The sequence below is a fragment of the Aplidium turbinatum genome, chromosome 13, assembly GCF_918807975.1.
Source record: "Aplidium turbinatum chromosome 13, kaAplTurb1.1, whole genome shotgun sequence".
Classification (NCBI taxonomy): domain Eukaryota; kingdom Metazoa; phylum Chordata; class Ascidiacea; order Aplousobranchia; family Polyclinidae; genus Aplidium; species Aplidium turbinatum.
The window spans coordinates 5242300-5386478 of NC_137484.1; the positions used below are offsets into that span (position 1 = coordinate 5242300).

The 144179-nt window shown below is 38.0% G+C and overlaps 3 protein-coding genes and 9 non-coding genes across 12 annotated transcripts in view; 9 read left to right on the forward strand and 3 right to left on the reverse strand.

The window, feature by feature from the left end:
* Positions 1–49926: 49926 nt before the first annotated feature.
* Trnay-gua (transfer RNA tyrosine (anticodon GUA)) lies at positions 49927–50017 on the forward strand. The gene is given in 2 exon segments: positions 49927–49963; positions 49982–50017. It is a non-coding gene; the product is annotated as a tRNA-Tyr (tRNA).
* Positions 50018–50816: 799 nt separating this feature from the next.
* On the reverse strand, positions 50817–54426 carry LOC145782262 (adhesion G protein-coupled receptor B3-like). The gene is made up of 5 exons (XM_082594047.1): positions 54286–54426; positions 53373–53681; positions 52880–52965; positions 52212–52350; positions 50817–51957 (listed from the first exon to the last, which is right to left on the reverse strand). Exons 1-5 carry the CDS (start codon positions 54357–54359, stop codon positions 51825–51827), a joined length of 741 nt encoding a protein of 246 aa, XP_082450173.1. The 5' UTR covers positions 54360–54426; the 3' UTR covers positions 50817–51824.
* A 10878-nt stretch (positions 54427–65304) lies between these two features.
* On the forward strand, positions 65305–65394 carry Trnay-gua (transfer RNA tyrosine (anticodon GUA)). The gene is given in 2 exon segments: positions 65305–65341; positions 65359–65394. It is a non-coding gene; the product is annotated as a tRNA-Tyr (tRNA).
* A 3596-nt stretch (positions 65395–68990) lies between these two features.
* On the forward strand, positions 68991–69080 carry Trnay-gua (transfer RNA tyrosine (anticodon GUA)). Its single transcript is given in 2 exon segments — positions 68991–69027; positions 69045–69080. It is a non-coding gene; the product is annotated as a tRNA-Tyr (tRNA).
* Positions 69081–80730: 11650 nt separating this feature from the next.
* Positions 80731–95469, reverse strand: LOC145782323 (coadhesin-like). Its single transcript, XM_082594114.1, has 9 exons — positions 95327–95469; positions 94623–94931; positions 93895–94230; positions 93332–93417; positions 92850–92994; positions 83332–83646; positions 82854–82939; positions 82138–82273; positions 80731–81879 (listed from the first exon to the last, which is right to left on the reverse strand). Exons 1-9 carry the CDS (start codon positions 95401–95403, stop codon positions 81747–81749), a joined length of 1623 nt encoding a protein of 540 aa, XP_082450240.1. The 5' UTR covers positions 95404–95469; the 3' UTR covers positions 80731–81746.
* Trnay-gua (transfer RNA tyrosine (anticodon GUA)) lies at positions 89293–89382 on the forward strand. The gene is given in 2 exon segments: positions 89293–89329; positions 89347–89382. It is a non-coding gene; the product is annotated as a tRNA-Tyr (tRNA).
* An 8474-nt stretch (positions 95470–103943) lies between the features above and the next one.
* On the forward strand, positions 103944–104033 carry Trnay-gua (transfer RNA tyrosine (anticodon GUA)). The gene is given in 2 exon segments: positions 103944–103980; positions 103998–104033. It is a non-coding gene; the product is annotated as a tRNA-Tyr (tRNA).
* Positions 104034–104876: 843 nt separating this feature from the next.
* Trnay-gua (transfer RNA tyrosine (anticodon GUA)) lies at positions 104877–104966 on the forward strand. The gene is given in 2 exon segments: positions 104877–104913; positions 104931–104966. It is a non-coding gene; the product is annotated as a tRNA-Tyr (tRNA).
* A 1456-nt stretch (positions 104967–106422) lies between these two features.
* On the forward strand, positions 106423–106512 carry Trnay-gua (transfer RNA tyrosine (anticodon GUA)). The gene is given in 2 exon segments: positions 106423–106459; positions 106477–106512. It is a non-coding gene; the product is annotated as a tRNA-Tyr (tRNA).
* A 2846-nt stretch (positions 106513–109358) lies between these two features.
* On the forward strand, positions 109359–109448 carry Trnay-gua (transfer RNA tyrosine (anticodon GUA)). The gene is given in 2 exon segments: positions 109359–109395; positions 109413–109448. It is a non-coding gene; the product is annotated as a tRNA-Tyr (tRNA).
* A 10540-nt stretch (positions 109449–119988) lies between these two features.
* On the forward strand, positions 119989–120078 carry Trnay-gua (transfer RNA tyrosine (anticodon GUA)). The gene is given in 2 exon segments: positions 119989–120025; positions 120043–120078. It is a non-coding gene; the product is annotated as a tRNA-Tyr (tRNA).
* A 3073-nt stretch (positions 120079–123151) lies between these two features.
* The window catches only part of LOC145782257 (uncharacterized), a 23666-nt gene continuing 2638 nt past the window's right edge, over positions 123152–144179 (reverse strand). The window contains exons 2-6 of the mRNA XM_082594041.1: positions 130487–130677; positions 127238–130058; positions 126835–126923; positions 125849–125954; positions 123152–125269 (exon numbers count right to left, since the gene is read on the reverse strand). Of these exons, the coding sequence (XP_082450167.1) occupies positions 124541–125269; positions 125849–125954; positions 126835–126923; positions 127238–130058; positions 130487–130677 (3936 nt within the window). The 3' untranslated portion in view covers positions 123152–124540. The remainder of the gene's footprint in view (positions 125270–125848; positions 125955–126834; positions 126924–127237; positions 130059–130486; positions 130678–144179) is intronic.

Below are 144179 nucleotides of genomic sequence, written 5' to 3' on the forward strand. Positions count from 1 at the left end.
GCAAGCAGCAGCGCTAACTGGATTAAAAGACTGACCGATCGTGGTGAAGGTGATGGCTTAAAGTGACGTTATAAACCAGGGGTGGGGAACCTGCGGCCCGCGGGCCGAATGCGGCCCGCGTGACTGTTCCATGTGGCCCGCGTCAAAATTTCTTTACCCAAAATATATTGAAACAACAACTCAACCTCAAAAAAGAGTAGGCTCGGCAGTCTGCATTCTCGGTATATTGCTAATGGCCTTCTATGACTAGTTAATCCATCATAGAAGGCCATTTGTAACAACAATGTGTATGTCACAATGTGACCAGTTATTGTTAATCGGTCAGTTATGCCATTCGTGAAAAGTGTTTTGCAGAGTAGCCTTTTTCTCAAATTCGCAAAATTTTACGTTGTATAATGACTTCTGGAAAGAAAAGAAAGATTGGTGATGAAGGCAGAATGTTCCAGAAAGATCGGACAAAATTTCGAAGTTTTTAGTGGCCCGCGTGTGTTATTTCTCATTTTATGTGGCCCGCAATACTAAAAAGGTTCCCCACCCCTGTTATAAACGAACAAAAGACGTCTGGGGACCAATAAAGGGTGCTGTTACATGCGAATTGACGTTATAGGCGATGCTGTTGTAACCGAACTACAATGTACGTAAAAGATAGGAATTCTGCCGGGACCGAGCGAAATGTGATGTAATAGGCGAATTGACGTTATAAACGAAGCCGTTATAGGCGAATTCTACTGTATCAAGAAAATGAAGTATCTTCTGACACGTGTCAAACCCACAACAATGCTTGATGTGAACGACTCGGTTACATGTCTTGTAATGCAAAGAAATTTATTCTCACACGAGTCAGTTCAATCATATATTGCTAAAAATCGATTTCGATCAGCTAGATCATCTTCAGTTAAGCTGAGCTGGAAGCAAACAGCACAAAATTCAAATGATGAAAGTGCAAAGGAATGAAAAAACGTTTTACTCTAGCTACATTGAAGAATTAATGGAAAAAACTAACAATCAAAGACGAAATAAAAGGAAAATGTCACGAAAGAGTATGGTATACAATTGTAAGGCCTACCATCATAAGCCTAACCAGAAACACATTGTTCAACAATACGAAAATTATTGATTAAAATGACAAATTGTATAAAGACTGGGCTTAACTGACAATGAAGAAAAGAATTAACTACCGTACCTACTGTAACGTCCGCTTTGTCTATTTGATTGCTACGTTACAGTGACGTATTTTGTTTGTCGTTGTTGACCTTTGTTCTATTTGAACTGTCTGGATTGCTAACAACAACACAACACATGAGTTTTAATTGAGTTTCACGTGTTCTTATTGTGCTTTTTTAGACAATCTTTTAAACACAGGTAACTTTGAGATTTCTTAAATTTGCGACCGTCCAGAGAAAAGCAATTTTTAGAATGAAACAAATCGATTTACCGTACAATTTACGAATTCCCTTTTTCAAGGATTGGCAATTATTGAAAAACGAATAGGTCATAATGGTTGTATAATTCAATGAAAACTGACGTTTGTTTGTTTATCTTTATCCTGCATTGCGGGAAAGCGGACTTGAGCGCTATGCATCGGTGTACGCCTTCCGACATACACCTGACCCACGCTGCAGCCGACGGCAATGTCTGTTTCCGGTTGTCTACTTTACTTATGACTTAAATTTGGTACTACCCATTACTCGAAATCGATCACTAGGTAGAGGCAATTATCGTAAAGTTTCTTGCCCAGAGAAACAACAGCAAGTGCGGGTGGCTGGAGTCGAACATGCAGGCTCTCGACTGCGAGCCCAACGCGCTAACCACTCGGCCACGGCTGCCGACAATATATCGTTGACTGATAGAAGAAGAAGTTCTTTTATTTTGCATCATCAGCACATGCGAAAAAACAAAACAATACAAGATTACAATGTGAGCTAGGTTGTTTGCTGATGACGATGGGAGTGACAGAAGGACCGAACTGGTCATCGAGTCTGCCACACCCGTGTGGTGTCATGGCTTATTTAAAATGGAACGGTGTCGAAGTTGAAGTTGAACTTCTAGAATGGGTGCATTGTTAATGGTAACGGTGTCGAAGTTGATAAGTTATTGATTTAACGAAACAAACCACAGGTGCAAACGCAGGTGCAAACGCAAATGCGACAGAGGCCAAAACATTATAAAACAGGTGGCTTTTTTAGTACAATAGACTTGCAAAGGAGAAAAAAGCCAAATAATAATGCAGAGGGCTTAACTAAGAAATTTGGCAGTAGGCCTAACAGGTACCAGTAGCTCGTTTGGGGTAAAACGACCAATGAATGATTGGGGCAAAACGGACACATGGATACCACTTGTAGCTTAACACAGCCTAAAAAAAACCTTATGACTCTCTGCTACTTTTTTGTTTAGATTTGTTCGACAAGAGTAGGCCTACTACAACAATGAAGCAACAACATTGTTGAGGGTAAAAAAAGTTATGGTTCTTGCCAAGAGTTGAAACGAAGAAGTCAAGCTCTAGCCTCAAAGTGCAAGGTCCAAAAGTATGGAATGAAATCCCACACAAAATACGCACACTTTCCAACGCCAAAGCCTTCAGTCATAAACTAAAATTACATTATTTAAAAACGACGACAAATCAGTTCCCTACATGAAAAGCAACTTAGCCTACCTCTACAAACAATTACGCTGTTTAAGTTGACTGTATCAAACACTGACTTATTGCCGTTTATTGTTTAATGCCATTAGCCAATTCGAGTGCTTTCTTCAATCCATTTGTGTCTTCATTAATGACCAGTTGGGAGCAGCTGACTAGACGACCAAATGGTCTTTCGCTGCTCCTGGTTAATCAGATTGAATTTGTTAACACTGAACGTACTTACGCGTTCCTCTATGTTCATAAACTGTTTGTTATTGTGATGTAAGTTTATTGTGTATCGTAAGTTACTATTATAGATCCTGATTGGCAAATAAAGTTATTTCTTTCTTTCAACTAATTCATCTATTTTAAGTCTGGTGGCCGTGCTTAATTTAGCCTACTTTCCTCTTTGTAACATTTAAATCTGCATCGCATGCACGTTTTAAACTTTTGTGGTTTTTCCTTTTGTAGGTTTTGTTCCCGTACACTATTTGTAACTTTATCATTGCTGTTGTTTTCCGACAAAAAAAAAAAATTGAATTGTCTTAAAGTTAAAAAAATATGTGGCAGCACTGATAGCACTGGAAAACAAGGTTGCCAGATCGGCTTTTTTTAGAGTCTGTTGACCTTAGAAATTATACATTTGGTCTTTTTCTAGATTTGGCCTTAAATTTGGCTTTTTTTAAAAAATTTAACCTCCAAAATGCATAATAATCAATATTTCTCAGATATCGTTCACCATTGTTCTCATCATTTCATAATTGTTCAATACATGTTCTAGTGACGCCAGCGCAAGTGGTGCCAGATGTCATGAGCGATGTCATCAGTGGATGAGGTTTAATCCGCTACAGTTCTTTTATACGGTACTTGCTATTTTTCGGGCTACTTTCAGAATTATTTTTGCTAAAATTTATTAAAATCCGCTACGAGTCATAGAATATAGATAAATATGACTATTATAGACATTAAGGTGATTCATAAATTGAAATTTTTTTTAATTCAATGGGGCACCCTCTTGTATCGTGTCAATACCTGAAAAAATAATCCTGTCAAATTTTCAGGGCAATCGAAAGCATTTTTAAGGTTGCTACCGACTTTGAAAGCTGCATATAATACACAAATGGGTCATTCCATCACAGTCTCTATATTATCGGTACAAGTTGGTGAAGTTTAAGTTATCACAAGATAAAGCTAATACTTACTTTGTGCTTGCATTTAAATGATTCGGGTAGAGATATAATCGTACTTTCCAACGATGGCAAAATTGTTAAAATCCGAGCAGAAACGAGAAAACTACAACAAGTTTAGTGGAAGGACTATTTACCGATCACTGCAAACAGGGGGTGGCGTATACTGAATAAGGATCGATTCGCCTTTACAATGCATTGGAAAAAAGCTTCGCTGGGCGGTTAAGTTTGAACGACGATTGCTTGTTTGGTAGATGAGATATAAATCTGAAACTTTTCAGGTGCATAAAGCAAGACATACTCTTTCCATTTGCAAAAGATTAATGATTTTATTGTAAAAATTAAATTGCTGAGAATCGGTACAAGTTAGTGAAGTTTAAGTTATTACAAGATAAAGATAGTACTTGTTCTGGATTTTCAGCCAATTGATTCGTGAAGATGTATGATCGTGCTTTCCAACGATAGCAAAATTGTTAAAATCCGAGCAGAAACGAGAAAACTACAGCAAGTTTAGTGGAAGCACCATTTACCGACCACTGCAAACAGGGGGTGGCGTATACTGAATAAGGATCGATTCGCCTTTACAATGCATTGAAAAAAAGCTTCGCTGGGCGGTTAAGTTTGTACGACGATTGCTTGTTTGGTAGATGAGATATAAATCTGAAAATTTTCATGTGAATAAAGCAAGACATACTCTTTCCATTTGCAATGAATTAATAATTTTATTGTAAAAATTAAATTTCTGAGCATTGGTACAAGTTGGTGAAGTTTAAGTTATCACAAGATAAAGTTGGTACGGTACTTACTTTGTGCTTGTGTTTAATTGATTCGGGTAGATATATAATTGTATTTTCCAACGATGGAAAAATTGTTAAAATCCGAGCAGAAATGAGAAAGCTACAGCACTTTCAGTGGAAGGACTATTTACTGATCACTGCAAACAGGGGGTGGCGTAGGCTATACTGAATAAGGATCGATTCGCCTTTACAATGCATTGGAAAAAAGCTTCGCTGGGCGGTTAAGTTTGAACGACGATTGCTCGTTTGGTAGATGAGATATAAACTTGAAACTTTTCAGGTGTATAAAGCAAGACATACTCTTTTAGTTTGCAATGAATTAATGATTTTATTGCAAAATTAAGTTGCTGAGAATCGGTACAACTTGGTGAAGTTTAAGTTATTACAAGATAAAGATAGTACTTGTTCTGGATTTGTAGCCAATTGATTCGTGAAGATGTATGATCGTGCTTTCCAACGATAGCAAAATTGTTAAAATCCGAGCAGAAACGAGAAAACTACAGCAAGTTTAGTGGAAGCACCATTTACCGACCACTGCAAACAGGGGGTGGCGTATACTGAATAAGGATCGATTCGCCTTTACAATGCATTGAAAAAAAGCTTCGCTGGGCGGTTAAGTTTGTACGACGATTGCTTGTTTGGTAGATGAGATATAAATCTGAAAATTTTCATGTGAATAAAGCAAGACATACTCTTTCCATTTGCAATGAATTAATAATTTTATTGTAAAAATTAAATTTCTGAGCATTGGTACAAGTTGGTGAAGTTTAAGTTATCACAAGATAAAGTTGGTACGGTACTTACTTTGTGCTTGTGTTTAATTGATTCGGGTAGATATATAATTGTATTTTCCAACGATGGAAAAATTGTTAAAATCCGAGCAGAAATGAGAAAGCTACAGCACTTTCAGTGGAAGGACTATTTACTGATCACTGCAAACAGGGGGTGGCGTATACTGAATAAGGATCGATTCGCCTTTACAATGCATTGGAAAAAAGCTTCGCTGGGCGGTTAAGTTTGAACGACGATTGCTCGTTTGGTAGATGAGATATAAACCTGAAACTTTTCAGGTGTATAAAGCAAGACATACTCTTTTAGTTTGAAATGAATTAATGATTTTATTGCAAAATTAAGTTGCTGAGAATCGGTACAACTTGGTGAAGTTTAAGTTATTACAAGATAAAGATAGTACTTGTTCTGGATTTGTAGCCAATTGATTCGTGTAGATATATGATCGTGCTTTCCAACGATGGCAAAATTGTTAAAATCCGAGCAGAAACGAGAAAGCTACAGCAAGTTTAGTGGAAGGACTATTTACTGATCACTGCAAACAGGGGGTGGCGTATACTGAATAAGGATCGATTCGTCGTTACAATGCATTGAAAAAAAGCTTCCCTGGGCGGTTAAGTTTGAACGACCATTGCTCGTTTGGTAAATAATATATAAACCTGAAACTTTTCAGGTGTATAAAGCAAGACATACTCTTTTAGTTTGCGAAGATTTAATGATTTTATTGCAAAAATTAAGTTGCTGAGAATCGGTACAAGTTGGTGAAGTTTAAGTTATCACAAGATAAAGCTAGTACTTATTTTGTGCTTGTGTTTAATTGATTCGTGTAGATGTATGATTGTGCTTTCCAACGATGGCAAAATTGTTAAAATCCGAGCAGAAACGAGAAAACTACCGCAAGTTTAGTGGAAGCACTATTTACCGATCACTGCAAACAGGGGGTGGCTTATACTGAATAAGGATCGATTCGCCTTTACAACGCATTGGAAAAAAGTGTCGTCCAGCGGCTACGTTTGAACGACGATTGCCCGTTTTGTAGATAAGATATAAATCTGAAACTTTCCACGTGCATGAAGCAAGACATACTCTTTGCAGTTGCGTTACATTGGTACTTTTATTGTAAAAATTAAAATGCGAGCAGAAATTATATAGCTACAACACGTTTAGAATAGTATAGCTTTGGTAGAGAGGTACTTATTTTCCTGAAGAGGGCAGAAAGTTTTGCCGAAAACGTTTGAAATTATGTATCTATTTCATTTCTGTATTAATTTTGAATTATGCAATTCAATGTTATTAAGTTGTTATCGATTGTCTGTCTGTAAAACACATTTAGTTGCAAACGTTTCATATTTTTATTTTTAAAGTTTAATGGGTAAATTTTTAGTTGAATTGATGCAATTTGGTAATTTTTTTGTCATTCTATGTAGCTATATTCAACACTCGACGTTGGTTTAATTTTTTTATTGTAAAAACACAGTAAAATTGTCAAAAAATCCATCACAGTTGGTTTCTTGTTTTCTTTCCACAAAGGTAAGAATTCAATTGACTGACAAAAGCAGCGGTTGAGAACTATGTGGCAGGAACTAGTGGTGCGATACTGATGAGCCCAGCCTCATGGGCGAAACACGTGTCTATCGCTGAGTTCCTGCTACACTCGACTGCCGAGAAACACCTTCATTCCGCCGCTTTTCAGCATCCTTTTTTTCACCACGGTTGCCAGTTTGGATTTTTTAAAGCCAAATTTGAAAATTTAGGCTTTTTTTGAACCACTTTGGATTTTTTTGTTTTAAAAAAAAATCCAAATGAAATTTGGCTTTTTTAGGCTTTTTTTTTGTTTCATTCAAAAATTTCATAAGTATTATGTTAAGAAGAGATCAAACTATCACAAAAAGAGAAGAATTGCCTTGAAAACCTTAAAGTGCTAATTCAATAAATACTAGAACTGAACTGAACTAACGTAACATGCTGTGATGGGATGACGATGATTTTTCAAGGCCTAAGTGCTTTGCATTTATTCAAAGTCCTTTCCCAAACTGCTCGAGTCCTTTTTGATCAGTTGCCAATGAGATTTCTCCAAGGTGATAATGTACAGGAAATAGAGCAACAATACAGGAAGATAGGCTTTATTGACTGGTTGGTCATCTGAAACTGAAGTAGCTTATTAGCTGGAAAAATCCCAAAAGATACAGCAGATTTTTGGATTGTTGTCAAAACATATACAAATTTTGCAAGTACACATGGATTTACAAACTTGGCCACATATGCTTTGTCTTGTTTAACAGTTAAGTTCAGTTTGTTTTTATTTCCGACCGCCACAACAACAAAAAACAATATAGGCCTATGACAAACATAGCAGAGGTCTAGAAAAAGGTTAACCATGCCAACCTCCAATGCAGTTGTAGAAGGGATTACTTCTACCGTCACTTTGACCAAAACAAAGGAGAGAAATAGAATGCGATTGCAAATGTTGGACTCATTGCTGAGAATAAAACCACATTTGCATTCCTCAAAGCAATGCTGTAAACTCTTTAAAGTAACACTGTGGTAACATTTATTTTACGTAACTTATAAAAATGTGGTAATAATTATTTAGGTTATTATTTAAGGTACACAAGGATAATTTATATTTAAGTATGAGAATGGTTTGTTTATAAATTGAATTAAGATGAAGGCTGTCTAACTGCCTGATGAAATTTCTATTTATCTAATTTATCTAGTTTGGCTATCTGACTCCATGAAATAATTTCCACACAATTGTTATTCGAATTATAATTTTAAGTTATCAGAAGGTGTTCGTATAATGTTGTAGGTCTATAACACAATTTGAATTCAAACAGTACAGAATAATGAAATTACAGGATAGTGAAACATTATCACGAGCTATTACATTTTAATTAAACAATCAACTTAATGTTTTTCTAAGAGCTGAACTGGTCTAACTGAGCTGGTTTGATGTGATCGAGCTGGTCCGATTTAATAGAGTTAGAGCTCTTTGTCTAATTGAGCTGGTTTAATGTGATAGAGCTCTTTTTCTAACATCATCAATGGATTGTTTTGCTGAGTAAAAGTTTAAGTGTGATGGATAGTGCTGTTTTGTCGATCTCAGCACCAGAACACGTGACAGCGATTCTGCCTTCTCAAGAGACAAAAGAAAATATATGTCCAAATGCCAAGCAAGCTTACACAAAAGTTCCATTACAGGGTAAAAAAAAACAAAAAAAAACTGTGCATAGACAGTAGTGCAATGCAAACAAAAAACAGAAACAACGTTTCTTAAATCATGTTAGCTCCTAGTAATATTAAAAAAAAATTGGGGCACACGAAAGCTACAACCTCTTTGGGTGGCTTCGCATAATTTCCCCTGTCTTTGCGCCACAGAGTTATACAAACTGATGCTTCAGCTGAGAACATAAGGGTGGCAAAGTGGTGAAGCAAAGTCTTCACAATGATTTCTCCTATTTGGAGATACTCCTTGTTGGAGTAAAAAGACGCACAAACTCACGGATGGTTGCTTGGAAGCGACACCATAACGCTTTGCAGAGCTGTGCCTGCACGTGTACGTCTGTATAAAAAGTGAGATTGAGGCACGAACCTGGCAATCTCGCATGCTAGTTGCATGTTTAGGTTAAGGCAAAAATAAAAAAAAATATATTAAAATGAGCTAAGGATTTAAGTAACATTTGACACTGCGATAAATCTACAAAAAATTACATAATTATGTTTCCCTGCAAAGGCAACTTGTTGGCAATTAGTAGGCTTTGTCTAAGCAACGTTTAAAAACATTAAAATTGGCAAATGGCACTTCGGCATAAAATGAAATAAATTGTCGACATCGGCTGCTGAATGGGCTGTCTGCCGCGGAACAATTCGCTTCATAACATCCATTGATCAGACAACAACAAAAATCAGTTACGTTTAACAAGCAATAAATTGCCGGCAGGGTGCTTTAAAAAGTAGTCTGCAATGAACTGCAGAAAAATTGTTGGCAAACCAACGCGTGAAATGATAAAAGGTGACATGTTTTTAAAAGATAATTATGAGCTCGTGTTGTTTTTATTTTTGACATACAGTAGAAATAAAAATTTTGTATAATAATGCACTTACCAGATTCTTCATAGTTTGGTGATCTTGGTAAACTTACTTTTTATTTTTTTTAAAAAAACCTACTTACGTGCGGGGTAACCAATGTGGTAACATTTATTTTACGTAACTTATAAAAATGTGGTAATAATTATTTAGGTTATTATTTAAGGTACACAAGGATAATTTATATTTAAGTATGAGAATGGTTTGTTTATAAATTGAATTAAGATGAAGGCTGTCTAACTGCCTGATGAAATTTCTATTTATCTAATTTATCTAGTTTGGCTATCTGACTCCATGAAATAATTTCCACACAATTGTTATTCGAATTATAATTTTAAGTTATCAGAAGGTGTTCGTATAATGTTGTAGGTCTATAACACAATTTGAATTCAAACAGTACAGAATAATGAAATTACAGGATAGTGAAACATTATCACGAGCTATTACATTTTAATTAAACAATCAACTTAATGTTTTTCTAAGAGCTGAACTGGTCTAACTGAGCTGGTTTGATGTGATCGAGCTGGTCCGATTTAATAGAGTTAGAGCTCTTTGTCTAATTGAGCTGGTTTAATGTGATAGAGCTCTTTTTCTAATTGAGCTGGTTTAATGTGATAGAGCTCTTTGTCTAATTGAGCTGATTTGATGTCATAGAGCTCTCGTCAAAGGACGAACAAACCATTTTATTGTGTGCGCCCTTTTTTCTATTTTCTTTGGGAGCAGTTGCATGGAAAATTACAGAAACTTTAGTAAGAGGCAGGAAAACTTATACGATGAAATAATGGATCGCTACAACACCAAGGATGCTATCTTTGTTTACATCAAAGAACATGTATCAAACTGACAAAGCTGACGAAGGTTCAGTAAACGAAGAAGGTCTTTTGTGGCTGCTGCAAGAAGACGATGATCCCATTTAAATTTTTTTACTAGATGACTGCTATGTTTGTCTATTCGCTACAGACCCAGTCGCTTTAGGATATTGTTAAACTGTTATTTTTGTCTTTTAGTGTCTTGTCGCGACTGATTTTGTTTCTTATAAGCTAGTTTATAGGTAGTTTTGTGTCTTTTAAGGAAAAAACATAGGTTTATTACAGGGATATCTAGAGAAGGTGATACGAAGGCTCGCAGCGATTGCCTTATTCTCATGACACTACCAGGGCGGTAGTTTGTAGTGCTTTAAACATGTGGTTCGTTTTAAAATCGTAGAAACTTTTGTAGTGCAACTGCAGTTGCTCATTGTACCATGGTACAATGAGCTACAGAGGACAGTTGGCAAATGTCACGTAGAGCATATTTAAAGAATACTTGTTTACAAAGACAGTTGAAAAGTTACCAGTAAGCTGTTTTTTTTAACAAAGCCTTTGCAGTAGGCTAGATGTAAAGCAAGTATATGGGGAGTTGAATTAACAAGCAACCATGAGCATGCTGTGAATATCCAGGCCTAATGCTAATAGCGCAATGCAAGTTATCATAACAAGATTTATTAAACTACTATCGGTGCCTATTGTCATTTTACGATAAACAGAGATTATTTATGATAAACAAAAGCCCTTCTATTGTCAGACGTAATAAAAGCCTTCGTATCCCCTTCTTTAGATATCCCTGGTTTGTTAGAGTTTGTAGCAGATTTGGCTTTTTTTGGCTTTTTTTAAAGGCAAGTTTGGCTTTTTTTATTTTGGCTATCTGGCAACCCTGTTTTTCACCCTTTATGTAGTAGTTGCGTCCGTTTTGTGACGTCTTGTTGACCAGGGTGGCGGATTCTATACTTGCACCGGAAAATGTACATGCGAACCCATTTTGAGGGACCTTGGTGACTATGAAGGGCTGTAATTTCTAAACGTCTTGAGATGATGAGCTGAAATTTTTTTTGTGTTCATTATACATCAATATGAAACTCCTGCTGGCAAATTGCAATGGGCAAATCCGTATTTTGTTGCTAAGGTTCACATTTCACAAATCACAAACTTTATTGCAGTCTGCACGGGATGCAAACAAATTTTCCCATTATTAAGAAAATTTATCTGCAAGAAAAGTTTTAGTTAGTGATTGCATAATTTAAATGTTAACTTACAAAAGTGATATGAAAGTCCTTTAGTAATTTTATTGTATTAATGTATGTTTTTTTCTAAACCGTAAAAGATATGTTTGGAGTATGCTGACTTGTCAAGCATTGGAGAAGCCAAATTAATAGGGGAAGAACATGACATGTGGGATCAATTAACAACCAACCTTCGTCTCGGAGACGGTACATGATAATGATATTATAATATAATGTATATTATAATATTAGTGCATTAATACTTATGTGCAATTGTGCATACTGCATGGTGTATAGTATAGGCTAATGTTAAGTTCTGTAATTTCAGAAGTTAACTACAAACGGAAAACTCTGAATCTTGAAATATCAATGTAATAACGCACTGAAAGTTTCTAAATTAATAATCTGTGTTTTGTTGTTTTTTGTAGATGCTGAATAAATGCATTTTTCACATTGTGTAAATAAGGGAAAACAATGAGAATAAAAAAGCGGCCAATGTGCATGTTTTTTCTTGTTCTTTTGTTTTTCATTTTAATTTTTCTACTTGACCTTTGCCATATTTTTGAAGTTCAAGAGTTGGATTCGCACAAACAATTTTATCTAAAGTCTTTGTATGAAGAAATTTCAAAACACAAACAGACAGTTTTGGTTGATGGGCCTACTGTTAGGCCATGTTTTACGCTATATGCTGTTTTAATCGTAAAACCTCTATCAGAATACAGAAGTTTATCATTCAAACAACTTTCAGTTTTTCTGGATTTTCCTGTCAATTCATTTTATGCTGATAATTTTGCAATGGCTTGTGGCTTACCAATGTTTTTTTGCCCGTACGTATCAAAGAGTCAGTGTTCAAGTAATGCTGTTAAAAGTTTTTGCTCCATTGACTTTAGTCAGAAAAGCTATCTGAGGAACATCAAAATTTTTTCTTCATTTGGATCAGAACTTACAAGTTTGAATCACAACTTCACATCTGCAAAAGCTATTTCATGGAAACTGTCCGATGAAGATAAATGTGGAAAATTACTTTACAGTGATCTGATTCATCTCACTTCATCATACCATCAGCTCTTTTATGAAAACAAGTTTGCCACTTTACTTGACTGCATGGTCATATCATTCAAAATTTTGGGTGTTATGCCTAAACCCATTGATTTTAGTCCAATTCATTCCAAAATGCCATTGATTGTCAGTGACTCAATTATAGAGAAGAGCCGACTCCAAAGAATTTCTAGAATCAAACGTTCAGCTCTTAAACCCTCTAAAGTTCATTTTTTTGAAAGTGTTTCTACTATACATATTCCATTATCTTCATTACACTCTATCATCTCTCCAGCCTACACAGTGTCAACATCTGAGGGTTCAAAGATTCATACTCTGCTGTCTTTGACACAATTTGACAAATTTTTCGTAAATTCGACTTCAGGTAGGTTAGTTTCAAAGTGTGTTGTATTAACCAGGTGATTTATAGAATTAATATTAATGCTTAATATAGTTCAATCACGGTGGGATCTTTGAGTTGGTTGGATGTAATGAAGAAGATCAGTAAATTTTTCTTATAAATGATATGGAAGAAAGGAAGTACTTTTTGAACTAGTTATCTCACAAAAGTTCTAAGTTATAAAACAACTCAGTTAGAGTAGTGCATGGCTTAAGAGATAAAAGGACTTCTGTTAAAATTATTCTCACCTTTCATGATCTTTAGATTTAAGCAAAATGCACCCATTGATCAGATTTATTATATACCGTACCTAATTGAAAAACCTCAGAAAACTATATCTGTGATGATGACAAGTATCGGCTGTGTTACTTTTGATTAAAGATTATCAGATGAACGTTACAACTAGCGCTAGAAGCGATAATGGTCCTGATGAACACCCAAACTTTTCAGTATTAAGTAAAACTCATTCGAATAGATTTTTCAACAGTTTCATCATCACCATTTTGTTCTTTCCTTGTATCGAGGGTTGGATACAATGCACCATTGTTTTCAATCTTGACTTTTTCTTACCATCAGTTTATTTGCACAATAATATATTTTTTTTAAATTTCAGAGTCACTTTTGGATCACCAACAACATAAAACTGCAACTGTTTCAATCGACACATCTGGCTCAGGCAGTGGCAACTTTGGCAGTGGTGAATTACTTGCTGAAAGTGCCTTGCAGCATTTAGATTTACATAGCACATCTAACGTAGCTGCTGTTTTTTCAAACACAAGAACAGAAGATTATTCACTGTACAACACAAGTTGGTTTTCTTTAAATTCTCATCAGAGTGAAACCACAGCATCAGTCATGCAGCCAACCGGAACTAGTACTTACGAGAATCTAAACACCATTTTTCATGCATTTGCTGAATTACCATCATCAAGAGCTGTTGAGATGAGTAGTCATTCAACTTCACTATCACCTTTTCCGTCATTTTATAAAGTACCAACAGATATGATATCTTCCTTTCATCATAGCAGAACCACATCAACTGATGTTGACCACGGTATCATTTCCATTCTGCAATCACCCAATAGAAAGCTTCTGCTTAGTAGTGAAGTTATCATGCCAACTAATCAATTTTCTCTGTCCAGTAGTTTAACACGACAAAGTAAAAGTGAACCTTTTACCGCTTTCCTCTCTCATTTACAAACTTCAGGCAAGTTATTGTAGTACCTTGCATCGGCAAAAGTTGCTGCTGCATGCTGTGTTGTACCATGTTCTTGCCTGGAGTGTCCTATACTTTGTGGTCTACGTTCTACAAAAGGTATTTTGGTATGTATTGCTTACAAGTAGTATGATATTGGTTTGAACGTTTGACGTTTAAGCTCGGTTAAATGTTTTACATAATTTTTAAAATTTACCAAAAAGCACAACTGTTGCTCGTTTGCATCATGTTTCAACGTACTGTATGCCAACTTTGAAACCAAATTTAGTTGCTAAATGCTTAGAATGCTTGGTCGGTCTGGATAGCTACCAATTTCAATCTTGAAAACAAGCTAAACTTATAGTTTTGGATATCTTGTGACAACTGGTTTGCATCATAGTGCTGAAAGTAAATTAACCGAAGTACTGTCTTTACTTTAGCACCGAATCTGAAAACTGTTTAGTTTTTAAATCGTTTTCTGGACCATGAGTAATTGCGGAATGGCCCGTTTCGGTGAGTCCGATTCGGTGAGTCCGATTCGGTGAGTCCGATTCGGTTAGTCCGATTCGGTGAGTCCGGTCCCTTAACGGGGGATTTTAAAATTTTTTTTTTTAAATTATCGGGTACCGTAGCCTAATTATAATTGCCGTTTTAGGGTTAGGGGTTAGGGGTTAAGGTTAGGGGTTAGAAGTTAGGAACTCACCAAATCGGACTCACCGAATAGTAGCAGACCCGAGTAATTGAGTATGCACTATGCATTTCATATTTTAGGGCCTTCGCTTTTCATTAAAAAATCAAATGCCTTGCTGAAAGTAAAATTGATCACTTTTTTGTTGAAAAAAAAAATCATTTTGAAAAATACTGAAGTTTTAATAAAGACTGTTCATAATAAGTTGGATCTCGATTTCATAGAATTACTACTTTGTGTTAGCAACCATATTGTACTTTTGATAAAATATGCAAGACCACAAATGTAAAACTGAAAAGTTTGTTAAGTGACCAAAATGGTTCCATTTTTGGATGACTGAATGAGTTGGGTAAAATATAGATAGTTTGAGCTTTATCATTGTCATGAAGCTTTACTTACAAGTTGTTGCATGTCGACATAGCAAGTTAAAAGCTTTATAGGACTGCATGTGATTGCTATTAATCTATTCTATAACCTTACTTGTTTCAAAATAACAGACATATGTTCGTGTTTAATCAGATTTTCATCACACCACTGCTCCCTCTCTCACCACGACTCCAATGCTGGCTACAAGCAAAAGATCAGGTGAAGGAAAAAGTGATATAGTTGAGTGTGCTAAGCTTTCATGAACTATAATTATGTGCTACCTAGTCGGATGAGTCAGGAAGGTTAATTATTTCATCTGTGACTTTGAGGGTCTAAGTTTAATCATCTATCGGGTCGAGAGATCTAGGTTTGTGTCCAGTAGATTGATATAAAGTGGGCGACTACATTATATGCACAGTACGTAGTTATTACTATTTTCCATTCATCAAATGCTGGCATTGCACAACAATCTAACCTCTTAGCGTAGTTCACCTATAGCTCAGTTGGTCATCGGTAGTGCGTGACTTTGTGAACGAAAAGGTTCATGATCAAGCGGTGCTGGCTCAACTCTCGGAGTGTGCGCTTGAGCAACGCACGTTAAGGACTGCTCTTCAGTGGAATTTACTGGATGGAATAATTCCTCTGCAACAACGCTTCAACAATCGGAAACTTCACTCTGTCAATCTCGGTGACCGGTCCTGCGTCAGTGGTTCAAAGCTTCTACAAGTATGCAAAACTGCCAGGATTAAGCTTTCAAAGAAGCTTTCCCAGTCCGAGGATAAAGATTCAATCAATCATTTATTCAGAATCGATTTCGCTATAATAATAGCATCTTCAGTTTATTCAAATACGTGCTGCTATCGACATTTGGGTGGTTGCGTTAGATTGATTAAAAGTATCACCAACAAGTTTTTGCTAATACTAATAGTAACAATCAAGATATATTTACAATATTTGACTAACATGCAAACAAGGTCTTGGTAAAGCTAATTTAATTCGACCCTGCAGACAGTCTGAACAGAAAGTGATCTGATTGTATAATTAAATGTGTATTTGAAAGTAGGCACATATCCTATTTATTGGTATTTTTTTTCTAGATCCAATGGTTGCCAGTGTCACAGCAGTATGTGGAAAACGTTTTGTGTTTGATATTCCAAATCATTGGAAGATACACTTAAAAGATGAACAAGCAAGTGTGGCATTAACACAAAGCGATCTGTGGCTTGGATATAGTTCAAAGTTAATGCAGTTAGTTGGTGTTCTACTTATTGATACGGACAAGCCTTTTGAATTATTGATAAGCTTGCATTGTAAGAAAGAGGAGCAAGTTATTCAATGGCCCACTGCTATATTGCTTAATCTTCGAGTTTACACGAAAAGTTTGGCTTTGAGACCTTCCTACTTGGTGCAGACAAACTGCTCAGTAAAAGTCAACCTTGTTAAAAAAACTTTTACAAAAAATGCTTTTCTTGGATTGTATGCTGCGTTGTTTATTGATAAAATGACAACACTGCTTCCCCACGTTAATGCTGAAGATGTGTCCATATCACGAATTGTGGAACATGGCATTTCAGGCGATGAAATGCCAAAAGAAATTGCTGCAAAGTTTCAAGTCACCTGGTTTGTGGAAAAGTTTGATTCGCAAACCTTCATTAAACATTTCCAACCGATATTAGTAAACCCGACTGACAACAGAGGCACGAAACAACTCTTCTTTGAGTTACTTCCTGAATTCGTATTGGAATCTGTCACGGTCACACTTGTCAATGACAAGGAGAAAGACTGGCCCACTGGTACCACTTCTCACACAGGTTCGGATTTGTCTATTATCCTCCCAGTGACGTTCATTGGCTGTTTTTTGATGATTTCTATGTTGATGTTGATTATTCGCCACCATCGTAAGAAACAAAGATTTAACAAGAATGTTTTGATTGATAGAACTTTCGCGAAGCGCAGGTAAGTTAGTGCTTGATATCCACTGATGAAATGACGTATGCTCGTATTTGTAGTTTTTAGCATTTGCTTGAGCCTACGTTTAACTTCCACAAACGGTAGGCCTACAAGCGTACCTGGTATACAATAGCAAAGCACAAATTTCTGGAAGATTGCTTGGTTCAATCGATCTATGGTTTAAAACAAAGCTTGCCAGGATCATTTGCGCTAAGTAGAGGCAGGGATGGAGGATAGATGGCTATGCCATAGCATGGCGTACGACGTATGCCTACGTGATCTTATATGCTCTATTTCCGATGACGCTTGTCTGTTCGGTCATCATTGCTGTTGGAATCTTATTCAAAAATTCCTTTTTGATTTATGACGTAATGTTAGCATTTTAATCTAACGAATCAAATCCAAGGTAGTGATGTCTGTTTGCATAGCCATAGGAGAGTAAAACACTTTTTTTTGGGGGGGGGGGGGGAGGTGCGAACAAAATTTGTCTTTGCAAATATACTTTCAAAAACGCAACATTACTTACAATCTCTGAGGTGGTGTATAGTATAATACAGGGGTCGTGAACCTTTTCAGGTAAGAGAGCCATGAAAGCTACATTTTTGTAAATGTATTTTCGTAAGAACCATATAGTGCTTTAACACTTCATACTAGGCTACTAATATGTAGCGGCAGGTGATGAGTTGTAAATACATAAAATAGGATATAAAAAATGATTCTATTTGAATAAGACCTTCTGATGATCCGTTAGGTGAAACAATTTGTAAAGGCTTCAGATAGTAATAACTACATTTGATTTAAAATAGGATATACATAAAAAAGCAAAGAAACTCATAAAGTTACCAGTACCGTACCCAGAAGGCTTTGAATCCTACTCGTGAAAAAAATGTAGCCTACAATCCTACATGCTAGTGAATAAGCTAACCTCTGCTTGCCAATTGTGCTGATTCACACTTTCTTTTTACAAATGTTGAATCAAAACTTGTCATTCTGTCAAATTGCAATACCACATGCTATAGTTTCCAGAATCGATGATTAAACATTTTACATTCTTTGGAAAATATGAATGTATCTCATAAATTATAACAATTAATGTAAACTTGTAAAGTTTGTAAATTGGTGAGATATCGAATCATCATGGTAATTTAAATTTGCCCAAATAACTGTAGGCAGATCTATTCTTTTTCAATTACTGTGTGTGTATACTTTGCAATGTTTTTAATAGCCAACACGAATCAGATACAAAATACGATGTAATATTTCTGTTTCTGTAAAATTATCAAACTTTTCCAGGAAGCCAATTTATCTTCATGAGGAATTGGAGATGGACAGATTTTACCCTTCCAAACCAAGAATCCTGTGCGACGATATTCGGATATCTGTATCGAATAACCGACAATCTCCTGGCAACAGAACATTCAACAATTCCTCTTTCAATCGTATTGAAACGTCTACCTCAAGCAGTGAAGGAATGACTTTCTGTGAACCACCATCAGTATCCCCGACTCCTGAGGAATTCAGTCACGAAACTGTTGGAACGTATTCGTTTGTTAATTCTTGCTTCATGCAAGATGAGGGTGACGTCACAAGCTTTGGTAGTGACGTAAGTACATCTTTTGTATATGACAACACATTGCTTTCAAAGAAAGGGGACTAACTACGATTGGTGATATTGCGTTGATGCTGTCTAAAGGAGCTGCATGAACGCTTGTCAAAATATCTTTTTGATCCTGAGGGGAATTTTGATTTCCTCCTCAAATTTCCTCATGCTGGTTTCCAGCGGGCAAGTCCAACCTTCATTCCACCGAATAGGGATCCTCAGTATAAATTATCCAAGACATCGCACTAATCCAGTGATTCCCAACCTTTTTGTTACATTCCTCCCTTTGCCCATTTTGGACCTATTCATTCCTCCCCATACTACTAAAAACCAAAAGGAGTCCTAAATTTTAGAAACCCTAGCATTTTCACTAAAATGATTTCTCTACAATTTCCCCAGATTGTAGTAGAAGCCATTTTGCTGAAACGGTTAGAACTAAGACTCATTTCGATCGGAACTAAAAACGGGATCGGGTACCGCACGGCCGGCAATCTATAAAAGTTACTGGCTAAGCCAGTTTTTGGTTTGGCTTATCAAAACCATCCCTCGAGTCGAAGTCGCAGTTGGCCGACGTAAAATATACCAAATCACAAGTGAAATCACCTATCGTGTTTATCATCTTCATTCTGCGCAAGCGGAGCCCAGGGTGTGTGAAGGTTTTTTTAGTGGCGTGTAGGCAGCCCACATAACCCTCTCTGGTGGGTATCAGTCTTAAGAAATTTTTCACTTCACACACAACATCACTAAAAAACACAGTGCACAACGCAGGTCATCCTAAACATCAATTTTGTTTCTTTGTTTGTTCTTAATCTGCAACAGAGCAGAAAATCCTGACTCACATAGGTAAGTCGACAAAAGGAATAATACGAAAAGCTGTTTCTGTTGTTTTGAGATAAGAATCTTTAATTCCGATCCAGAACTGTTAAAGAAGTTTTTCGTGATACACTTGCCTGACTGAAGTCATGAATATGTATTGTAACAATGTAACATGTACCATGTTTTTAACCAGCAAATTTAAATTATGAGAACATCTATAAGAATTGCAATTTGCAAATGCACTTCAACTCTGCAAATTTAAAACCTAAATTCTGCTCTCACGGAACTTAGGTCATGCTTCCTGTTAACAAATGCCACTCTCACGGAATTTAGCTCACCACATCGTATTTCTGAAGCGACATAACTGTGTAACCAGTTTGCTTCCATAACTCCCACCATATTACTCATAAAAGGCACTGTATTATGAAATAAGCGAGGAATTCAAAATACTCAGAGACGGTCTTTCAAAGAGGATAGACTGAACTACGCTAGAACGAGAAGGTAAAATTCACGACGGGAGAATGTCGCTTGTCTGACACCCGTCGCAATAAACTAAATTGGTTAGAGTTAGACAAGATATTTATTTATCAATTTCCCAAATAAGAGATTGTAACTTTGATTAACAATGAATACATGGGTCATTCCATGTCAACTGATCCAAAAAAAAAAGGATTTGGTCACCCAATGTCTCAGATGTTTCTCAAATTAAATATGCAGAAAGAACTTTTCATTCTGATTCCAGAAAACTAAATTTTTTGAAAATCGGTTGCAGTTTCATGAAGTTATGGACTATACAAAATGACCACTTTTTGTGTTCAACGAAGCGGAACAAACGTCATAAAAATGATCAACTCACTTCAAAATTTTTTTGCTATCAATCATTGTAATTCTCTCATTGTTATGAAATTTTGAAAATAGTTTGCCCAATGCATATTTTTTTTATTTATGAATAAAAATTACAAAATATCCATGCATTTACCCCAGTTAGGGGTTAAGAAAAAGGTGGTCCTCAAAATCAATCATGCGTGACGCTAACTTTGAACGCTAATAACTCGACGTGTATAAGTGCTATTGATGTGTGTAATACATCATCTGAAAGCTCTTGTTGAGGAGATTTTACTCAAAAAATATCTACATGTGTTTTTGCTTCTTTTGAATAAAATGGCTATTTTAGTGTTTGCATTGAATTATAAGTAGATATTCAGTCCTGATTCAAAGGCTTTGCTTTAAAAATTTATAAACTTAAGTAGTGGAAAACCTTATCTTTCTAATAAGGAGGTGGAATGTGTCATGACAAGTATATCTAAAGCCCACGGACTTCCAAAATTTTCACAAGGGTCAGATAAACAATGTGTTGATGCAACACAGTCCGTAGCTAATACAAAAGAAAAGTGGGTAAGTCTGCTGTAAAGAAAGAGACAACACATGGGCATCGGCAGTGAGGGTCAAGGGGGGCCTTGCCCCTCTGGATTTTCGATTTTTACGTATTTTGTTGCGCAGGAGGCCAAATTCGGCCACATGCTGATTGCTGAAGGTGGTTTAAAAAGACTTTTTATTTAGAGACATTCCGCTTTTACTTGAAGCCCCCCCCCTCTGAAAATTTTTCTGCCGACGCCCTTGCAACAACATCAAATTAGATGTTTTCAAGGCATTAGAAGTAGGGATGTATCAATGGTATTGGTGGTATCGTTTTGTTTTTACAGTATCCTTGTATCAACAATATTTAGCTGATACACACATTTCTAATACTTGCAAATCAATAATGCTTAGCAATAAAATATAACTTGGTAATGACTCATTTTCATTAAAGTCATAGCATTCAGTTGTTCTGAAACTTTGCTCATGCTGTTGTGATTTTTTTCTTTTGTTTGATTAGATAAATGATATTGTCCTCGTACTGTGGCCAAGTTTGGTATGTCTATCAAACACAAAACATGTTGCAGTGGAACCCAACATGAGTCACTCTGCTGTGGCCAGTAGAATGAACGTGCTGGTCCACTTGGATGCATGAACTCCATTAGCAAGTCGTTGTTGTCTGTCAGTTTCTTTGACCAAGCCAATATACCATTTATGGTCATGTACAGCACAGACAAACTGATTTTGACAACTGATTTTGACAAATCTCTGATAGAAACGACTGCTTGTCTGTTTGTAAATTCACAGTTAAAGAAAAGTCAGCATCATCACTGATTCGCTTCATTCCAAGTTGGCTACAACTGATTGGTTCAAAATAGTGAAATCCACGAGTTCCTTTGATTGTAAATGCTTTGCTGAACCGTTTATGTAGCATGGGTTTTATGCTATCCAAGTCTTCCTTAGAAATGTAAACAAATGTGATTGTAGGTAGCATTTCAGTACAGTGATCCATCATAGACATAACATCAGTAATTTGATTGCTTAATGGCCTTCGGAGACTCTCCATCGTTGTTGATCGTTTGACAGTGCCGCCGATTCCATCACATGGCGACTTGCCATGAGGTGTGGCAAAGAAAGACCAAGTGGCACTTACATTGAAGTCATTTTTGTGCTGACATAAGTTATAAATGACTTGCAGTTTTTATATTGTGCAGCGCATCCATCTGTAAAATACTCTGCATTTGTGAAATCTTTAATTTTTGTTTTCAGAAAACTCATTACATTTTTCTGAATAAAATAAACCATTACAACATCATGCTGCATTTCTTCGGACAGAAAACACATACTGACATGCATAAGCTGGTTTTCTTCGTTCTTGAAATAACAAACTACTGGATGGACACTGGACAGTATAACATTTATTGGTCCAATGGTACTCTTGAACTTCATCTTGAATATGAAATGAGTAGTTTTCTGCAAAATCCATCAAAACCAATGAAGAATTCTTAGCCATAGATTCTTTTCTTCGTTTTAAATATGAAGATTGTGCAATTGATATGTAATGGTGTGGAATTAATGCAGAGATTTTTGAAATAAGAAGTTGAATAAATTCTGTTATTGGCAACTGCTGTGAAACCAAATCAGTTCTGTCCACACTGACCCATTGCTTGAATCTGATTTCTTCGTCCATATCTTCAAATTTTTCTTTCAGCGTTGTTTGAATTACTGTCATTCCAGGGCAGTTATCACATCTTTGCAGCATGCATTCTTTGTTTGACAAATCACATACTGCCAGACGAATCAAATCTTTGTAGCATTCTTCACTTTCAGCAGCTTGAAGCAAGAGAACAACGTTTTGATGGATGGTGCAAACGCAAACTGAATGTGTGCCAGATGATCCTGCACTGACACACCATTAAGGCGTGGGGATCAAAAACAATAAACGGAGAACTTATGTACCAACAATGAAGGGACTACCAAGAAACATTGGTGAGATTTTCAATAACAGCAAACACATTGTTTTGGCCGATTATTATGCAAGAATTACTTGTTTTGGCCGATTATGCAGAAACTTTGGTGTTGAGAAGTTGTACTGGCGATATTGCTCAGAAGAAAAAAGGTTTTCCAGTTCGTACCTGTAACGTGTGTTAACAGATATCATTAATATCAATAGTTGAAAAAGTTAACTGGGTTGTTTGAGTGTTCATGGTAAGGGCCATATGGAAACCTCAATAAATGTTTTTTCTTTCTTCTTCTTGACTGTCCATACAAAAATATTGTTCAATCCTATGTTTTCGCTTGCCTTTATGACACAACTAGAGATGATATAGGTAGAGATGTGAGTCGTTTTCAACCAAAAAAAAAAACAAAAAACGTTTTCAACAATCTCTAGACAACAAAGTGAACTCTCGACCGAATTTTTACAAATATTAACAGAGCATACCAAGGCGATTGTCACTCACCAGCGCTTGTTGTAAGAAAGAAATTCTTTGTGAAGAAGCGATACCAGAGCTGATAAAGATTTATCCCTTCTAGTGTGGATGCACGACTCCTTTGGTGTTCCATTCTGACGCTCCACTTTATTGTTTGTGTGAAATGTTATACCCCACTTCTTAGCATGGTAGATGTTACCCCCGCTGCTCGCCTACTTAATTTCAGTGGATAGTCTGGTAGATCAACTTCAACCTGTACATTATTCCTGACTTGACACCCACACTGTCTAAGATACCACACTCACTTAAATCACCAAAGGAGATGGGTAACACAGTATAATTGTGGCTCAAGCCTATAATGCAAACACTTAAAGGAATAACGATAACCAACTTAAGATACTTGATTGAGATGAGGTTGATGAAAGGATTACCAATTATTGAAACAACCACTGTCTAGTAATTAAGAGACAGCAAAATACGTCCTGACTCTAACGATGTCAGTATCTAAAAGACAGTTCTAAAGTGACCGCGAGATGACATCACAAGATCAATTGATCGACAATCAATAAAGAATTTAACGGTTGCAAAGAACGACCAGATTTGAAGGGGTTCGTAACATACCGCCCCCATGAAAGGGCATGACCTTTTACAAAACAACGGATCCTTAAAACGATATGAAATGCACAAGACGATACTACACATTAAAGCATTCATGAGTGTCAAGAGCTGTAGCATTGTAGCAAGATAACTACTCTAGCAGATGTGTATGGTAACTATACTATACAAGATGTAACACTGCAACTATAACGAGTAAACGGACAAAACTACTCGGTGCAATCGAGGCACAACGGTTCCTAAGTTAGAAAAGCAGAAATGGCAAGCAAACAAAGGTATGCAAGAGGCGAGGCACTGTGGGCAGTTTTCTAACCTAACGTACGAAAGTAACTAACAACAAATAATCACAAGCATGCAGGTAGTTATTGTAACCTAACTGAAAACAGCATTGTAACTAAGGTTGGATACATTGATCTGTAACAACACACAATAAGGATAATAAATGCAACACAAAATTATGACAAGATTATCCAGTACGCCCTATAGTTTCCAAAGTTAGATCATCGGTTACAGACACTAAAAACAGAAATGACGTCAAATTCAAAGAGCAGTCAAGAAAATAAAATTAACAAACTAAACCTAAAGATAGCAGTCGTGTATCACTATTAGCAGTGCTATCCAAAAGTAGTAATTGGCAGTGCTATCCAAGACAGGTTAAGCCCATCCAGTAAAACATGCCAATGCTTAACTTAATACACAATTACACATAACCAACAAAATTATCAATCAGCGAAGCCGCAGCAGAAACAGTTCATGTCACAGAGGGCTGAGTGCCCAAATGTCCTTCCAGCAAACAGATTTTCCTCACGTCTCTAATCAATACATTGTTTGCAGTTTGGACGCACACTCAACGTACCAGGCCATCTGAATCAGTGTAGCATTCTCTCACTATAACCTTGGCCCAACAGCCGCGTTTGACATTATTGTCCGCTAAAAACACCAGGTCACCAATGATCTCCAGGTTTGGAGAGGTCCCATACCACTTGTTTCTAGGCTGGAGCATTGGCAAGTAATCCGTCAGCCAGTGACTCCAAAATTTGTCTGCAACAGCTTGGGTTTTACTCCAGGATCGTCGATAAATCATCTCTCTTCGTTGACACTTCACTCGGCAAGACTGTTTCCAGCGTCCCGGTAAGCAATATGCTTAGTGTTAAAGCCATAAAATCTTTTGGATCTGTTGAAACATCAGAAATGGGGCGATCATTCAAGATTCGCTCTATTTCGCTGATCAAAGTTGACAACTCGAAATCATCTAAGGTAGCTTCCCCTACCATGAGGCGCATGTGCTTTCTAGCGGATCTGATTAAGCGTTCCCACACGCCACCAGAGTGTGAACAGGCTGGGGGTTATATTTCTACTTGATGTCGCTTTGAGTCATTGCATGTTGGAATTTAACACTCTTCCAAGACTTCATGCCATCGTTCAACTCACGCTCGGCGCTTTTAAAGTTGGTGGCGTTGTCACTGAAAACAACCTCTGGTTTGCCACGCCAACAAATGAACTTTCGAAATGCTTGAATGAATCTGCTTCTAGCGATTCGGCGACTTCTAAATGGACGGCATGCGACACCATAAAAGTAAACAGAACGACATACCTTTTGACGGTACTCCTTCCCTGCTTTATAAGCAATGGACCCATCAAATCGACGCCAGTGGATTGAAAGGGTTTCTTTCTAGCTTCTGTTCTTGATTCTGGGAGATCGCCCATACGTTGCATCCAAACGCGAGTATTCCACACACGACAACGAAGGCAAGAGCTTAGCACCTTTTGTACGGCCGCACTGGTGGCATTATATCTGTTGCTGTTTGCAGGAGTGCGAAAGATGTGCAACTTGGCGAACATGTTGCACCAAAGGGAAATGCATTCATTCGATATTCCGCCGGCACCTTGCCCAGGTCACCATCAGGCCACCAAAGAAAGCAGAGAGCATCTCTGTCGGCAGGGTCCACTCGCACCTGGTGGAACATACTGCAGATGTCTGCAATGAATGCAATTGGATCCTGACGAAATCTAAGGAGTACACCGGTTAAATTGTTGCAGCGGTCTGGACCCTGCAGCAGTGTGCTGTTAAGGGATACTCTCTTGTATTTAGCAGCACAATCAAAAACCACTCGAAACTTCTGCCCTGTAGCATAGTGAGGGAGGTACCATGTATGATCTGAAGGAGTGGGATTAATCACCAGACTGGCATATTCGTTCACAATATACTCATTAATTTTTTAAGCATATAAACCCCTTACCTCCTTGTTACAAACAAGTTTGTTCTTAAGAGACTGAAGGCACCGCTCCGGTTATTTGGGGTGGGTACCTTTTAATCTTTCCAGGTGAGTCTCATTTGATAATGGCCATCAACCTTTTTATCAGAGTCTTCCATAATGATAAGGCCATAATTTGATCCTCTCTAGACCCGGACACTTGTTGGACCTTTTCAGCATCCTTAAAGTCTTGTTCCAAGAACTGTAGCACTTGTTCATGGAGCCCTTCCAAGGTTTTCATTGCCGTAAGGCTGATGCCAGTGCCACCACTATCCGAGTTGACATTGTCCATCCAATTGCTGTATGCCACCCAATGGTTCACCAGCCTCACATTGCCTGGTAAAAATTTTCCTTCTTGACTGATTTTCAATGCGTTAGCCTATACTGTATCTTCAGGTTTTGTTTTTTGTTGAGTTTCTTCCATTCTTTTTCTTTTACTCTCAGCACAGAGTAGTCTGTTATCTTCGACAACAAAACTTTCAAATCGATAGTTGAGTTTATGCGAATGACATGACTCCATCCAATGGCTTATTCTAGTTTTGAAAGAGCTCCGAACCAAACTTTTCCCGAAGTATGCAGTGATGCATTTTACGCTATTGCTAAGCAGATTATGTTCCATTGTGCCTTCTGCTAAACTTACAATTTGTCCTTTGCATATGTTTTTGGGCAAGTAGAAGGCAATGTTCTTGGTAATCTGTCTAGCTACTTCTAAAGATTTGAGTCCAATTTCTCCAAAATCTTCACTTCTGGTAATGTACATTGATCCTCCCCATGGCGGGCTTAGAAAAGCTACGTCAGCTTTGAGATTGGGAGCCAACTGAAAAATGTCTCCACAGATGAATTGAATTTGATCCAAGACTCGGCAGCGTTTTGTGAGGTACATTTAATCTTAATCGGATCAATATCGATGGCGATAACATTCAAGCAGGTCTTTGCGAATTGCATAGTGTTTCCACGAGCCCCACAAAAACATCAACAATTACCACACACTTGCATTGTTCGGCAATGCGAACAGCCACTTCTTCTAGAGTGACAGAATACCAGGATTCATCGTCCATGCAAATTCCTTCATCAAACTTTGAAAAAAGTTCCTAGCGCCTTAACCAGTATTTTTTTAACTCCATGCTCCTATACTTCTTAAAATGGGATTGGTCGATTTTTGTGTTTGAAACTGACATTTTTTTGTTTGTTGTTTAATTTTGGTTTTCTTAGCATGGTAGAACCACACCCAACGCTGCAATATTCATTTGACTGATTGCGTTTCCATCTTTCCAGAACTAAATACTTAAGTTAAATGAATATCGACGCATTTAGCCACTTAAGGCCAGTTACCATCTTATGTGAAATTCCTGCATCTAAACTTTCTTCCACTTTTAATTCCAAGCTGAATGCGGCTGTCTACTTCGCATAAAGCAAACTTGCATGCCAATAAACGGAGAATTTATGTACTAACAAGGAAAGGACTACCAAGAAACATTGGTGAGAGGAACAACAAACATGTTTTTGTTTGCATGATGCTGTGTGGACAATTTGGAATTATGGTTGCTCCTCCAAAGGTTACTCGATACATCGATTCTGATGAAGCATTCTTGACGAAAAATGTCTCCCCATCTTCAGAAATGGTAGAGGCTTTGATGTCTTCAGAAAAAGTCATCCTGTTTAAAGGGCGGGGAAACCCAAATTAACTTTTTGCGAGTTTTTTGTTTCAGCGTGATGTCATTGTGTACAACATGCGTTTTAGCAAAAAAAAAATCTAAATTTTGTTGCCCTCGTTTCGCCAAGGTCGCTTTTGTTTGATACCCGTTTGCGAGGTCTCGCGCTCATCAAGCTGTGATGCTGTTCGCTGTGACGTCACAAGGTACATATAGTTGTGGCCAAAATTTTAAGACCAGACTTGATTTATGACCATTTTTGCATTACTTCAAAATACTGCATCATATATTGTTTCAGTTGCATCATCTTTATGCATCATCTTATATCTGATGCAGTATTTTGAAGTAATGCAAAAATCGTCATAAATCAAGTCTGGTCTTAAACTTTGGCCACAACTATATGTACCTTGTGACGTCACAGCGAACAGCATCACAGCTTGATGCGCAACGAGACCTCGCAAACGGGTATCAAACAAAAGCGGCCTTAGCGAGACGAGGACAACAAAATTTGGATTTTTTTTTTGCTAAAACGCATGTTGTACACAGTGACATCACGCTGAAACAAAAAACTCGCAAAGTTAATTTGGGTTTCCCCGCCCTTTAAGCAGTGAAGAATTACTTGCTTTGACATTTTATGCAGAAACTTTGGTATTGAGGAGTTGCACTGGCGATAATGCTCAGAAGAAAAAACGTTTTCCTTTTCGTATCTGCAACGTGTGTACGGTGTGTTAGCAGATATATCATTAATATCAACAGTTGAAAAAGTTAACTGGGTTGTTTGAGTATTCATGGTAAGGGTCATATGGAAACCTCCATAAATGTTACTTCTAAACAAAAATATTGTTCAATCTTATGTTTTCGCTTGCTTTTATGACACAACTCGAGATGATATACGGAAATGTGTGAGTCGTTTTTTACCAGAAAAAAAAACAAACAAACGTTTTTAACAATCCCTAGACAACAAAGTGAGCTCTCGACCGAATTTTTACAAAATATTAACAGAGCATACCAAGGCGATTGTCACTCACCAGCTTGTTGTAAGAAATTCTTTCTGAAGAAGCGATGCCAGAGCTGATAAAGATTTATCCCTTCTAGTGTGGATGTACGACTCCTTTGGTGTTCTATTCTGACGCTCCACTCCATTGTTTGTGTGAAATGGTATACCCCACTTCTTAGCATGGTAGAACCACACCCAACGCTGCAACAGTCATTCGACTGATTGCATTTCAATCTTTCCAGAACTAAATAGTGGAGTTAAATGAAGATCGACACATTTAGCCACATAAGGCCAGTTACCATCTTCAATGAAATTTCTGCATCTAAACTTTCTTCCACTTTTAAATTCAAGCTGAATGCGCAGTCTGCTTTGCATAAATCAAACTTGCATGCCAATAAACGGAGAATTTATGTACTAACAAGGAAAGGACTACCAAGAAACATTGGTGAGATGTTCAATAACAGCAAACATGTTTGCATAGCAGAAGATGCTGCTGGAAATCCCCGCGTGGACAATTTGGAATTATGGTTGCTCCTCCAAAGGTTACTCGATACATCGATTCCGATGAAGCACTTTTGACGAGAAATGTCTCCCCATCTTCAGAAATGGAAGAGACATTGATTTTTTCAGAAGAAGTTGTCCTGTTTAAAAAATATTTTTCTACAAAGCATTTGAACTTAATTTTTTTAAACTCGTATTCTCTTAAAAATCAAATTGTAATTACTGTTTTACTGGCTATGCCACCAAAATGGTAACCGTCCTAAATACTCGAATCACCACTTGCTCTTGACAAACAAAGAACATCTTTGTCTGGTGATGCACTAATTTTATGACGTTGCACGGACAAAAATTTTTTACAAGTTTTATGCTCTGTTGAAAGTAAAACAGAAACACAGATGATCAATAATGGAGAAATAGAGTCTCTTTTACAATTCAAGAATCAAGCAATGCAGAACTGCTGAAACAAAACGTTTTGCTCGAGTGAAATAATCACTGCAAAGAACCGAATACCTGACGTAAAGTAACTTATATGTTAAAAAAAAAAAAATATAAACCTAAAAAATAAACTAAAAAAATAACTATAAACCAAATCGAAAAGAAATAAACCAAACGGTTGCGAAATAAACCAGATTTGGTTTTAAAAAGACTAAAATGGTAAAACATCAGTGATGTCATATGTCACGCATGATTGCGTTATTGTTTTGGGAAAGTTAAATGCGGTAAAATGCTTACCTGCAAAGTTTGCGTCACCATAACAGCAGTGTTGCCGAACTAATTTTGAAGTTACAAAATAAGCAACAGTACTCCATCGCTGACACATCACTTCACTCTTATTCGATGCATGTGCGCGCTTGCCTTAATCTTGCTAAATATTTTGCACCGATCTGAAGAAGATAAATAGTGTGGTAACATGTTCAATGTAAAAAAATTAAAGATTAATGAAATTCCTCCACTAAGCTCATGAAATTCCTCCCCTGAACTCATGAAATTCCTCCCCTGAACTCATGAAATTCCTCCCCTGAACTAATGAAATTCCTCCCCTGAACTCATGAAATTCCTCCCCTAAACTCATGAAATTCCTCCCCTGAACTCATGAAATTCCTCCCCTGAACTAATGAAATTCCTCCCCTGAACTCATGAAATTCCTCCCCTAAACTAATGAAATTCGTCCCCGGTTGGGAATCACTGCACTAATCAATTCTAACATTGTTACCAGAACTTCATTCATGTAACTATTATTGAAAAAAAGTTTTTGAAACGTACTTTCATTAGGCTACCGGTACTCAAAGCTGAAAGGTAGAAGCAGTCGTTCCACTTGTTTTTTGATTGTTTTTTTTTTCGAACAAACTTACAAGCTTCAAAGCAGCGCTGTACCACTGATGGAGAAACAGAAGAAACAGTACCACCGATGGAGTACTGTTTCTTCTGCAGCAAGCTAATACGAATTGTGTGGCCCGCAAAGAAGTACAGATTTGTGTGCAGCTCATAAGCCTACAAGCAAATTCTGTTCCTCTATTACGCAGACTCACTCATTGCATGGCTGATCGGAGGCCAATTCAAACAGGTTGCGCAAATCAATTTTTTTTCGTTTTCTTACTCATGGTAAGAAAGTTTCTGAAAATAGTATGTAGCCTATATAGAATATACAGTAGAACAATGAAAACTATTAATACTACAAAAAGTGCTCAATGCCAAGCAAAAAGGCAAAGCAGAGCGAATTAAATCAAATATAGTTATTACTATCTGAAGCCTTTACAAATTGTTTCACCTAACGGATCATCAGAAGGTCTTATTCAAATAGAATCTTATTAAGTCTTATTCAAAAATTCAAATAGAAAATAGAATCATTCTATTTGAATAAGGCCTTCTGATGATTCGTTAGGTGAAACAATTTGTAAAGGCTTCAGATAGTAATAACTATATTTGAATATACAGTAGATGTATAATTGCTGTCAAAAAGAATAGGTTTCTAGTTTATTTTAATAACTAACCAAACACTCAATGAGTATATAAACCTTCAAAGACACTCAGTTCACTGCACTGTTTCTTTGCCCTGTGTTTGAGAACACCGTGTTTCAAAGGTTAAAATTCAACTCAAAATTGTCATTGCTTTTGCATGCCATTGAAAACCATGCTGCTTGCATATATTTTTAGCATCGTTTATCTAAGGTAGTTAAATTCACGAATTAGCCTAAATTCCACTTTGCTCATTGCCAATACTTGTCACTGTGGTTAGATTTGGATGTTGCTATCATTGTGATATTTTGTTACGCTTCAGTGTTCAATTGTGCGTTAATAAACCTTTGTTTGTGTTCTGTGACATATTGATTGATTGAATCTTTATCCTCGGACTGGGAAAGCTTCTTGCAGAGCTTAATCCTGGCAGTTTCGCATACTTGTAGAGGCTTTGAATCACTGACGCAGGCCCGGTCACCGAGATTGACAGAGTGAAGTTTCCGATTGTTGAAGTCTTGTTGCCGGGGAACTATTCCATCCATTAGATCCCGCTGAATGGAGAGCAGTCCTCCTTAACGTGCGTGCAACAGTTTTCAATAAAGTGGTGAACGTTTGCTTGGTTCATGACTGGACAGCGAGTTTTTATCGGCTAAATGCAGTTGGAAACAAATGAAAAAGGCGGGGACTTAGAGAGCGTTACGCTCTCTAAGTCCCCGGAAGAAGGCTATAATAGCCTAATAATAATTGTTTTTATATAGCGCTGTCCGCTGTATCTCACAGAATCCGTTGCTTCTCAACGCTTTACAAAGCATACAGTGTCAATGCAGCCGTATAGTGGCGCAACTGAGTAGCATATATTATTACCCTAATCCATTCCATTGCTCAGTGCCAAGCAGGAATTAGATTCAGCACCATTTTTAAAACGTCTTTGGTATGACCCGACAAGATATCGAACCCATGTCTACCAATTCAGAGACGGACGCAGTAACCACTAAGACACCGAGCCGGTTAATAATATACCGGTAGCCTATGTGAACTGACCATAACAAGCTCAAGAATAACATGCATTAATTAGGCTTTATTAAACTTAGAATTGACACATCCATAACACAGTCCTGAAAATAAGAAAGATATAGATAATAATACAAAACTAAATAACTTACAAACGAATCTGGCAGCCGCTCAAGAATTAAGTTAAGCTAGCTAAAACTAGCAGTTACTAGGACTGACAAATACACAATAGAACGCTAGCGTTGTAGAACTAAGAAAGGAAGGCAAAGCGCTGAAGGCACAAACGCGGAGCACTGATTAAGCGTAAACCTACAAGCAGTGCAGTGCTTTATAGCACGAGTTAAATAAGTCACAATTTTACCACATTCTATCCTGCCAAAGTTTGTGAGAACAGATGCAGTTTGAACATAAATTAATAAATTAAACAATCATTTAGTTAACAACAGAGCATACATAGGAATTGTCTTGATAAAGTTGTTACCATAGCGTTTGTGAACGTTTCGTGCTTAAGAATTTTCACACATTAACAGTCCCAATTTTAAAATGTCCACTTGCATGTTAAAATGCAGTTCATTAAACAGTCCATTCACCATATCTGTTAGATGGTCTCCTTTCTCTGGCAGAACGTCTAGGTTCTGCTTCCTGGATCGCTGCTTCTGGTAGGTCAACCGTACCGGTAGGCTGATCAGTATTTAAGTTTTGTCCCAGTATCGAAGAGTTCGTAACAGGACTTTGTTCTTGAACAGTATCTTCACAGTTTTCATTCATTGGAGATAAGGACACGTTATTTGTGGCTGGTGGTGACTCTATAGTTGGAAACGGAGCCAAGTCAGACGTGGAGACTGTACTTTCTTTGCCATCTGAATGCGAGCATATGTGGGGTTTGCGGACAGCAGAGTTACAGGGTTGCAAATAGGGTCACTTTTGTTGCGTACAAATGTACGTAAAAGAATACAAATTTACGTAAAAGAACCGTACCCTTATCTAGAAGCCATGTTGGCATTGAAGTACCATACATAGCTCGCCGAGGAAACAAGAAGAACCTTTCGTGTGGAGTTTGATTAGTGGCAGTGCATAGTAATGATCTGACGGAATGTAGAGCGAGAGGTAGAACTTGTTCCCATTGTTCTTCTGGAATGTCATCACAGCGAAGAAGCAATTTAATAGTCTTCATATCGTTTGATTAGTTCTCTCTACCTGTCCATTTCCTTGTGGGTGATTAGGCGACGAGTAGCTAGTGGCTATGCCGCGTGTGGTCAAGTAGCCTACTGCTTAACCTCTCGGCTGGTAAAGGATGTCTCCCGATCACTGTGAATGTACGAGGGGAAACCGAACAAGCAAAATAGAGATGCCAAGTGGTTGATCACTGTTTCTGACGTCATTGATCTGCAGGAAAATACAAATGGGTATCGGCTAAATTCATCAACAATCACAAGCAGATATGGTCGTGGACCCTTCACTGGGCCTTTAAAGTCCATAGCAAGACGTTCCCATGCCTGTGTAGCTTTGATGAGAGTACCAGGATCTGGACGATGGAAACGAGGCTTCAATTCAGTGCATACTTGACATTGACGACAGATAAGCTTGGTTTCTTCACTCGTGTATGGAAGGTTTCTAGTTCTTATAAAGTGGAACAGTCTGCAATAACCCGGGTGCCCAAGTGACTCATGAAGCGATCGAAGATCCTCACGAGAGCCTGTGCTTGCGCAAACTCGCGAAAAAGCATCAGCAGCTATGTTGTCGACTCCTGGCTTGTGTCGAATTTCGTAATGATATTGACTGAGTTCGAGTCGCCAAAGCTGTATTTTATTGTTTTTTATTTTTCCTCGTTTGGTTTTGTCAAACATGAAGGAAATCGATCGCTGGTCAGTCACAAGCGTGAAGGTCCGACCTTTTAGAAAATGGGCCCATTTTCGGACTGCCTCGATGATGGCAGTCGCCTTCTTTTCGATAGAAGGATACTTTTGCTCACATTGGTTGAGAGTACAAGACATAAAGGCCACAGGTCTTCCTCCTTGTGACAGAATGGCCGCAATCGCATAGTCAGATGCATCACATTCCACTTCGAACGGTATGTGTTCATCAATGCACTTTAAGCTCGCCTTTGCCAGATCCATTGTTAAATTTGCAAATGCGTCGCAGGCAGCTTTTTCCAAAGGAAAATTGGTGGCCTTTACAAGTGGACCAGCTTTAGCAGAAAAGTTCTCGATCCACTTAGAGTAATAAGCAAACATGCCAACAATTCTTTTCAATTCTTTTGCAGTCTTGGGAAGAGGCATGTTTAAAAGTGGTTGCAGTCTCGAAGAATCTGGTTTTACTTCACCTTGTGAAATTTCATAGCCAAGTAGGTGAATGTTACGTTGGCGTATTTTTGATTTTTCTTCATTGAAGATGAGCCCTTCGCAACGAGCAGCTTTTAACAGAGCTTCCAAATTTCGATCGTGCTCTTCTTCATTTTCTCCAGTTACCGTTAAGTCGTCCAGGTAGGCGTATACTTTCTGCAAATTGTTACGCTCATTCTGATTCAGTCGTTCTAGCAAGCGGACGTAGCCTATTTTTTCTTCTCTGATCAAGCAACCGCATGGTTTGCTATCTTCTCTAACAGCACGACAGGAAAAACAATTAGAAAGCTACAAGCATTGTGCCATGTCGCAAAAAAGTAGGAAATCTAACACAGAGCAAGGCTCATTTGAAAGTATTGTTAAAATGCTGGAGAATTTTGAGAACAAGTTCACCAAAAAACTTGAAGAAATCGAAAGTAGACTTTCGGAGCAGGTTAGGATTCAAATGGAGTCTATAGAGAAACTGAACAGAACTACTACTGCCCTAGAAGTTAGAATTTCCGGCCAAGATTCACAAATTAAAGCATTAGAAAACTCAAATCAAGCTCTAGAACTCGAACTCAATCAATTTAAAGAAAAAAGTCGAAAAGAAACTTTAGCTAAAGAGCACTACGAAAAACGGCTGAACATCTTAATCCACGGAATCGAAGGAGATAAAGACGAAAAGAAACACCAAACAAAAGAAATCGTCAAACAACTTTTAGAAAACACCCTTGATTGTAATAATGTTGAACTGCTGGACTGCCACAGACTGGGCTCTAAACAAACTTCAAGTAAGTCTAACCAACGACCAATCATATTCAAAATTTCTAGTGTGTTGGTAAAAGATAAAATCTTTAAGTCACTAAAAGTTCTCAAGAGTTATAATCAACGACATAACTGTAAAATATTCTTCACTGACCATCTTCCGAAACAAATATACTTAAAAAAAAAGAAATTGCTCCCACGATTAAAGGAAGCTAAAGAAAATAATGAAAGCTTCTAGTGGTTTACCTCGCCCGGTGATATAAATCTTTATATCAACGGTAAGCTTGTTGATGTTTAGTGTACCTAAGATATGTGTATAGTGTATAAGATATGCATCATTCACTCAATTGCATCCCATAGCAAAATCAGTTTGTGAAACTAAGCAAGTGTGTTTCGCCTTGGTTTTGTGAACCCTTCCGGCGCTTGCAAGCACTGATTGTTTTCTTCGGTGCCGTAGGCATTGTTGGATTCCTTCGATGCTCCGAGCACTAGTTTTCTTTCGGTGTTTGTGGGCACTGGTTGATTCTGTTTTGCTTTAAGTGTAGAAGCAATGGAAATCATTGACATTATGTTTGTAAAATAGTTTCCTTTGAATACTCCGGACATTTCATTCAACGGCCTAATTTTGTAGACACGAATGTGTACTATACTTCTTTATGTTCCATTACCCTGGCATGAATAGCCTATGCATACTTGCCTGCGAACTGTGATTAACTTCTGCTCTCTCTGTGTTGATTTTTGTTAATAGTAACATTTAATTTTTTACAAAACCTTATCATTTGTTTGCTTGTTATTTGTCTAATGTCTTTCACTCATGCATCTGCGTGGATTATTAGTGATGATTCAATGTTTTTTTAGTGCTGAATTGATGTCTGGCTACATCACATTTGGCCTTCCGCGATGCCACGTGATGCTATTCTTTTGCGTGCTCTTCATATCTTGAATAAACCCTGCGTGCTGATTACCGCGTCAAACTGTGCTGATCCACATATCTCGTAATTAACTGTACCAATAATGACATTTCGGAGACCCATGTGTCCTCGAGTCAGGCTGCTGTTCTTGATTCAGACGCAGAAAATGCGTTCTACCTATGCGATTCTCTTAATCGGTCACTAACTCGCAACTTCAATAACTGCGAATACCACAACATCAACTCTCCTACTTTTGAGACAATTCGTAGTGCATCATTATTTGTTATTCATGTAAATATCAGGTCATTACAAAAAAATTTTGACTGTTTGTATGATTTTCTTGCTAACTTCGACAAACCTCCTGATGTTATTTGCATAACTGAAACTCGTATTAAAGTCACTCCTCTGTCAAGTATTACTCTACCTGGGTACGAGTATAAATACGTTAACTCCATTACTTCTACAGGTGGAGTTTTGATTTACGCATTAGACAAATATAATATCACACCCTTGAAACCTTTTGAAGTGCCTTGCGTTGACTGTGAAAGCTTATTTGTTAATATAAGTAACACCACAACAAGCGCTAACATGAAAATTGGCGTAGTATACCGTCACCCAAACACCAATATTCAACGTTTTGTTGATGCTCTGGACAGTGTGCTAAGTAACTTAAACAAAATGAACCAAACCTACTATATCTTAGGTGATTTCAATATCAATATTTTAAATGACGTTCTCCCTTCACCGGTCACAAATTATCTAAATATGCTAAACAGCAATGGTACTTGCCCTATAATTACTCAGCCAACAAGAGTTACTGATAAATCGTCAACACTAATTGATCACATTTTATCGAACGATGTTTCTCATTCCGTATTACCTGGAATAATTAAGTCTGACATCTCTGATCATTACCTTACTTTTTGTATAATTTCCCATGTTGACAACTCGCATCAACACAAACCTCGTTTCTACAGAGACAAGCGTAACCTTGATTCGGCTTCCTTCATTGAGGACTTGAACTCCCAACTAGGCACGTTTCTGTTGGGTATTAAATCATTACAACCTCAGGAACTGGATTATAAATATAGCGAACTATTGCAGATTTTAAAAAACGCAATTGACAAATACGCTCCACTGAAAAAAATGTCAAGGAAAATGTGCAAGTTAAAAAGGAAGCCGTGGATTACCAGTGGGTTGTTTACTTCAATTAAAAATAAGCAAAAAATGTACCAATCGCACTACCTGAAAGGAAATCAAACAGACAGGCTAGAGTACAAAAATACGCAAATAAGCTCACCAAATTGAAATACATTTCCAAGCAAAATTATATACATTCGGAAATTGAACTGAACAAATCTTCTCCACGTAAAGTTTGGGAAGTCATTAACTCACTGCTGCCAAATAAACAAAAATCAAAGCAAACAATTAATTCCATTAATATTGATGGAGTGTCATCAAATAAACCCATCGAAATGGCGAACCAATTCAATAAATTCTTCTGCAACGTTGGAAAAGAGATCTCTGACAGCGTTCCGCTTGCCAACGATAACAACTTCACATCCTACCTTACAAACCACGTTCCTTCTTCTATTTTTCTTGAACCAACGACTAGCGATGAGGTACTCAAAGAAATCCGAGCTCTAAAACCCAACAAAGCAACTGGCTACGATGACATTTCAGCATATTTCATACAGATCGCCTCCGTGATTATTGCCCTGCCCTTCTCAAATCTTATTAACTATTCCTTTCAGTTCGGTATTTTCCCAGATACATTTAAACTTGCCAAAGTTGTACCCGTCTTCAAATCTGGAGACAAACTTGAGGTAAATAATTATAGACCTATCTCCCTTTTATCGTCTTTCGAAAATTTTTTGGAAAAGCTCATATATAAAAGGGTCTCTTCCTTTCTAGACAAACATTCTGTCCTTGCTCCTACGCAATTTGGATTTCGGTCTGGCTCCTCTACTTCATATGCCGCTATTGATATTATTGGTGCCACCTATGAACACGTAAAAAGCAACCTGTACACAGGTTTGGTTCTCTTGGATCTCAAAAAAGTCTTTGACACGGTATACCATCCCATTCTACTATACAAACTCAACCACTATGGAATCCGAGGTACAGCAAACGAATTATTCTCCTCCTACCTAAAAGACAGAATGCAGTATGTCGCGATTAATGAACAGGAATCTGAACAGAGATGCATAACACACGGTGTACCTCAGGGTTCAACGCTGGGTCCATTACTGTTTTTATTGTACGTAAACGACTTACGAAACTGCACGTTTTCTGTTCCAAGACTTTTCGCAGACGATACCTGCCTGGTAATTAACGCTCCTAATCCAACCTACTTAGAAAAGGAAATATCGTCTGAATTACTTAACATCAAGAACTGGATTAATGCCAATAAATTAGTTATCAATCCTTCCAAATCAAATGTCATTGTGATCCCTCCTAAAAAATGCAGCTACCCAGAAGATATCAATGTACTTTATAATTGTGCTCAGATCGAACAAGTCAAGTTTGCCAAATACCTTGGCATTATTTTTGACAATGGTCTAAATTTTGAACCTCATATTAATATGCTCCACAAGAAACTTTCTATATCTGTAGGGATATTGTCGAAACTGAAATACATTCTTCCAAACAAAACATTATTACAATTATACTACGCACTGGTACATTCTCATATCGTATATGGGATAACGATTTGGGGTTCATGCTGCAAGACACAAATGAACAAGCTTAGCACCTTGCAAAATAAGGCTGTCAGAATAGTAGCAGGTGGCAGGTGGTCTGATCATGTCACACCTTTCTATAAGAAACTTAACATACTCAAGCTTAAAGATTTGTACGAACACGAAACTGCTAAATTTATGTTTAAATTTGATACGGATGTATTGCCTCTGCCTTTCGCACACTACTTTGAAAAAACCAAACTCATGTATAATGCACGTCTTACTAGACACTCTTCCAATGATTGTTATTTTGTCCCACGTTACGCCTCATCCCGACTCCAGCGCAGCATTAAATATGCCGGAGTGAAAGTCTGGAACTCCTTACCAACGAGCTTGCGTAAATTGTCATTTTATTCTTTTAAAAAACAACACAAATATTCACTCATCGCCAAATATTAGCACGATTAATTTTGTATTACCTTTATGCTACCGATAGACTACTAAATATATTTCTCTGTGACCATCTTCTAACACCTTCTCTCAATTTTCGTTATTGAATTATTCTTATCGCAATTTTAGAACTTCTATTAGAATCTGGGGTATCTGCTTGACTCGAAGACCCATGGTCTCTTCGCAGATTCCCGTTACTGGAAATTCCTTTTTTATTGCTGTATTTATTGTATTATATTTACGTACAACGAAATAAAATCAATCAATCAATCAATCAATCTTTATGAAGTTATCAATCACTCTTTGGAACGCTGAAACTCCATTTGTGACACCAAAAAGCAGTCTCTTGTATTGGTACAAGCTTCCAAGAGCCTCGAAAGCTGCAAAAGGACGTTCTTCTTCAAGAATGGGAACTTGATGATAAGCAGACCGGAGATCCAAAGAACTATAAACAGAATCCTGGCCCACAAGATTTACGATCTCTTTAATTCGAGGCTGTTGTGTCTGCCTAGCCTGCTTTACACAACTTGATAGTGCAGATTTAACTTACTTGTCATAGCACTTGTATTTGCGTGGCAGAACAAAGAATCCAAACAGCGAGACACGAGTCATTTATATACTAGCACGTTACGGGTTTCCAATACAGATTATGTAAATACACAGACACTACATCTCTTTCCTTTTCAGAATCAAACACCATTTCGAAATGTAGTCAACAGATCGAGAATTAAACATAACAGTTCTGGTTAAACACAACACAGTAAATTACATAACAACGTCTTTAAACCGTTGCGGTGGTTTGATGTTGCGATGCGGCCTGGTTAGAATAACAGCGTCAGTAAGGTTATCAGCCGAAACATTTTGTTCAGGTATTACATCAGTTGAATCAGAGAAAGCCTCAGTCGAGACATTATGTCTCGAAGACACATCAGTGGTTAGGTCATTGTTTGAATCATGAAATTTCTTAACATGGGTTACGTTTCTTTTATAGCCTACTTTGCGTCATCATTTTCAACAATCACACAATTTCCATGCTTCTCTGTGACAATAAACGGATCTTTACGAAAGGTAGTAGAAAGTTTATCACGGCCATGTTGTTTCAATAGTAGGCTACAGTGTCACCAGGTTTAATATCAGCTTGAACTGCACCACGTCTAAGATCAGCATATAACTTTCCCTTTTCCTTCATTTCTGAATCTCTGTCACGAACAGATTTAGAATCATGGTCATAAGAACGATCAATGCATGGTAACTTAGTACGCAATTTTCGTTTGAACAACAATTCGGCTGGACTAACTCCAGTCGTTGAGTGTGGTGTAGAGCGATACATAAGTAAACACGAATACAATTCATTTTTCCAGTTTTTACCTTCAGCTTGTGCAATTTTAATGCGTTTAAGCAATGAGCGATTTTAAATTTCAACTTCTCCGTTGGCTTGAGGCCACAATGGAGTCACTCTACGATGCAATATTCCACCTTCGTTCAAAAATGAATGAAATTCGTTGCTAATAAATTGCGGACCATTATCAGAAGTTATTGAACAAGGTAAACCATGCGTTGCAAACATTTTCTTTAAACTTCCAATCACTTTTTCACTAGTAACTGTTTTCATAACATCAATTTCAAAGTAACGACTAAAATAATCGATCACAACAAAAACATAATCACCAGAAGGCAGAGGTCCCATTAAATCGATGGCAAGATCTTGCCAGGGTCCTTCCGGCAATTCGGTACGTTTCATGGGTTCAGGGGATACAGGTTTTGAAACAAGTTGACACCCAAAACAAGTTTTACAAAAACGATCGGCATCTTTGTCTATGCCAGGCCACCATACTTTAGTACGAAGACGTCTTTTCATGACAACAATACCAGGATGGCCTTCGTGAGCTAACGTCAGAACATGTTGTCTCAATGTTTTTGGAATCACGATACGTGTACCTCGTAATAGAAGACGGCCAATGACAGCTAATTCACTTCGAACTGTTATATAAGATTTACATTCAAGTTCACACCAGTCGTTCGAAAGAATGCAATCCATTGTTGCACGCTCGATGTCACGTGTGCTCATGGCAGTAGGCGTCGCTTCTTTTGTTACAAATTTCACGTACTCATGCGTGTCATCAACGTGTTTGCACAGCGCTTTTGAAGAAAATAAGCGAGATAAGCAATCGGCAATGTTTTGCCTTCCTGGGATATACTTCACTTCATACTGATAAGGCATGGGATAAGGCCTTAATCTAAAAATCCAGCGTTCCGTTCTAGCATTCGGCTTGGAGCGTGGAGTGAAAATGAATTTTAACGGTTTATGATCTGTTAATAAATCAAAACTGCTTCCATACAAATAAACGTGAAATCTTTCGCATGCCCACACAGTAGCTAAAGCTTCTTTTTCAGTTTGCGAATATTTACGTTCAATTTCGGTTAAAGTACGGCTAGCATAACTAATAACATAATTTTCCCATTTTGGTTTTGCACCAGCACTCCAGCTAAGCTGCTAAACCATAAGGACTAGCATCAGCAATTACTTGAGTTTTAGCATGTTTGTCATAATAACCCAAAGTTACACAATTGCACAATAAAGATTTTAGCTTTTCAAAAGATTGCTGTTGAGCTTTACTCCAATGAAAATCAACACTTTTACGAGTTAACATACGAAGCGGTTCCAACACCGTGGCTTAATCAGGTATAAATCTAGCATTATAATTCACCAGTCCTAAAAAACTTTTTACTTCAGCAGCGTTTTCTGGTGCTCTTGCTTCCTCAGCTTCAACTTTGCCTCTTCCGGGTCAATTCCTTTAGACGACAGCACATGTCCCATAAATACAAGTTTGTCTTTGTTGAATTCGCACTTTTCTTTGTTCAGCGTGAACCCACTATCTCGAATTCTTTCAAGTACCTTCTCGAGTCTTCGGTCATGCTCTTCTTGAGTCGACCCGTACACGATAATGTCATCAAGGATATTCTTGACTCCTGCACAGCCTTGTAGCGTTTGTTGCATTACTCGTTGGTACATCTCCGGAGCACAACTAACTCCAAACATCAGTCTCTTGTATCGCTTTAATCCTTCATGCGTCACAAATGTAGTAATATTTCTAGAATTAGGTTGTAATTCAGTTTGGTGATACGCCCATTTGACATCTAGTTTAGTGAATACCTTGCTTTGGTTCATGTCATGCAGCACTTCTTCAATGGTAGGCATCGGGTGACGTTTTCTTCTGACAGCTTTGTTAGCTTGGCGCATATCGACACACAAACGAATGTCTCCATTTTGCTTGGGCACGATCATTGCAGGTGAAACCCAAGTTGCCGGTTCTTCAACTTTTTCGACGATGTCAAGGTCTTCCAACTGCTTCAATTTTTCTGTCAACTTGTCACGAAGGTTAAATGGAATTCGTCTTACAGGTTGACACACAGGCTTTACATTTTTATCAACAGGTATTGTTAGTTGAAAGTCTTTTAATTTTCCCACACCATCGAAACATGACTGATATTTATTCAAAAACGAAAGACTTTTAGTTACAGCATTTAGTTCAGAATCAAATTTAATTATTTGTAACTCTGTGGCTGTTTTCAATCCCAGCAGCGGTTGCCCTTTTCCTTCGATCACTACAAATTTGACATTTTTTAGTGCTTTTTTTGTTGTTTCAACGTCTGCAGTGAAAATTCCTGCTATTTTGAAAGGTGCATCACTTCCATAAGCGTAGATTGTTTTGTCAGAAAGATGGCTTTTGCACTTAATGCGCTGTTTTTTCAAATCTTCCCACAGAGCACGATCAATTACATTACATGTAGCTCCCGAGTCGATAATCATTGAAATATTGATTCCACCAACATTTACCGAAACTTTTCCAGTATTGTACTTACATGGATTAAAGATATAGTCCAACTCACCATCAGCATTTCGTTTTACTTGTCTAATGTTATTTTTCCGGTTCGTCCTGTTGCTTCCATTCGTCGGGTTCTTTTCCACGTGGCTGGTTCCAACAGATTTTGTTCTGCAGCAGCTTGCAAAATGACCCATCTTATTGCATTTTCTACATTCTTTTCCTTGCGCTGGACAATTCCTGTCGCCGCTTTTGTGACCTTCCCTTCCGCATCGGAATCGAGATGGATAGCTGTTCTTAGCGGATTTAAACGTCGAGATTTTGTTGACTTCCTGACCGTATGATCTTGATTGAATTTCTGACACTTCGAATGCCAAGGTCAATTCTCTTAGCGTTTTTAGATTCAAGTCACTTCCTTTTTCTAAGAGTCGCCGTCGTAACGCATCCGATCTACATTTTTCCACGACTTGATCACGAATTTGATCATCCATGTCTTCAAAACTACACGTTTCGCCTTTTTGTTTTAATCGAGTTATAAATTGTTCTACACTTTCTTCCTCTTTGAAATAGAGATCTAAATACATGGCGTTCATACGGGACATTGTTTAACGGCGTAAAATAATTAGTTAGTGCTTGAACAGCAGCTTCATAGCTGGTCAATTCCCCTTCAAAGGTAAAAAAAATGTCCTGCACTGCCATTCCAGCACAATGCAGCAGCAGAACTCGCTTTCTAGAAGCATTCGTGACATTCTTTCCTTCAGCATACAACTCAAAAGCTCGTTTCCATCTGGTCCATTGCGTGCTTGCTCCAGGACTTTCACAGTCAAAAGGTTGCAAATCAAACGCAGGTATCTCCATTCTTTTCTGAGTATTATCCTACTATCCTCGTCGCCAGAATTGTTGTGTCTGCCTAGCCTGCTTTACACAACTTGATAGTTCAGATTTAACTTACTTGTCATAGCACTTGTATTTGCGTGGCAGAACAAAGAATCCAAACAGCAAGACACGAGTCATTTATATACTAGCACGTTACGGGTTTCCAATACAGATTATGTAAATACACAGACACTACAGAGGCAAGGGATAAGCATCCAGTAAAGTAAATCGGTTTACAGTTTGCGATCAATCAATTACTAGTCGTGGTTTATTACCTTTAACTACAAGAGTTTGTGCTCTCCAAGGTGATCTGGATGGCTCAATGATATCAGCGGCCAAAAGTCTTTGGATTTTTTTTCTGATGAAAGATAAGTCTTCTTGGCTGTACCGGCGCGTGTGAGTTGCAATCGGCTTGTGATAGGGCTGTATGAACTCGAATAGGCGAGGGGGTTTTACCTTGGCTGCAGCTGAAGCAAAGATTGTTTTATAGACAGAGGGAACTACCAGACATTCTTCAGAGCCTCCAAATTCGAAAGTAACAGCTTCTTGCTTTTTCAAGAATTTTTGTCCCAAAATGACATCAGCACAAGAATCTTGCATCACATCCAAGGAAACATTGGGATAGTCCCTTTTCAGGAGACCAAGAGCTGCGCTTACACAACCATACGTCTTCAACTTTAATCGAGTGGAGGCCATTGTCACATCAGAGATTTCTCCTTCAAGGTTAAGGTTTAGAAGATCGACAACCTTTTTGTCAATGAAGTTTTCAGATGCCCCTGAGTCGAGTAAAACTTTTACTGGATATCCTTCGAGAGTTCCGTCGACATCCGTGCGATGAAGACAGGTCGGAGCTCCAGCTGCGACTTTAGTTTTGTTACCAGAAGGTGAAAGCGTAGTCCTTGGAAATCGTTTATCCAAATCATCCGAGCTAATCGTGGAAGCTGTTTTTGCAATGTGCATTTGACGACAGACTTTCGCAAAATGGCCCCGTTTTCCACAGTTCAAGCACGTCTTAGTTCGAGCTGGGCATAAGTCTCTTCTGTGAAAAGATTTACCACAAAAATACCACGGTTTAGCGCCAAAACGACATCTCTCAACTTCAAACCTGGTGGATGTTGCCAAAGAACTTGTTTCTTCATGGTTTGGAAAGCATTGTGCATCAACATCCAGTGACGACGTTGTGGGCTAAGTAGCAGCAATCAAAGGAATAGAGATGTTCTTGCCCATCGAGTTAGACTGAATTTGTGCCTTCTCCAAACTGTCGGCCAGTTCTACAGCACGTCGAAGATTAATAGCGTCGTATTCTAAAAGACGTTGCCTGATAGAAGGAGAAGTGAGACCATTGATGAAAGCATCTCGGGTTAGCTCATCTCGGTACGTTGCAGCAGAAACGTTTTGAAATGAACATTCCTTTGCCAGCAAGGTTAGAGCTCTGTAATAGTCCAGTACATTCTCAAAAGAAGCTTGATGACGGCTGACTAAAAAATGCCTAGCGTACACATTGTTCTTCTTTTTGATATATAACTCTTCAAGTGTAGTAACGACTACAGCTTCTTCCACATGAGGATAACCTTCTGGTGAGAGAAAACTTCGAATAATTCTGGCTTTGTTAAAGGGGTATTAAAGGAAAAACCTGACTTGGCGATTTTCCACGTTCTTTGTGTTTAACATGCTACCATAAAACGATTTTCAATAAAATTTTGCCCCATTGCGGTCTGACCACCATTGTGCGCGTGCTTTTGTCAGAGCTTTCAAAATGAGATTGGCCTGAGCAACGAAGCGTGCGACTGTAAAGAACGTCATAAAGTCTACGTCATAAAGTCTAGCAATCAACCGATCACGCAATAATTGTTACTGCGGGCGATTTGACTGTAGGCTATGTATGTATTTACATCAAAACAGCACATTTTGACATCAAAACAGCAGACAGTTTGCTCAAAACATCAGATTGGTAACGTGGTTTTTGTTATTGCTGGACTTTATGACGTATTCTTGAGCTGTGTTTGCACGTTTTGGTCATTTTGAAAAAAATGAAAATAAATGAAACACTGGACTTTGGGCCTTGCCAGCGCCATTGAAAACAAATTTTTTTGGGTAATTGTTTTTGAAATGTATTCTTGAATGTTCAGTTTACTCATTTTAATGCTTAATTCCGGTTTGAAATTTTCCTTTAGTATGCCTTTAAGTGCAGGTGAATGTTCAGTTCGAAGCTCGTCTAAAGTAGCGATATAATCTACTACTGTTTGAAGCCAGTACTTGAATGCTCTAGATGCCTCAATAGAATTCGGGTCGACGCTGAGGTCTTTTGGTCGAGGGATGTGCCTATCCATTCTTGATTCTTAAGTTTAATAAATTGAACTGACCATAACAAGCTCAAGAATAACATGCGTTAATTAGGCTTTATTAAACTTAGAATTGACACATCCATAACACAGTCCTGAAAATAAGAAAGATATAGATAATAATACAAAACTAAATAACTTACAAACTAATCTGGCAGCTGCTCAAGAATTAAGTTAAGCTAGCTAAAACTAGCAGTTACTAGGACTGATAAATACACAATAGAACGCTTCTTCTTTTTCTTCTTCTTCTTCTTCTTCTCTCGTTTGAGCCCGAGCATCAACCTTGCGTACAAGTGCACTAGCCTTGGTCTACAGCTCAGCTCATGCCACAGCTGTGTGGAACCGTAGCAGACACACAAAAAAGATGGATGTATGCATTAACGACACCTTGCGCATCATCACTGGCTGTCTTCGCCCCACACATACTGCTTATCTGCCAACTTTGGCTGGCATTGCTCCTGCTCATGTCCGTAGGGAAGAAGCCTCTCACAAACTGGCTTTGCATGCAAGACTCAATCCTCAACACCTTCTCCACAGTCACTCCCAAAGATATGGACCAGTCAGACCTCAACGCCTGTCATCAAGGCGCCCATTCCATCGATATGCTACACAGTTTGTGGATAAGAACTTCAGCTGCATGGAGACATGGGCCCAGGAATGGAACGAGCTGCCACATATCCCTCCCCAGTTTTCAGTTATACCAGCACTCTCCATCCCTCCTGGAGCAGACTTCTCAAGAAAGGCATGGGTCACATTGAACAGGATCAGATGTGACGTTGGCTGCACTGGAGCTAATCTATTTAGGTGGGGGTTGCGTAATACGCCGATATGTGTCTGCGGAGCGGTAGAACAAACAATGAAACAATGCAACACATACTCCACGAATGCCCCATCTTACGGCCCCCAAGTGGAATCATTGGTATTCGAAAACTGGACCCAACTACCGTATCATGGCTGCACGATGAGGCATTGCCAATCTAAGCTACTACAAGTCAAACGAAAGAAGAATAGAACGCTAGCGTTGTAGAACTAAGAAAGGAAGGCAAAGCGCTGAAAGCACAAACGCGGAGCACTGATTAAGCGTAAACCTACAAGCAGTGCAGTGCTCTATAGCACGAGTTAAATAAGTCACAATTTTACCACAAGGCTATAATAGCCTAAGAAGGCTAGAAGAAGGCTAGAAGAAGGCTAGAAGAATAGCGGAAGAATAGCGGAAGAATAGCGAAGAATAGCGGAAGAAGGCTATAACAGCCTAATAATAATTGTTTTTATATAGCGCTGTATCTATCACAGAATCCGTTGCTCCTCAACGCTTTACAAAGCAGACAGTGTCAATGCAGCCGTATAGTGGCGCAACTGAGTAGCATATATTATTACCCTAATCCATTCCATTGCTCAGTGCCAAGCAGGAATTAGATTCAGCACCATTTTTAAAACGTCTTTGGTATGACCCGACAAGATATCGAACCCATGTCTACCAATTCAGAGACGGACGCAGTAACAACTAAGACACCGAGCCGGTTAATAATATACCGGTAGCCTATGCAATAATAACATGATCCTCTAACTAAAAGTAGAGTCCAGAAATACAATCAACAAAAGAAAAGGGTGGCATTCCGCAAAAGTTTGAGACGTGCGTAGAATGTAGATTTACTGCGGAGGTTTTTGCCTTTTACTACTTTTTGCAATGCAAAGTTACGGACCACAGCACCAAATTATGAAAATGTTTGAAGATCAGTATGAAACTCTGAGTAAGTTAGAGGAAGTTTCAGTTTTATGCAACTTTAAATGAATAGGGTACATTCATTCTATTAGAGGTCGAATGCACAGCGTTTCTTACTTGTCTGTTTTCATCACTTTTTTAACAATAAATCGTATTTATTATGGTAATATCGTCCGTCCGGACGCGAAAATTTTTTTCCCACGAGCTTTCTGTCTCATTGATTCTGGTCACTCTAAAAGTAGGATTTTCCGAAAGTGTTTTGAGAGATTGGTTATGGTTAATTCAGATTGCGAAATAACTATTTACCAATGAAACTCTGCAATGATAATAAAATATAAGCTTTCCCTAACCCTACCTTTTTTGAAAAGTTCTTGTGCACCGCAAAAATTAATTTAAAGAAAAAAAAAGTTTAACTTTGACGGGCGTCGAACCCTCGTTCTCACGAACACTAGGCAGGTTTACACGGTTTTAATACAAACTTTTACCAAAATATGTAAATGAGACAGAAAGTACGTGGGAAAAAAATTTTGCCGCCCCGACAGCTCAGTTGGTTGGCGCGTAACTTCTGGAACGAAGCAGCTTCAAAATCAAGCGGCGCGGGTTCGACTCTCGGGGTGTGCACTTGAGCAACGCACGGGACTGCTCTCCATTCAGCGGCATATGATGGATGGAATAGTTCCCCGGCAACAAGACTTCAACAATCGGAGACTTTACTCTGTCAATCTCGGTGACCGGGCCTGCGTCAGTGATTCAAAGCCTCTACAAGTATGCAAAACTGCCAGGATTAAGCTCAACAAGAAGCTTCCAACCAGCACAACCGAATTGATGTAGAAGACGACATAATTATGCTGCCAGCTGCGCACTTTCATCGACTATGCCCAAAATTCAAACTATTGTGAATAAGATGCAGCAACACTCTTATTAAATTCGTGTAAATAAACTGCTAATTAATATTTTGTGTTATTGTCACTTTGCATTTTTCTGGGCGACCACTAAAATCTTCCTAGTTTATTGGACCATGAGAAGAAAAAGGTTTGAAACCACTGTTCTAGTGCAAAATGGTTTTTACTGTATTGTGTTTTTTTTTTCACTAGGAGAATGGCTACTACGACTGTGATTTCAATGGCCAGATGAACACAACAAGAAATGGTTGCCAAGTCATTTATTGCGTTGTGTAGCTGCGCGGTGAGTAGCAATCCGTTCATAGGCCTATATAGGCTAGCTGTGCGAGCGACATCCTGAGCACGGTACGGTAGTGGTGGAGATGATCTGAGAACGAGGCCTGCGTTTTTGGATATACGGGTTCATTGAAGATCCAAGCAGATACAACACGGCATCAACAAAGATAACAAAACTATAGAAAAAGTTATCACCATCAAAATATTGTTAATTAAGATAAGGTCGACCGGCCCAACACCAAAATTAAATCTTCAATCGCTTTCAACATAACGCAGAGCAAGGTTGTAGAAAAACAATATCAGCACCAAGAACCACACTTAAAACTAACAGCTGTAATAACAATACCAGGTTTACAACAGCAATAACCGTGGAAAGCGACGTCAGAGAACGTAAAAACGACATAGGCTTATAGAATGCCTGCAAGAGCTATACGTCCCAAACTTGAAAGGGTCATGGACTGCAGGGGTAGTAGGTAATTTTGTTTTTGAAAGTTGATCTATCTGTATCCTCCGATAGCTCAGTTGGTAGAGCGGTGGACTGTAGTGGAAAAAAACCTCAGAAATCCGTAGGTCACTGGTTCGAATCCGGTTCGAAGGATCGCTTTTAGAATATCATTTCATAAGTAAACTCTACGGTACCTTAAAGGTGAGGTAAGTTGTAAAATTGATTGAGGTTCGCCTGACGAGTTACAGTCCAAGTAGTAGTTTTCGTGGTCACTTTAGCAGTTCTAGTAGTTCCATTGTCTTTTTAGCAACCCTTATTATTTCAAACGGCTTGTCGTTACTTATTAGCTAAAGCTTATTCAAACGGGTGGTTTGCCTGGGTCAACAGTAGCCTAATATTGCTTTATGCGGCCCAACTATGGGTTTATGGACAAAAATTTACTAGTCGGCGAAATATTAGAAATTTTGATACCAGTAACACATTTTTTACTTTGTTGTTCCGTCACATAAAATTTCTCGGTTATGATTGCTGTTACCAAAACATAATTTCTGTCTTTTTTAACCTCACCTCAGTGTAGGCTACACAAAAACAATTAGGTCTAACAATTAAATAAAGAATACTAAATAATGGTTTGGTTTTGAATCTTTACCCTCGGACTGACAAAGCCTTCATTGGTTATTCCTGGTAGTTTCGCATACTTGTAGAGGCTCTTGGCGCAGGGCCGGTTACCGAGATTGGCAGAGTGAAGTTTTCGGATTGTTGAAGTGTTGTTGCTGGGAAATTATTCCATCCACTAAGTGCCGCTGAATGGAGAGCAGTCCTGAAATGCGTTGTTCAAGTGCACACCCCGAGAGTCGAACTTACGCCGCATGATCTTGAGCCCGGCGCGTAACCACTGAGCTAATGGGGCGAAAATGAGAAGCTTTACTTTGTAGAGTTTGACCGGTTCACAAGCAAGACTATTAAAATTACAATGAATCTTCTGTTCATTTGCTCATCATTGCAACTCTACTTGATATAAGACACAAAACAAAAAAGTAGGCTAACTTATTCCTCATTAAAGTTAAACATTGGAAGGAAACTTTGTGAAGAAAGAGGCGTTCTTCCCGGCTATCAGCAAAAGGCTGAGCACTCACTAGTACAGCGAGCAGTTGCGATTCGCTAACCATTCTTTTCTTTCCACAAAAATAAGAGTTAAACTGACAGGTAAAAGCGGCGGTCGAATAAATTTGTGGCAGAATACGGTGCGATACTGATGAGCCCAGCCTCATGGGCTTTGCGCGAACTCTGAGCTTTGCACGAAGAGAAAAAAAAGCTCAGCCTCATGGGCGAAACACGTGTCTATCGCTGTCAATTCTTGCTACAAATCTGCTGCCGAGAAACATATTGGAAGGAAACGTTAGGCTTTTTTGAAAGAACTACCATTCGAAACTACAAAACAATGGAATTGCGTCAAACTATGTGTAGAACGCAGGTAAGCGACCAGAAAACAGACAAGCACGTGTTTTGAAATTGGACAGGATGCAGTAGAACTTGCATCTAATCGACGTGTCGGGCTAGTGGTGTTTAGTGTTTACCCGTTTAGGCGTTATTCAATAAATGAGTGTGCCACTGTAAGTTATATATTGTCTTAGTTAGACAGTTGCTTTACGTATTTGACAAAATTGACACAGCAAAATTGATCACGCAATTTCTTGAAACAATCATTGCATGCAATGTATTTCTGCATCACACAGTTAGCTGACACAGTTTACGATAAACTGAGCAGGTGTAACTACAGCCTACACCAGGGGTGTCCGAATTTTTTCCTAAGAAAACCTTTTTATAAAGTACCGTAGCTTATATTTTTATCTTACTCCATTTGAAAACCGTTTCAAATAACCCTACTGTTAAAGATAGGATATAATATAGGATAGCCTACACAGGATATAGCTAATTTTTGTTTTTAAATCAAGTAGATCTAGTCTTCGCAGTTTTCATCACATTCTTGCATCTCGGTTGTTGAACCCACGCATTCTTTTCCATTGCAGGTCGCTTCCTTGCTGATGCTTCTTACTCTGGCTTTGGTTGCTGAGCCACAGTAACCCTTGCAACTGTATCAAAAGCAAAGAATCATATGATTGTTAATGAACACCTGCATTTCAAGCCTGATAAAATCTAGTCGAATCAGTCGAAACTTCAGCGAATGCAAAAACTTCTGTCTGGTTTTGTATTCCTTATAAAGAAACTTAGGACTAGAGAATTTAAAACTATTACCATTTATTGATTCGCTTCATAACAACACAAGTTACCGTAAGCCTACTGCAAATGCATCAATGGATGTCCTGAAATATTTCATATAAATTACCTTCCCCACTCCGACCATTCCCCCCACTCGCAGTCAGTTGGACAACAGGCTTCGTTGCAAGGTTCTGACTCATACCGACCATGACATTCTCCCTCACAAGATGCTGGTGTTGCAATCGGTCGTGCTCTGAATCGGAGTCCTTGCAAAATTAACAATTGAAATCTTGATCATGCGATGTGTTTACTGAAGCGCGTAAAACTAAATTTGTAAAATATTACACGATATGAGTTAATTAATTTTTGTCGAGTTAGATTAATTATGCTCAACAAAATTTTCACAATGAAAAAGAAAGTGCCAGTTACTGCAAAGTGCAAACGATATCGTGGTTGTCACTAGACTTTGTTAAACTTTTATTGTCTAAAGTACGGTACATTAACTTACACAACTTTTCAATTAAAATCTTCTAAAATAAGCTCAAGCAGCCAAGCTGGTTTAATTTCTAGGGTTAAAGTTAGATTGTGGCAAGTCCTACATGCCGATATAGCTAAGTGTTGGCTTTGGTGAGCTGTCAATTCAAAGGTTTAATAAAGTGGACAACTAGAGACCATGCTAGTAGCCTACACTTTATCAACATTGTGAATTTTTTATACATTTAGGGGCCTCTTCACCCACAGACAAAGCCCCTAATTTTTTGACCAAGTACTTCTTATCTTTAAATGCTTTCATACCGTCTCCACAGGTAAACGAACAAAAGGTCCAAGGCGTCCAATCGTTCAACACGCAGTCCACTGGACAGCAGATGACTTCACATTCTCTAACAGAAATATATTTGTCATATTACATTTCATAAACTCATGAGTAACTTTATCACACATCAATCACACATGATTGAAATTATACTACTGGCTGTAAAAAATATCAAAATGAATGCAAAAACATTACAAGTGAATTTTAGAAATGTCCATTATTTTACTTGTTTTTAGATATTAAAAACTGTTTATTAGTTTAGAGGAATTTAACAAAAATAAGTCATAGTCGAGGCAAGTGTTCAGTACTTTGAAATGCAATGCAAAATTAGTCTAAATAAGCTTACAAAAATTGACCTAACAAAAATTTAACTAAACAGTTTAATGTTTTCGAGCTGTTCTTTTACACCACTGACTTAGCATCGTCAATACTTGTGGCTTTACTACAAACACTTTTACTTAATATTTAGCTTACCTGTCTTCAAAGCTGGCGCCTTCACATTCTGCCCCACCAAACTGAGCAGCTGTGGACTCAGATCGGGTGCGACTCTGCTCTGCATCGCCGCAAGTGGCTGAACATTCACTCCATTGAGTCCATTCTGACCAAGCACAATCGATGGGGCAAGGATTAGTGTTGCAAGCCTCTTCTTTGAGATTGCAATTGTTACAAGTGTTTGTCTTTACTTGTTTTCGAACGCCACCTCCACACGTCTGAGAGCAGGCACCCCATGTCCATGTACAAGTACAAGGTGGAGGTGGTGCAGGTGATCGTCTTCTGCGTCGCCTTAATCAAAAACGTTGTGTAGCACAACTTCATTATTTGGCCAACCCTGATTTAAGGTGTTAATGGAGTGTCGGGTTTGTCACTGTCACTTTGTTTTCTTACATAATCTTTGTACATGAGAGTTAAAAAATTATATTTTCGAATCAAAAATAATGAAACTTTGAGGAGATTAATATTGAAAATTTTCAAAATTGAGTAGGTTGATAATTAATAGCTGGCTGGCTCCGTCTTGTCATAAAAATTATTTTATTTTTATTTTTTCATTGATATTAGTTGTTCACTTTTTGTGTTTGTGCCCGTATAACTACACTGCACTCGAGTAATAAAATCGAAGTGGACCTATACGTCAATACGGTCAAATACAAACTACAAACTTGCCCATTCACATCAATTAGTTTCTGAACTTTAGTAAGACGTAGAAAAACACAAATTAGTGCCAAAATATAAAATATAAGAACCCAATTAATCATTCGTTTGCATTATTTTGTCCTTACAAACCAACTTTAAAGATAATTGAAATAGTGATAATATGCGGGATTATCATGTAATCACGTCCTAAATGAAAAGGCCAGTGCTAAAAAAACAATATAAAAACTGGACTTACCACCCTTCCGATTCGTTTAACAAACAGAAGAGAACAATGAAACCAACAATTAGAAATCGAAGCGAAAGTTGCATCTTGACACAAGATCACAAAAGTAACCAGAACTCAACAAAGGTTAACCTTTACACTATGTAGCGTACTAAACCTGTGCAAGTAGATCATACAACATCTTTTTTACTGAAGAACAGACTGTTTATAGTATAGTAGCCTACAGTGCAAATATATATTTGACCAAGAGCCTAAACTGGGTCATTTGTTTCATTTTTGAAGCAAATACGTAATGATGAGGAAAAATATAAAGAGTTACCTGACCAAACAGATGTGCATTTTGCTAGTCAAAGAAGCAGTTTGTTTCTCTGCCCTTGCTTCACAAGCAACTTTGCTTGTGAAGCAAGAGCTATACCACCTTGCTACAAGTCCAATTAAAGGATAAAGCTATCAACAAATCACAATGAGCAACTTTCAATTATGAAAATAGTTGAATAATGTAAATATTTTCAGTACAAACCACTTTTTTAAACAGCATCCCTAACTCAAACTTTATGTCTTGAGCGTTGATGTGTTTCTACCCACAAACTAAAGTCCCACAGTGACCTACTAAGTTGTTTGCAGCACGAATTCTACACAGTTTATCAAAGATCTCTTGAGACACTTTTTTAACAATTTAAATTGAAGTAGCTTGAAAAGAATTGTAAACTTCGAATGCAAGTATCCTGAGCGGCATTGTTCATAAAATCTCCCGGCAACCTACTTCTGCAATTTGGCGTGTAGGTGTTTTACCTGAGCTATCTTGGCTAGAAAAACTGTTTCGGAAGCCTGCATCCGCTAGCGGGTTACCTCATGGGCTTTATGGAGAATAGACTTTTTAGTGTTTAATTTGAAGCCATTTACTTCTGCGTGTGGGCGGTTCTTTTGTTAATTTATCTAAAACTACTGTATCTTTGCAAAGAATTGGCCTGGCCTGCAAACCTTCAGGAAGTTTTAAAGCGTTTGCCCATCGCGCCCATTGTAGAAGAAAACTAATAAAATATATATTGGGTAAGCGCAAAAGTGCACATACGTTTTTTCGGAATGTAAAATATCGTTAAAGCTGCTACAAGCTTCAAACTGTAATAAGCTTTTTCCATTCGAAATGAAGCCAACGCTGTATCCAACGCTGTGTTAAGTTATTTGTATGTGGCTTACCGGTTAGCCTACTATTCATTAATTTAAACAATGTTTTTATAAAGTCAAGTCAATTTATTTTGTTTCAACAGCACCATATACAAACAAGCAGGGTAAATGTAATTATCAAAACAATGCATTGTACAACTGTTGGTTAGATTATGACGCAAATAGAATGGTAGCGAAAGACCATAAGCAGTCATCTAGTCATCTATCATAACTAATGGCTATAGTGGTGCGCGATAACAATTTTTTTTGGTTTCAGAGTTGTTTTTCATGACGCGATAAATCTAGCAATTTAAAACTCTACCCCTTGTCGTAAAGGAGATATTTTTATTGCAAAAAATTAGTTTCATTTCTTGAAAGCTTGTTTTTGCTTGGGCTGTTTTTATGTTGAATTCTATTTGGTCCCTTGCATCCAATCAACCATAGTACCGAGGTATTTAAACTTTTGGACCTGTTTAAGAATTATTCCACTAACTGATAAACTACAAATAGGAGTTTCGGCTTTTTTCTTTATTATGACCATTGTTTCAGTTTTTTTTTTCTTTTTTTTTTAAATATTTTGCTCTTGATATACACAATATCTAATATGTTCTGCAATTTTACTTCTCAGTCAGCTATCAAAACGGTGTCGTCAGCATATCGTACATGGTTAACGTTGTTTTTCTCCAATACCAATACCTTTTTCATCTGCAATGTGTCTTAAAATTATTTCACTATATAATGAGAAAAGGTCGGGTGATAGCGCACACCCTTGTCTTACTCCTTTTTGAATGGGTGTGTACTGTGTAGTAGGCTGGCTCAAAATCTCCAAAAAAAAACTTTTTTCTTTTAAATCTTTCGTCAGTTTGTAATATTGTTCCTTTTGGTAAATGTATGTCCTACACCAAATTTCACAAAAAAATATTAACGTTTGACCCTGGTTCACCTGGTTTAAATTTTTTCAAAATATCGAGTTTTCGCTTATCCCTGAAACTGCTCACTCGCTATCTTTTAATGCATTCTAGCATCTCAATACACAATAAGAGGCAGTAACACAAACTTGTAGCAAGCAAAGTAGTTTAATTAGCAACTCTAGGAACACTGACACATGCATTACTCTCAAAATGTCGACTTCTACCACATTTCAGACATGATTTTCTTTGTGTACCGTTCACCGTAGTAAATATCTACTGCTTTCAGTTTATTGAATCATTTGACGATGTTTATCGATTTTCATAGGCCAACAAAAAAAAAATTATATAAAGGCACGACATGTGAGAGTCATTTTAAGGTATTTCGAGGTCCCTGATTCTGAAAATGCAATAAGTTTTTTTGGAATTGGCTCTAGTTTTTAAGATACAGCAAAAATATTTTTTTTTGCAATTTTGAGCCCCTGTAGATTTAACGTCGTGTCATTTACTACATAGACAAAACTGGAAGTAATCCCAGGCACATTTCTGAGTTGTATAAACGCTATTTGGAACCAATCACGTTGATTACAACCCAAACAAACAGCTATTTAACGTTTACTGGCCTAGTAACAATCAAAATATGATGTGAAGTAAGCCTGAGGATACAAGATGTAGAACCCAGGACTTATCTTGATCACCCAGCAGCTTCATGTCAAGGTAATAATAATGCTTGTTTTTATATAGCGCTGTATCTATCGCAGAATGCGTTGCTCCTCTGCGTTGCCTCATGCAGTAAAATATATCTGGGTTGTTTGTACAGCATCCTACTAGTCAAAGGCATGTTTTATTAGCCTATATGCCATTTATTATAGCCTATAGACCAGAAAAAAACTTCTTGCAGCAGCTCGGCCTTAGCAAAGGCTTAGAATAAAATTTAATTTGTACAAGTATCCATTTCAGTAGGCCTACCTTTTCAATATAAGGCTGCATTCATAAACACATGACTTTCGAGTGATTTTTCTTGTGATGTAGGCCTACTGATTTACAACTGTTTTCATTGAGTATTCATTCCTGTATCCTTTACGTTAATCACAGTTCATTTCAACCCTTGCTTGAGATTTAAACTTTCGTACCATATCAACCAATTGAACTAGACAAGTGCAATTATGACATCACAATGGTAAACAGGGCTGAAAATAAGTAATTTGTTATTGAGCCCTTTTGAGTAACGAATTCAAAAATATTTTCATTGTCGAATATCTCGAAAACTAGAGCCAATTCGAAAAAACTAAGTGCATTTTCGGAATCAGGGACCCCGATATACTCTAAAATAACTCTCTTCTTTTGTGCCCAAAATTTTTTTGTTGGTCTGTGATTATAGATTCACTTACCACGAAAAGGCTGTAAAATCAACTAAAATGGCACTAAAAGCATGCACCGTTAGTGACTCTCAGACTTGAAGCAGGGTGAAGATGTTCCACGTGGTAGTTAACAGGGGAAGTGACGTCAAAATCACGTGGTCAAATTTTGAGAAATCCCTTGTTCAGATACTGCTAAACCACTTCGAAATTTACTAATTTTTTGGAAAAACTCGGAATTTCTCCTTGGGTGAACCAGGGTCAAAGGTTAAAACCCAACAAAAATTTTTGGTTTGCAAATATCAGTGAGCAAAATGGAACATTATTTCAAACTTACAAAAATTTTAAAGAACATCAAGGAAAATGAGCCACCCTAGTGTGTAGGCCTACTGTGTAGTCACTGCAGTCATCATTAATCCTGATAGCAGCTAATTATTCGTATTATAATTTTTGGATAATTCTTAGATCTTTGTTGTCAATTCCAATTCAGTCAAGCATGCATGACATTTCATTGTGCTGGACTTTATCAAAAGCTTTTTTATAGATACTCAAACTACAATAACGGTACCAAGTTTCAAATTTGAAATAGCTAAGCAACGGCGGATGAATTTTTGCATTGATAACAAATAATATGAAAGCAAATATGGCAGCACGTGGATAGCAAAACTCCGTGACCTCTCGGAAGGACCGTTACAAGGATATTTTGTGCCCGGTACCAATGAGAACCCGGCGCCCCAAACAATGCACTTCTAGGAAAAGCGCAACAGGTCTAAAGAACACGCGGTGGTTTCTTCAAATTCTGGGCCCCTTGGAAAGATGCTGAGCTCTGGCCCAAAAGTAACTTCTAGACCCACCCTGTCAACGCTACTGCTTCTCGCAACAACTTTTCTATAACTCTGTGCCGCACTACAACACTGATCAAAGTTGTAGCAACCAATCTTTGGTAGTAACCATCAGCTGTTGAACTAAACAAACCGGGATGAAGGTTCATCTCTGGAGCTCATATGACAGGTATGTGTTGTTATAAGTTGTGAAGCCACTGAAATTCCTTAGCACTTGTACATCAATGCGCGTTGGAGGTAAGTTATCATTCGTTGCCGGAACGAAACCTGGTGGGTGAGTTTCTCAGTTGCCACAAACGGATGTTTTGATTTCAGTTGCGGAAAACCTAATTGGATGGTTGATAGAGGTAGATGCATGCACTGCGGAAGCAGACCAGTGCGATGGTTGTCAAATGGACAGGTGGATGGCAGTAATGTTTAACTGATTTGTTCCAGCATGTCAAATCAAAACCAATGAGTCCTTAATAGAATGACAACTGCTTGCCGTTTGCAATTGATTTTTATTTAGCCTATGTTATGCTTTTCTATCCTATTGTTGTAATACGATCGTAGCACTAAGCTACTCAAACAGCACATCAACATTTTTGTACATTGATACATCGTCTGCAGACGCCGAATCAATGTATGTTGATTTGCTGTCGGGGTAAAGTTTTTATTAATAGTGTTGTTCTGACTGGGTTATAATGTTTTCGGTAAGCAGCAAATTTAGCTTCTTCAATTTTTAGCTTATTCTTTCTTCTTTCTTACAGTCAATCAAGTCTCAGAAACAATATAATAAACTTGGTGGTGAAGTGTGGTTGCAAGAAGGGATGTATTCAAAAGTATATTTGCTTTTTAACAGCGTTCCTTGTGCTGAGATGCGTGGGTGTTTTGAAGATCATTGTAACAATCAACTAGACACGCGCAATTTGTTTGAAACCGAAACACAAGAAAACGAAAATGACTTTAATTGTTTGTAAGTGATATGGTGGAGCAGAGTTTTCTTTTACAAAGCTAAAATGCAATTCTATTGTTTGTTATTCATTTTTTTGGAGTTTAGCCTAATTGTTGTTGGACATAGGCAATAGCTAGTTGCGTAGTGCATGGGAAAATGAATTTTTCAGCTGCAACTTACTACATAAGATTCTGTTGTGTTGCGAATTCCTACCTCTCCTCCTTACTGGACAAATGTATTTTGCTAGGGCCTTTCAATGTCGTCTTTTTATATTTCTCTATGCAACCAGCCATGTGGTAAATTTTGAGTTTTGCAAAGCAATATTGTCTATGGAGAAAAAGCTTAAAATGGACCTCTCTGCCCCATTCTAGTTCCAAAAAGACAATAGGCTAGGCTACTTGTGTCCTAAATACTCCTATTAGTGAGATATTTATGAAAAAATGTGATTTCAAAATCTACATTCAATGTATTTAACGACAAACAAACGTGACTGAAGAGTTTTAGCTGTTTTTGAGTGAAATCGAGAAAATCATAAAAGCGTTTATGATTTTCTTTGTTTATTTATTATAATTTTAAACTTTTGACTTATCCTATCTTATTAACTAAACAAAATGCAATCGAACAAAGTTACATTCAGCGAATGTAAACTTAATTTCAAAGAGGAAACATGCTACGCAATAAAATAATTTTGGACCAGACTAAAATTGGGCCCCTCCTTTCCCAGGTGGCCAAAAACCTGAAACCCTAATTTTTATTCACCTTTCAATAGGTCTGAAGGCCAATCAAGCAAAAAATCACTTTTAACGCTAAAAACTCATAAGAGTAGGCTACGCAACGTCCCCTACCAGATGAAGATTATTGTGTGAGTGTTGTAGAAGTCAATTTACCGTAGGCCGTATTTTCAACAATATTGCAGCTAAAGTTTGTGTGATTAAATAATGGAAACTTCAAATGCAAGTATCCGGAATAGAATGACTCATTGGTTTTCATTCGCCGGTTTTTTGTTTCAATGTTTACTAACTGAATTATGAGCAGAGGAAAGATCCAAATGCTTTCATGCGTTAAATCATTCCTCTCAATGCAGAAAGGCACGTGTTGATTTCTGCCAGCCACTTTCCTTCGCAAGCACGATGGCTGCTATATAAGTGTATTGTGTGTATAGTGATGTGTGCATTAAGAGTTTTCTTTCTGATAAAAGTGGTTGTCGTCGTCGTGTGAGCTTCTGATGCTGAGGGCCTTTGCTTTTACCACACCAGATTCACGATGTTCCAGAACTACATTGAAAGGCTACTAAAGAGCAGCCCGTCTATGTTCAAGCTGCTCCAGAACTTTGATTTTGCTTGTTGTGTAGCCTTCTATGTTGAGCTGCAGGATAGGGGGGCGTCTGAATTTGTCCACTGCCCCCTGCAGCTGTGCCATCTGGGTGGAGGCTCTTTGTTGTCAAGTTTCACTTCGCATCTGCTCAGATGCAGATGTTACTGACAGGATGGGGCACGGGGAGCCACTTATCGTAATGTTATAAATTATAGTACAAGTAGACCGTCTCAATAATGCGCAGGTAACTAGATAATCAAAATTCTCATTTTTTGTCGATTGACAAATATGTCAAAGTCCGGGGTAACCTCTAGTTTTCTTTCCTTTGAAGCTCTATACCACTATCTAGCGTACATCGTTATTAACTCAAACACAACGCCTTTTTTATATGATAAAGCTTTGGTAGAGAGTTTGCTTTGTTGAACCATAGAGAAATAAAACATAATAACTTTAGCGGGTTTAGCATACTTTATTACACATAAAAATATAACATAATTAAAATAAAATAAACTCAAACGTTTTCGACAAGTACGTGTGTCCTCATCAGGAATTTCATTTGCAATACATAAAATGAAAAATCGTAAGATAAATTTGACTGTGCACTGTAATTGTAACGACACTCTGGACTGAAAAGCACAAACTGAACAAATGATACGAGAATGATTACGAGTAAATTATGCGGTGGGAAACAGATCACGTGAGGTGTAGATGTAACTTGTTCATGTACCATGTTTTTGAGCAACAAATTTATATTTTAACATTTAACCGAAACTTATCAGAATTGCAAAATGCATTTCAACGCTGCAAATTTAAAGCCTAAGTTTTGTTCTCAAGAAACTTAGGTCACGCTTCCTGTTTAACCAATGTCACTCACATGGAGTTTAGCTCAACACATCTGTATTTCTAAAGCGACACAACTATGTAACCGGTTTTTGCTTTCATAACTCTCACGATAGGCTATTACTGATAAAAAGGTATTACCAGCATATTATGAAATAAGCGGGGAATTGAAAAAGGCACACACTCAGAACTCAAAACCTACAGGCATTGGACAAACAATTAGAACACACACAAAAAGAACGATGAGCCACAGGCAAATAACTGCCGGTTAAGAGATGGATTGTTACGTTTGATTCTTAAGGTTTCCATGATCTTGGTCTGAAAATCAGATCTGCCTCGAGAGATGATTTTAAATTGGTCGATCGAGACATTGTCAGTGCACGTTTCACATGAGGCGATGTGCTCTTACTGCCACCACCATCATGTTAACTATAGCCACAAATAGATCACGATGCGTTAAATTGTGTAACGTGTATCTTTATTTTTAGGTTAAACTGCTTCTGTTAACTCAGTGGAGCTATTATTACTTTTATAACTGGTTTTACAAAAATAATTTCGATCTGTTGACTGGATGACCAAATGGTCTTTCGTTTCTCCTGGCTAATAAGATTGAATTATTTAACATTAAGCGTACTTATGAGTTCCACTATGTTTATGGAATGTATGTTGTTGTGATGTGAGCTTGGTTTGTTCTATGTAGAATCTGATTGGCAAAGAAACTTATTTCTCTCTCCCTCTCTCTCTCTGTCTGATTCTAAAAGGGGTGATACAAATAAAATAATTTTAACAAGATGGTTTTGACAGAAGCTATCAAATAAGAAAAATTCTGAACAACAACATAATTATGGTAATACATTTTTATTTATCAGAGATCGATAATAATTAATTAATCAATACTTTTCAACATCGGCTAATATTATTGGTCATCTACAGCAGTGATTGTGTGTTTCTGTTGCGTTAAAAGCGTTAACTTTGCATTGAACACATAGTACCTCAATTACGCTATCTACCCAGGGCCGCAGCCATGAGGAGGGGAGGGGGGAGCTTGGAGGGCAATTGCCTTCCCAAACATTTTATCTTGCCTTCCCAAAAAGTATGTTTTAATACCATTAGCCTATAACGCTTTAATACCGATACATTCATGTTGAATTACATTTTACCCTCCAAAATTTTCTTCTGCTTCCATCTACGTCACTGCGATCCACTGAGCCGTTAAATTGACAACGGTTAGTGCATTGGGTTGCTCAAGCGCATACTACGAGATCGAGTTGAACCAGCGTTGCTCGATCTTCCAGCTGTTTTGTCCACAAAATTGGGTGCTTTGACTGAGGTATGGGACTAGACTTTGTTTTATAAGATTGTGACAGGTTATAATAAAGTTGGATTTTCCTGAAGTTGGATTTTGCAAAGTATAAACTGTAGGCTACTTGTCATTTCTACGAAATCTTCGGTAACTGTTTTAAGTCTGGTTCAAGACATCAAATATACTATTCCACCACTACGTTGCATAATGAAGATCTGCCGGGTCATTTGTGTAGGCCTACACATGTTTTGCTGAAAACAGAATAGTCTGTTTTGCTGAAAATGTGCTCGGCAAGTCATAAGTGCAGAATTCCAGACAGTAAAACCTGTCATTTTTGCATTGATTCAATGTCTGCAGACGTTGAATCAAAGTAAAAATGACGGATTTTGCTGCCTGAGTTGTGAAAAGAATAAGCCAAAACTGACGCTTGTGGGACACTAGTTTTGTGCGTCTTAGCCTGCTCTGCAATGAATTGCAGATTTGAAGAAGAAAGTTTTTCATTTGAAAATTATTTCTAGGGAGCTTGCTAAGCTTTCCAACCAGTGCAATTACACGCTTGTGCTGCTTCAATATTGAAACTCTGGAAAAGAACTTCAGAAGTTGTAATTCTGAATGCCTCACAACCGTTGGCCACGCTCACAACTCATCAGAGAGAGAGAAAGAGAGAGAGAGAGAAAGAGAGTGAAAACGTAAGTAAAAAAAGCTGAAAACAGGAGTGGAAAGGAGAGGGAAAGAGAGTTTGTTTATTACCGCCTTTCAACAAAAACGTCAACAAATACATAAATTAGGAAAAGAAAAAAAAAAGCAAGAGCAGCAAAGTAGCAGCTCGTTTGCAGAGCAGCAAGCGAGTGATTGTCTAAGATCCATTACTAGCTTATATTTTTTGATTTTGTAACGTTTAGTTGTCCAAAGTTGTCGTTGCGCACCATAATGCAAGGTTTTAGCATATGATTTGTATTCAGGACAAAAATTGGAATAAAACGGCAATCAAATCAACTCAAACAGAAAAATATCAATTCATTTGCATACAAAATCAATGTCAGTGGAAAATTTCCTACTGTTACGCTGCCAGTAGCCTATGTGAGGAAGACGAGATATCAAAGAAGTTTCTAAAACACGTAGCCTAGCTCTGTTTCGGCATCCAGGCGATTTCTTTGCTTTGTTATTAAAGCTAGAGATGAAAAGAATTGTCGTAGTTGAAACAATTACCATCAATTTGATGGCACGAATTCGTTTGCAAGAGATATCCAAAAGTGTTACAATGATGTTTTTCATATCTTGACTGCAAAGTAGAAGCACAACATATTGTAATTCATTCAGACTTTCTTTTTCATGAAGGTTAAGGTCGCATGTGTTGACATCATTCATCGATGCATGGATTGTTTATCCAAAAGTTTCCATGTGGAGGATCTTCATATTACGCAAAATGATCGTCAAAATTGTTAGCCAACTCTTTCAAGTGTTGACTCACAATGCTCAGCACCTCTTCTTACTTTTTTCACCACTCCATTTTACCAGAATTTTCCACAGCAAATCGGCTTGTCTTCATTCTATTCCGAAGCGCAATTTTCTGCATAGTCTTTGAAAAACAAGATCTTTGCTTTCTCAAACTCCGGTTTTGGCAAATTTCCATTGTAGGCCTGACTATCCCGGAACTTCAAATTTATCTAATTCCAAATTTTCGTCTCCAACGACTTTAAAATTTTTTAAAATTAAGGACAAAATTCCCCATTTGGTTATGTATTTCTGTGTTTCAAAACTTCTTGAAAACTACGCGCAACTTGTCACAAAAACAATTATCAACGGCACAGAATTAGATTGTCAAAACGTTTACCTTTATTATCAAACAAGTTTACGGGGATATATGTCAGTTTTACAGCTGTGCATATTTCACAGTGCAATCACAATTTTACAATATAATAATGACTTCACATTAAAATAAGCTCTGCAGAAAGTAAGATCTTCTGCGGACCGGCAAAATAATTACACGGACCGCCGCCGGTCCGCGGACCGGCGGTTGAGAACCACTGTTATAGACTACAATTTTGATCACAACTTTCCTGCCACTTTATGCTGAAACAATTTTTTTTTGCTTTCTTGTCTTTTCATCATATTTTTTAACAAACCCGTATTGATTCTGATGATGTGTGATATTTAGTGCAAATGGTCAGTATCGCTTAATGAGGTAATAAATAAATGATGTACATGGGACATCACCTCGGCTCAGGCTGGCTGTATAAACCACGCCTCCGATCGCCAAACAAAAAAGTCCACGCCCATTTACATATGACACGTCACTAACTTAAATACGTCACAGACTGCAGGTGGAGTGAGTCATGTTGTTTTTTGATAACTCCCAACTTCGTAGCCTTCGATAGCTCAGTTGGTAGAGCGGTGGACTGTAGGGGTGTAAACTTCAGTAATCCATAGGTCACTGGTTCGAATCCGGTTCGAAGGATTTATTTTTAGCATGTTACTTTTCAAATATGTTGCAATGATTTTAGAAGGTGAGGGAGGATGAATATCTAACCATAGCCTAATTTTACAGGAATCTATTACTGAATTTAAATGGTAGGCTTTTTGTTTTCTTTAGTGTAGCCTATGTAAGCATACCGTAACTAGTTATGAATTAAAATAAAACTAGATTGTTTTTATTTTATTTAAGTAAGTTTATATGCAACAACAGTGGAGTAGCTACCCATTGGATGTTGTGAACAAATCCAGGGGCGGCACGTTGCTGGAGGGGGGCCAAATGTGATAACGTCTTAAACGAACAAAGACAGTCACATTAATTTGTTCTCAGAGAGACTCAGACACGACCTAAGTTAAAAATCAGGATTGTTAATAAACACCCGCACAGGCTTCTCTGTGCTTTTTTCGCTACAAAAATTTAAATGTAGAGACAGGGATTCAATTCCTGTGTAGAGAAATTAAAATGACTGAAATATTGGTTAAGTAATTCACTTTAAAGCAACATACTTTAAACACTGCAAGCGCACGGAGGGTTTTCTTGTAGACACTTTGTATAAATTACCTTCCCCACTCCGACCATTCCCCCAACGTGCAGTCAATTGGACACCAGGCTTCGTTGCAAGATTCTGACTCAAACCCGTCACGATTACGACACGTGTATTGTTTTGATATGATGGTCAGAAATAAAAACAACTGAACTGAACTGAACTCCCTCACAAGATGCAGGTGTTTCAATCGGTCGCGTTCTGAATCGGCGTCCTTAGAAAGATAGCAAGTGAAATCTTGATCATGTGATGTGTTTACTGAAGCGCGTAAAAAAAGTAAGATATCATACAACATGAGTTATTTAATTTTATTCGTGGTAATTTGATTACGTTTAACGGAAGATTTATGGACAAAACCGGTGGTGCTACAAGCGCTGCAGCAGGCTGCCAAAATGAAAAACGGGTGGAAAAGTCTAGAGGGGATACGACAAAGTGAAGCAAAAATTGTTATAGTATTATTATATTTTCTATTTATTTCCTACATTAACTTCATTTTGGGTAAACCATGGCCACCTAAAGATACGGCCTGATTTGTCACATTTTGCAGAAACTTCCAGGTTTTTCTAACTTTGGGCAAACGTTTAAATAAATTTTTCTAAAAATTTGATTTTTACGCTGTCTTTATTCTTTTCCCCAGATGACACAATAGGTTTTAACATCCTCACATGTTGAAAAACAAAGAAAATTTGATTTCGAAGATTTTAGTCAGACTGTTAATTTTCAATAACAGTCTGATTTTGCGTTTTTCAACTTACTTTTTCTCATTTGCTACTGCTTCCCCAGGGCAACAAAAAAGTTTTATGTCATTAGGAAACCGCAAAAAATAAAAACATCTCAAAAAATGTCAGTCAAGCACTAGCAGCAGCTGTAATCAAAATCTGCAAAATGTGACAAATCAGGCCGCATCTCCAGGTGGCCATGGGTAAACCTATTAATTAACCAATTACAATAACCAAAAACAAAATATTGCTTATTCTAGAGAAGTCAAGCATTGCCAAAGTTCAATCAACACTAAGCACTTGAATGAAATTTTGTTATAAAGTGCCCAAGTTGTTTTTCTTTTATGGGCAAAAAGAACAGGATTCAAACTGTAGCATATTGTAACCTATATGCCGACGTAGGCGATTGCTTTACGTGTTAGCATAGTTAATAAATATTAACAATGGTGTTAGTGAGAAGTGGCCGTAACAATGGTGTTAGTGAGAAGCAGCAGTGGCCGAGTGGTTAGCGTGTTGGGCTCGCAGTCGAGAGCCTGCATGTTCGACTCCAGCCACCCGCACTTGCTGTTGTTTCTCTGGGCAAGAAACTTTACGATAATTGCCTCTACCTAGTGATCGATTTCGAGTAATGGGTAGTACCAAATTTAAGTCATAAGTAGAGTAGACAACCGGAAACAGACATTGCCGTCGGCTGCAGCGTGGGTCAGGTGTACGTCGGAAGGCGTACACCGATGCATAGCGCTCAAGTCCGCTTTCCCGCAATGCAGGATAAAGATAAACAAACAAAACAAAATGCAAGAATTTTCTTAAAATTGTATTTACTTTAAACTTGAAACTTAAAAGCTAAAAGTTAGATCAATTCCTTCTTGTCAATTTTTTTTTGATATTTTTCTTTTAAAATCCTTTCTTACCGTTTCCACAAGTAAATGAACAAAAAATCCAAGATGTCAGGTCGTGTAATATACGCAGTCCATAGGACAGCAGTGACATTACATCGAAACGTATTTGCTATACATAATTTCATGAATTTAAGAGACTTATACTATATTTATCAACCATGAAGTATGATTGGAGTTTTCTACTGGTTGTAAAAATTTGTTGACATGGATGCAAAAGACAGAAAATGAATTTCAAACATTTCCATTATTTTACTTGTACGAGGTGTTAAAAATATTTAATTAAATTTAAGAATTCAACAATAAGTAGGTTGATTGATTGAATCTTTATCCTCGGACTGGGAAAGCTTCTTGCAGAGCTTAATCCTGGCAGTTTCGCATAGCCTACTTGTAGAGGCTTTGAATCACTGACGCAGGCCGGTTGCGATTTTTTTTCCCACGTACTTTCTGTCTCAATTACATATTTTGGTAAAAGTTTGTATTAAAACCGTGTGAATGTAACATTTTTTCTTTGGCTCGGTTGGTTCAGTGGTTTCATCCTCTGCCTAGTGTTCGTGAAAACGAGGGTTCGACGCCGGTCGAAGTCAAACTTTTTTTTCTTTAAATTAATTTTTGCGGCGCACAAGAGCTTTTAAAAAAAAGTAGGGTTAGAGAAAGCTTATATTTTATTATCATTGCAGAATTTCATTGGCAAATAGTTATTTCGCAATCTGAATCAACCAATCTCTCAAAACACTTTCGGAAATCTTACTTTTAGAGTGACTATAGAATCAATGAGACAGAAAGTTCGTGGGAAAAAAAATTCGTGGCCCGGTTACCGAGGTTGACAGAGTGAAGTTTTCCGATTGTTGAAGTCTTGTTGGCGGGGAACTGTTCCATCCATTGGATGCCGCTGAATGGAGAGCAGTCCTTAACGTGCGTTGCTCAAGCGCATACCCCGAGAGTCGAACCAGCACCGCTTGATCTTGAAACTTCTTCGTTCCAGAAGTCACGTGCTAACCAACGTCTGCAGACGTTAAATCATTGTAAACAACGATTGATTTGCTGTCCGGGTAGCGAAATTTGTTTTGCATATTTCTGTAAGTGTAGCAATTACAGCTTACCGCGCGGCGCGCGTAACTGTTTTTACCGATTCATTTTTTCGGGCGTTTTTCAAAGTCAGCAGCCAATTTTCGCCCTCCAGGTCCAAATCTAAACATTGAAATTGCGAATATTTTTCGTTGGCGTGTTTGGTTCAGTGGTTTCATCTTTTGTCTTATGTTCGTAAGGACAACGGTTCGACGCAAATCGAAGTCAATTTTTTGTAATTTGTGTAATTCACACGATATAAATACAAACTCTACGCGAAGTAACAAAAAGTTCGTGGAAAAAAATTTTCGCGTCCGGGTAGGTAAAGGTGTTTTTGAAAGTAGTGATACATAACCTTCGATAGCTCAGTTAGTAGAGCGGTGGACTGTAGTGGTATAACCCTCAAAAATCCATAGGTCACTGCTTCGAATCCGGTTCGAAGGATTATGATTTAAATTTAAAATAACTTTTTGTGGAACAGAACACACGCGGGCAAATAAATAAGAGTGTACAAGAAATAAAGGAAGTGGACCTACAGACATCTTTTGGATTGACCCATAATGCAAAAAATACATTCAACAAATGAAAATGCGTTCCAGAGTCTGCTGCTTTCTTACCTCACTGCCAGAACACATTTCCTATTTGCCACTTTACATTTTTTATTGAGTAGGAGCTGTTGTGCTATGGAATTAGCAGTTACATGGCATTGTTGAGGATTGGAGTTGCGGCCTGCAAGGCGATTGAAGGTTTTTCATGCAGTTCTGCTTGAGTTCATGAAGTCAATGCCTCGGACAGTATCTTCTCACATTTGTTTGTTTTTGGTTGAGGTGATCTAACAGATCAGTGGCAGTCAGTGAGAGTCTCCATTTAAGGCTTTTCCCCGGCCTTTTTGTCTTCAACAATAATGACTGGGTTGGGCATTCAGCTAACCGGCACGGTGCTGTCGGTCTGTTGTCCAACTGACTGAAGCGAGAGACGTGATCTTGTTTCTTCTTGTTCGTCCGTCCCAATAACCCAGCCGCTTGCCTCAAGCCAATACTTTCCAAACAGGGGGTAAATTTCTTCAAGGGGGATAATATACGACTCTTCCTCACGCTTACGTAGAATCACAACTAAGCTAGGACTATGTGCTATTATAATATATTATTACACAAAAACTAATATGTACTTACAGTAGCCTATAAGTTATGCACTACCTAAGGTTTCATGTTAGATAACGATCATCAGGCGCAACACTTATTCAAATAGAATGTTATTTGAACATGTAATTAATTAGAATACAACTTATCCTAGTTTTTGTGTAATTATTCTACCTATAATTTGATGAAAGAGTTTGAGGAAAAAAACAACGCGATTAAGCCCAATTTTGAACACGCCCTGGACTTCAGAAACACCATCGAAAAAAGATTGAAGATGCAGCAGTCTCTAAAAAGCAAGGGCTTAGCACCGCTAAACAACAAAATCTCACAACAGAGAAACTTGGTGCTTTATTGCCTCCAACTCAAATTCTTATAATGATGATGATGGAACGAATGGACTTCGGGGAGGAACGAAAATGGTGCTGATGTGCGGTAATGATTTTTTATAAAAGGTTTTACTAAGTTGTCTTGGCGTTAAGAGTCTTACCGGTACGTCGTACAGGCGCTACGTTTTGTTACTGGAACCAGGTCAGGATTTAGGGGGGCAGAGGGTACATGTGCCCCGGGCCCCCCATTTGAAGAGCCCCCGACGTGGAAAAATGTGATTTTGTTTTAATATTTTTTTCTTTCAGCCTTTAAAGTTTTTGCAAAATGCTGTGCAGTGTTGGACTAATGCTATTGTAGACGCAGAGGTGGTTTTTCGCGGCGCGAAATTTTTTTTTGCACGGGGGTCCCTCGATCTAAAAGTGCCCCGGGCCCCCATCAGCTAAATCCGGCCCTGACCGGAACCGCGTTGGCATTGTTTCCGCTCACTTCAAGATTCTTTGGGGAATTTAAAGGAGATTACAGTATTTTAGAGTCGGAAGGGCCAGCCAGAAAAGATCTGAAAAAGGCCTTTTAAGGGTTTTTGCCTGCTGAACAGAAGAACAGTAGGGTGCCATATCTAAATAGTTAGCAGAACAGAACTTGAACAGAAGAGTTGTAGCTTCCAGTCTTAACTCTTTGCTTTATAACCTTTTTTTGGAAGTTGACTGCTCAAGGGGGGGGGGGGGGGGCCGTTTTCGAAACAAATTCAATCAGCTGTTACCTGTTATCCGCTGGTGCTATTTCAACAGAAGTTGCACTGGTGTGAAAACAAATCATTTGTCTATAAATTTGAAAAGTCATTATTTTAAAATTTTATATGTTAAACTTGATATTTCAATTTTTGCAAAGGTACCCAAAAACGACAATGTTGATTTATCTTGCCGCTATTTAATTACCGTGCTAATCCGATTTCATACACAGTTCTGGATAACAAAGAACTCGATCAACCGCACGAAGTGTGTGTGCGGTGTGCCGACTCATTGCATTGATAAAGATTTACGACTTGTGAGCAAATCTTTATGTAGGCTAGTCATTGATTCTAAAATAGTTACAGCCAGAGTAATATTGTTACACGAATTTGAAAAAAAAAATGCGTTTGTTGTTTTACATGTTTGTCCTAAACTAATGCATTCCGAAACTCATGGCTAGCTTTTAGTTTTATGGAACCAAACTTCTCATAAGTAACACCTTAGCCTGCTTGAATAGCTGTTTACATCTTCGTTTGTGTATTTTAGGTCTACAATTGAGTTTGTAGTATGAATATTTTTAGTAGAGAGAAGACAATTGAACAAGTTGTTGAAATTATCTGAAATTTCTAAGTTCAAATTAGGTGCTTTTGAAATTGTGGATTTGTATCAAGTCGCATCACAAATATCATGCAGGCTACATCATAAGTCATTTCGCTTACGGGTGTTTATAAACATGACTCATAAATTACATTTATGAGTCATGGGGAGGAAGACAAGCACCTTCACGTGGTCCCCCCGTCAGTAACATACGAAATTATTCAAAATACGTATGCGAAACGAAGCTTGTCAAACAAGAGCTAATGAGACTGTTCAGCGGAGGGTGGGTGGGGAAATGCCCTTTTCAGGGCACGGCAGTGCTCGCATTGTCGAAAAGTACCGACGACCCACCGTACTGCAGCTGAACACCGAGGGCATCACGGCCAGCAAGCTCAACATCATCGAGCACCTGGCCACCAAGCATCAAGCCCTCATCATCCTCCTCCAGGAGACTCACTGTACATCTGTGGATAAGTTGGTAATAACCAACTTCACACTCGCAGGCGCAACCTGCAGCAGGAAACACGGCCTCGCCACGTTTGTCCATGACCGGCTGAGCTGGTCCTTGGTTGACCAATCACAAGCTCAATCGGAGTTCGAGTGGCTTTGTATAGATGTAGCAGGCTACAACATCGTCAATGTCTACAAGCCCCCACCTTCGCGGATAACATCAACAGCCATCCCAGTGTTCCCCCACCCCAGCCTCTACGCTGGCAATTTTAACTGCCACCACACTGACTGGGGCTACAACTCCATCAACAACGACGGAGAAAGTCTGGCGCTTGGGCAACCAACAACAACCTCGCCCTCTTATGCGATCCTAAGGGCGCACCGAGCTTCCACTCCGGTCGTTGGAACACTGGCACGAACCCAGACCTGGCTTTCTCAAGTGATGATCCCGATGATCGCCAGCCGGACAGACGTGTGCTAGAGAAGTTCCCAAGGTCTCAACACTGACCCTCGCTAATCACGGCCCCATTGCTCGCCACACCTATTTCGAGCAAGCCTGTCAAGCGATGGAACTTCAGAAAGGCCGATTGGGAATACTACAGCTTCCTCACAAACGAAGCTACGCAGTACCTCCCATCCCCACACACCATCAAAGTGAATGAAGCCTACCAGGACTTCTGTGATGCAATCATATCTGCGGCAAAAGACTCCATCCCGCGAGGTCGACGGAAAAACTACATACCTTGCTGGGATGTGGAGTGCGACAGGCTCTACCGCGACTTCCTCCGTTCCCCCCAGGGCACCGCCACCACCAACTCAGCAACAACCCTGCTGGCAAAATTGGATTCAAAGAGGAAGAAGCGCTGGACAGAAGCCATAGACTCAAACGACTTCACGCACTCCAGCCGCACAGCATGGAGTACACTCAACAACCTCACTGGCAGATCACGTGCTTTTCGTCGCCAATGCCCCATTTCAGTAAATGCCATCGCCTCACAACTTGTGAAAAATGGAGTGCACAGAACGAGAGACCGTGAATCAGACAAGTCCGTCCTCAAGGAAATGACGGACCTTTGGAAGGTCCCAACACCTGTCGAGTGCAACATCTCTGGTGAATTTACCCCAGAAGAATTTGCCTCCGCCCTCCAGCACCTAAAGCCAGGAAAATCCCCGGGCCTTGACCACCTATGCCCGGACCTAATACTCCAAGTTGCCCCCTCTATGAGGTCCTGGTTAAAAGACTTCCTTTCCTGCCGCTTGCGTCCAGGGCCTCCGAGAGAAATCAGCACTGGTCGGGAAACAACACGAAAATTGGGCCCCATAATATTTTTTAGCAAATATTGCATTGCATGTTCGTGTTAAGCTGAAATTAGCATACTTTCCTCAGCATGAAAAGAACTTCGTTCAATGTAAAAATCATCAATATATAATCACTGGGTTACATTTGCAGCAAAAATGCCATTGAGGCAAACTATTTTGTCTAGAAAGCTTTGTAAACACACAATAGGCCGACAGGCAACGAAAATAGTTCAACCAAGCATTTAATTCAGGAGTGTCCAAACTTTTCCCACGCGATGCAGATTTGATAATAAGTGTTCGCGGGCCAACAGCCACAATGATTTTTCTGAAAACTGCATGTTGAATTTACATGATTTTTGTGTGTCTGCAGGCCAAAAATAACACATCGTACAACAACAGGTACGGGCCATACAAAACGTCTCGTGGGTCGGAGTTGGCCCGCGCGCCGGACTTTGGACATCCCTGATTTAATTCAAACTTACTTTGGACATCCCTGATTTAATTCAACCTTTTCTGGACTTTTTGCAATGCAAAGTTACGGATCATAGCATCAAACGATAAAATTTTGCGACGTCTGAATTGATGCACAACATGTATAGTTAGGCTTTTCAATCGGTTTTGAGTCATAGGCCAACTGGAACGCAAACAATTCTTTACAAATTTCAGTAATTGCTAAAACCACGTTCTCAAAGCACAGCCGTTGGAGGTAGCTACCGGAATACAAAGTAAAATCATAACAAAACTATTTGGAAAAATCTTTCGAAAGTTGCAATCAATGATTCCTTGTGTAGAGATTATGGGGTGGTTCGTTCTAGTTTTCAGCTGAAGTTTGCTGTGTGACTTTCTGTCAAAAGTACCAACTCATCCAAAATGTCTTGAAAAATGTCATTGTTGTAGCCTACAAATGGTTTAAATTTGTCCCACATCCCCGCACCTGCACAACAGACATACGATGAAATTTTCATGGAACTTCAAACTCATCGTCGATATGTTTAAGTTTGTTCATACATTTGTCAATTCCAACAACTATCGAATCCTTTGCAATGTACGATAGAATACATTTCCTTCGAATGATTCAGCTAGTTAAGTGGAGTTATAAAAGCGTTCTATCCTCAGGAAAACAAAGTCATTTTTTTTTAATTTACAATTGTCACTGCAACTTTAGCTTGCGAGTAGTAGCCTACTCTTCTCAGCTTTCTCTTACTTAGATTACATCTTCCTTTAATTGCATTAAATTCATCAGTGAATCTTGTTTAGGACCGTAATCCACATAATACAAAGCAGTCACAAATTTAAAACTGCTAGTTGGAGGCTACTTTAGCATTGACTCAGCTTCCGATCAAGCTCTTGTTGGTTCCAACTTGATGCATTTAAGAAACGTCTTTAGAGCTTCAATTGCAGAAGGGTGATGTAAAGCATTGGGGACTGCACCACGCCTTGATTACCCTCTCGAAGTCAATTTTCTTTGCAAGATGATAGGACAGCTTTCTTTAGATTTTTTAAAATTTTTCCTCTGACTGGGCTATAACTTTAGATGCCCCAAGCTTACAGATAATCAATTACACCAAAAATGATAAGACATTTGAACAACGCTGTCTGTAGGCAACATTAGGCTATGAATTCCAACTAGATTCAAGCAACAACATCCATAAACAAAAAACTCAAATAAAGAAAAAAACTCACTACCTTCCAAAATCACATCATGAGAAGCATGACCAACAAAAGGCTACTTGACCACACGAAAACAGAAGATCTTTTAACTATGACAAAATTACATCCAATTGCGGCAATAAGTTAATAAAATCAAAAGTTTTAAAACTGTTTGGCCACACTAAAAGATCACAATTCGGAATCAGCAAAGTTTGCACAGAAGGCAAAGTAGAAGGAAAAAGAAAACGGGGCAGACAACCAAAACGATGGCAAGACAACATCCAATCATGGACCGGACTCAACTTGGCGACACTGGGCGAGCTGGCTTAAAATCGACACTCTTGGAAGCAAATAACTCATGTTGATGCGCAATCTGCTGCAGGCGGAGATAATGACTGATGATGATCCATAAACAAAAAATATACAGGATTTACTTTCTTTAATCGTGCTTGGACTGATACCTTTAACTTTCCCAGATAACTTATGTTGGATACAACATCCTATGCCTGGCCAACGCAGATTTTGAAGTTAAGGTTCAGTTGTCAAGCAAAAATAGTTCCCGCTTAGCTAAAACAGCGCCAATTTTCAAGTTGAAACTATCAATACAATCGAAACCGTTCAGTGATCAGAAATCATTTTAGCTTCAGATTTTACGTTTTGAAGCTGTTCAACATCGCCTACCTTAACACGAAAATGATTTGTTTTTGATGAGAAGCATCGAGAGTGACATTTACAATGAATGAGAAATACTTGGAACTACGCACTTCATTTAAGAATTTGTTGATTATTTAGTTGGTACATTTTTACTTTAGTACTAAAAATGGGCCCCCCTCAAAAGTGCAAAAACAAAAAACTACTCGTTTTTCCTTTACAATGTTTTGCTAGGGGGGAAACTGGCCCGACTTCCCCCCCCTCTCGGAGCCACTGCTTGCGTCACCTGCGCATCCCAAGAATCTGGAGAAAAGCCCTAGTGGTTGCAGTCCCAAAGCCGAAGAAGCCCCCAGGGGATCCGAAGAGCTACCGCCCCATCTCTCTGCTCTGTATCCCCTTCAAGATGCTCGAGAGACTTATCTACGCCCGTGTCGAACCGATAGTAGACCCTCAGCTCCCTCGGGAACAAGCCGGCTTTCGCCACGGAAGATCAACCGTAGACCAGGTCACTCTAATGACTCAAGACATCGAGGACAGCTTCTCGGCAAAAAAGAAGGCTGGCGCCGTGTTTGTCGAACTCACGGCTGCCTACGACACTGTATGGCACAGCGGCCTTACCTGCAAACTACTCCGTCTCCTTCCTGACAGGCACATGGTCCATATGATTATGGAACTTGTGCAAAACCGCAGCTTTACCCTTTCCACCGGTAGCGGCCGACGAAGTAGACTACGTCGACTCAGGAACGGCGTCCCACAGGGCTCTGTCCTGGCTCTCCTCCTCTTTAACACTTACATCTATGACCTGCCTGACACCATCTCCAGGAAGTATGCTTACGCAGACGATCTGGCTCTCCTGCATCCAGCCGGAGATTGGCAGTCAATGGAGAGGAACCTAAGCCAGGACATGTCAACTATATCAACATTTATCTCCAGAAATGGAAGCTACAGCTCAGCAAGGCTAAGACAGTGTCGGCGGCCTTCCATCTAAACAACAAGGAAGCAAAACGTGAGATCAACATTACCACCGATGACGAACACCTCTCCTACTGCGCCAAACCCACCTACCTCGGCGTAACCCTGGACAGGTCACCACTCACGTACCGACGACACCTGGAGTCACTGCGCAAAAAACTATCTGCGCGCGTTGCACTTTTGAGGCGGCTGGCGGGTTCTGGCTGGGGAGCTGATGCGAAAACCCTTCGCACAGCTACCTTGGCCCTCGTCCATTCTACCGCTGAGTACTGCGCACCAGTGTGGTGCCGCAGCTCTCACACCCGCCACATTGACACCGCCATCAATGACGCACTACGCACTGTGACTGGATGCCTGCGTCCCACTCCAACGGACTGCCTTCCCATCCTTGCAGGCATCCAACCTGCTGAGCTTCTCCGTAAAGGAGCCATGATTTCCCTTGCTCGTCGCGCACTGGACCCCGACCACCTCCTCCACAGTACACTCCAGCGCCTACCTGGAGGACAGCTGCGACTGAAATCAAGACGCCCATTTGTGCCCGCCGCACGACAGCTTCTGAACAACGTTGAAGATCTTGGAATAAGTGCGGCACATTGGACGAACTACACATGGAACATGGAGTGGCAAAACAACACCTCCCGACTCCGTGATTTCCTACCCGACGTCGATCCCCACCCTCCGGGAATGTCCCTCGCAAGACTTGCGTGGGTCAGGCTTAACCGCCTACGAACCGGCGTCGGTCGCTTTCATTCAGACATGTGCAGATGGGGCCTGGCTCCCTCACCGGGATGCGAGTGTGGCGCCACAGACCAGACAGTAGATCATGTCGTCCTTGACTGCCCAATCCATCAACCACCACATGGAACGCTTGGACTGAAGGCCCTGGATGACGAGACTGTCGAGTGGCTGATGATATCATGCTCAAACATATAGTCCGGAAGAACAGCTCATACGACGAAGAAGATAAATTACATCCACAAAAATACAGCATTTACATCAACAAAGCTAAGTTCGAAGCTCACTTTTTATTGAAGATTGTGTCAATCAATTTGAAAATACATTTTTAGTCCGCCAGCGTCGAAACAATGCACCAGCGAATTGAGGAACATGCGTAAACAAAGGATATGTGAAATAACCCACAGTCAGCAAATCTACGTAAATTTAACGTTTACAAATGTTGAATCAATGTAAAAGGACTGGATTGCTGACTGGGTCCTTATTGTTTGAAGCAGAAAAAATACGCGTAAAGGCGATAACATCAGCAAGGCAGCGATTGTGTTTCTGGCCAAAAAAAAAATTAACTTTTGACTTTAAAGATACAAATGATCAAAGCGAAGCTTCAAAGTTTGTCGTAAAAAATATTGCAGAGATACAATAAACATAATCATTTTGTGCCAGATTGTGAGAAGACTTCCTAGATTCTTTTCAAACATTTGCATGATTGCAAATTATTTTCTATAACTTTATATTGCCAAAAAATGGCTTGTTTGTTGAAACAACGTGGCTACAATTCTATAAAAAATTCTTAGGCCTACTACATAAGTAATGAAATGTTTTTTTTGTGATTTTGCTGATGACGTTTTACTACATCCGAGAAGTAAAAAATAATAATGATGAATTATTTTACAAAACCGTGGTTTGCAAGCGCTTCACAAAAAATTGTTGGGGGAAAATTTACTATTAGACGTAAAACGTTTGTAAAAGAAAATTGTCGGTTTACGTATTTATAATGTTTATTGCGCTGTTATCGAATTATAAACTGCCTGTATTGTCTACCTTTGTGGTTGCCGGCCAGCTTAGAGCAGCATGCAAACTACGCGTTTATGGTATTTGCATCGTGTTATGATTCTCGAAAATTTCCCACAAGGTCTTTATTTTTATCGTGATATTTTTGTGCCTTTTCTGTCCTAAACTTGAAGTCATTGTGCAGCACAATCCACATCGGTTTTTAGACTCAGTCTTCATTGAAAATCTTTTGTGTGATGCATCATTTCAAGTAGTGTCTTCCCCTAAGCTGTTACACAAACCGCCCAGAACCAGGTTGATTATTATGTATCTTACAGCCGTTGAGAGCCCGTTATTGTATGTGTGGAATTATTACTGTAGATGTCTGACTAAATTCATGCCAAGGTCGAGCAAAGTCTGCTTTCAGGATCCTTGCCGTTATTTACGGTATTTTTTGTTGATAAGTTTAGGCAGCATTTTTCAAAGATAAATGAAGACATCGGTATTGTTTGTCACTTAGATTTAGTTTTCTCAGCATTGTTTATTTATTCTTTGATCCACTAGTTTGTCCCACTTTTGGTATAATCGGATCGTTTATAAATGGCGGGTCTTCACAATAGCCGGCCTCTTATACATTGGCGCAACGTATTCAGATGTTGAATCAATAATGAAAAAAGCTGATTTGTTGTTTGTCTTATGTGACGCCTAACTTTATGCCTCTTCTACATTACAAAATATTTAGTAATGTAGATGATGATCTTTATTTTGCGCTTTTTGGAACAACACACAGTGCACTGTGAAACAAAAATGCAGGACATAACAACAAGTAGGCGACATAAAGCAGGGAAAGGACGCCATTGAGTTAGCTGCCACGTGTAAATGGAGCCTATCTCATAATTTTGAGTGTATCTCACAATTACTGTTTGCAAAAACGCTATTTCTCCGACTTCTCCCAAAAGCATTTGCAGTGATTCATTTCCTCAATTGCAAGTTTTGTCAATAAGAGCATTTCCGTAGAACGTTTATTTCGAAACCAGGTTTTCGTGCATTTACCCAAGAGAAGATTTCTTATTGTAACGTTTTTTATTCGTCAATGAATATTATCTGCTTGAAACAACTGTTTTGAATAGTTTGTGGCCTACATAGCCTACTATTTTGATCGTGGATTGCTATTCTTCTTTGTAGAGCTGGTAACGCAAAAAACGTTTGCTATTATTATTTCTAATTAGCAGCTTTGTGATTACTGGCTTTTCTTTTGTAGCATAAGAAATAACGCGCTTTGTATTATTGAGGTCAAACCAAACAAAGGAAAACAAGAGGATGTTTTTCTCTGCTCGCGCATATCGATGCACGAAGCAATTATGAGCTTATGGCTTGTTATCGCTATGTAATCCATTTCACGCTTTGCTGGAAGTGATCTAGAAATAGCAAAAATTCACCAAAATCTTGAATTTACAAGAAAACTACACAACTTTTAACATCAAATTTAATATCATCAGATCCGCCTGGCAATTTTAGGAAAAGTCAAGAAAAACCAAGTGCATGGCGTTACTGTGCTTCAAATAATCAAAGGAAATATGAGGAGGGGGAGCCAAATCTGGCCTCCCTTTGAGAAGCAAAGTGTTAAATCTATAAAATTTTCAAACCAATCTTACAAAAAAAATTGCTTTCAAAAAATATTTAAAAAAAACTTTGCAACTTCAAAATAATTGGGGGGCACACGCCCCTTGCACGCTATGCTACTGACCATGAACAAAAGTTATTGTGATTGTTAAGTGTGACAAAACTGAATTGTTCTCAGGAGCAACTACTTCCTTTTCGTTTTAGGCCTGCTTCCTGTTGTGGACGTCTGGACGAACAGTTTGTTTCTTTGCAACCATTCTTCTTGTGGCTGGTTTTAATGTACCGTAGTTAAAATTTTTTTTTAATAATGATGCATTTTCTGAATTACCGGTATGTAGAATATTGGCTAACCTAATACAAGACAATATAGGCTATACAGTATTAATCTGCTTAAACTGTTTTGTTTATTGTAGCTGTTCGAGGTTCAAGCGGGGAAACCAAGCATTTAATTATAGGGGATTTGGTTTGTAGTGTTATTAGAGATATCATACCACTAAAACAAAGTATTTTTTCTGAAAGTTCTATGACGATACTGTTATGTACTTTGAGAGAAAACATAGTTGGTAAATGCAATTGTCTCCAACACTTGCAATTTTGAATAGCTCATACCGTCATACGTAAAAACTAGTTTGGTTTTGAATCTTTATTCTCGGACTGACAAAGCCTTGATTGGTTATTCCTAGTAGTTTCGCATACTTGTAAAGGCTCTTGACGTAGGGCCGGTTAGGCCTACCGAGATTGGCAGAGTAAAGTTTTCGGATTGTTGAAGTGTTGTTGCCGGGGAATTATTCCATTCACTAAATGCCGTTGAATGGAGAGCAGTCCTGAAATGCGTTGGTCAAGCGCACACCCCGAGAGTCGAACTTGCGCCGCGTGATCTTGAGCCGGGCGCGTAACCACTGAGCTAATGGGGTGGACATGAGAAGCTTTACTTTGTAGAGTTTGAACGGTTCACAAGCAAGGCCGGTTCACAAGCACGACTATTAAAATTACAACGAATCTTCTGTTCACAACAACTTTATTTGATTGATTGAGTTTCGATTTTAGCAGCATGATCGTTGCTTACTTCACAAGGTAGATTTAAACGATCTGTCTTAGCCTGATGCTGCGAGTTTGCTGTGGCAATAGTAAGTTGCGCTAGCTTTCGGAACACAGTTCCCTAGTCATGTGCTTTGACATGATTAGGGAACTGTGTTCCGAAAGCTAGCGCAACTTACTATTGCCACAGCAAACTCGCAGCATCAGGCTAAGACAGATCGTTTAAATCTATACCTTGTGAAACTTTATTTGAGTTAGACACAAAACAAAAAAGTAGGCTAACTTATTCCTTATTAAACATTGAATTGAAAAATTAGGCTTTCTTCATAGGATTACCAATCGAAACTACAAAACAATGGAACTGCGTCAAACTATGTGTAAAACACAGGCAAGCGCTCAGAAAATAGACAAGCTCGTGTTTTGAAACTGGACAGCATGCAGTAGAACTTGCATCTAATGGACGTGTCGGGCTAGTGGTGTTCACCCGTTTAATTAGGCGTTATCCAATACATGAGGGTGCTACTGTAAGTTATATGTTGTCTTAGTTAGAAAGTTGCTTTACGTATTTGTCAAAATGGACACAACAAAATTGATCATGCAATTTCTTGAAACAATCATTGCATGCAATGTATTTCTGCATCACACAGTTAGCTGACACAGTTTACGATAAACTGAGCAGGTGTAACTACAGCCTACACCAGGGGTGTCCGAATTTTTTACTAAGAAGACTTTTTTATAAAGTAGCTTATATTTTTATCTTACACCATTTGAAAATCGTTTTAAATAGCTCTACTGTTAAAGATAGGATATAATGTAGGATACACAGGATATAGGATATATAGGATACACAGAAGCTAATTTTTGTTCTTAAATCAAGTAGATCTAGTAAGTTGCGCTAGTTGCAAGTAGATCTAGTGTTCGCAGTTTTCATTACATTCTTGTATCTCGGTTGCTGATCCCACGCATTTTTTTCCATTGCAGGTCGCTTCCTTGCTGATGCTTCTTACTCTGGCTTTGGTTCTTGAGCCACAGTAACCCGTGCAACTGCATCAAAAGACAAAAATCATGTGATTGTTAATGAACACCTGCATTTCAAGCCTGATAAAATCTAGCCGACTTAGTTGAAACTTCAGCGAATGCAAAAACTTCTGTCTGGTTTTGTATTCCTTATAAAGAAACTTAGGACTAGAGAATTTAAAGCTATCATCATTTATTAATTCGCTTCATAACAACACAAGTAAGTTACCGTAGGCCTACTGCAAATGCATCAATGGATTTCTTGAAATATTTCGTATAAATTACCTTCCCCACTCCCACCATTTTCCCCACTCGCAGGCAGTTGGACAACAACCTTCGTTGCAAGGTTCTGACTCATACCAGTCACATTCTCCATCACAAGATGCTGCTGTTAGAATCGGTCGACCTCTCAATCGGCGTCCTTAGAAAGATAACAAGTGAAATCTTGATCACGTGATGTGTTTACTGAAGCGTGTAAAACTAAAGTTGTAAAATATCACATGATATGAGTTAATTATTTTTTGTTTGAATTAGGCTCAACAAAATTTTCTCAATGAAAAACAAAGTGCCATCTACTGCAAACGATTTCGTAGCGTCACTAGCGGTTTAGTTAGTGAGGTAGGTCTGTAAGTTATTTCTTGTTAACTATAGTTTGGGCAAAAATGCCATTATCACCTTGACTTTGTTAAACTTTTATTGTCTCAAGTACATTAACTTACACAACTTTTAAAATTAAAATCTGGTAAAACAGGCTCAAGGTGGTTTAACTTCCACGGGTTAAAGTTAGTTTGTAGCAAGCCCTACATGCCATTAGGTAGCTAAGTGTTGACTTTGGTGAGCAGTCAATTCAAAGGTTTAAAAAAAGTGGACAACTAGAGACCATGCTAGTAACCTACACTTTATCAACATTGTGAATTTTTTATACGTTTAGGGGGATCTTCACCCACAGACAAAACCCCTAATTTTTTGACCTAGGCTACTTCTTATCTATGCTTTCGTACCATCTCCACAGGTAGATGTACAAGAGCCCCAAGGCGTCCAATCGTCCAACACGCAGTTCACTGGACAGCAGGTGACAGCACATTTTCTAACAGAAATATAATTGTCATATTACATTTCATAAACTTATGTGTAGCTTTACCACACATCACACATGATTGAAATTATACTATTGATTGTAAAGAAATTACCAAAACAAATCCAAAAAATTACAAGGGAATTTTAAAAATGTCCATTATTTTACTTTTTTTTAGATAACTTATTACAAACTGTTTATAAGTTATAAGGAATTTAACAAAAATAAGTTATAGGCGAGGCAAGTGTTTAGTAATTTGAAATGCAAACAAAATTAATGTAAATACAAAAATTTAACTAGCCTAAACAGTTTAATGTTTTTGAGGTGTTCTTTTACACTACTGACTTAACATCGTCAATACTTGTGGCTTTACTTCAAACACTTTTACTTAATATTTAGCCTACCTGTCTTCAAAGCTGACGCCTTCACATTCTGCTCCACCAAACTGAGCAGCTGTGGTCTTTGATCGGGTGCGACTCTGATCTGCATCGCCACAAGAGGCTGAACATTCACTCCATTGAGTCCATTCCGACCAAGCACAATCGATGGGGCAAGGATTAGTGTTGCAAGCCTCTTCTTTGAGATTGCAATTGTTACAAGTGTTTGTCTTTACTTGTTTTCGAACGCCACCTCCACACGTCTGAGAACAGGCACCCCATGTCCATGTACAAGTACAAGGTGGTGGTGCAGGTGCTCGTCTTCTCCGTCTTCGACGTCGCCTTAATCAAAAACGTTGTCATAGCACAACTTCATTATTTGGGCAACCCTGATTTAAAGCGTTAATGGAGTGTCGGGTTTGTGTTTCTTTTCATAATCTTTGTACATGAGAGTTAAGCAAGTTATAATTTCGAATAAAAAATAATGAAACTTTCAGGAATTTCGTGGAACGTCTTGTCATAAAAATGATTTTATTTTTATTTTTTCATTGATATTAGTTGTTCACTTTTTGTGTTTGTGCCCGTATAACTACACTGCATTTGAGTTTAAAATAAAATCGAAGTAGACCTGTACGCCAATACGTTCAAATACAAACTACAAACTTGCCCATTTACTTCAATTAGTTTCTGAACTTTAGTAAGACTTAGAAAAACACAAATTAGTTACAAAATATAAAATATAAGAACCCAATTAATCATTCATTTGCATTATTTTGTCCTTACAACCCAACTGTAAAACATTACACCAACTTCAAAGATAATTGAAATAGTGGTAATATGCGGGATTATCATGTAATCACATCGTAAATGAAAGAACCAATGCTAAAAAACAATATAAAAATCGAACTTACCACCCTTCCGTTTCGTTTAACAAACAGAAGAGAACAATGAAACCAACAATTAGAAATCGAAGCGAAAGTTGCATCTTGACGCAAGATCACAAAAGTAATTCCAGAACTCAACAATGGTTAACGTTTACACTATGTAGCGTACTAAACCTGTGCAAGTAGATCATAGAACATCTTTTTTACTGAAGCACAAACTGTTAATAGTGTAGTAGCCTACAGTCCAACTAGATATTTGACCAAGAGCCTAAACTGGGTCATTTGGTTCATTTTTGAAGAAAATACGTAATGATTAGGAAAAATATAAAGAGTTGCCTGACTACAGATGTGCATTTTGCTAGTCAAAGAAGCAGTTTGTTTCTCTGCCCCTTGCTTCAGAAACAACTTATTGCTTGTGAAGCAAGAGCTATACCACCTTGCTACAAGTCCAATTAAATGATAAAACTACCAACAAATCACAATGAGCAACTTTCAATATGAAAATAGTTGACTAATGTAAATATTTTCAGTGCAAACCACTTTTTTAAACATCAACCCTAACCCAAACTTTATATCTTGAACGTTGATGTGTTTCCACTCACAAACTAAAGTCCCACAGTGACCTACCTATAGTTGTTTGCAGCACGAATTCTACACAGTTTATCAAAGATCTCTGGAGACACTTTTTTAACAATTCAAATTGAATTAGCTTGAAAAGAATTGTAAACTTTAAATGCAAGTACCTGAGTGGCATTGCTCATAAAATCTTCCGGCAACCTACTTCTGCAATTTGGCGTGTAGGTGTTTTCCTGTGATAGTTTACTTTGCCTGAGCTATCTTGGCAAGAAAAACTGTTTCGGAAACCTCCATCCGTTAGCAGGTTAGCTCATAGGGCTGTATGGATAATAGACTTTTTAGTGTTTAATTTGAAGCCATTTACTTCTGCGTGTGTGTTGTTCTTTTGTTAATTTATTTAAAACTACTGTATCTTTGCAAAGAATAGGCCTGGTCTGCAAACTTTCAGGAAGTTTTAAAGCGTTTGCCCATCGCGCCAATTGTAGAAGAAAACTAATAAAGTAGATATTGGGTAAGCGCAAAAGTGCCAATACGTTTTTTCGGAATGTAAAATATCGTTAAAGCTGCTACAAGCTTCAAACTGCAATAAACTTTTTCCATTCGAAATGAAGCCAACGCTGTATCCAACGCTGTGTTAAGTTATTTGTATGTGGCTTATCGGTTAGCCTGCTATTCATTGAATTTAAACAATGTTTTTATATTTATCATAACTAAATGGCTATAATAGTGCGATAGCAATTTTTTCTACGTTCAATTCTATGATTGGCACAATGGCTTTTCAATTTTCAATGATGTTTTCTTGAGAAAGAAACATTTTAAACATTTTCCTTCCTTTTTTATAATAATCTATTTATTTGTAGAAATGCCACACTCAGGATTGCCACATTCACCCTTCTTCTTGTTTAATTGTCTTGCCTGAACGGGCCATCGACGGCCTCGGATGAAAAATTAAACCAAGTATTCCTATGATATAACATGTTGTCTTTATTTGCCAGGTGCCCGCTTTCCAATATTTTACCAGTTATAGAGAGAGGATCCAGTTTTTGCTCTCTTGTTACTTGGTCGAATATTTTAGGGTATAGGCTACTGTCTAGTGTCTTGTTTGAATATACAGAGATCTGGTTTGGTTTATCTTCTTTGCAAGTCATAAAATACGTTACATTCTACAAAGTACCACATCTCAAAAGCATTAATTTTCTCAGCCATTTTTGTTGAGATATTCAAGATTTCAGAGTTGTTTTTCATGACGCGATCAATCTAGCAATTTAAAACTCTATCCCTTGTAAATGAGATATTTTTATTGCAATAAATTAGTTTCAATTCTTAAAAGCTTGTTTTTGCTTGGGCTGTTTTTACGTTGAGTTCTATTTGGTTCCTTGCATCCAATACATCATAGTACCGAGGTATTTAAATTTTTGGACCTCTTTAAGAATTATTTCACTACCTGATACACTACAAATAGGAGTTTCGGCTTCTTGCTGTATTATGACCATTGTTTCAGTTTTTTTATTTATTTTATTTTTTAATATTTTGCTCTTCATATACACAATATCTAATATGTTCTGCCATTTTACTTCTCAGTCAGCTATCAAAACGGTGTCGTCAGCATATCGTAGGCCTATATGGTTAATGTTGTTTTTCTTCAATAGTAATACTTTTTTCATCTGCAATATGTCTTAAAATTATTATTATACAGTATAATGAAAAAAGGTCGGATGATAGCGCACACTTGTTTCACTCCTTTTTGAATGGGAGTGTAGTCACTGCAATCATCATTAATCCTGGTAGCAGCTAATTAGGCCTATTCGTTATTTAAATTTTGGATAATTGTTAGATCTTTGTTGTCAATGCCAATTCAATCAAGCATGCATAACATTTCATTGTGTTGGACTTTATCAAAAGCTTTTTTATAGTCGATACTCAAACTACAAAAACGATACCAAGTTTCAAATTTGAAATAGCTAAGCAACGTCGGATGAATTTTCTCATTGAAAACGAATAATATGAAAGAAAATATGGCAGCACATGGATAGAAAAACTCCTTGACCTCTCGGAAGGGCCGTTGAGAGGCAATTTCGGGGCCCGGTACCAATGAGATCCTGGGGTTCCAAAACAAAACATTTCTAAGAAAAGCGCACTAGGCTACGTCTAAAGAACATGCAGTGGTTTCTTCAAATTGCGGTCCCTTGGAAATATTCCGAGCTCTGGCCCAAAAGTAACTTCTAGACACCCCTGTCAACGCTACTGCTTCTCGCAACAACTTTTCTATAATTCTGTGCCGCACTACAACACTGATGAAAGTTGTAGCAACCAATCTTTGGTAGTAACCATCAGCTGTTGAACTAAACAAACCGGGATGAAGGTTCATCTCTGGAGCTCATATGCCAGGTGATGTGTTGTTATAAGTTGTGAAGCCACTGAAATTCTTTAGCACTTGTACATCAATGCGCGTTGGAGGTAAGTTATCTTTCGTTTCAAAAACGAAACCTGGTGGGTGAGTTTCTCAGTTGCCACAAACGGATGTTTTGAGTTCAATTGCGGAAAATCTAATTGAAAGTTTGCGGTCGTAGCACTAATCTACTCAAACAGCATATCAACATTTTTGAACTTTGATACAATGTCTGGTCAATGTAAACATCTGTTGATTTGCTTTCGGGGTAAACTTTTTATTAATGGTGTTGTTCTGACTGGATTATAATGTCTTCGGTAAGCAGCAAATTGAGCTTCTTCAATTTTTAGCTTATTTTTTCTTCTTTCTTACAGTCAATCAAAGTCCCAGAAACAATATAATAAACTTGGTGAAGTGTGGTTGCTAGAAGGGATGTATTCAAAAGTATATTTGCTTTTTAACAGCGCTCCCTGTGCTGAAAAGTGTGGGAGTTTTGAAGATCATTGTAACAATCAAATAGACACACGCAATCTGTTTGAAACTGGAACACAAGAAAACAAAAATGACTTTAATTGTTTGTATGTGATACTGTGGAGCAGAGTTTTCTTTTATATAGCTAAAATGCAATTCTATTGTTTGTTTGTTTTTCATTTTTTTAGAGCTTAGCCTAATAGTTGTTATACATGGACAATAGCTAGTTGCGTAGTGCATGGGAAAATGAATTTTTCAACTGCAACTTTCTACATAACTTTCTGTTGTGTTACGATTTTTTGTCCCTCCTCCTCATTGGACAAATGTATTTTGCTAGTGCCTTTCAATGTCGTCTTTTTATATTTCTCTATGCAACTAGCCATGTGGTAAATTTTGAGTTTTGCAAAGCAATATTGTCTATAGCGGAAAAGCTTAAAATGGACCTCTCTAACCCATTCTATCCCCAACAAGACAATACTTTTGTCCTAAAGTACTTTTATTACTGACATATTTATGAAAAAATGTGACTTCAAAGTCCACATTCCATATATTCAACGACAAACAAACGTGACTGAATAGTTTTAATTGTTTTTGAGTGAAATCGAGAAAATCGCAAAAATCTTATAAAATTTTCTTTGTTTATTTATTATAATTTTAAACTTTTGATTTATCTTATTAACTACATTGCAAACAAACAAAATTACATTCAGCGAATGTAAACTTAATTTTAGAGTCGAAGTACGCAATAAAATAATTTTGGACCAAACTGAAATTGGGGCCCCTGGCCCCTTCCCCAGGTGGTCAAAAACTTGAAACCCTAATTTTTATTTATCTTTTAATAGGTCTGAAGGTGAATTAAGCAAAAAATCACTTTTAACGCTAAAAACTCATAAAAGTACGCAACGCTCCCTTGCCAGATGAAGATAACTGCGCGAGTGTTGCAAAAGTCAATTTACAGCAGGCCGTATTTTCAACAATATTGCAGTTAAAGTTGGTGTGATTAAATAATGGAAACTTCTGGTGCAAGTATCCGGAATAGAATGACTCATTGGGTTTCATTCGCCGGTTCTTTGTTTTAATGTTTACTGATTTCTCCTGGTGTGTGTAGGTGTCTTCCTGTGTTTCTGCATCTTTAAAACTAACTGAATTATGAGCAGAGGAAAGATCCAAATGCTTTCATGTGTTAAATCATTGCTCTCAATGCAGAAAAGCACGCATTGATTTCTGCCAGCCACTTTCCTTCACAAGCACGATTGTTGCTGCTTAGTGTATTGTGTATTGTGATTTGTGCATTAGGAGTTTTTTTTTCAGATAAAAGTGGTTGTTGTCGTCGTGTGAACTTCTGAGGCTGAGGGTCTTTGCTTTTACAACACCAGACTCACGATGTTCTAGAACTACATTGCAAGGCTACTAAGAGAGCAGCCCGTCCATGTTCAAGTTTAATGCAAATGGTCAGTGTCGCTTAATGGGGTATATTCTCGCATTAAATAAACGATGTAGTCTACATGGGGCATCACCTTGGTTCAGGCTGGCTGTATAAACCACGGCTCCAATCGCTAAACGAAAAAGTTCACGCCCATTACAATTTGGCACGTTACAAACTTGAAAACGTCACAGAATGCAGGCCGAGCGGCTGATGTTGTTTTTTGATAACTCTCAACTTCGTAACCTTCGATAGCTCAGTTGGTAGAGCGGTGGACTGTAGTGGTGTAATCTTCAGAAATCCATAGGTCACTGGTTCGAATCCGGTTCGAAGGATTTATTTTTAGCATGTTAATTTTTAAATATGTTGCAATGATTTTAGAAGGTGAGGTAAGTTGAATATCTAACCATAGCCTAAATTTACAGAAATCTATTGCTTAATTTAAACGGTATTTTTTTAGTGTACGTAGCTTATGTAAGCCGGCCGAGAGAAAGGAACTGGCCACCCTACTCTCGTTAGTGCCGATGGCTTAGTATAATGAGAACCTTATCTTCTCATCCCCCGATGCTTGGATCAAGTATGGGACTCACCTTTATCTTTATGTAAGCCTACCAATTAAAATAAAAATAGATTGTTTTTATTTTATTTAAGTAGTCTATGTTGCTATACAATATGTAGATCTACCCAATCACAATCAGTCTCATCTAATGACGCCATTTTTAAAAATTCTTGCAGGCAGCAAGATTGAAGATCGAATTAGTTACTTTCCTAGTGACTTACATCTGAATGAAAAACTTTTTTGTTGTTTGGGGTTAAATTTTTTTGTTAAATTAGACTCAAGAAAGGTGTTTTTTTTTCACGAAACAAAATGCATATAGCCTAGCTTATGAACAAAAAGTTATTGCAGTGCGTAACTGTGTAATAAACGCAATATCTTTTCGGCAGCAGTGACATTATCTTCTGTTTTTGGCTACAGAACTTTAGGTTAACGCTTTTCGATCATTCTTTTTGTGGTTCTTATTATAGAATCTAGATTGTAGACTTTACAATGTCATGGTACTCATTATTTATTGCGTTGCTGGTCGAAAACAATAGAAAATGATAGACTGAAAAATGTCAAAAGTTTTCATACAATAGCCTATAAACTATCTTCTGAATTGTGTCGCATTTTGACAAACTTAGTAAGTTGATTATGCTGTCAACTAGGCCTACCAAGTACAGTAGTCCCGCTGAGTAAGCCTACTTCAGGCTCGGGTGTGTTTAGGTTTGTTCAGCGGGTGGGTTTATTAAGCGGAGGACAAATTTTTGTCACTTCTACAGTCTACACGCATAATTGACTATGGCGGTCTATTCTGTGGCTGAACGTTTCTAAATCTGTTAACAACTGTACACAACGATCGACTTCGGTTTTTATACGCCATACAGTTTTGCGGAATGCCAAAAATTGCGTTTTTGTGAATTGTGTCATCAACCAGCAGTGTTTTGTACTGTAGAATCCAACGGAAACTGGGTTAGAAGCGTAAAATTGTCAAAAGCAAGACAGAAACTAGTAAATTATGACGCGTTTTTGCACAATTTCCAGCAATTGTAACCGAAAATGAGGCTAAAGAAGCTAAGTTTTGGGTTTATTAAGAGGAGTCTTTTTTTTATAAGCGAAGACAACCGTCTTCGAGACTAGCAGCTTTGAATGCATTTGGAGAAAACTGGTAAAATTTACTTTGTAGACCTTGACCTGTTTACAAGCGTGACTATTGTAGCTTCAACAAATCTTCTGTTTATTTGTTGATCATAACAACTTTATTTGGCTTAAACAAAAACTAAATTTGTTGATGATTGATTAATGATACAAAAAAAGTAGGATATTCTTGTAAGATATGGATTACAAACCAAAAACAATGAAACAATGTGATTGCCGCCAAACCACTTGTTGAATACAAACTCCATTAGCTCATTAGTTAAGCGCCTGACTCGAGATCAAACGGTCCTGGATCGGCTTTCCTCTCGGGGCGTGCGCAGCATTTCAGAACTGCTCTCTACTCAGCGGCACCTAGTGGATGGAATAATTTCCCGGCAACAACGCTTCAAGAACTATCGGAAACTTCACTCTGTCAATTTCGATAACCGGCCCTGCGTCAGTGGTTCAAAGCCTCTACAAGTAGGCGAAATTACCAGGAATAACCTATCAGAGCCCTCGTCAGTCCGAGAATAAAGATTCAAAATCAAACCAAAACAAGCTGTAAGCTAGTGGTTGGCTAATTAGTTTTGTTTTTATCTATGATATGATTCTTTATCTTCGGATCCATCACGGATGCTGATACATGCCGTTTCCTAAAGTTGTTCCAAAGTTTACTAAGTTTGCATATGTGTTTAGAAATAAGAAAAAGTTTACAATTGCATCAGCGTTTGTATTTTTTTACCATTATAAAAGAAATATATGCTGGATAGAATAGCACTAGAAAAAGATACATTTACTTTGTCAAAATTTACAAATGATTCCTGAAAATAAAATACAATGTCATTCCTACTTTATCCTTTCGTTTGCAAGCTACGTTTTGCACTCCAAAATTAATTGCAAGACATTTTTTAGTCAAACACAATCTATAGCCTACCACATTTTAGTCATAAATGTAAGTAGGCCTATGGAAGAGTAAAGCAAGTTTCTTATGTGACAATGGCAATTTTACATAACTGCTAAAAATCCTTCACTTTTTTGCTAAACTAAAAATTAAGAATTTAAAGAATGTGATGTCAGTTTCTAAACTGTGTAGCCTAAGCAATATGTAGGCCTACTCAGTTTGCTGTGGAATGTATGAGCCAACTAGGCTATGTGGTGAGAAATAAAGTGCACACGGTATAACTTTTGTTTTAAGAAACTGATTGTGTCCCTGTTATTGTTGACGTATGCTCGAAGTAGCTATTTATGAAAAACGTAAATCTACAGCAGTTCTACAGAACTTGCGTTTAACTGATAGACGTATAGATGATAAGTATAGAGTATAGACAGTATAACTGATAGGCTATATCGTACAACAAATTTTAGTTTTAATAGTTACCTATTCTTTTTTGAGCATTTTAATCGGTAGCCTATATAGCGGATCTGATATAGTTTGTAACAGATAAATCTATAGTCGTTGAAAAATGTATAAAATAACTTTTATATGTACAACATGTAAACAGTGTATAGCCAACAATATGTACATCTACATAACTTCTATACTACCGATGCATTTGCAGTGGCAAAGAAATGGTTTATTTATTGTGACTAGAGAATGTTCAAAGCAGAAATGCTTCAATTTTTTTGTTGCCGTTTTGATGGACAAATTATTTTTGTTTAGAATGATTTTCCAAAAGTTGCCTGAAATTTCATTTTTGCTCAATTTAAGCATCGATTCAAACATCACTGGTTGCTTGGTTATAAGATAAAAACTATGATGAGATACAATATTGTGGTTGAGAACGTTTTTTGACGTCGAATAAACATCAGCAGTTTTCATCACAGTCTTGTGTCTCGGTTGTTGGCCCCACGCATTCCTTTCCTTTGCAGGTTGCTTCCGTGATTATGCTTATTACTCTGTCCTGGCTTCCTGAGCCACAACGCCCACTGCAGCTGTATCAAATGCAAAAATCAGGATAGTTAATAAACACCTGCACAGGCTTCTCTGTGCTTTTTTCGCTACAAAAATTTAAATCTAGAGAAGTTAAAATGATTGAAGTATTGATTAAGTAATTCATTTTACACCAACATACTTTAAATACTGCAAGCGCACGCAGGGATTTCTTGTAGACACTTTGTATAAATTACCTTCCCCACTCCGACCATTGCCCCAACTCGCAGTCAGTTGGACAGCAGGCTTCGTTGCAAGGTTCTGACTCAAACCGGTCACGATCACGACATTCTCCCTCACAAGATGCCGGTGTTTCAATAGGTCGCGCTCTGAATCGGAGTCCTTGCAAAGATAACAATTGAAATCTTGATCATGTTATGTGTTTACTGAAGCGTGTAAAATGTAAAGATGTAAGATATTACACAACATGAGTTAATTAATTTTATTCGTGGTAGTTTGATTACGTTTAACGGAAGTTTTTTGGACAAAAGCGGTGCTACAAGCGTTGCAGCAGCCTGCCAAAATGAAAAACAGGTGACAAAGTCTAGAAGGGATACGACAAAGTGAAGCAAAAATTGTTATAGTATTATTATACTTTCTATTTATTTCCTACATTAACTTGATGAAGTCCTTCTTATCAAGTTTTATTTTTTATTTTTGTTATAAAATCCTTTCTTACCGTCTCCACAAGTAACTGAACAAAAAGTCCAAGATGTCCAGTCGTGTAATACGCAGTCCACAGGACAGCAGCGGTCATTGCATTCTCTGAGCGAAAGGTATTTGCAATATTTAATTTCATGAATTTAAGAGAATACGTTTATCACACATGAAATATAATTGGAGTTTTGCTACTGGTTGCAAAAATTTGTTAACATGGATGAGAAAGGAAATGAATTTCAAACATTTCCATTATTTTACTTTTTCGAGGTGTTAAAAACATTCAATAAAATTTGAGAAATTCAACCGAAAGTAAGCTGAGGTAATAATAGTAGGATAATTATTTATTGATTTAAAAAGAATAAAAATATGTACTTTAACATATTGGAAAAAATGACTTTACTGACTTAAAATATAAAAATATTCAGACAATTTTTTTTAAGTGAGTTTTTTAAGCATTAGCACTTGTAAACAAATATTGTTTATGCTGTAGCTTTTCCGTGTAACCCCAATAAGACCAACTAAGAAAGCTTGAGTTTGTTGACTTTGCCCTTATTTTAAGTGTGTAAAAAGCGTAATGTTTACCTGCTGTCTGAGCTGCCGCCTTCACACTCTACCCCACCAAACTGAGCAGCTGTCGACTCAGTTCGGATCCGACTCTGCTTTGCATCGCCACAAGTGGCTGAACATTCACTCCATTGGCCCCATTTTGACCAAACACAATCGATGGGGCAAGGATCAGTGTTGCAAGTTTGAATATCCTCACTTAGACCACTGCATGGCGATCCTTTGCATGACGCCTCTTGTTGAATGTCCCTTTTACGCGTTTTACTTCCAGTTCCACATGTCATTGAACAACTTTCAAATTCGCTCCACTCACCCCACTTGCAATTTACCGGACAACAATTTGAGTTGCATGTTCTGATGGAAATAAGGTTTAACAGTTAATTTCATAAATCTAAGTGTGCGTTCATCATTCATCAGGTATGAATAGAATGATAGGTCAACTTTCGTTGGTGAAAGAATGTTTAAATAATTGCAAAAATGAACTACAAATATATTTTTTGTAATTTCCAACTTGGTCGAAGATGATAAAATCATAGAAACTTTAAAAAAATATGTTAGGCTATACTTAAAAAGGCAATTGTCTGTTGATCTAAAATTTCAAGAAATTGACTTAGAAATAAGAAAAGTTGAGCCAGCGAAAATTTGACTAAACGGATTAATGCTGTTGAGTTGTTCTTTTTACACCAATGACATAGCATCGTCGATGCTTGTGTGCTTTACTACAAACACTTTTATTTAATCTTTACCTGCTGTTAGAGCTGGCGCCTCTACATGTTTCCCCACCAAATCGAGCAGCTGTGGACACACTTCGGGTACGACTCTGCCTCCCACTGCCGCAAGTAGCTGAACATCCACTCCACTGGGCCCATGTCGACCAGGCACAATCGATGGGGCAAGGATTAGTGTTGCAAGTTTCTTGTTTGAGATTACAATTGTTACAAGTGTTTGTTTTTACTTGTTTTCGAACGCCACCTCCACACGTCCGAGAGCAGGCACCCCATGTCCATGTGCAACTACAAGGTGCAGGTGCTCGTCTTCTCCGCCTTCGACTTGACCTTAATTAAAAAATTGTCATAGCACAGCGACAATAATTTGGCACCCCTGATTTAAGATATTAAAGAAATGTCGGGTTTGTGTTCCGTTCATTGCTTTTGTACATGAGAATAAAAAGAATTTCACTCATATTTTGTCTTTATAATCCAACTAGGCAAACATAACATTGTTTATCAACTCAGTTACAACATGGTAGCCTATGTGAGTTTGTCTCGTCCTGGTAGATTTTGAGTTGATTCCAGGACGGGTCATACTAAAAACTCAGAACAATAGTGATTGTTTTCTTTCGTGATTAAATAGTGAGGATTAGTCAGGACGAATGGGCCTACGATTGTCAACGACTAACGACTTAAACTAATTGTTAACGACTGAACTAACGACATAACAATGAACTCACCACCACCCTTCCGATTCGTTTATGAAACAGAAGAGAACAATGAAACCAACAATCAGAAATCGCAGCGAATGTTGCATCTTGACGCAAGATCACAAAAGTAACCAGAACTCAACAATGGTTGACCTTTACACTATGTAGCGTACTAAACCTGTGCAAGTAGATCATAGAACATCTTTTTTACTGAAGAACAGACTGTTTATAGTATAGTAGCCTACAGTGCAACTAGATATTTGACCAGGAGCCTAAACCGGGTCATTTGTTTTATTTTTGAAGCAAATACGTAGCCTACTCATGAGCAAGAATATAGAGATTTGCTTGACCACAGATGTGCATCTTGCGAAATAAGCAGCTCGTTTCTCTACGCCTTGTTAAAAGTTATATTTTATTCTGAAAAAGTTGATATGTAAATATTTTCAGTGCAAACCACTTTTTTTGATGCTAAGCTTTATATCATGCGCCCTGGTTTGTTTCTGCTCACAAATGAAAGTTCCACAATAACCTGCTGGTTTGTTTGCAGCACGCATTCTCTACAGTTTATAAAAAGATCTCTTGAGTTTCATTTTCACAATTGCAATTGACGTCGCTTAGTCTAAAACTGAAAACTTCGAATACAAACATCTTAAGTGGCATTGCTCATAATTATCCCAGCAACCTACTTCTGCATTTTGGCGTGTGGGTGTCTTCCTGTGATAGTTTTTTTACCTGAGCCATCTTTGCATAGAAAGTTTTTCCGGAAGCTTCCATCCGTTGAGTGTTTAGTGTTCAATTTGAAACAACTTGCCCTGCATCTGCAGGTAGGTTGTCAGCGTCTTTGTGTAAATTTATCCAAACCTTGCTGTGCAAGAAATATAAGGCTCTAGAAAGATTTAACCTGTTAGCTAATCGCGCCTAATGTAGGAAAATTCTCTTAGACTAGCCTACCTATTATGTTATTGTACTCTTCAGCTGCCAATTAAAAATAAGCTGGACATTGTCATTACATTGGAAGAAACGATAAAAGCGATTAACCAATTAAAATGTGGAAAAACTGCAGATGACATACCATCAAAAGCCTGGAAACAAGGTGCCTCTTTTACAACCAAACCCCTAAGAACTTTTCAATGTTTACTGAGATAACAACAAATTATCTCAAAATCTCCACGACGCAGTTGTCATTGCCCTTTACAAAAACAAAGGACAAAATCTGACTGCTCTAACGATCGTGGAACCATCTTTCTCTCAATTGCCGAGAATATTCTTGCTCAAAATATTTTACACCGGCTGCATCCATTGTTGAAAAGTACCTTCCAGAATCAAAAGTGCGGATGTAAGGCAAATAGAAGCACCATCGACATGGTATTTGTTCTTCGTCAGTTACAAGATAAATGCAGAAAAACAAAACAAGGGCCTCTTCATAACATTTGTCGACCTTTCTAAAGCTTTCGACACAGTGAGTAGAAATGGACTCTGGAACATCTTGGAACGTTTAGGCTGTCCAACATTTCCTGGCACGATCATGCTGCAACGCACAGATTAACATGGCTAAGAACAACATGGAAATGACCTAACTGCACGTTTTGAACGCTTTGAACCATTAGGGCAAGGGCAGGTTAGTTGATACACCACTAAAAACGGATTCCAGAAAACGGATTTTGTACAAATACCGCCACCAACTGGTGAAGAATAATGATTGAGTGATGACATGATGATTTCGCTGGTATCCAATTTCAAGTTTGTAAAATAATGCGAAATGTTCAAAAATTGAGTTTTTTTGTAAATTTTTTCAAATTTACAATTTAGTTAATTCTTGAGTGTTTGAAAAACGGTAAAAGATTAACTTGTTGGCGACAGGCAGTATATAGGTGTATAGTATCATTGCATAAATCAAATCATTTTTAACCGACTTCGTTTGATTGATGGCAGACACATTTTTGATAAAAGTAAGGAAAAGGTTAGTTGATACATTTTAGCCCAGGCTAGTTGATACACTGTATCAACTAACCTGCATTCATACATTCAGTAACCTGCAATATTTCAACCATATTTTCAGGTAAAATAGACCTACATGTGAAACTCTGTAAATTGGTTTGGAATTAGTTGTTGAACTTTTGAGCTGTGTGTAAATGAAGCTGCAGAACCTGTGAACATGACATCACAGAATTAATAAGGTCTCTTTGACAACATGCCCCAGTTTTATAAAAAAAAAACTGATTGATGCAGTGGCGTAGCCAGGAATTATGAAAAGAGGGGGTTTTGACGGCCGGCGGGCGAAGCCCGACGGCATCTTCGCCAAAGGCGACACCCAGCGGCGGGGGTCTGGGGGGCCTCCCCCAGAAAATTTGAAAAAATTACTTTGAATTTGGTGCATTTTGAGAGCATTTTCAACAAAAATGTGGGTAAAATATTCCTGTAAAATGGTGCTGTCCGGTGGCATAGCAAAAAGATAAGATCATGTTGTCTTGGGCATTTTTTGGTAATAAAGCTGTCTCTGTGTTTTCTTGTTAATTCCTGGCTGAGATATTTGAATGTTTGGTATTGGCAAAACTCGCTCTTTTGATGCAGTTTTGTTTAAAATTAGGCAAACTTTGTTTTAGAGACATAGAGACTGAAAGCATCATTCTCAATATCGTGACGTCACACGAGTGCCAAAGGGGGTTGTAACCCCCCAAACCTCCCCCCCCCCCCTTGGCTACGCCACTGGATGCTACAGATCAACTGAAGACTCTCTTACTGTACGTTGTAGGCCTACGTAAACCCTGGCTGTCATAAGAATTGACAATTATGTCAATTTCCAAATCTGTATAACAGGTTGGCGTTAGGAAGAACATCTGGATGTAACATATCTTTATCACATTTTACGCTAGATAACACTATAAGACTGCAGCACTGTCATTGCTTTTGGTTAATCCTGACCTGGCAATATGGTTCTACTATCTACATTACAGTAGTTTGAGTATAAATTTCAAAAGTAGCCTATAAAGTATATTATATTCTCAGTATAATTGAGGCGTATTTTGATCGTATCAACTAGAAGTTCCATGTATCAACTAACCTCATAGGTGTATCAACTAACCTTCATGGAAGGTTAGTTGATACAAACCGGAGATGTATGTTTGAATGAGTCTGAACTGATAACCAGTGACATCAAACAGACTAAACTTGGGGGAAAGTTAGTCCAACAAACGAACTTTCTTTAGCACCATAAATGGTGTTTCTATTTCCAACAGTTTTAGTAAAATCTCACTAAATGTGAAAATTGTATCAACTAACCTGCCTTTGCCCTACTTCGCAAATATGTTTTTTCTTTTGTTGGAAGATGCGAAGTATCGTCTAACTCTATAGTTGCCTCCCTGATGAGGTCTGATTGTCATCGTATTTCAAATTACCGTATTCATTATAATAATTCTATGTATGCTGTTATCTAGTTTTGATGGCTGCCATGTCATCTGAGTTCTGAATACTTTCAGTTCTTCTAACTTGTAACACTACCGTACCATTGTCTGTAAACTTGTAACATTAAAAAGCAAACTTGTAAGTTAACAGTAGACAGCCTATTTAGTGAGATTTTGTGCATTTGCAGTTTGTGTATTATTTCGTTGTTTTACATTGTTATTTCGTTGTTGTTGTTCGTTATTTGTGCATTTGCAGTTTGTGTAGTATTTCGTTATTTTGGATATGGACAGCTTTGTCTGATGCAAATAAATATTATTATTAACATATCAAATGGTGTTAAAACAAGGTTGTGTTTTAGTACCTACACTTTTTAACATCTTTTTAACTGCAATGCCCCATTATGCATGCCTTTCTGACGAGAAAGGCATCTATATACGTCATCGCACAAACCGCTCTCTATTCGACAGCTGACAGACATACGTCCTTCGACGTTTTAGAGATCGTACAAAATACGGAAACAATTAAGGAACTTCTTTTTGCTGATGATGCAGCCTTCCTTGCTCACAAAGACGAAGCACTGCAACGCTCAACTTTTGTTTTGCAGAATTTGTCAAAATGTTCGAGTTAGTGATTAACCTGAAAAAGACAGAAGTGCTACATCAACCTGCGCCTGAGAAAGTGATCTTTTGTCCTTATATCTTTGTCGGCCAATCGGAGTGCACCAGTTCCCACACCTGGGATGCACTATTTAGACCAGAGGTCGGCAAACTTTTTTGCACTACGGACCGGTTTAAGGCAGGCATTACTTCACTGAAGTTTCATTGTTTCATTGAAGGATCAGCCTTCAATGAAACACATTTGGTGCATGCACATTACACATAGTAGAGGAGACCGAAGTTTGTTGGAACACCGGATTAGTTGAAACATTGCTGTTTTTTAACTCTCCGAACATACTTGTGTTGCGCCAGAGAGCTCTGTCTGACGTCACGCGCTCCACGTCACTAGAATTGCATTCCAGAAGATTCTGGCCCTTGAGCATATACCCGGGTTATTCTCAACCCTGCTTTTGCTACACTATGCCCCTCCCTCCCCAGGACAGGAGAATAACCAACTTTTGTGATTTAATTTAGAGTGCTTTCAACAGAACATGTTTGCACGTAAGGCATTAAGTCACCACTTTAGACACCTAATTTTTTTTCCGGGCCCTTTTGCTACATTACGGGCCCCCTAAGGACTAACGAATAACAACATTTATGCTTGAATTTAGTCGTTTAGGATGGTTTTAACCAAACATTTTTGCGCGTAAACTATAAAATTACAACTTCGGGCCCCCCAGCAACCACAGGCTTGGGCCCTCAGTGGTACGCCGTACCCTCCGTACCCCCCTCTCGTACGCCCTGCTTCTACTAGTATAACGTTCTTGGATCAGTATAGTATTATGTTTAAAACCAGTATGCTATGATTTTGGTGCAGCAGTAATATGATTTCTGACTCAAAACTCAATTCTCAAGTCAATTCCGGTTGTAATCGAGCTAAGTTAGCAATGTAAAAGCGACGACAGATTGTATCCAGGTTTGGTGGGGGAGTGTTAGTCATTCGGGTTTTTTTTACTCTTGGTGTTACTGGATTCTATTCCTTGAAAGCTCTAATCAGTCGAAGATTAAAATCACTAAACAAATACACTTGTAAGCAAGCACTATTCGGTTGAATTTGAGTCAGTGGACGATACAGCAGTAAAGAAGACTTCGTGTCCGATCATTCCTCGCCGACTTTGCCCAGGAATGTCGCCGTCCTACTGATGGCTATGTATGAGCGTGCATGCTGAACAGCAGCGTCCGCTACACTTGTAAATCTTTATTGCCTGTTAGCGATTGATAACAATGGCATCCATCAGCCGCGTTAATTTCATCGGGTGCAGAGATGCGTGGAAATGCTACAGGTTTTTCTGATTTCTACGCTTTGAACCAAAATTCGAGCTTGTTGGAAAATATCTTCTATTGTAATGATTTAGAGCAGGGGTGGGGAACCTGCGGCTCGCGGGCCGAATGCGGCCCGCGTGACTGTTCCATGTAGCCGCGTCAAAATTTCTTTACCCAAAATATATTAAAACAACAGCTCAAAAAAGAGTAGTCTCTGCATTCTCAGTATGTTGGGAATGGCCTTCTATGACTAGTTAATCCATCATAGTCATCAGTCATGCGGAAACATGCTTTGAAATATGTGTCTCTGTTTGGAAGCACCAACCGTTGCGAGCAGTTTTTTTCCAAACTGAATCTAACAAAAAGTCGGCTTCGCTCCAGACTGACTGATAAAAACGTGGAGATGCAGTTAAGAGTTGCAACATCTTCCGTGTTAGCAGACATCACACGACTCACCAAAAATAAAAACTTTCAGCCATCCCACTAGCTGTGAAAGTGAAATAAATCATTGTCTACTTCGCTGCATTTTTTATCTATAAATAAAATTTCGAAATTTCTAGTGGCCCACCTGTGTTATTTTTCATTTTATGTGGCTCGCAATTCTAAAAAGGCTCCCCACCCCTGATTTAGAGCGATAAATGAAAGTCGTTTGGTCTATATCAGTGGTTCCCAACCTTTTTGTTGTCACGGACCCCTTTAGACAAATTATTAATTCTGCAGACCCCTACCTAAATTTTGCCTGAAACTCAATTAACATACCATTGACTATTGTAATAATTGTGCTACTCAACTACTGTACTGTGTTATATTGCATTGCCGCTTTGACTCATGCGGCAAATATCAGGTTAAACAGTTGCTCAAATAAGAAAATGAATGAATTGTTCAAGAAATGTCAGCAGTATTTGAATATTAAGGTGACCCAAAGTCTCCAACTGCAAGCAGTGGTGTCGTTCTCGCCACTACGAGGTAAATTTGGTTGCAACGCATGCTTTCTATTACGTAATAGACGAGCTAATCCTGATTTGACTGTAATCGAAATGAGTTGGGGTAGATGTTTAAGGTCAATGTACGCACTGTGGGCACCAGCATAGATTTATTTTAATGCATAACGGTCGGTACAGTTTATTCTCGTGAACTTGAGCTTGACACATTTGCATTTAAAGAGAAATGAAAGTAAAAAAATCGCTTCTCGTTTTTTTTCTTCCAAAATTTATCAAGGTAATCACGGACCCCCACATGCTTTCTCACGGACCACCAAGGGTCTAAGGGGTCCGTGGACCACAGGTTGGGAACCACTGGTCTAATTACTGACTGTACTGTAGGGTGTAGGTGCCATTGTACTGGAAAAGCAAAAAAAAAAAAATCTGGTTTAGTGGCTCATGACAGCACGTTTCTACTTTTAAGAACATATGAGGTTCTTTGAAACATTTCGAATGGTGTTAGTTGGAACAGGTTTTGGTATTCACAATAGGTTGATAAACACTTTTGTCATTGATTGAGAAACAATTTTGAACACTGCATAGCCTATATTAAATCTCTGCAAGTTAAGTCTTCTCTGTTAACTTGTCAGGCTCCAATCCACCATAGATTGATTGGCATTGATTAACAGACATTTTTGAGCACTGCATATTATGAATAGCTGCGTGTCTTCCCTGTTGACTTGTTAAGCTCCAACCCACAATCGGTTTATCGACATTGAACACTTTTGATAGTTGTCATCGATTGACAGACACATTTGAATGCTGTAGTATTAAAAAAAAATCGTTGTATGTTCCAACTAAACCCGTGCGGTGCTCCAACAAACCCTGCTCGTGGAATTTGTTGAAACACGTGATGTATGTCCAAAATAAATAAATTTGTGCAAAACCTATGAAAATTTATATTAAATCTTCTGTCATAAGTTGCACAATATAGTGGTCACAATTGTTGTTGTCACAGTTGCACAATAGAATGGTCTAATGCCACATCAAATAAAGCTTTTCAAACTCATTTTGAATTTAATGATTTAAGTATTACTAAAATTTGTTCCAAATACCTTCCCGGTCTCCCCTATATTAGAACTTATTCAATTATCGTTACGCAGCTTCCGTGCAAACCCTGAGCTTATTTTGCAGCAATACGCTTGCTACATTTATAGCGCTGAATATGAAGACAGTTTAGTTTTTGAAATGTTTGCTGAACCTAAGTTTAGTTGCTATATTTTGAGTTCTATGTTTTGATTAGATTAAGCTGCTCTCACCTTGGAATTATCACAGTCAATGACACACGCAGTACGTTTGTTATGTCCAGCCTACTTCGGAATTTTGTCTTGTTTGTAGTTTTAACCTCATGAAATTCTTGTTTGTTTTGGTTTGAGTATTTCTGGCAACAAACGTTCACTAATTATTATTAAAAATAAAATTGGTATTTGATCAAAAGGTTTTGCAATTTTTGGAGCAATTTGGTCTTGATTTGGCGCGATCCAGTAAACAATTCTTCACGAGCCGGCACCGGGTCGCTGTATATAAGCTATCTTCAGATGGCAAGATTGACAAGGAAATATAGTAGGCTACAGATTGGCCAAAACAAACTCTGCCTTTAAAATATTTCACACACCAATTTGGAACACTAATCCATGGACTTCTAAATAGTGGAATCTGGACTGGAAACGCAGTGGACAACAGTAGGCCAAACAGTTGGTACAACAGTTGGCCAACAGTGGGCCAACAGCCAAGTAACTAACCCTGTTGGCCCACTGTTGGCCAACTGTTGTACCAACTGTTTGGCCCACTGTTGTCCACTGCGTTTCCAGTCCAGATTCTAGTATTTAGAAGTCCATGACTAATCAAAATCACTTACAAAAGAAACCAAAAATTAAGGTGTATATGGCAGTCGTTTTAGAAACTTTCCCATAATTTGAAAACCGCTGTGATACGTCACAATCATGATACGTACGTCATGGACCGCAGATAGCATCCCTAAAAGCAAATTAACTGTTTTTGGAATGATTTGCTGTTCGGGAGGGAAATGTTGTTTTTGAAAGTTGTGATGCACAAAGCAATATACTTCATCGTTTCATACGCCACAAACCTGGGTAGGCACTTTAACATTAGCCTACCCACGCGGGCCCCATGGTATAAGCCTCAGAAATCCATAGGTCACTGGTTCGAATCCGTTCGAAGGATTACGTTTAACATATAAATTTATAAATTCTTAAATATTATTGAAATGAACAGACAAACTTCAGTAATTTCTGCTTTTTCTCACGTCAAAAACTTAAATACGTCATAGATTGCAGGTGTAGTAGACCTAAGTAATGTTGTTTTCGAAAGTTCCGATAAACGGAGCCTTCGATAGCTCAGTTGGTAGAGCGGTGGACTGTAGTGGTGTAAACCTCAGAAATCCATAGGTCACTGGTTCGAATCCGGTTCGAAGGACTTTTTACAGTTTTAATTTTAAATTCTTACAAAGCTTTTGTTGAAAAAAACGCAGGTAAATCAAATCTGAAATAAAGTAAATAAAAGTGAATTTATTTATCTTGACTGCGGTGTATGCGATGCTTATTAGGCTGACACGGGCTGTGACATAGCCTATAAACTAGTGATGTAGCGAGAAAAAAGTTCTCTACTCTGCTTGCACTCCGACTGTCTGCCCACACACAGCACCGCACGGCAAAAATCTGAACCTATCGCAGTGTGCTGGGATATGTGCACGCATGGCGAATACGAAGGAATCCGTTAGAGTGTATAAAAATGAATTTTGAACGACATTTAGGGTAGGCTTATATGAGTAATGTACAGAACTTGTCAATCACTGCTCAAGTCATTTTAAGCTAGACAGGTTTGTTTAACCATGTTGCCAATAGATACCAAGTTTTTGTTCTATTCTCAGATTTTTTTTGTGACCCGAGCGGCAAGGTTCATGCAGTCAAAATTCCACGCACGCAGCGGCATCACCACGTTGCCTACGCACCCGCTTACGCTGCGTGTCTGACAACATTGTTATGAACAATACAAGCATTGCATTTTATTACCGCAATTGAATTTTGAAACGAAACAAAATCATTGCACGACGCTCTTGGAAAATTGAAAATTGAAACAACACACCATTGTGCGTCGCGACTCGCGATGCACAGTGTGAAAACCGCTGTGATACGTCACAATCATGATACGTATGTCATGGACCACAGGCAGCGTTCCTGAAAGCAAAATAACTGTTTCTTACATTATTTGCTGTCCGGGATGGAAATGTTGTTTTTGAAAGTTGTGGTCTACGCGTAGCCTTCGATAGCTCAGTTGGTAGAGCGGTGGACTGTAGTGGTGTCATCCTCAGAAATCCATAGGTCACTGGTTCGAATCCGGTTCGAAGGATTGTGTTTAAAATATAAATCTATAAGAACCTTTTGTGGAACAGAACACACAAGGGCATACAAATAAGAATGTACAAGAAATAAAAAACGTGGATTTACAAACATCTGTTGGATTGACCCAAAATGCAAAAAAAAATACATTCAACAAATAAAAATGCGTTCCAGAGCCTGCTGCATTTTTGCCTCACTGCAATTGAGTAGGAGCTGTTGTGCTATGGAATTAGCAATTACAAGGCGTTCTTTAGGATTGGAGTTGCGGCCTGTAAGGCGATTGAAGGTTTTTCATGCAGCTCTGCTGCAGTGGATGAAGTCAGTGCCTTGGACTGTATCTTCTCACATTTGTTGTTTTACGTTGAGGAGATCCAACAAATCAGTGGCAATCAGTGAGAGTCTCCAATTAAAGGCTTTCTCCTGTCAAACCATAAGCGCTCTTGTCTGTTAACCATAATGACTGGGTTGGGCATTCAGCTAACCGGCAAGTTGCTGTCGGTCTGTTGTCCAACTAGCCAAAGCGAGAGACGTGATCTTGTTCCTTCTTGTTCGTCCGTCCCAATAACTCAGCGGCTTGTCTCAAGCTAATACTTTCCAAACAGGGGGTAAATTCCGTCGGGGGGAGAATATACAATTCTTCTGGAGCTTACGTAAAATCACAACTAAGCTAGAAATATGTGCTATTATAATATGTTATTAAGTTACACAAAAACTAACATGTAGCCTACCTACGGTATGCGCTACCTAAGGTTTCATGTTAGATAACGTTCATCAGGTGCAACACTTATTCAAATAGAATGTTATTTGAACATAATTAATTAGAAAATAACTTGTTTTAGTTTTTATGTAATTATTCCACCTGCAATAAAAGAGTTTGAGGGAATAAATAAAAGGTTTGGGTGGATTTTGGGGAGGAACGAGAAATGGTGCTGATGTACGGTAATGATTTTTTAGAAAAGGATTTACTAAGTCGTCTTGGCGTTAAGAGTCTTACCGGTACGACGTACCGGCGCTACGTTTTGTTACCGGAACCGCGTTGGCATTGTTTCCGCTCACTTTTAAGCCTCTTTTGGGCATTTAAAGGAAATTACAGTATTTTAGAGTCGGAAGGACCAGCCAGAAAAGATCTGAAAAAAGGCATTTTAAGTGTTTTTGCCTGCTGAACAGAAGAACAGTATCTCAATAGTTAGCAGAACTTCAAGAGTTGTAGCTTCCAGTCTTAGGTTTGGTTTGCTTTAAATTTTCAATACTAATTTTTTGACAACTTTTATCTGGTTTATAGGTCCTTTGTAGATGAGGCCTATAAAGAGAGCACAAAGGACAAACTGAGTGGAACGCGATTACCGCCAAATAAAAACAAAATTCAATAATTGGTTTTCGGTGTTACGTCACAAACTTAAAACGTCATAGATTGTAGGTGTAGTACTAGTTAGTAATGTTGTTTTTGATAGTTCCCGTATTCGGAGCCTTCGATAGCTCAGTTGGTAGAGCGGTGGACTGTAGTGGTAAAAGCCTCAGCAATCCATAGGTCACTGGTTCGAATCCGGTTCGAAGGACGTTTACAGTTTCCGTTTTAAATTCTTACAAAGCTTTTGTTGAAAAAAACGCAGGTAAATCAAATCTGAAATAAAGTAAATAAAAGTGAATTTATTTATCTTGACCTCGGTGTATGCGATGCTTATTAGGCTGACACAATCAATCAATCAATCATTTTATTTTTTGTCATTAACGCGTCCGGGACGAAAAATATACTAACTACAAAAATCGATATAAACCTACCAGTACGTTAACGAACGGGAAAAGGTGGCAAAACCTTGAAAGGTTTAAAACGTGCCTGAATGAAAAATTATGTAGTAGGCTATATATCAGTAGTTAGCACGGCCACAAAACCCAAAAAAACAAATAGAAAAAATAAAACAAAAACAGAGAGAAGCACACATGTAGTAATAAATGACAGCCTAATGAAAAGTGTTGTGGATTGAATTTGCCAGTTCTAATATTGATGTGGATGAGCAGTCATAATAATAATAATAGGATGGAGAAAGAAAACCGGACATAAAAGATACCCATCCTCAGGCAAAAGCCCGTTTCAATGTGGCCCAGGAGAGCAGGTGTTGAGCTCTTTCTATGGTTAGACTGCACATCACACAGTAGCCTACGACGATTGAGGTTTGATATCCAGTGTAAGTTATTGTTTCTTGTCCTGGTGGGTGATGGAATGGATGAGCTGGTAGATGATGATGTCCTGATGGTGTTGATGAAGCTTTCCTCCCCTCTTGCGACGTGTCGTGTTGATTATGGAGTGTTGCGTTTGCTGTTAATATCTACAAACATAAAAGTACAGCACAAGCAATCGATATTATTGTTAGGTAAGCCTAGTCTTTTGTAAATAATTTCGGATTTCGACTAAAATCTTCACAAGAATGCAAGAAAGCCTTTCTACGTTGTCTTTCTATTCAATCTATTGCGTGTCCGTTTTGCTTAAATGCTGTTTTAGTTTGTGAATAAAAAGTGACTTTGTATCAGTCTTTCTAATTGAAGAAGGAAATTCGTTCCATGTTTTCGCACCTGTGAATTCTATTGAATGTTGAGTAAGCGTTTTTGAGAAGTATGGAATGTTTAGAGAATCATCATCATGGTTTCTTGTAGACAAGCTGTGAACCTCTTTGACATATTTAATTTGTCAGTGCGTATCCAAGCTGTGACATAGTCTGTAAACTAGTGATGTTGCGAGAAAAAAGTTCTCTCCTCTGCTTGCACTGCGACTGTCTGCCCACACGTTGTACCACACCGCAAAAATCTGAACCTATCACAGTGTGCTAGGACATGTGCACGCAAATACGAAAGAATTCATTAGAGTGTATAAAAATGAATTTTGAACAACATTTAAGGTATATGAGTAATTTACAGCACTTGTCAATCACTGCTCAAGTCACTTTAAGCTAGACAGGTTTGTTTGACCATGTTGCCAATAGATAACAATATTTTTTACAGTTTTGGCAGGGATATCTAGAGAAGGGGATATGAAGGCTCACAGCGATTGCCTTATTCTCATGACACTACCAGGGCGGTAGTTTGCAGCGCGTGAAACATGCGGTTCTTTTCAAAATTGCAGAAAGTTTTGTAGTGCAACTGGTACAGTCAGCTACAGAAGACAATTAGTAAATGTTACATAGAACATATTTAAAGAATACTTGTTTGGAAAGACAGTTGAAAAGTTACCAAAAAGCTGTTTTTCTTAACAAAGCCTTTGCGATAGGCTAAATGTAAAGCAAGTATACGGGTAGTTGAATTAACAAGTAACCATAAGCATGCAGTGAGTATCCAGGCCTGATGCTAACAGCGCAATGCAGGTTATCATAACAAGATTTATTAAACTACTATCGGTGCCAATTGTCATTTTACGATAAACAGAGATTATTTGCGATGAACAATAGCCCTTCTACTGTCACACGTAATAAAAGCCTTCGTATCCCCTTCTTTAGATATCCCTGAGTTTTGGTTCTATTCTCATACTTTGTCAGTGCGTATCTGAGCGGCAAGGTTCATGCAGTCAAAATTCCACGCACGCACTGGCATTACCACGTTGCCTACGCACCCGCTTACGCTGCGTGTCGGACAACACTGCTATGAACAATACAAGCATTTGCGGTCAGCATCGATGAGTACTACAAGGCGCTGGATTTGTTCAAAAAAGTTTTTGCCAGTGTTATAACCCATAGTGGACGTAGAGTACGTACATACCTTCGTACACGTACATACCTTCCGTTGCAGCTTGGGCTGTCCTCTGTTTATAAGCAACGCACTTCAAAGACAGTTCTTCATTCAACAATATAACCAAACAATACTACGACAAGTATCATATTGAAAACAAACAACACCTAGAAAGTTTTTTGCTAAACATGCACCCTTCTTTGTGCATTTGAAAGTGCTATGCAACACAACCAGGACTCAATCCTTTCTTTGCATTGAATCAATGTTTGCAAACGATGATTCAATATAAAGAAGTATTGATTTGAAGCTGGAAGAATCTGGAAGAAGTTGGAAGAATCGCAATATTTGTCGGAAATTTAAGAAATGAATCACACAAAGCTCAGTTCCATAGGCTGCTATCCCTGATTTTTCAATACATGTTGTGGAGAGGTTGTGGGCCGTGGGGTTTGCGAAACTTTTCTTTACCTGGGGCCCACTCCAGTTAGAGGGCACAAAGGACAGTTCTTCTGGCTCTCACACGGGGGTTACCCTGGTGATCATCATCTCCAACAGCCAAATATAAAGTTTCAAAAATGATAACAACAAAGTAATGTATGCACTTCATCGTTTCATATGTCACAAACCTGAGTGTATCACGGTCTGTAAGTAGAGTGGGTCATGTTGTATTTGATAACTCTTAACTTCGTAGCCTTCGATAGCTCAGTTGGTAGAGCGGTGGACTGTAGTGGTGTCAACTTCAGAAATCCATAGGTCACTGGTTCGAATCCGGTTCGAAGGATTGTTTTTAGAATATTTGATTGGAAGTAAGCAACAAGTCACAATTTGTTCTTAGTAAAACGTTAGTGGACTGGTACAATAATTAAATTAATTATTAATACTACAAAAAGTGCTCAATGCCAAGCAAAAAGCCAAGCAGAGCGAATTAAATCAAATACAGTTATTACTCTCTAAACCCTTGGCAGCCTGTTTCACCCCAAAAGGAGGACCATCAGAAGGCCTTATTTACGTATATAGAAGAATATACCGAAGACTACATAATTTAGCTTGTTACGAAAGCTTTGTTCTTATCAACGTATGGGATGGACTGGGATGAAAAATATTTTTTCCATTTTTCATCTTGAGATTTTTTTCCATTCCATTATAAAAATCTTCCATTCCATTTCAAAAGTTCTTCCATCATCCATTCCATCTTCCATCTGTAAATTTTGTAGCTAAATTTCAACTACAAATTTTACAGGCAATACTTTTCAGAAGATTACGTTCCGTTTGGCGTTAGACGTTAGCTTACAACAACAACAACAAGAATCCAGGTCTATAGAACCAGCAAAAATATGCGACCCCGACTTCTCGGTTTATAACTGGCCGACTCCGACTCCAGACACGTCAAAATCCAGCCGACTTCACGACTTCGACTGCACAGCCCTGGAAGAATCTGTGGTCTTGTTTCAGCACAACTTCAACACTTGTTATGCAATTTGCAGGGAGCACAGCGAGGTGGGATGCGTTGGAGTGGCTGTTATTCGTGTTCTGTCAGTTTATGTGAAACATCAGAGATGTAAGTATCACGTAGAAAATTGTTTGTTTTTCCGATGTTTGCAGGTGTATTGTCACAAAGTTTTTTCAGGTTGAAGTAGAGGAGTGGTTGCTTTTTTGTTTTGTTTTTGAGGGGATTACTGTCTCACTCTTCTATCGCTTAGGTTTTATTTAAAGCTGGGGAAAACTTTGATTTAAAAAACCGTATGCTTTACTTCGGTGACTCTACGGTGTAGTTTCAATATGGATAAAAGTTATGTGTTTGATGTATTAATTTTCTATCATGTACCGCAACCAGTATTTGAAGCTATACGGAAATAAACGTGATCAATTGATTTATTTGTATTATCACAGTTTGCGCTTTAGTTTTCAAAACGCTTTGCATGCTGCCACATAATTTCATTGTTTCTCACTCTTTGATTAATTGTTCAAGTGTTCGCAGAAATAGAATCATTCAAGAGCGATGCTCTTCAATGTAGTGCTCATTTAAATGTCTAAACTAGAGTGAAACTATGTCATTGTCATACTCACAAAGTTAGAATAAGCTATTGTTGACTTCACTTCCTTGAACAATCGTCCGCCAGCAGCCACGCTGGTCCAATACGAAAAAATCGACATATTTCTGTTTAAAAAAACTTAATCAAACGAAAACTTTTACTCAATTTATTTTACAACTTTTGTATGTCTTGATATGGCGGTGCAAACTTAATGATGGAATTGAGATGGAATGATGGAAGATTGTCTTCCATCCTATCATCCAAATCTTTCATCTTATTTCAATCTTTGACATTTTCCACCTCCTATTTCAAAATTTGCCTTCCATTCCATTTTATCTTCCATTCCATTCTATCTCATTCCTTGGTTTTTATATTAAATTATGTAGCCTACCTTTGTAGCAATAGTACAATTTTGGTGGAGAAGTGATTTTTTTAACCATAGACAAATAAAACCTAACAACCAAACGGTATTTAACATAATAACATGAAAATAAACTAAAAATTACGAACATTTTTGGACATACTCATGTTAGCCCTTTTCAAACTTTTCAAATAACTAACTGACTGATGTTCTTCATAAATTGAAATTACTACATAGGCTACACAAAAATCGAAAATAAAAGAACGCATAAGAATGAAATGGCAAGGCAAAGAGGAGGCAAAATCACATGACGCTTAATCGCCTAAGAAAAAACACAAATCAATATTGGTTTGTATGGATTTGTGTTTTTTTTTAGTTTATGTTAGTTTTTTTAGCTTTTTAGTTTATTTTCATGCTACAGTATTTGTAGTAATAGTAGCTGATTAACGATCAACATAAAAGTATAAATGAAAAGATGATAATAAAGATCTTAATTAATTAGACTATAAAGATGATCTATTAATTAATAATAATTACTGGTTTACAGCATTTATATTGGAGTAAATGAGTAGGCTATGTAAAATATGAATTACAGTGGGCTATAATTTTTTTTTGTATTTGTCAAAATATGTTATTTGCTATGGCTGAAGAAATGATACGCTTATGAGATTTAGTGAAGGTTGCTGAAAAACAATATCTCGAAAATATTAGGCTTTGAAAGTTATTTAAGAATTGAACGAGTGCATTTGGCAAGATGCGTTAACAAAATAGAAGTCGTATAACTCCAGATTTCGTTGGCCATAAATTGGACACAATCATTCGAGATCATTATTTAAGAACACAATCGAGCGACGTTGAAGCCGGAGTCAAAATCGATGTTGTAGGCTATTTTTTATGTGACTTCACAGTCTTAAAGTTTAAACCAGGGATCGGGAACCTATGGCTCGCGAGCCATCTATGGCTCTTTTGAAGACGGCATCTGGCTTGCAAAAAATTCAATCTTCTTAAGTGCAAACCGCAAAAGTTTTATCTTAACTTTTCATTACAATTTAGAGCTGAAAATGCGCTCAGAATGCACCAAGTTAATTGTAAATTTTTATTTTTTTGGTGGGGGAAACCCGGCCCCCTTAACCCTCCGCTGTTTTTCTCCTCTTGCTAAGACACGTTCCCACTTTCAAAACTTCACCAGTGCCACCACGTGTTAATTATATTAAGTGTTAAAGCATTACTGTATAACCTATGGCTCTCACGGAAATGTATTTCCAAAAATGTAGCTTTAATGGCTCTCTTACTCAAACAGGTTCCCGACTACTGGTTAAACCATGGTAACCGCATTGTTTATCTTCCTACTTAGGTTTGAAAGTGATAATTGTAAATACTTAGTTTCTTATATTGATTCCACGTGGAATAAAATAAAGTCTCAAAAATCAGAGGCTTCGGCAGCAGCTTTGGTGTGGAAATTAAGTTTGGTGTGGAAATCAGACATTACAAATAAACCTTAAAAATACAATTTTTTTTTAACAAAAGTTGATAGTGTCCTGGGCCTTGTCTTATAATGCTGAACGTTGGATCCTAACAAAATCTAGGCTATGAAGAATTGTCTCAATGGCGGCTACACCGGACTTGTAAGAAAGGCACTCGACATTAACTGGACTTTACCAACCAAAACTGTTAGCTGTTGCCTTGTTGGGTTCTTTAACTAAAGTAATCTGGTGTTAGATCAAATGAATCCTTACAACGGCCAAAAATTGCAAAAGCCTCAAATGCAACACCAATCGCAAGTTTACAAGGGTACATGACAAATGCAGGGTCAGCATTGAAGGGTACGTGAAAGGAAGAAAGTTTAAGATCACTGTTTTAGTAGAATAGTGGATAAAATGCCTGTCTTCATATCTCTTGTCACAGCCTGAAAAAGAAAACTAACTTATTGCAAGAAAAAATTTGATTCATTTATGTTATTTTTCTAACTACGTAGCCTATTTTAAAAACCATTACCTCGTTGTAAAACGGTTTTGTTTTGATATATTTTGCTCACTGTTTACTGCTACACGCATGTTAATAAGTAACTACTCTCTAAATAATCAATGTTTAAATTTCAGTCCTGTGATTATGTCAGGTTCCATTCCTACCTCATGACCTCTGAAATCAACGGCTAAGATGCTTTAGTTAGCAGCATAGCCTACCAAAGTGTAAGGCTGTCAGAAGTGTAGGTCCATTTATTAAGAATCTGGAAGAAACTTTTAATAGTTGTAATGCAAGAGAGGAATTATGGAGAGAAAGAAGCTGTTTCAATTCTTCAAAATGTATTTTTTAGCCTTGAGACATGTCTCTTGAGAAATTTTGACAAATTTTACCTTGTTTTGTTGCAAAATATATATCATTCTGCTGTAATATTTGGGTGGTCAGGTGATCAAATACCCCCTTGCAATGTCAACAGTAGTTGCAGGGAAAACAGCAAGCTCAGTTCCTAATAAAGCTCAGTTTTGAAATGATGTTATTTATGTTTAATGGAAGCAAACAAATTCCCTTGAAAATCTGCAAGGAAGACTGTTCATCCTGTAACTTCGTAGTTATCTTTGTTTTGGGTACGGTACGGTAATGAACTGGAATAGGCCTACCCATGGCCACCTAAACATACAGCCTGATTTGTCACATTTTGCAGAAATTTCCAGGTTTTTGTAACTTTGGGCGAACGTTTCGTTTCTCGGCAGCCGATTTGTAGCAAGAATTGACAGCGATAGACACGTGTTTCGCCCATGAGGCTGGGCTCATCAGTATCGCACCGTATTCTGCCACAAATTTATTCGACCACCGCTTTACCAGTCAGTTTAACTCTTATCTTTGTGGAAACAAAGAAAGAGCCAACAAAACCAGCAGGCGCCAGGGCAGAGGACATTGTGAAGAAAGGGGCGTTCTTCCCGGCTATCAGCACAAGGCTGAGCACTCACTAGTACAGCGAGCAGCTGCGATTCGCCAACCATAACGGTGTAGCTTCCACACTAGCCATTCAGACCATCCAATCAACAATATGTTTCTCGGCAGCCGATTTGTAGCAAGAATTGACAGCGATAGACACGTGTTTCGCCCATGAGGCTGGGCTCATCAGTATCGCACCGTATTCTGCCACAAATTTATTCGACCACCGCTTTACCAGTCCAGTTCGTTGTAAGATTTGTAAGGGTAAAATATATCATCGATATTTTAAACATACATTTTTATGCAATCAAATGTGAAATGCTCCAAAAGTAAATAATTCATAAACAACTGATCAATATTCACTAAATTTATTTTTGTAACCAATTTGCCAATACGTTATTCTGAACCGTTTTATCAAGGATTTCTGAGTAAAAAAAGATGTTGTTTGCATGAAAGGAATTATTCGCGTATCCTACATCGACAACGCAGATTACAACCCTGGATAGTTTTTCTTAACAAATGATTTTTGCTGATTTACAGATGATCGAGTTAAAATGACGATGCTGTGCTAAAATCTAACACTGTTAATCTACGAAAGATCATTTATTGGCACCAAAGGGACAATGTCCAGCGCCACCACATCGAGAAGTGACCCAAAACACTTGTACAACGTTGATGACACTGATGTGCCTTTTTTTGAAGATGACACATTGACACAATCGTATTATAACTTCAATACAAATCGGGATGAACGTGGTTTAGCTTCCTCGGCCGGTCAGCAGGAGAGCTCCGAAGCTGCAAGAAGCATTAGCAACGAAGATACCATGTTGCTTGAGTTGAATCCTACCAGCACTTCTTCAAACAGTCAAAAAAGCTTCAGAGTCGGACTGAAAAAAAGCGTTTTCATCCTTTCCTTTGTTTTGGTAGTTTTACTTTGCGCTTTCATCGGTTGCATTGTCGTCATCATGCAATTAAATCATGAACTCCAAGTTCTTAAAAAAATTTGTCATCCACCGTTCTCAGGGACTACGTCACCTTTATGACAAATTGTTCTCTCATGCATGAAGCGAATTGTCAACTTTTTGTATAATATTCTGGATTGGAGCAGTTTATTGCGATAAATTGATTGATTTCGATTTGTTGTGACCTGCATGATCCCAAATACTGTGAAACTTTATAGCACACAGCTAGCTGAAGCCTAGTTTGTGCAACAAAGGTCTAACTCTAAAACGTGCAAAAACAACTTATTAACAAATTACTAGTGTATGACGAAAACATTTTTGAACGCAATTCGGTTGGTATCAGAATATAAAAAAATGTGACAAGGGATGGTGACTTTTAGAGAAAAATATAAACTCTAAAATTTGGAGTGAGTATGTCAAGTAGGCTGAAACATACGTCCAAGTAACCATAGCAAGCTACCACCTCACCAAATGTATTTTGGAAAGTTATGTGGACAGCAAATAAATTTGCCATTCGTTTTTCTACAGTAGATAAAGAATCTGAAATTGCTCACATTTTTTTATATTGAATGCCGAGTTCTTGCTTGTTTTCATTTTCTCATGTCTTGGAAAAGGCAAATTTAGCTCATAGCGCGTAAAACCTTTTGCATTAGCTTACCAACGGTTATTGTACTGTATTTCAATGGATTCTTCGTTTTCTCACTATTTGACTCCATGACTTTATTTAAATCTGACGGTGCATATACAACTAACAACCAGGGCCGGATTTAGCGGATGGGGGCCCGGGGGCACTTTTAGATCGGGGGGTCCCCGTGCAAAAAAACACCTCTACGTCTACAGTAGCATTAATCCAGCACTGCACAGCATTTTGCAGAAACTTTAAAGGCTGAAAAGAAAAAAAATAACACAAAATCACATTTTTTCCACGTAGGGGGCCCTTCAAAAGTCGGGGGCCCGGGGCACCTGCACCCTCTGCCTCCCTTAAATCCGGGCCTGCAAACAACTTGTAATTATGTTAGCGACTGATCCAGCAAGTAGTGTCAGGGGGGTTTCAACAAAACCACAATGATGTGTCAGTCTTCACTAATCCAACCTTGCAAAACCACCTTGAATACTTTTACTTCTCTATGTTTTAGGGGGGAGGGGGCAATTGCTTTCCACTGAATCTGCCTCTGGATTATGCACCATACTGTAAATATTGTTATTCGTCATGGCAGATTTTCCAGAAAGTCATGCCGGTTTGTTCAAGCGTATAACTCGCACTTCAAGTTTCAATCAATCAATCAATCAATCAATCAATCAATGTTTTATTTGTCAGTAACAGGAACATAGGTACATGTTTGAAATATGCAATATACACAGTACAAAAGTTACACAAGTTCCCATACCGACAGGGAGACAACGAGACGACCATACGGTCTACTAGTCAATTGCCACCCTACGGAAATTACGATTTTGCCATTTAAAATAAGCTTACAAGAGAAAAATAATAATTGAAACGTTCCCGCGCTTCAACAACAGCATACGCACAAAAAAAACATATTGATGATAACGTAGGCCAAAACACAAAAATCCATGAAGCAAGCAGAGAATAATAAAGTTTCCGAAGCAACTGACAAGTTGGTTTCCATAACATATCACTTACGATGCACTGTAGCTTTGTAAAATTAACGTTTTGATCTCTTTTTTGAAACAATGAAATGATAAGTTTTTTAGCCTACTTGGAACCTCTGACCAGAGCATTGGTCCCAATACCTGCATGGACTTCTTGCCAAATTCTGTGTTTGATCTGTTTATAAAATAATTGTTGCCTGTTTGATATCTTGTGTTATGCTGATGAATAGATGAAGCATTTGTAAATAAATCACAATACGTAGACGGAAGTTTGAGTGAAAAGGATGTGAGGATATTGACTACAAACTTGCAAATGCACGGATTTGTTGTAGGGACGATTGCCGATCATAGGTTACATAATAGTTGATAAAATAGCACTGGTGATGTCCCACAAGTTTGTTTATTTAGTGGCAAGGTTGCAGCATCGGCTGTGCATGTCAGTATTAGACGTTGATTTTCATTTTAAAAAGATAGCATTCTCGCGGCCTACGATAGCTCAGTTGGTAGAGCGGTGAACTGTAGTGGTGTAAATCTCAGAAATCCATAGGTCACCGGTTCGAAGGATCATTTTTTTATGTCGAATTTCTTTGATTTGCAAGTCAGTCTTCTTTATTTTATTTGTAGCCTCTGCTCCACACAACATTTAGAAAGTTTACGTTGTGCTTTCCAAAGCAAACGTAGGAAAGCTATTAATCGCAATTATGCGGAAACAAAGGTTGACTAATGACAAGCGTAGCTGGGCGACGATTACCAGTTGGCCTGTCTATCCAATCAAGGAAGAGCGACTTGCTAACGTGCCCTCTAATAATACATAATTAATTGAGGAAAAATGCAATTTACCAAAAGCAGCAGCAACTTTTGACATGGAAATCTAATATCATTATTTAAAAAAAAGGGTTAAGACCATTTTGTGAAGTTTTGAATGAAATCCGTTAAAGATTGCGTGTTTTTTATAAACTGCTCAATAATAACAGGATTTCACCTTGATGGCTGGGCCTCTTTTGACGTCACTTGTAAAAGTTTGTGCCCCCTATTCTCGTTTAAGTTGTAAGTCAAAGCCTCACTGCATAAATTTTACGAGCTTTAAAACAAAACTTATGTCTTATTTTTCATCACAATCAAAACATTAAATGTATCCCAATCTATTTCTTCCTGGCATTAATGAGAAGGATGTAGCCTAACTGCTTTTCGAAGCCAACAGTTTAGACCAGAGGTTCTTAAACTGGGGTTCGTGGACCCCCAAGGGGTCCGCGGACTAGTTTTAGGGGGTCCATAAAAACTCAATGGAAATCTTAGTGTATCATTTCAACAATAGAATAAATTTTTCAAAAGAAATGAGATTAAGTTCAAATAACGCCGATGATTTTCCTCAGATCATCGTTACTCATTGCTTTTTACATTGCCATGCATTAGAATCGAAAACTCTCCCAACAAATTTGAAAGAAATTTTGTCGGGTAGTGTGAAAATCGTTAATTTTATCAGAGCTTGGGCTTTGAACCATCGAATATTCAAGAGGTTATGTCAAGAAATGGGAGCGGAACATGAAGTTCTCCTCTATAATATAGAAGCTCGCTGGCTGTCAAGGAGACAAGTTTTGAAGCACTTATTTGAACTTCGAATGGACTTTCTTTTTTTCTAAGAGACAAAAATATTGAACTCTCAAAGCAGTTTAACAGTGAAGAGTTTATTCAAGGGTTAGATTACTTGGCGGATGTTTTTACTCATATGAATGAGGTAAATCGTTCGATTCAAGGCCCTGCCGTTACAACTATGGATGCTTCTGAAAAACTTAAAGCTTTTCAGGACAAGTTATCTCTGTGAAAAAGGACATTGGAGACTAACAACTATTCTTATTTCTCAACGTCGGAAGAATTGATGCTTCAAAATGGAACTGCAGTTTGTAATGCTCTACCATCTTCTCTGCACACAGACATGTGCAGTCATTTGGAAGCTTTGCAAAACACTTTGTGAGGCCACTGCTCAGCCGCAGAGGATATTAAAAATACAGCATGGATACTTTACTCTTTCCTCGTTGAACTGGAATCTATCAGGATGAGGAGGACCTTGCAAAAGATGAGTTCATTGAACTAAGGGCAATGGAATCATTAAGAATGTCCTTCAATTCGAAAAGTATTGGCGATTTTTGGAGTGCGTTGACGCAAGCATATCTTTTTTTGGTAAAGAGTGTCATGGCTGCTATGTATAATCCCTTTGGGACTACATAGGCTATTTATGTGAATCACAATTTTCATCCTTGGTAACTATCAAAACAAGGAATCGAAATCGGTTGGATGCAAAGGATGACATGCGTGTTGCCCTATCAAAGACGAAGTCACAATTTCATATTCTTGTTGAAAACTAACAGCAGCATCCTTCACATTGCTGAAATTAAATCGAAGATATTGAAAAACAATCTGCATTCGCTATTTCAAACATAAATTTTGTTACCAATTCACTTTAATTTTATTGCGTTATATGTCCAATTCATGCTGATCAAAAAAAGTTTCTCGGACTAGGCCACAAAGGGGGTCCACGCAAACCAAATTTTTTTTTTTAACGGGTCCGCGTTAAAAAAAGTTTAAGAACCCCTGGTTTAGACCTAATTCGTGGCTTAGTAAGAGACAATGCAAATCGCACACCCATGTCAGACTTCGAGGTTGCTTTTCCACACTTGCAAGTGCAGAAAAGTCACTTTTAAACAACATAACGTCACAAATAGCGAGTGTTGCCGAAAAATGGATTAACAACAACCACAAGATTAAGGAACCAAATTAAAACCATGTCGCATCACATTACCAGTCAATAATCGTGACACATGGTAGGCTAAGTTGTCAACAACATTTCTGCTCACGGCTTGTCCAATACAATAGGCCTACAGTGCAAGAGCCTACCATCTTCGCGCCCCCTTTAGATAATAATTTTCAAGCTCTTCAAGGATGGCGCGCCCCCCAGTTTGAAAACCATTAGATTACATGGCGAAGTTGATTTTTTGAATTGCTGTTCAAAGTGGCTACTTTTATCTCATTATCAAGGTATGTCAAAAATTGCAACAAACGGGCTACAACGTCAGAATTACAACAAAAATCAATCTCTGTTGTGGCGTTAATAAACTATCAAAAAAAGGACGAAAAGTGTGTCACACAAACCCCAATGGTTATTGTTAATTGGGAATTTGTTGTCACGCTGTCTAAGCTTTTAATGACTTGATTCTACAGAAAGTGATGTGATCTGAAATGGAACCTGAAAAAATCACTATTTTTAATAAATTGGTAACTCAGACAAAATCGACGTAGGCGAGTTATGCTGAGGTTAAAAAGAGCCGCATAAAATTTGGAACAGAGCTCCAGTCGACCAGGCTTGAAAGCAAGAAAACCTTGCCGCTATTTGTCCAACTGTTTACATTGTCATTTTTTCAGCGCGCGCTATCATCGCGTCCTTCGATAGCTCAGTTGGTAGAGCGGTGGACTGTAGCGGTTTAATCCTCAGAAATCCATAGGTCACTGGTTCGAATCCGGTTCGAAGGATTGTTTTTTATTTTAATCCATCAAGTTTATTTACGGCATAGCTCTACATTCATTTCAATTTACAATACCAGATAATATCACATATTTCTTTTGTTCATATGGAAGCTACACCATGGAGGCACCGAAAAAACCATCCCGTTATTGACGTCAAATTCAAGGTACCCCGCAAGGGATATTTTACTGAGTACAATAGCTAATTAAATTAGTCCTACAAAAAAATCAATAAAATGGAAATAAAAAACTAGTTATCAACAAAAGGAAAACGATAATAACAGGCCCGTAGCCAGACATTGTCAAGGGGGGATTTCCAAATCCAAAAATATGGACCTTTTGATAACACTTTCTTCCTGGCGTGTCCACAAGCAAGCAATCAAAACATGGGAAGTGGCAGTAGCATACATAATATAGAGACCAACAAACTTCAAATTATAAACATTACAAAAACGAAAAAATAAATAGGCTACACACAGTTTTCACATTAACAGTAGCACATCTACAGTGGAACCGACAGGGACGCCGAAAGCGGGGGCAGATGCCCTTGGTCATGTAAGCTACTGCACATTTTGCAATATAACAATTTCTGCTATTCGCTTTTAGCCTAAATTGTCTACGATATGCGAGATTCTAAACAGGCAACAAAAGACCATCTTTCGGAAATACACAAACTTTTGTGCATTTACCGAACAATTGCGCTCGTCTCGGTCAATGCTGAACCCAATTTTAGCGCCATCAGGCGAGTAAAATCGTTGCTTCGTACCACAATGACAGACAACAGTTTGAACAATCGAATGTTTACGACTATTCACAAACACGTGATGGACACCATTGACATTGCAACACAAGGCATTAAGCGGGCAACAAGAAGATACACACACACAAACAAACTCAAATAAAATAAAAATTAATTCTTTACCAAAACGCGCTAGTTCTTATGCTTGACCCGCCATCTCCTAGTCTGCTCCAAGATCAGCAAAATCGGCAGTAGTGGCCGAGTGGTTAGCGCGTTGGGCTCGCAGTCGAGAGCCTGCATGTTCGACTTCAGCCACCCGCACTTGCTGTTGTTTCTCTGGGCAAGAAACTTTACGATAATTGCCTCTACCCAGTGATCGACTTCGAGTAATGGGTAGTACCAAATTTAAGTCATAAGTAGAGTAGACAACCGGAAATAGACATTGTAGTCGGCTGCAGCGTGGGTCAGGTGTACGTCGGAAGGCGTACACCGATGCATAGCGCTCAAGTCCGCTTTCCCACAATGCAGGATAAAGATAATAAAACAAACAAACAAAAGGAAAGTCGAGACAGGCAGATCAGCTTGAGGCAGCCAATAACCAAACATTTACATCCACAGATCACCATCTACCGCGGTGGGTCCCTTCGGTCGTAGTGAGTCCCTCACCTCCTTGGTAGGTATCTTCCATGTAAGTATGGTGTGTCTGCTGAGTGTTTGGGTGTGTGGACGGCTCCCGGAGCGGACGCACTAATGATGAGACAGAAAACAAATCCATTTCATATGGAAAATTTGTAAACCTGCAAGATGTAGTGGTATCCATTTTGAACTCTGAGCGTTGCGCGAAAAAAACAAAAACAAAAAAACAAGGCATTATAACGCAGTAATGATCGAAGTTTAAGACTTTACTATTGTACAACCTTCCATTTATCTTCCAGAACTATCTGGAAGGTTTCGACTGATCATAGGTAGCTGATCTTGTGATCGCATGTAGTACACTACACTTTCTCCAAAATATGGACCTTTTCGGCTCAAGGGAGGTTCCCGGAAACCCCGAGAACCCCCCCTGGCTACGGGCCTGTAATAATCAAAATAGCGCTTCAATGCATCAGCATCATGTAGATCAGAAAATAAACAATGCCACAAGTCAGTTTTAATAGTTTGGTATGAGTTGCTTTCTATATTCTTTATTGAATGAATAAAACGACAACACTAATATGTGCTTTGGGATGTAGCCTAATGACACAAGGTTGTTTCCGCATATTTGATGCATTTGTTTCAAGAATTGAAACTTATTTGTTGAATGTATAGTAGCCTATATAGACTCATTCTTAGCACTTCTAATTATATTTGTGAATGTTTTTAGATTTTTTGAACATATTTTCAAAACCTCTCTAAAAAGTTTTGGTAATATATTATGTTGAACTTCATACATTACTTTTCATAGTTCTAGTCTATGAATATCCTTTATCTTAAGCATGTCAAACAGTTTCTATTTGGGGAATAGAAATAGATCTTTGCAATTATTTGTCACTTATTCTATATGATATGTCCATTTCATGTATTATAACACCCAAGCAATAACTGTTGGGGCTGGGCTTGCTGCTGTTGTCAATGAATACAAAGCCTTTTGTTATTTTGTTATTTAACTTCCAATTTTCTGAAGGCAGAGTGTGGACAAGGCACAAATTTTCCACTTCCTTAAATTCGTAACGAAAGAAAGCGAGAGTTGTACCAGTGACCTCGTTGGTCTTTGCCATCACGCTTCACTTGAGTGTAGGCTACAGTAGGGTGTTTCATTTTTTTCACACTTTCGAAATTAAAAACGTTCGAGTTTGCGTATGATGGGATTTTGGACACTGATTAGAAAATGTAACTTTTATTCCATTATGACGTCATTCAAATGTGGCACTGCGTGGTCGAAACTCGTGTGGGGCTAAAATAGGGGATTTCCCATAACTCGGTAACGAAACATGGTAAAGAGACGAAATTACACTGCAGGTCTACAGTGAGTGTCATAACTGTTTTTGATAAGCGAAGCACTATATTCTGAAAACTCAAGTGGACGATCAAAAGTGCTAATTACAATGTTACAGTAGGCAACAAACTTTTGGCACTGCCGGTCATGATAAGCTTTTGGATTAACTTACTCAATTAATTTTATATTGTTGGAAATGGAAAAGTTATTGATGATTTATTTCACAGGTAAATGGGAAAACTCTTACATCTTACAAGAACATCAACAATAAAACGTAAACGTCAAAACTCCAAGGCAGTAACGTAACTAGAAGGACAATTTTAGGATTTTAGGGGGGAAAAGCAACTGTTGCCTGTTGGGGAGGGGGTAAATATTTTAACATTTATTTTGCTACTGAATGTGGCCAAACATTTATGAGACGTCATTCAACATGTAATACAATGTCATTAAAATCCCATTTTTTGGGGAGGCAAAATAAAATTGGTCGGAGGGCAATTGCTCTCCCAAGCCTCCCCAATGGCTACGTTCCTGCTTCAGGAAACGTTTGACGATCTTCTGACGCACATCCGCGTCTGGTAAAAAAACCGGTTGAAAATAATAAATCTCAGTTTAGTTCTACAAACATACACACAATTTCTTGATGGAGGTTTTTTAATTCAAATCTAAACCAAACATATCAAAGTTGCACAATACAGAAATATTCGAGTTTTCAAAAAGAGGCGGCAAATGACATAACAACGTAAACTTACGCGTCGAAAGAACGTAAACTTACGCAACATGTGAGAAGTTTCTGCCTAAAACAAGTTATAGCATTGGACTGTAATAAATATGCAGATTGCAGACATAAAAAGTATTATCGATGTTACAATCTTTTGGGGTAGCTTCAGAATGTGTCGTGTCTCTGTTCAACATGCCACCATTGTATTGTCATGACCGCCACAACCGAGAACAACGCAAGACAAAGGTGTGCTTTTATTAACGAAGGCGATATTAAATGTAATGTTGATTCAACAACAATGAATGATCAAATTGCTCAAGCCTAGCTTGCTAGTTGCAAGGATGACAGTGACGAAACTGAAACCATATGCTAGAAAGGCTAACTTTTGAATAAATCGAGGGTTAAACACAAAGTTGTTTATTATCATGTTGCTTTATTGTCGCTTCAATTGAACTTATTGATTTCAACTAAAGTAAAGTTGACAATTTCGAAATCTATCTTAAATATTTTGCAAAGGTCAACACAAGATAGATAAAATCGCATCTTTGTTCAAGCGAAGAGACCAATTTCATGTATTCAAGTTGCTACAAGGAATGGGCGCAGTGCTTTTGGTTTACATTAAGAAAACGTTGAAGCAACACAACAAATTTTCCATTTGAAAAAATAATATCAGAACTGAATACATCAGTCAGACAGTTATCTGTATAAAAGTATGCAAGCAATCAACCGGAATTGTTGATTAAATGTGAAAGGTTCAAAAGTCACAACAGCACAAAAAATAAAATCTAAAATGAATGTTGGTTTTTGCTTTTTTTTTCTTGGACAATAGGACTCGTTTTCAAAGGTAACATAGTTAATTTATCATTAAAACAAAAATTGATCTGGTTCATTCCGACAACGGTTGCAGATGGCAAAAACACTGAAACTCATTTGTCTTTTCAAATCATTTCGCGTTTGCTTATGATGTATTTGTACTGTAAAAAACAACAGTTAAACAAAAATATGAGGTACCTTCTTTTGAAACAAGAGCAAACAAAACTTACACGTAGGTGAATTCATCTCCATGAGGAAAGTTTTTATCAAATTGTGATCCCAAATGGATAGAATGAGGATTCTTTCCAACATCTATGTCATCTTTGATGCGAGATGTACTTAAAAACTTATTTTTATTTTTAGGGACTCTCAAGGAACTTCTCAGTCTCTGAAGTGGAGTTTTATTTGTATGAGATGCTGCAGCCGCAGCGAGAAATCGCTCCATAACTTCAGAATCTGGATCACCGTATCTTCTTGGACCAGCATCCGGAAGAACAGGAGAAGGAGGTCGAATTTCAGGAGGAAAATAGCCGACGTTTCTACTACTACCTGCCTTGTGACTTTGATCTTTGGAAGTTTTCTTTGTCGATGAAGACTTGTCTTTTTGTTGTTTGGAATCACTTTTATTCTTCTTTGATTTCGAGTCCTTTACTTTTGAGTTGGAACTGGAACAGTTAGGCTCACGGAAAGGCTGATCAACCTTGTCTTTCTGTCGTGCTCCTACTGATGATGATCGAGACTTTACTTCGTTACAAACTTCTTTTCGTTTTTCATTGCCCGCGTTTCGCGACGTTTTATCGCGCTTTCCCAGAAGACCATCTCTTATCATGGCCACAGTGGACTTGTGGCTTTTTGTAGGCGATGGCTCAAACACACTATCTTCCGAATAGAAACTATCGGAAAAAGTCTGTTGTCTTGCCACTTGATTGCGCCCCCGATCTTTTTTGTTTGATTTCTATAAACAGGAAAAAATGTTGTAATGATCTTTATTGTAGATAGTATCATATTTATGTAATAAAAGATTTCAGGCTAAGTTAATTATTTTACAAATACAGTTATACATGAACTTATATCACAGCAACAGTGGTTTTGCATCACACTAGGGTACACACACACCACACTAGGATACACACACACCACACTAGGATACATACACACCACGCTAGGATACATCCACACCCCGCTATGATACATACACACCCCGCTAGGATACATACACACCACGCTAGGGTACATACACATTAAGCAAGGGTACATACACACCACACTAGGATACATACACACCACGCTAGTATACATACACACCACGCTTGGGTACACACACACCAAGCTAGGATACATACACCCCGCTAGGATACATACACACCCCGCTAGGATACATACACACCACGCTAAAGTACATACACACTACGCTAAGGTACATACACCCCACGCTAGAGTACATACACACCACGCTAGGGTACATACACACCACGCTAGGGTACATACACACCACGCTAGGATACATACACACCACGCTAGGATACATACACACCTTGTTGCCAACTGGCTGAATGACCTCGTATTGATGCACAAGATCCAGGGAATGGGGTTTACTTTGTATCATGAAAGGATTATCGAAGTTTTTTGATCTGACAGGCCTGCAAAATGAGAAAAGTAATAAGAAAAACTTGAGCAATTGCGATTCTTAGCAAACAAATAGGATAGTCATAAACAACAAAGCAATGTAACACTGATATCTCATTTTAATCTCATTTTTGACATTCGTTTTTTTTGCAAAAAAAGCTTTGAAAAGGTAATTGTAGTTTAGCTTTGCCGTGGATGAACCTGCTACTCTATTTTCATCTCAATCGACAATTTTTATTACTACTGCATTTGCTATTTGTTTGCTGGAAGGTGGATAGGTGAAATCGCTCACGTGTTAAGTTTCTCTGCTAACGGATTAAAATCAGAGTTTTTAATTAGATTATTTTGAAAAATACTTCAAGTAGGCCTACCCTGGTTTTTCGAAGAATATGACGCAATGTTGCGATATTTAATTGTCACTTAAATCATCACGTGTTGTGGTTTTATTTGTTTTGTCACATGGTGCAATGCTGAGACATTTTTATTTTAGGGTACCTAACTTAAATCAGTCTTTGAAACGATTGACAAAGGCTAGATAATTTATACCGGTAGTTGAAAATGTTTGAAGATTTGTTCCTTTTGCATTATGACAAAGGCCGTTCTGTTGCTTTAATTCGTTAGCTTATGATTCAAGTAGCCTCTTTACATTAGTCCTATTGAATCAGTAGTAAAAATCCCAAAATAGTTTGCAGCAAAGTGAGTAGCCTATAAATTTAGGCACCAAGACCAAATGAATAACGCTTTTCGCGCCTCTATCACAAATTTGGCTATTCTCAAGGAAGGCATCGCCAGTATATTGGTTGCACATTGCTTTCAAAACTTATAAATCATCTTTCACACCTATTAACACTTTAAAAGTTTCAATCTTATTTTGTAAGGTTTCAGGCTTCTCACCTTGACGCTTGTTGCTCATATTGTGACGTAATGACACTATTTTCGTTGGCTGGCCTTGCACCATGTGATGACGTGGAGTTACCACACACCTGTGATGAAAACACAGTGAAACCGCAAGCGTGTAAGAGGCTTTGTGTTGTGTACATTTTAACACCACTTCATCGTCGCATATTAATCATCTACAGGGCATATTCACGAGCTGTTTTGCAACATGACATCTGCTATCTTTATAATATTAATCTATTGTCGTCAAACAAAGACAAATTGTATCCAGTGCTGTAAATGGTGAACAAAAAACTTAAATTCATGAAATTTTATAATTTTAAACGCTCGACTTGTTCTAAGCTCGCAACTTAAATACCAGTTTCATAAAAAAGAGATAAAACACACAAAGTGTAATTACCTTTTGAGAGCTTTGGTCGCGCGTGCTTTGCCTTAAGTAGCCAGCTGTTTTGAGTGCCCCAACAACATTGGTTATCGCATCATTTCGATCAAAGCGGACAGGTTGACATTCTAAATCTTGTTGATCTTTTGAAGAAGAATTTTTCTTATCATCTGATGTTGGAAGACGTTTTTTGGGTTCTTTTTTGTGTTTTGTGGAAGCTTTTTTAGGCAGTTCACTGAAAAGAGGTTCAGTGGTGGTGAAAGGCTGTTGTCTTCTTGTGTTAGATGCTTCAGTTGGTTTGTTTTGAAATGCATTGTGGCTCCTTTCAACCACTTTCTCGTCAGATTTAGTGGAAGTTACCGTAGCATTGCTTTTTTTCGACACTCTAACTGACGATTGACGACAAAAATGCGCTTTGTTGTCATCTTCCACGTTGGAAGAGTCTGAATGACTTGGCTGCTCATGATGTAAATTATTAGGCACGAATTCTCTCAAGAATCTTTGTTTGTTCGAAACCATGGCTGACGGTAAAGAGCTCCGGCGTTTAAAATCAGAAGTCATTTCATCTTCAAAGAAATCTTCAGTCAAAGAAGATCCTGTATGTTCCAAAGATTGTAAACTTGCTGACAATACGGGCTTGAACGCTGATTTAGCGTTTGGAGATATTTTTAGTCCGTTATATGAAGTTTTTGGAGCATCATGGGGATCAACATCACAAGAGACTCCAGGTAGAGATGCTTTAGGACGAATCAGAGGAGCTAAAAACACTCCATCCGGACGCTTAACTTGACCATGTAAAATAGGTTCAGCTTTGGAGAAAATCTGAGCATGAGAGTTTGTGATGTCAGGAGGATTGCCATCCACCTCAGGAGAAGATCGTGGAGGACTTGGAGGAGGAGGAGGAAGCGGTTCTCCGGTGTATGACAAATAAATTCTTTCGTAATTATGCTGTTCATTTGGGCTGTTCAGCTCAAAAGAGTCTTGTTTGACCCTTTCACCGGAATGTTTTGTTGCGTGAGGGTTAGACTTGCTCATTTTTTTGCTTTTCTTCTCAGTTTCAAAAACCTCTTTTGTTACTGTAGTTACAGATGTAGAAACTGTATTTCGGCTTGTAGGAGCAGATTTCGAAAGGTTGTTGGAAATTGATGAGGAAACATACTTGGAAGAATTGTCTTGGGCTTGTCTGTGAGATTTATCAACAGTTGTTTTACTTGGTTTAGATGAAGTTGTCTTCTTATCTTTGAAATCGAAAATCTGAAACTCTGTCATCATTCGCATTGATCTTCGTCGAACTACCGACGATTCATTGTCACCATTCACGCGGCCACTACCATTCTTATCCGAGACTGAATGCTCAACAACTGCTGCAAATTTTTCTCGAAGCAATTGCTTTGCATTAGCAGTCTTCCGCGTCCTTGGTTTGGAAACTTGCCCTGTGCAATAAAATAGAGATCCTTCATTTCTTTCGTTGTCAGGTGTAAGCTTGATTGAACTTACGCCTAGCTTAACTCTACTTTGAACAGGTGAGCCTTTATCGCTTGATGTATGTGGCGAATGCTTAAATAAAGCTAAGCCCTGTGGCGGTGTAGGCCTGGATGGCTTTGAATTCACACCAGATACGTTTGAGGTCAAACTTTGTTCCTTGCTTGAAACTTTTTTACTTGGTTTCTTTTCTTCGTTGTTTTGTTTCAAAGCTGTCGTTTCAAACGGTGTCGAGTGCTTAAGTTTATTAGAAGTTGTTGTTGTGTCGTCGCTGAAATATACCTCGGGTGAATTGAAACTTCTTTCTGAACAAGGGCTTTTGGTGATTTTGTTTGACGGTTTGAATACAGTGCGTTGTTTCGGAATCGGACGAACATATTGTTGAAGCTCATCACTTTCATTACTAGTCGAAGAACTTTTGCTCCATCGATCTGTGGGAAGAAAGTTGTTTTTAGTACGTTCTCCGTCACGTAGTTTCCAGCTTGGACCATCATAGGATTTCAACTTTATCTTTTTAGGCTTCTGAACAGCTGTTTGTGCACGACTACCGCCATTGAAAGAAACCGTAATGTCTTCTTCATTTTTGTGAAACATATTCCTTGACGTAAAATCAGCATCCATACCTATACTGTTGTCAAAGCCGTTGGGAATTGGTATGATATCCGATAGCACCGCTTTGGGTGTATCAGACAGCCCATTAAGTGCGTATCGACTTTCTTTACAGTTGCTAACCGGTGCAAGTTTGTCATGAGTTGTTTGGTCTGTAGCTTCAAATGGGGATTCGTCTATAGGTGAGGCTGGCGTGACCACTTGGGAGGCAAGATCTCGACTTTGCCTCTCTCGTGGAGAGATGAGTGAAGAGTCCTGGTATCCTGAATCGATGCTACACTCGCTTATGTGCAAAGCTACGTTGGTTTTGTTTAAAACAGGTAGCGCGTGAAGGTGGTCTTGTGCAGCTATTGTTCTTCTGACGACATTTCCAGGAGATTTTGATGTTTTAGCAGAGTGCTTGTTACTTGATTGCGGATGCGGAAGCGAAAGAGCTGCAGCCTTTTGTTCTGCGGATGAAGAGTATATCATATCCTCCTGGTCAGCGCATAAAGAAACTGGGTCTGAATAAGGTCTTTCGTTACATCTTCCTCGTTTCACCTCGTTATTTGCAGACTCTGAGCAAACCTGAGTCTTTTGCTGCACATCGAAGATATTTTCATAATTTCGGTTGCGTTGAGAGATTGCGAATGATTTAGATGCTTCTGGTTGATAGCTGGGATGAACAAAAGATTCTTTTGCACTGACAGAGTCTTTGTTACTTTTGGACCCTTCTGCTTCTAAATTATCGGTATCCATCTCATAGGACCTGCAAAAAAATAAAAACTTCTCAATACACATCAATCCACAATAAAGCAGTATAATGCAACAATGATATGTTAAAGACACAGATGATGGAAAGTTCTCAATGATATACACAAAATCAAAAAAGCATTAGAAAAAAAGAAGTACAGTACTGTTGTTTATAATAACTTCATTTTAGTAACTAATATCGTTTATCCATACGCGACAGCTTCTGCATCAGATTTCAAAAGCAACAATCAAACTATTTTACCACATTATGATGAAACAATTTTCTTTTCTTGAAAATATTGGTTAATGTAGTGATTCTGAAAAGTGGGTCACAATTAGTGGTATTATATTCAACGTCGTTGAAGTAATGTAAGAACGACGGAGTGGCAGAATGGGGCAAGCTGAGACACAACCACGTATTCTTAAAGTCAAGCACATGCATACCTTGTATTGCTCTGTTGACCAGAAATGTTAGAGATTAATTTCTGACGCTGTGGACCATCTTCTGTCCTGTGGGGATTGCTGGAGTTTGTCCAAGGAAAATTCTCATCGTGTGTTTGTGCTATGCTCTTTAATTCATCGAACATGGATTCCATGTGTTGTTTGTATGAATCCGTTGTCGAACGCAAAGCAAGCTAAAAACGAATAGGATTTGAATCATATCTGTTAGGTACAAGACAGCACCAGACTATTTGGAAACTCCTTGCTTTTCTTTGATTGCTATGATGGCAACAAAAAGGTGAATAAACGAATAGTAGCTTTAGAAATTAAAGACACATTATTTAGTCAAAAATGGTTCAATCCTGTAAGACAACAGGAAATCTACACTCAGATCTATCATCACTGACTTCTTTACAAAGCATTCGAGTATGCAATCTTGGTGGACAACGAAAAGGTCTAATTGGAAAAGCGTATATAACAAAGCCTGGATTGTTACAATTCTTCACATGTGCGACAGTCAGAGTTATTTCTTTGTCTTTAGTTAAGTGCGTGACAACAGGAAATGACAAAAGTCTGTAACTGTTCGTATGTGGAACACATTCCCTTTAGCCTACCCTGTGAAAGTCTGAGATCTGGGAGTTTAAGCAAATAAACAAAAAAAAAATCGTTGAAGGTCTGAACACCTTGACATGCCATGACAATGGCCGACAAAATGTAGTCAGGACAAATCGAATAATAACTCATACCACACATATATTTTGTCGCGAAACATTTACAATTAAACAACGTTATATTTCAGTTTTGTTAGTAAATAACAAACACTGTTGTCTTCATACCTAATATCAAAACTGGGGCCCTTCTTGCATATACAGTATTTTTCATCAAACATAAGGCAATTAGCTGAGAAAATGTGGCTGATTTGGAAGTGGCTAATATGCAATTTTAAAAACAGGAATAAGGAATAAAAGTCCAGTTACACGTCACCTATTGATATGTCACAGTATAGCTAATTGTCATAGAACAAAACCGAACATAACTATTATTCAACGTCATCACAGATTGTCCTACTTTATATTTTATTACACAAGCAAAAATCTTCAATGAAAATTCTTTTTCAACGACTCATTGCGGTTCAAATGAGGTTTTGTCAGGCGGAACGTGCGTGACTAAACCCACAATCCGCTGTTTTACGTCTATCCTACGTTACTTAGCAATAAACAAATTAACACGAAAGCCGATGTTGCAAAGTGTGCAGAATTGAGCCACTGCAGCAATATCGTAGCTAACTGCATGACTAACAAGGCAACAGAATACTTGCAAAATTTCATCGTTTTTATTGACTACGAAAACAAAACTTTAATCTTTATTTCAAAGAAATCATATTAATTTAAAAGTGATTTCTCAATTACTAGTAAAAGGTAAGATCATATTGAGAAAACATCAAATGAATCTTAATGGATGCCGTTGAATCTGTCATACTGTTTGTGTATCTTACGGCCACTTGGTCACATTACTATTCTCCGCAGATTAGTAGCGCTTCCACTAGTATTCGATATCACATTCACATGACAGGTGTCTTTTTAGATGTAATTCTCATGAAACTATGAATCGTTAAATTGAATATTGATTGCTTATTGCTGCGTCGTTCTAAATCTAGACAACATGGTCCACTCCTTCAAATCCATTAAAATTTATGTTACGTTGGTTTAATATTATGAGACGTTGCCTTGGAGAATTAAAAAGAAATATTGAAATTTTCTTATCATTTGGTTGTTCTGGAGTCAACAAAGCAGTCGTCTGCAGACGTTAAATCAATGCAAAAATGACTGATTTGCTGTAGGAGTCAGTTACCCGGCAAGGTAAGAAAGAAATCCATAGAAATCCAATAAAACTGAATGAACCTTGATTTTGAAAAGGTCGATGCGTTTTGTAATGGGGATAAACTTTAATTAAAAAATGCTTGAAAGAAATCAATTTCAAATCCATCCGTTGACAGCTATGGTTTATCCGCAGTCATCAAATCAGTTAGTAGCACAATGCGCAATTGCACATGTACATATAATTGATTCAACGACTTTATATTTAAAAAATGGACACATAGAAGTGGCATATTATTAGATATTGATTCATGGCTAATTAAACGTGATTAACAGCAGTGTGCAACTGTGCATGCTAGGGTTTAGGACATATTATTTCATTTTATTTTTTGGAACAATTCCTCGGCAACAACAATCAGAAACTCCACTTTGTCAATGTCTGTGACTAGCCCTGCATCAGTGGTTCAAAGCCTCTACAAGTACGAGAAACTGCCAGGATTGAGCTCTCAAAGAAGCTTTCCCAGTCCGAGGATAAAGATCAAATCAATCAGGTGTAACTGTAGATAAACTAATCAGCTTAAAAGGCTTACACATGTTTGCTGTGTAGATCTCGTAATTTCCAAACCACACAAACATTTAAAGTCCCTTCAGTTTCATTAACTTTCACTTTGTTATGCTTACTTTGTCATGCTTACTTTGTACAGTGTACTCTGGAAAGAAGCAATGGCTTTAAAATGTAACCAGATTCAAAAGGAAATAAGGTATTTTAGCAACCTCCTTTCTCCATAATAACAAGCAATCGAAACACAATAGGATACACGCAGCTATAAAATCATAGGAGAAATGCATATCCGTTTCCACAATAAGAATTATTTCAAAATGTAAACAACTACAGGAAAACCCGGAGAAATTGCCCATGAACTACTTGTTTGTGTTGTTTTTGAGAAACAATTATACACTCAGGTTTTTTTTTTGGAAAAACAATTTTTAACTTATTGAGAAATGAAAAGAAAACTATTAAAATTTGGTTCAATACAGTATATATTGACTATAAACGGCATATATATACTATATACTCCATAATAGTACTGAGTAGTGTGACTTGATCAAAAACGACGTTATTTAATGCGACTAAACATACTATACCATGGTGAATGTACCTGAACCTGAACGTCACGGTAATCTAGCACACAACTACAGTCTAATGATCATCAAAACAAAATAGACGCATTTTTATTTGTTAAATGACTCATACAGGAAATTGTTGAAGCAAGTTACCGCTATGTACCACTTTATCTGACCTTGACCACCTTTATTTAAACCATTTCCTCATATTTCCTTTTTTTATAAATCGCCATGGGTCACTTAATATTTACTTAACGGATAGCCTACTGCCTACCCAACACGAGGTTTGGCTTCTAGTTATGTCAACTCAACCCAGTTCGATACCAGTCCTGTATAGCCTATGTAAGATGTTTAAAAGAACAAGTCTCACATCTGCATAGGGTGCGATACATTGGAAAGATGTGTTTGGAGAAGGAAATTTGAACAAGAGACAAGATTGGCCTGTCAAATCGTATCAACCCATAGGCCAATTTAGCTAGAAAACTGTTTGGTTTTTACATTGATTTAACTCGCTGGGAATGCTGAGTAAAAGAACATACAATCATCATCATTCTCTTGAGATCTAACGTTGGAAATAAGAGATGATAATTATGACTACATATTGATTGATTACGTCAACAAGCGCTGGTTTGATGAAAAATATCCATCTTGCTTTGACAGTTGACCAACAGAAAAATCTGTTCAAATAGAAATGTTTAAAAGCAAACATCATTCACTTGAAAGATTAAACATGACGTTTAAAAGACACATTAATAAGACCATTGAAATTTTCATATTATGTAATGCCAGTTTTCTCACACGAATTTACATGGGATACTTTGAACTTAAAACCTTTATCGTTAGCCCATCTCAACAAAGCATCTCAAACAGCAAAATCAGTCATTTCTACATTGATTCAACATTTGTAGACGTTAAATCAATGTAAAAATGACGAATTTTGTTGCTGGGCATGTGCGTGTGCAAACTGTGATTCGGTTGGCGGGCTTCTCCCCGCTTTTGCAGCATTTTTGAGTTGCCAATAATGCAGTCATGCGTGGCTTCTTCAGTCGTAATCCGATAAGATATTAATTGTTTACGCCTTCAACGTCGGAATACGTTGAATCAATCAATGCAAACATTGCTGGGAACCAGCGTGAAAGCAAACAAAAATTCCTTCCATTGCTAAAAACGCTTCAATCTATCGGTCGGCTAGAACCGGTTTACCTCGGCTAGATTAAAACTAATAAAAATTCAGTTAGCCACAACACTCTCCGTATTGAGATTAACCTGAATACTAAATTTGACTTGGTATACTTTTGCCAAGCTTGCTTTCAAGTTTATGTAGATTTAAAGAAAAGTATTTCTAAGTTTAAGACAATAACAATTTTTTAACAAAAACTTTTTTCTACGAAGACCCATTCTGAAAATTATTTTTCTAGCAATAGGTCAATGTTATCTACCAGCTATAGCGGATCCAGGGGGACACTTGGTTCTTAAAACCGAAAAATATTACAATTTAGGTTTCTCCAAAATTTAAACAATCGTTTTCTTGACCCGCTACTGTTTACCAGCATATTTTAAATATAAATTGAAACCAAACGTTGCAATATCAGCTCGACTGAAAGGAAACGTCGAAATTGCTGAACTGCGCATCATAATAATAACAACGGTATTGCGCATTATGTCGTAATATAACTGCAAAGATGCTTACTAATAAAAAAGTTGTGATCCAAAACATTACAACCTAGGAAGGCCGTTGAAAAATCTTTTTTAGATCGTGAACAAACGTACATTCTATGTTGGCGAATCTCGCACTAAACCATAAAAAAAATTGATTTTTGACACCGATGTTTAGTGTTTATGGTGATACAAGATTCCCTGCTGACCAGCAAAATGTCGTCAGTTAGATAGTTCGTGACTTGGGCGCACAACAGCTGACCGCGATGCGGTAAGCCACAGCCAATCTGCTCAGGTTTCCTTTGCGTTGAATTTGTAAACAGCGTCACTTATCTTTTAACAAGCCAAGCAAAGTTGATTTAATAAACTCAGAGAAGATGGTGTTGAAATCCAAGAAAACAAATCAGTTATTTTTTTCATTGATTCAACGTCTGCACAAAACGACTGATTGATGCCTGGGGAAATGCTTCAAGTTAGATCACCAAAGTGCAACGACAGCTTGGCGGCATAGCAAAAAAGTTATTATTGTAGCGTTCGGCTATTCGGCATATCTTTAAAGCAAACAAATGGGTTTTCAATAATTCATTGATGTCATACAGGTGTTCATTGGCTGTTTAAGCTATATTGAGGCAACACTCGTATTAAAGCAGGGGTGTCAAAACTTTTTCCCAGACGGGCATATTTGATAATGCAAAAGTGCTCGTGGGCCAACAGCCTCTGACAATCTTGTTTTGTGTAAAGAAAGATGCACATGTACACAGTTCAAGTTCATAACCGAGAACGTATGTTCACACAAATATGTTGAGCTTGAGCCGAACAAGCTCCACCATTTTCTTCGCAAGCGTTGCTTTTCTGGAAATTTGTTTTTATCGAGTTGCTGGTGAAAAGGCACGAAAGATTGCTTTGCAGAGAAGCTCAATTAGCTGCAGCCTCATCAAAGTTCAAGCAGAAAGAAGTTAATAGCAATAAGTTTTTTACATTTGAGGCAAAATTTCGAATTGAGAGCGGTTGTTGAATTCGCTAACAAGAAAACATGAATGCTGGAGCTGGACTGCATCATCCTCTCAAAGCGATAATTAATAGTTGATTTTGTAATTATGACGCAACAATGATTCTAACCTTTCTCGCCCGGTTTTGTCTGAGAAAATACTACATCATCAAGTTAGAAAAACTGCAAGTTGAATTTGTATGATTTCTATGTGTCTGGGGGCCTAAATAACACATTGTGCAAATGTTCAACAACAGAGGCGGGCGATACAAAAACGTATCGCGGGCAGGATTTGGCCCGCGGGCCAGACTTTGGACACCCCTGTACTAAAGCCATTAAAAGCTTTAAGTGTAAATACGTAGCTTAAGCGGTTCACAATCACATAAGCCACATGGAAAATAGGAAGATGTCGGTATAAATTCATTAGTTATACGTATGTAGCCTACTGCCGAGAAAGTCTAATGGGTAAAAAGAGACAGTAAAATTGAACTGTTGTTTGTGAAATAAGAAGTGGGTATGAAACATGAAGATTGAATATTAACACACACATACAATTATATTTGACAATGCCAAATATATTTTTATGAAGTTGTTTGAACGAAGCAACAAACTACTGTAAACGAAGTGAAATAGCGAACTCCCGTTAACGCAGTTTTTCATTCCACCTTGGTTTCGTCATTCTTTTGTTGGGTGTTATTGCAACACAGCAACAAAAATTTGAAAGGCGACTGATGGAAAAATACCATCTTAGTCTTCTTTGTCACTTTTCACTTTCCCATTAAGGCCACACAGACACAGTAGCTACATTTGGACAAGATTTCAGCTATATCGGTTACAAACTTGTTTAAACCGTCAACACGTACGGCCAATTAAAAATATAAGTCCACCTTGCATTTGCACTGAGATTTGTCAAGATGATGTGATTGAAGAGGAGAATTTACAATTAAAGTTAATTTTAGGTTTTCGTCCACAAAACAGCAGCTAATATGTTTAAATATCATCAATCAAGCAGTTTCATGTCACAAAGGTTTGCTTTGTCCACTCATAATGAACTAGAGTTTATGAACAGCTGACGGTAAAAATTTTGACTTGAAATTTAAGTTCTGCTGTGCGCTATCCCATGAAAGCCCAGCAGAGCATCAATTCAAAATCACACCACCACCAAAGTCATGAAGAAAATTATAAAATGCTTATAAACAAGCTCATAAGAAATGCAACGAAATGAAAATGTGTGTGGTAAATTGGTAGTAAAAGTGAAACGAATGTCGGTGACAAGAGTTATGATTGTCATGATATGTTAGATTGTGGCCAGCTAACATTTCGAAAACAAGACTGTTTTCATCCTCACTGAGTGTTCTAAATTAACTATAGAGAACGCTAACACTGAAAAGATCTGGCACAAAGGCACTTCCTCGGTTCTGCAACTAATAAATTCTTGCAAAATGCTGGGTGAGTGATCCCGTTATTTTAGTTGCCTTGAAGGTTTGACAAAGACGAAAAAGCTTTAGTAGGGCTTCTTTTGTTCCAAAACTTTTCTTTTTCGGACGTTAACAATGCATGAGTCTAGTATCTACATTTTAGGCTTTTTGTTTTTTGATTAGATTAGTCAGGCGTTCCAACCATTTTGCTACTACGTTGGTTCATTTTCATGAAACCTTTCTATCAACTTCGATGTCATCATCTTCACATGCCAATAAAATAATTGTTTACTTGGTCCGCCCTTGGCATTCCCTTGTGTATTGCTTTTTAGGCGGGACAAGCTGGCAAAAGTTTACATTCTTATATTGTTTCAACCTGTAGCGACGTAGAAACGATGTAAAATTGCAAGTTTTACTGACAGATGTTGGAAGTGCAGCATTGCTTGCAAAATGCAGTAATCGAAAGCCCGGCTACAATATTGTCACTCATGGCGAAGCTATTCGTCTCTGAGGTGGGACAAAAGTTCAATCATTTCTTTGTTGGTACACACGTGCTAGGTACAACTATGCAGATAACATGGAATTTCAGGTGGTTTTACGTTGATCCAGCGACCTGCAAAGTTTGTCTAACTATTGGACAAACAAGAAAAGTGCTAAACACAAAACTGGGGAATCCTTTGGGATTTGCAGAGAGATTTTCCCACAACAAAAATGCTCGATGTTCACTTCACTTGGGACATGTTACAGCTTCATAAATTTATCGTCACATCTACATCTTTCAACGTTGTTGCAACTAAAACATGACTACACGATCACATGAACGTAAGAAATACAATTAAATTATATTGGTTGTGGAACTATTTCGATGAAATATTATATTCCTCACCTATTGAGAATAATTTATAAGATGTATGTTGCAAAACAACAGCAAGTTTTGTTGGATTAGAATTTTGAAACATAGTATCTGCATAGAAATTCAGTGTCGACAATACCAAAATGTTCTTTCAGAACTTTTAAAAATCTGTTCAAAATATTTAGCAGCAGCCTATATATTATCAGCTGTTTTACACTCCCCAAAATTGCAAAAGTGCGTAGTTTATAACACGCAAGCAGACTTTTCCACGAATCGAAGGTACTTTCAGTTTACAAGTCAAGAACTTTTTTTTTAGATAAGATTAATCCATACATGTCCCAGCCAAAACATTGGTCCAATTCACATTGATTCAACGTTTGCATACGTTAAATAAATCAATCAAAAATGGATCGATCACATAAATGGCCAAAAACAAAATATCTGATGATAGCATGCTCAGATTAGAACCTTTGTTTGTTTGTTTGTTTGTTTATCTTTATCCTGCATTGCGGGAAAGCGGACTTGAGCGCTATGCATCGGTGTACGCTTTCCGACATACACCTGACCCACGCTGCAGCCGACGGCAATGTCTGTTTCCGGTTGTCTACTCTACTTATGACTTAAATTTGGTACTACCCATTACTCGAAATCGATCACTGGGTAGAGGCAATTATCGTTAAGTTTCTTGCCCAGAGAAACAACAGCAAGTGCGGGTGGCTGGAGTCGAACATGCAGGCTCTCGACTGCGAGCCCAACGCGCTAACCACTCGGCCACGGCTGCCGACAAACCTGGTGCCGACAACCTGGTGCTCTTGACACAATCTTTATTAAATGGCTCAGTTAATTAGCACATAAGTGTGACTTTATTTCTTATTGTGATGTGGCATTTGGCTTAGATATCAAATTTGAATCGAATACTTTTTGCTTGAAGTTTAAAGAAAGATTATAAAAGCGAAAATGGTGACGTTGCGTTTTGGTAAAGCTATGCTAATGTTACCAAAACTTCAACTTACAGAAACAATCTTGGCATGGAAAATTTCGTCTTCAATAATTTCAAACAAAACTGACAAGTACACCAGACAGCAAAATTCGTCATTGTTACATTGATTCAACGTCTGCAGACATTGAATCAACGTTAAAATGACTGATTTTGCCATCAAGTTGCATCAGGGCTATGGAAACAACCAACTGAGACACTTGTACAAAAACGCTTAAAACTTTAACTGTTGTTTGAAATTTTAACTTTTCCAAAGTGTTTGTTTATGAGAACAACGTAGTCAGACGGTATTAAAACATCAGATCGATTTACGTCATCAGTTTATGAAAACAACGGTACTTAGTGGAAAGATTACGTAAGAGCATGAAGAGTTTATAATGATGGCCTGAGCCTATCCAATGGGCGCATCTAAACTACAAATGGGTTGTTGTTCTTTTGACTCAACAGTTGGTGCGAAGAATACCAGTAGTTGCGCTTTATTCCATCTATAAATGTTGGTGTTGTACAATGTATGAAAGTAACTCATTGAAAATTTGTCAAAATTGATTTTGAACATCAATTCAATGTCTACCACAATGCGTAGGCGTAGTGTCAACTTTTAGTAAGGTTAAACCGATGAAACAATGCTAAGATTGTGCTGATTTGTATGAGCTATCGTGGTACAAAGAACTTGAACTTGTGCCTTTGACGATACTAATCAATCAATCATTTTATTTTTCGTCATTAACGCGTCCGGGACGAAAAAGATACTAACTACAAAAATCGATATTGACCTACCAGCAGTCCAGCACGTTAATGAACGGGAAAAGGTGGCAAAACCTTGAAAGGTTTAGAACGTGCCTGAATGGAAAATCATGTAGTAGGCTTTATGTCAGTAGTTAGCACGGCCACAAAACCCAAAAAACAAATAGCAGAAAATAAAACAAAAACAAATACAGTTGAGTATCAAGTATTTTATCATTTTTCAGTCGAGAAAATAGAACCTTACAATAAAATAATGTTGATGCGACAAATTTATATCTTGAAGGTGGCACTGAACGTTCCGCTTGAGACGATCATGAATTCATGCCTTTGAGTGAAGAATAATTTATGACAGATGACAGCTAATGCTGTTTTAAAACAATTTTGAAATTGCTATGCAATCAGACGGGATGAGTCAGAAGCTCAAGTGCGCATAACGGAAAAGCAAATGTTGCTAAATTAGAACTATTCTTAGCAAACGGTTTCCTGACCACGCAAAAACTGTATAAACATTTAACTATACTTGGAACAGTAACGCAAGATCAGTGTTAGATAAACTACATTGAAATTAATGGAAAATACATGCTTTGCATGATAAGAATCTTTTTTTTTTCAGAGTTAAACCGAACAGTTAGTGATACAGAATTTTGAAGATTGATAGGGTATTTTATTCCTGCTTTGCACTCAACAAAGAGATTGATTCAGGGTAAAAAATGGCTATATGCGAATTTGAACAACATAAAATATGAAAAGACCATGTTTCTTCCATAAAAGGCGACACAAAGATTTATAGAAAGTATTCGGCATATTTGAAAGACAAAAACTCCTGAGACACAGGAAATTGGGTCAACTAATTTTATCCCCAGAAATGGTATGGGTCACTGAAGATAAAAGAAAGACCCCCTTTGTGTAATTGTCAGTCGTGAGAATCCCCAAAGTCATAGGATTTTAACTTACATTTGACCACTATTGTAAAATACCAGCCATTATTATAAATTAAAACTTACATCGTAAAATATACTTACTTCGTTATTATAAACGAAGTAAGTTATATAACGAAGTTCGTTATATATACTTACATCGTTATTATAAACTTGGACAAATCAAATAATACACCAGTCTATTTTATAGTTATCCAGACCGTTTGGCGATGTTAAACAATGAAAAAAAGGCTTCGTTTGCTGGATGGTTATTACCATGGATACCGATGATGACGTAACAGCAAAGTTATTCGTCATGTCCTTGAATAGGAAGTTTACATTAAAAAAATGCAACAATTACAGTGAAACTTCAATATTGTATTGCCTAGTGCTGTCACTTTTATGGTCTTATGGAACTGAACATTTGTTGAACCAGTCATCTATCAAAAATGCGCATAAGTTAACTGAGCAGCGCAAACTCTGCTCGCATTTTCAAAGGAACGTAACTCTTGTTAAAACATTGCTAAAACTGACCACTTATTTATTTCTTGAACCCATTTTAAATCTGACACTGTTTACAACCCTGCTTTCACTTGTGAATGACGTGACTCAATAAAGTTAGATCATAGCAAACAAGGTACGACTTAACAATTACAATTTAATACATTGCTTGCTCTTACAAAGTGCAGGTGGGAAATCGTGTGGAGAAAAGCAACTGGACAACAGTCCAATCCGAAATCAAACCTGTAATCGTTTGCAAATGAATGTCTGATCTGCTCGTTTAATTAATTTGTCTGGAATGTAACCCAAGACGATGATGGCTTGCAGTTAACCTGGTCAGAAACTGGTGAACAATCTTCGTCATAATTACGTCCAATTAACATTTAATCACATTTAAATTAGTGAATGCTTTTTTTTAGATAAAGTTTCAGAAGTGTTTTTGCCAAAAGGATAAAATTCACCTCGCTTTCCTGAAGATAATTCAGTAACATCATCAGTGAACTGTTGGAGCGCCAAACCCAAAACTACAGTCACACTTTACGCCACGCATATGTTTATCGGTTCAACGTTAAGTTGCATTTAAACAACACCAAGATGTGAAGCAGCAATCAAAACAAAACCTAAACATGACACCTGCGTAACGTGCTGGATATCAGACTAAGTCTACTTTACGTTTAACCAACTCCCTTAAAACTCTCCAAGGTTTTGAGTAACCAAACGAAGCTGCTGGCTGTCACACATCAGTTAACGATGACACAGAAACATTAACGAGGATGAAGGGATTAAAGCATTGATTAAAGTTATACGCAATACACAAGGTTTTCTTGGCAACAACTATAAAAACGTAACACATTTGTACATCTTGTTGTTAGCCTAGCTTTGGAGTTTAATGTCAGCTGCAGTAAAGGCAATGACAATGTTTTATTTTATTCAATCCTTTGCGCAAAAAAAAGAATCACTTATAAAAATGCAAATTTTGGATTTAGAACCCACCTCGACCTTAAAACCAAAACTACTTTGACTTATTGAAAGTGACATTATCAGGGATGAACTACTAAATCTAAACACTAAAGCACAAATTTCTATTTTACATTAGTTTAGTGAAACCAGCCAAATGGATATGACAACAAACACAAATCAAAGATATCATTCAAACAATAAAAAGTTTAAAGTGGAATTGGGCAGGACATATCATGCGAACAACTGACAACAGATGGACAAGAAGAGCTACTGACTGGATACCGCTTGACAATAAACGTAAAAGAGGGAAACAGAAAACAAGATGGCGAGACGAACTCTACCAATTCGACAAACACTGGACACAAGCGTGCAAAGACAGACAAAATTATAAAGATATGGGGAAGGCCTTCATCCTGCAGTGGAACAACAATGGCTGACAATGATGATGATGATATTTCCTTTCACTCTAGGGCAGGGCTTCCCAATTGGGGGTGCGAGTAGCTGTTGCTGGTGGTGCGAGAATCCACCGAGAAAGAAGAGCTATACCGTATATAGAGATGGATTTTGTTTAACGAGGGAAGTGGTGATTATCTCTCAGAGCATTCTATGTTGGCCTATACAGCACAATGCACAACAATAAGAAAATACCACCCAACAAGTTGCTGATAACAAAAAGGCTGTGGTCCGAACGTCACGTGATTGGTGGCGGGATAATGCAATATGTCAAGGCAGAAATCAGCCAGCACTTGGAAAGCCTGAGAGTCATTTGACGGATGTTTCTCCCCAGGAGATCTGGAAAAACCGGAAACTTGGATCATCAACCCCTTTGCCTTCAAATTAGAGAAGACGGGAGATGAGGATGAAGATAAGGAACATCTGATAGATATGCAAGTATGCCAATCGACAAAGCTGCTTTATGAGTCCAGCTCACGAAACTTTCTGGTGCAGCGTTCAAACTGGGTATCCAACTACGGCTAAGAAAGCATTGTAAGTTTTGGTTCCATTTGCTACCACTTGGCTGTGTGAATCGGGATTTTCATCTCTACTTTACATGAAGAATAAATACCGCAACGTCCTGGACCCCGAAAATGATCTGCGCATTGCATAACCCCACAGGCTTCCACGTTTCGAACAGATCATTGCAAAGAAGAGGCAGGAGAAAAGTCATAGATCTTGATTAACGCCATTATGTCCTCAGTTTGTGTTATTTCTTTATTTATTCGCTTTTGCATTTTGTGTGATTGCGTTGTTGAAGGCTGCCCTTTTTCCTCTTCGTTAGCTATATAAAGATCGGTGAGCTGCTTTTCTGCGTTTTCGTACGTATTTTGAATTTTTTTTCTCAGTACCACTCCGCTTCAAAACAGGGGGTGCGAGATTGGCTTCATCAATCCCATGGGGTGTGGGGTGATAAACGAATCGGGAAGCCCTGCTCTAGGGATATCGGAAGTCTATCCATTTGCTATCAGAATAAGACGAATTTCTGCCAGGACGGGTCGAAAAGCAAAGATCTTTTCGCATGCCATCAAAATGCTCTGAATGTTCAAGTCACCGGGTACAAAAATACAATTGAAAAATCTTGTATTCTTGTGTGGGTTGCCAAATACAAAGTTACGGTTCACGAAACTTGCTGCAAACTTGAATTGAGCTAATAGGAAAAAACTTGCTTATGCAGCGCTCAAACAAACACAATTATTTAGGCGCTCTGTTTAAACAGGAAAAT

What these genes read in the sequence shown, in the direction of transcription:
- LOC145782262 (XM_082594047.1), bottom strand. Translation starts at nt 54,359, where the DNA reads ATGCAACTTTCGCTTCGATTTCTAATTGTTGGTTTCATTGTTCTCTTC. An exon ending in GGCGCCAGCTTTGAAGACAG is followed by an intron (nt 52,966 to 53,372) that starts GTAAGCTAAATA and finishes TATTTCTGTTAG; the next exon opens with AGAATGTGAAGTCATCTGCT. An exon ending in TTCGTTTACCTGTGGAGACG is followed by an intron (nt 52,351 to 52,879) that starts GTATGAAAGCAT and finishes TAATTTTGCAAG; the next exon opens with GACTCCGATTCAGAGCACGA.
- LOC145782323 (XM_082594114.1), bottom strand. Translation starts at nt 95,403, where the DNA reads ATGCAACATTCGCTGCGATTTCTGATTGTTGGTTTCATTGTTCTCTTC. An exon ending in GGCGCCAGCTCTAACAGCAG is followed by an intron (nt 94,231 to 94,622) that starts GTAAAGATTAAA and finishes TATTTCCATCAG; the next exon opens with AACATGCAACTCAAATTGTT. An exon ending in TACATCTACCTGTGGAGATG is followed by an intron (nt 82,274 to 82,853) that starts GTACGAAAGCAT and finishes TATCTTTCTAAG; the next exon opens with GACGCCGATTGAGAGGTCGA.